This window comes from Aythya marila (assembly GCF_965140915.1).
Source record: "Aythya marila genome assembly, chromosome: 27".
NCBI lineage: Eukaryota > Metazoa > Chordata > Aves > Anseriformes > Anatidae > Aythya > Aythya marila.
The window spans coordinates 773298-895017 of NC_139068.1; the positions used below are offsets into that span (position 1 = coordinate 773298).

Below are 121720 nucleotides of genomic sequence, written 5' to 3' on the forward strand. Positions count from 1 at the left end.
GTTGCAGTGGGCTGTGCAGCGCCATCTTCTTCGGGGCAAGGCCCAACGTACTTCTGCTTTTGCTTTACTTTTACCCCAAAAGCCTGTGGTTCCCCAGAGTGACATTACCTTGCTGTGGCTGTATTGCAGAGAGCCAACCTCAGCCAGCCTCTTTGTGCCCACTAGAGAGTCCCCACCAACTGTGCAAGGACCCAGGCCCCTGACATGGTTCAACTTGTCCCTGTAATGCAGCAAGGCTCGGAGAGCAAGAGCACATCCCACAGCCACAGGAGCAACTTCTTTGCCATCTTGTTCTGTGGAGAACCTGGAAAGTATCGCTCTGTACCCTTGGCAGAGCAATGGTCTTTCTCTGGGGCTTTACATCTTCTCTCTGTCCTTGCAAATGTGCTGGCACATTTATCTAATATTCTAGCTCCTCACCTCACCCTCTGCAACCAGCCAGCATTTTTGGTGAGCAGGGGAGTGTCCAAGTTACACAGTGGGAGCTGTCGTAGTTGGGGAGGAACAAGGGCTGGAGGGGCTGAAGAAGGGGTAGAGCCTAGGGTAGAGCATCTTAAGAGGCCAGCAGAGCCTCTTGGGCTGTCACTCAGGAGGATTTCTCCAGATCAGAATGAGCTGCCTTGAGTGACTGCCAGATAAAGGGGCATATGGTGCAGTCAGGGGAAAGGAAGGGACTCAGTGCAAGTCAGTGTCCATTTCTTTAATGCACAGCTCTCCTGAGCAAAACCACATCCATCAATAAATAAAATTAATAATAATAATTAGAGCAGCCCCAACAAACCCATCTGTCACCAGTTTGGCTTCTGTCTTCTCAGCTGTGCCCTTGTCAGCAAGGGGTGCCACGGCTTGACTAATGCAGAAGACACAGAAGAAGCACTGTCTCCCTCCCCTTCTCAGGGGTATCTGCCAGAGGAGGAGATCCCAGAAGTTGCTCTGAGCAGTCTTCCAAGACTTCCAAGACTCCCACCCTCCTCCATGCCCAGCATCACGAGGCCTCAGCTGCTCCCTGCCCCATCCACTAGCCACCTTGCCCTTTTCCGAGGAACAGGCACACAGCCGAGGTGTTCCTCATGCAGACGCATGTGTGTACATCACGCACCCCATGCCCGTGGGACGCCTGAAGGCAGCCGGCTCTAGCACTGCTTGTGGGGCTCCTCCAGGGCAACGTAAGGCACCACGACAGGCCAGGAATCACTCGGCCAATATCCCAGCTTTGGTTTGAATGTTGGCATCTCGTAGTTGACGTCAAAGTAGATGACCAGCGGGAAGCAGTAGAGGAGGGACACAGCTATCAGCACGTGCCTGGCAAGAAACCCCAAAAGACATGTGTGGGATGGGGTAACTCTGCCTGCTCCTCATGCACCTTGTGATGGTGTATGGCTGGTGCTGTCACTGTGAGGCTACAGCCAGGAGGTATGGCAATGGCCAGCAAAGTTCCCAGACCCATTATGCACATTAGAGATGCAGGGAATGCGGGTCCTGCAGGGCTCGTGCCTATGGAGAAATCCCAGAGGAGTTCTGTGGGCTGGGGCAATTCCCTGCACAGAGAGGATGGTGTGATACATGGGACTTAAACTCCAGACCAAACCACCCATTTCACCTTGCCTAGCTTAGCTCAGTCTGGGTATCCAGCCCATTTATCCCAGTGATCTGTGAGAATGAATCTGAGAATGCACACTGGGCATGGCACTTACAGCAACACTTGGTAAGGCGCTGAAACATCTTGCTCAATCAAATAACTGTCTTTCAGTTTGGATATTAAAGTAAAGAACATTGCACTTGACATTGCTACCTGAGAGCAGATGCAGTGTTTTGAAAGCAAGAAGCTTAGCTAGAGCAGTTTTGGAACAATTTCACTTGCAAAACACCTTTTGGCTGGTGTGGAGGAGGTAAGGGATATTAAGCAGTGATTAAAGCAAATCCTTGGGCTGAGGCCAGGGTGAGGAGCAGCATTGATAGTGACAGAGGAAAGGGGAGAGGGCTGGGCAGAGATACAGCTGCTTCTTAGTCAAGTATCATATCTCTCCTGCCCTTCCTCATCCTCTGTGCCCCTTCAGCTCCTGAAATGCTTGAGCCAGGCTTCCTGCCTCTCCACTGGAGCTCTTACCAGAAGCTGTGGAAGTAGGGGAAGCTGATCGCCTGCCAGAGCCAGCAAAGCCACCTGTCACTTAACCAGCTGGTGATGGCCAGTGCCCACCACACGACCATGGCTGCAGCCATCCGGTGAACCCGTTTGTCATTGCACCTGGAAGACACAGTGAGAGCAGAGGGAGAAGGAAAGGAAAATGAGAGAAAGTGAGTGCTGGAAGGAAAGAGGGCTGGCAAGTTCTTGCTGCAGGTACTAATGCAACAGTGCAGAACTCAGTGGGTTTCTGCTGGAGACTATTCATCAGACCACAAGAACTGGAGAAGTGTGGCTTTGGAGAGAGGGTTTCTGACTTTCTGTGGTTGAGGATGATGCTCAGAGATGCTGATGCACCTTTGCCTTTCTTCATGGATCCTGATGGGTTCCCCCCAACCCCACACTGGTTCCCAAGTCCCAGGCTAAAGGGGAACAAGCTGCAGGTCCCTCCCAGGCTGCCCTCATCCTTTGTAGAGCTGATAGTCCAACATGTGCCTGAAGAACCCACTCACTGTTGTGCACTGAGCTGTGCAGAGTCCCTGCCATGTGGCAGCATGCTAGGAACATGCAGCAGACCTGCAGATGAACCTCTCAACCTCCTCCTTACTTTTTCAGCTCACACCATGTCAGGTACAGCAGGTGGAAGGCGATGCAGTTGAGTGCATAGGCGTTGAAGGCTGGTTTGATGAAGGACATAAAGGTACTGACCACAGTGGTGACACCACTTAACCAGAAGAAATGCTTCCTAAAGGGTAGACAGAGTAGACAGAGTTGAGAGTGAGTTTCAGTGTCCCCAGGGTGTGCAGTACAGCAGGTGAAGGATTGGAGAGGTCCTGGTCATTGCCTGAGAGAGGAAGCCACTCTCCAGCACCTCCAATCTGTTTGCACATGGCCTGGCAGGAAGGCTGGGGTATCTGCTCCCTCTTTCTCCATAAATGATCAGTAAAGTGCTCTGCCAGAGGTCCCCCGGTTAGTCCAGGGAAGAGCTGGGAACGCAGCCCAGGAAGCGACTTGTGCCCTGTTGTGGTGATGCCTGGGACAGGCATGGAGGCAGAGGCATGGAGCTTTGCACAGGGAAGGGTTGCAAAGTGGGGCTTCGGCAGTGGAAACATGCAGATTCGGGCTGACTGAACAACAATGGGGCTCAGAGAGGGCTTTCACATGCAAATCCCTTCCCAAGTCCCTTTCCCTCTCCCTGGCTCCCCCAGCCATGTCTCCACAGTGAACTCCTGGTGACCTCCTCATTGGCATGGGAGGAGCATACTCGGAGCAGGCTTTTGCAAGGCTTCTGGGCTGGCTCAGAAGGCTCCAGCAAGCCTGCCAGGATGGGAGCATCCTCCTAGCAAACCCCTGCTGAGCTCCTCTTTCTGTCAATCTGTGCTTGCCCGGTCTCCCCATCCATCCTGCTGAGCTGCCCTAGCCCAGCCAGCCCTGCTGCAACCATGGAGTATTATCTTGTACCAGCTTGGCCTGTAGGAAACCCCATTTACCGTCAGGGAAAGCTCTCTGTGGATGGCAGGGGATGCTGTGACAGTTAGTCAGTGTGGGTAATTGAATGTTAGTGCTCAGGAACATTCATTTCCTAGCTGGTATAAAGCCCCCAGGTCCTGCATGTCCCCAGATGGTTCTGTGCTCCCCTCCAAAAATTTACACAAACAGGAGCAATCCCCATGTTCCTAACAGAGCCAGCCCCAGGCTTGCCCACTCCAGCCACACCACCTGCAAGGAGCAGCTTGCCCAAATCTCTGTCTTTTGAAACCATTCCTGCAAAGTCTGCACAGCTTCATGAAGACAGCAGCTGTGTCCCAACGAGTCATACCTGCTCTTAATGCACCTGGGGAAGTAAACCTTTGGGTACCAAAAGGAATATGCCACAGCCAGCGTCCAGAGGATGGAGAGCTCATCCAAGAGCTGTCCCACGTAGCTCAGAGTCATGTGGAAGTACATGGAGAAGACACCTGTAAGGAGCAAGGACAGCTTGTGTCAGAAAAACTCTGTGCTAGCAGAAGCCCGCCTGGCCTGGGAAGTGCTTGGGGACGATTCCTGAAGACACGCCATTCCTGAAGGGCAGAGCATGGACCTCAGCATGGATGGAGGCTTGAATGAGTCTGTTCACAGAGCACTGCAGGATTTTACCAGGCTGGAAGCTGTGTGCCCACAGCTAGTGGGAGCCATGAGCTGCCAGGCTTCACATGGAAATGGCTGTCCAGTTTCCCACCCCAGCTTGTTCCTGTGCTTTGGCCACTAAAAACCAGTCTCCAAAGCTGAAGGTATCATGGATAAATGGTCAGGTACTCTGTCCACCTGCCTGATCTCATGATGTTGGCACTCACCTACACAGAGGAGCAGACCAGAGACGAAGTACATTGGCACAGCACGCTGCTGGCAGTACTGCCGGTTCAGGTAGAGCAGGGCAGCCGAAAGGACAAAGAAGCTTACATTGCTGATCTGGAAAACAAGAGACACATTCAGCTTATTGCATGATCTTGGGCAAGTCCCATCCCACCTTGTGCCTCCATATCTCCCCATGAGAAGAGGATACTGATCTCTCGTGGAAAGCATCGCGTAGAAGCAGGTATTGCTCTTGGCACAGGAGTAGGGCAGAGGTGTTTCTCGAGAAGCAAGGCTGGAACTGGAAGGGCAGCTATTGCTGTGACAGGTGGATGCAGAGGGCTGTGCCCTCTGTGCAAGTACCTCTGAGGACAGCAAGCCCAGGGGAAGGTGCTGTGCCCCTTTCCGATGATGGTTCAGCTTTGGCTGCCCAGTGTATTCAAGCCATGGCTCTTCTGTTTGCAGCCATCTCCTGTGTCATGGGTGTGCCAGAAGCTCCCTAGCTGGCTGCTTCCCCCCTTGGCCAGCAGCCACCCCACTGCGAGGGGCTGGTGGGCACGTGGCGCTGGGCCACGCTGCCAGCCGCAGCCAGGGAACCGTCGTGTGCTAGGCGTGGGCGCAGGACCAGCAGATCAGAGGTGGGAGCTGGACCTGGGTGCCACCCTCTTTGCAGGTGCAAAGCCACGTGGCCTGGAGGGGAAGGGACTCCGGACACCAGTAATTACGTGAAGTCATAAACCTCCTTTGAACATACTTTGCAAATGAACGCAGCAGAATTATTCGTCCCTGTTTGCTACCTCTGAAAAACTGCTTCATTGACAGGCTTTGGTCTGTCTGGGGCAGAGGGGATGGTGCTGGGGCTCAGCCTGCTGCTGACAGTGCCAGTGCTTCAGGGAACAGCAAACGCTGATGGGGAAAATGTGGGAGCTGGGGAGGAGCAGGGAGTGCCCAAAGCCTGGACCCATTTGCTGGATCAGGCACTCTCCACCCTGCAGCAATGAGGGAAAGAAGTTTGAAAGTTCCCTTACCTTTGTGGGTTCTTAGCTTGGCACTTTCGCTTGATTGTGCAAACCCAGTAAAGGGGATGTCACGGGGAAGTTCGAGCTCCCCAGAGGAAACCTTTACTGCTCATGGAAGGTTGGGTCTCTAGTACCACGTTTTACCTGCAGACAGCTTTGTGGGGCTTTGGAAGAGCAGGGCAGAGCCATCTGCCGTGGTACCATTTGGCCAGCCACCAGGATGACTTTTATCTCGCCCTGCCAATCCTTTTCCTTTCATCTTCCAGCCAGACGCTGTCCCAGACCCCAGGCCTGGAATCTGACCCCACAGCTGGAGTATCACCCCTCAGAAGCCCTGGCATGCTCCAGGTAAATTGCAAAATTGAAGCTTGGCTTGTGGTGTCCCGTGGGATCTGAGTTTACAGTAAGAGGGCTGCAAATCACAGGGATGTTGTCATACGTATGAAACACACCCTCTCATATTCCAGGGGGAAGCACATTTCACACTTAATGTAAGGCCTCTATTCCCTTTAACACACAGAGATTAATCTTGAATTTCACTGTGGTTTTCACAAAACGAGTTGATGTGCCTATTAATAGCAATTCTCAAGCCAAATGTATTGGTTTTCTACAGGTGCTTAAGAGCCAAATCCAGGCCTGTGTCTTTTCCAGCTATGAGATGCGAAGTGCTGATCCCACTTGCACACTTGAGGTCAAACATTTTGGAAATGATCAAGAAATCAAACCGCATATTAAAGTAAAAACTGTGTTGCAAATACTTTTTTTTTTTTTTTCCCTGTGAAATGGTTAAAGATGTTTTTGGAAAACAAGTGGGGATGGCAAAAAGAAAGCAAATGCTTGCAGAAGAGGCAACAGTGCAAGTGCCAGCATGCACAACAAAGTGAGGAAATGCAGGAATTTGAGATTGCATATAGGGAGGTCTGAATCCCTGCTGCAGTGGGCATTGCAACAGTGCCATTAATTACATGATAGCAACATTATCGCTTCATTAACTCCGTATGAGAAGCGCAAGATCAGATATCAGAAGGGAGTGATAACCAGGGGAACTGTGCCAGCAGAACTGTGGAGGTTGCAGTAATTCCTCATGGAGCAGCCAGGCTCAGAGCTTAGGGGAGAACCGCTAGAAAACCGCAGCTTGGGGGTGACATGGGGTCTTTATCACTCATCGGATCTTAGCCCTGATTTTGCAAATGCTGTGTTTTATCATCCCTTTAAGATGTGGCAAGCTCCATCTCTAATCTGTCTGGAAGGAATTTGCTCCCAGTGCAAGCACCGGGAAGTTTTTCCAGACTCTCTGCTCACCCTTAGCACCCCAGCACAGCTTCTGTTTCCACCTGGCTCACTCTGGTCGGGAGGCAGCAGTTCACTCCACCTGCCCTGGATGGGAGACAAGAGATTGGTGCCGGAGCCAAGGCATGAACTGATATGCAAGAGCTACTCAGCCCTGCAAAACGACTGTGTGAGTGCACAGCCGTGTCCCACTTCCTAATGAGTGTGAGTTATTGTTCCAGGTGCCTGAGCCAAGCCTATGCTGGCATTTGCTTCTTTCACTAGGAGCAAAGCAAGACTGGGATCAGTGACATGGGTCTAATCCTGGTGCATTAACAGGATCATGGGAAAGGCCCCAAAGTCTGTGTGATGCACATTGTGCAGCCTTAAAAGGGAAGGGAGAGACCTGCAGAGAACCTGTCTGCTTTTCCATCCACAGCAGGGTGAGAACGAGCCTCTGATCTGGACTGGGACAGCAGGAGCTGGTTTGCAGAGCTCTACGTGCCCTGTGAGCATGGCAAGGGGGCAATAGCAGCCTGGGTCCAGAGGAGGACCTCAATAACACCCAGAGGCAGGAGCAGCTCTGCTACAAATACGGGCTGGGAACTGGGGGCGTTCGGAGAGAGAAGGCTCTGGGGGGAACTCACAGCTGCCTTCCAGTGCCTGAAGGGGCTGCAGGAGCGATGGGGAGGGACTCTGTGTCAGGGGGGTGTAGGGATAGGACAAGGCGGGGGGGGGTGGGGGGGGGGGGGTGGCCTGAAATGAAAAGAGGGGAGATTTAGATGAGATGGAAGTAAGAAAGTCTTCCCCCTGAGGGCAGTGAGGCCCTCCCTGGTGCAGGATGCCCGGAGGAGCTGTGGGTGCAGTGGATGGGGCTGGGGGCAGCCTGGGCTGCTGGAGGGGTCGTGCCCATAGCAGGGGTGGGATGGGGTGGGCTTCCAGGTCCCTTCCAACCCAAACCATTCCATGCTTCTCTGATCCTGTGGTTTTCTGCAGTGAAAGGATATTTCTAAAAGCCTCATTGGAGCGCACTCATACTCTTAAAGGCCAACAAACCAGCTTTAGCTAACAGAAAAGCCCATGGGGCCAAAGACAGAAGCTAGTATCTCAGAGGCTATCCAGACCTGTATAGCAAGTTCCTAATAGCCAGCCCTGGGTGGCAAAGCTGAGGCTGTCTGCCCTGCCATTGCAGTGTCACGCCAGTGCTTTGGGGCAGGAACAGGGTGCAGCGTGGGGGGCAAGGAGCTGCCCTTCTGCACAGGAGCTGCTGGGCAGGCGAGCACGGGAGGTGTCCACGCCGCCACAGGACCATGCAGAGCCAGGGCATACAGCACAGCTCTGACACACTTGAAAGTGAGTGCTTCTCTGGGCGTATCTGGGTAATTTGCACCTGCAGTCGGGTTTATCTGCATTGATTGATGAAGTGTCCGGGAGCTCTGGATATGCAGCAGTGTCAGAGCTCCTGCTGCTTTGCCAGAAACTGCTGAGGATCTAGAAGTTGTTACCAGCATCCTCATCAGTCATTTCAGGAAAGAAAGGAGGGTAGAATGACAGGTCCCTGACTGATGACCCTCATGGAGCACAATACTTTTCTCCTACAAACAGCCAGAAGACAATAAATTTCTGGGTCACTGATTCACTATAAATAGTTGGCACTGTGTTGCTGAACTGCAGTATGACCATGAGCCACAAAGTATTAATTATTAGGGACTTAATGATATTGTTTACATTCTCTGTTCATACCCCCAGTGCTTATTTCTAATGAAAAGCATCCAATCCAAGCAGGGCTGAGAGAGAGTGCAGCTGGCACAGAGCAATTCTCAGCAGCACATTGCTACTGCTGGCACAAAGCTACCCGACTTGAGCCCCAGGCAGCATTGGGAAGAAGACATTGCAGAGGATGCTCCATTAGGAAGCCCCGTTGGTTTAGTGGTGCAGGAGCCTTGGGTAGGAGCTGGCTGGATTCCCAGCTCATCTAAAACTCTGGCAAGCCGATGCTGAAGTCGATATTGAGATAATTGTCTCCAGGCAGAGCAGGGAGATAAGGCCCATAAAGCCTGCCGCAGGGAGGAAGCAATCTGAACGTGGGTACCAAATGAATGGAGGAGAGAAGGGAGAGAGACCAGGGCAGTTGGGATCGCATCTGAGACAGTGTCCTGAGCCCATGCTGGGTCTGCAGCATGCTGCCAGCTGGCAGGGCCTGCAGAAGATCTCAGCCTGGTCTGATTTCTGTAGTCCCCTCGTTAGGGCACGTTGCAAGGAGCCTGGCTGTGTGAGGGAGCCTGAAGCACAGAGGGGGCTCCCCCAGTGCTGCTGCAAGGCTGAGAGCCAGGCAATGCCAGCCAGTGTACATGGACTGAGGGGTGATGCCCATTTGGTAATTATCCTTCCTGCTTTTGGTTACCAGGTCTGGCCCTGAGCATGGTGTAGCTTTGGGGGATGCTGTCAGATGCTCAGACAGCAGCACTTTTGTGAAGGGTTGCTCTTTTTTTCTCCCTTTGCTTGGAGAGAAGACCACACACCAGCCCTGGTGCAAGGCACATCTCAATCTCTGCTGCTTCCCTAAACAGGAATCACAGTCTTAAGCCAGAAACTGCAGGAGTGGTATCCTTCACTGCACAGGCACTTGGCTGAGCTCCTTGGGATGGTAAAAGTGAACCTGGCAAGAAGGAGATCAGCACAGGGACAAAAGAAGCCCTTTCTCAGCTGGCTAGAAGGATCAGGGAGGAACAAGGGCTAGTTTAATACCAGAAAAAATCCTGCAGGGTTTGCTCTGCCCTCATCGCTCTATGGCTTATCATTGCTCTATTTTGCACCTGTGCAGAGAAGTGTGTTGGACAAGTTTTCCTGTCCTGGAGGGAAGCTGTGTCTGAGTATTGGCACATGGAAATTCATCCCGACAAGCCTGTGGCTCCATGCCGGTATAGTGTGGAGGCACAGAGGATGGCTGCAGCTAGTAGGGACCTCAGTCCAGAACTAGGCACCGGGATAAGGTTCTCAGGAGCAGCTCACAATTTAGAAGCCTTTGTCACAGAGCAACCCAGAGTTAATGTTTTATGGGAATTCAAGGACTTTGAGTCCCAAGAAAATAGTTATGCATCTGGACACGCCGACTGGTGACCAGCAGTATGCTGCAGGGAAGTCAAACACGTGAGTGCTTTTGGTGAGCTCCTGAGATGCTTCTTGGTGTGTTAACGATTCTGAGCCACTTGGACAGGCTGGATGTAAATCATGATCCTTGTGAAAATGAGGTCTCAGCTCCAAAGACACATTTGAAAAATGCTGCCTGTGTACTAAACTTGGAGCTTAGGCAAATATATCTCCCAGCATGAATTCTGATTTCAAAAGTCTCACTTTCAGACTTCCTGCAGAAATCAGCCCCTCTCTAATGTTGCCACCAAGACTCCAAAACTCAGAGGCATTTGGCATTTCCGGCTACATTTGACATGCTGCAGTGATTTCTGCCCCCCCACCCCCCACTCTGCAGCTCTGCACCCATCCAGCAGGGATGAAGTGCCAGTGAACAGGTATCAGCACAACACATTCAGCTGGATGCTGGAGGGGAGCAGGATTTGGTCTGGACCGGCAGATCTTTATTTTTAACTGTCTCAAAGAGCAGGGACTAGACACAATGTGAGCATCCCTCCTCTGAGACCCCAGCAGGGCAATTAGAGCTCAGGAGCTGAGGGATTCAGGTGTAGGAATTATCATTACTATAGGCAATTTATTAAAAGCAGGAAATGCTTTAAAAAAAAAAAAAAAAAAGAGAGAGAGAGAAAAAAAAGAAAAAGATATTTCCACAAGAAACAAGAAGTTCTAGCATTAGACAGTAACTGCTAAAGGTTGTAAACAAGGCCTTTGGAAGGTTGTAAATCCACATGCCTCACACCCCTGCCAGCCCATAATTGTACTAAGGTAGAGGGACACGCTTGTGGACAGCAGTTATCTACTGAGTCCTTTTCAGACAAATGCGGGCGCATCCAGCCACCCTTAAGCCAGGGGGCTGTGTTCGAGGGACTGGTGCTGGATGGAGCTTGGATTACAAAGGGGATCACAGGAGGTGAAACTGGCTCACTCATCAGCTTTTCTCTGCCTGGAGTTCCGGATTCCCAACCTGCCCGACACGGTTCATGCAAGCACTGTCTCTCGTTTTGCCACTCCTGTATATTTAACTGGAATATATGAGCCCTGTGTGGGATTTACCCCAGTTGGCAGGAGAGCTGCAGGACTGGTATAACAGGATCTCACAAATCTGGGCTAAGGAGCAATGCCAGACTGTTCAGTGGGAACTCAGCCCCACGCGTGCCCAAAGGATCCCCAGCCCCAGCCCGCTTGGTGGGCAGCTGCCTGTAGTACACAACGAAAGCCCCGTGATTTACCTGAAGCTCAGAAAATGTTCCCTGCAGAAACACCCTCCAACACAGGTACATTCAGAGGAGCAAGCAGCAGGAGAGGAAAAAAGGCTGTCCTGTCTCATCTCCCAGCTAGATCTCCTGGGTGCCCGTAGCCGTTCCCCTTCACGCCCCCGCCTGCCCCTTGGACACGCCTGCACTCACGGTGTTGTAGTACTCTGCAATGACCGTCGAGTGCTCAAAGTTGCCTTCACACCAGTCGACTTCGGCGCTCTGGTAGGAGAATATGCTCGGCATCGTTGGGCTGCCTTTGCAGAAGGAAGAGGAGCGGGTTAGTCATGCAGCTGGGGAAGGAGCGCACTGCACACCCAAAGGGAAAGGGGAGATGTGCTCTGCCTGCCTGCCCCTTGCACACACGTGTGCTCATGTTGCACAGCATCCTTACCCTGCTACAAAAGACTCATCCTCTTCCCAGCACGTATCACACTGCAGATATTTCCTGCTCTCTCCTCACGATCAGGAGTAACAAATTACCCTAGGAAATGGTCTTGAACTCTGAGCCTGGGAACAGTTGCTGCAGCCCCATCCACGGCATTAACATCCCTCGGCGGGGGTCATCTCTGCCACATCATGCTTCCCCATTTCAGCCCTGCACTTGTCACCCTGCCTTCTCCCTCCACTTCACTTTCTTTATGACTCAGATCTCGCTGCCAAGAGGACTTCCCCACACCTCATGGGCTGTGCGCTACCTTTTGGGAGTGGAGCTCCACAGGGTTTATTGCTCATTGGCTCTGTCCTTGTTAGTTGTTTCTTAGCATCCTCCCCAGGGCTGGAGCTCGTCCTGCGTGGTGCGAGCGCCAGTACCGTCCCTGGGTGTTTCCAGAGTCCTGGGGCACAGAGCAAAGGCCCAGGGATGTCTCGTTGCCAGCAGTGATTTCCCTTTGCGTGTGCCTCCTGTGCAAGCCCCATCCTTGCAGCTTGGTGAAAGGCATCAGAGCTTTGTGCTCTGGGTGGCTCCACACTGCAGGAGCTCCAGGACCTCTGGCAGAGGCAGAAGCTACATTTAAAGGCAGGATTCTAGAAAAAAATCTGACTTTTTTTTTTCAATTTTTCTTCCCCATGCTAAAGACTTCCCCATTCTCAATGTGCGCATCATTTCTCATCCCTCTTTAATTCCTCTGGAAAAGTAAAATTTTCATCAAGTTTCTCATTTGCCACATTTTGTTACAAATTCTTGAGGCTTTAGAGCTGTTGGAGAGGCTGACGGACAGCTAAAGAGATGGGTGCCAAGCTTAGCAGTGTTTGGGAACACTGTCCAAACCCCAGTGGCTGGGTATTTAGTATGCAAGAGCCACAGGAATTCCCTGAAGCAGGTGGAGCCCTGGGCACAGTGCAGGCTCCGCAGAGGGAGCAGGCAGCAGCGTGACACCGACGATGCTGACAGCATCCTGGAGCTCCCAAGGCACAGGTTGGAAAGCAGAGCTTTCTGCTCTTTGGAAACCCTTTCAGCATTGAATCTAGCACAGGGAAGGGAAGTTTATCTTAAAATCACTCATCAGCTAGTGGTGTTCTTACAGAGAAACAGACAAGTCCCTGTTTGCAGCGGTGCCGGCTGAGTAACACCACAGAGCTGAGCAGGGGCAGGAGGTGTGCAGTGGTGTGAGGCAACTGCAGCTTCCTCTGCCTCTCTTCGCAAGAAGAATTTCAAAGGGATAAAGCCAGGAGTAGCACTAACACAAACAAGCTCATCTACAGCCTCCTGCTTCTACCAAATAAACTGACTTGTGGATAAACATCCATTGCTCTTTTCCAATTACCAGTTAGCAATGCCCCCTCAGTGATCCAGGCTGGAGGGTTCCCCAGAGCAGCTGAGCCCCAAGCAGCAAGAAGTAGATGGCAGGCAGATTGGGCTGAGGTCTGACTCTTTGTGATCCGTGTTTCTGTGTGCTCATCTGCACCACAGTGACCCTCTCCTGATCCCTGGTGTTCTGTGTTATGTGCTTACAGCAATGCAAGTGGTTGCACCAGGTAAGAACGGAATCAGACCCAAGAGGGTAAAGCTCATCTCCCAGCTGAGCTGACCTCAGTCAAGAGGTGGTGAGGAGACAGGGTAGACATGAGGCAGAGGCAGCAAAAGGGAAGGGAAAAGCAGTGCCCAGAGCACCCAGCGGCCACTCGCTCACTGCTCACCTCTCACCCCAGCCCAGCTTACCTGTGTTCCCTTGGGACGGAGCACGCGGAGAGGTGAAGTGTCAGGAGCTCCAAGGTTTCCAGCAGAGCTGAAACCACAACCTGCCCAGCCACTCTAGCTCTGCAGGAGCACCCACGGTTTGAGCTCACCAGGAGCAGCCGCCAGGAAATAGCCTTTCTCTGACTCTAGGGACAGCTTTGGGATGTGACGAGAGCCATGAGCACCCTCCAGGCAAAGCTTCCAGTCCCCCAGAGGAAACATATTGGCTGGAGGGTTTATATCTGTGCTCCCAAATGGGCAGGGGCAGAGAGGGAGGGCAGAGAAGCGTGAGCTGGAAGGGTTGGAAGAGCGGGTAGAAATGCAGTCTGAAATCATCAGCGTGCCCCTAGGCAGGTTACCTGCGCACGCGCACACACCCCAACCCTAACCCTGTTTCTCCCAAGGGAGGGACCGAGCTGTACAGCCTTCCTCCAAGATCTGGTTAAAAAACAATAAAACAAATTTCACCCAGAAATAAACACTCAGGAGCTGATGCTGCCTTATTTCCAAGGATTAAATTTGAGCAGCTTTTCAACTTTTCCCCAACTGCTGCTATACAGTATGTTCCCAAAAATAAATCACACTTCCTCTAGCTAGTATATTTTGTTATTTAGTTAAAGAATTGGGTGAATGGGACACCTTTGGGTTACTGCTTTGCAAACCTTTTCCTCTGGAATCGCATTCAGGATATCATGAAAATTGGCAGCGATCCCAAAAAACAAAATCTTTTTCTTCTACATAGGGTTGGGAGAAGAAGAAACATGTTGCTTTCTTAAATATAAAAGCTTATTATTTGGCCAGTTCCTCCTGTTGGAGCAGGGGAGACACCGGGCTCAGCATCACCAGGCAGGGTCCAACCAAGACCCAAGGCATCCCCATCCCTGTCTGTGTGCTTACTGAGGGTCACAGCTGCCTTTGCTGTGACATTTCCAGGCATCCTGGGCTGGATTTGCCCTGAGGCCTGGCTCTTTGTGAAGCTTAGCCATTTATTTTTATACTTCTATAAAAGGAACTCACCTGGGAGATGTCAGGGCTTACAACAGCCTCACAAATCCACATAGATTTTGAAATGAGAGGGTAATTAACCTCTGAAACAGCTTATTTTACAACACGGTTGAGTCGCCATTACATGCGACTAAGTCAAGGCTGTCTGTCTGTCTAGGACAGATGCCACGTCTCAATGCAGGTGCTCAGAGCAGCAAGCTGCTCCCTGCCCTGGATGCCTGCACCACGGTGCTGGAGGAGCTCAGGGGGAAATTTGCTTCTCATTCAATTCCAGCTCCTGAATGAACCATGGGAGTATGAGATGGATGGGTGTGCATGCTGAAGGAAGGCACCCGGTTTCCCAGGGGATCACAGCAAGAAGCAAGTGCTGGCTCATCCCTCACACCATGGGGGGAGGCAGCCAAGGGCCAGTATCCACCAAGGAGAGCATTTGGAAATGAGGCAGGACACCACCAGATACATGATGCCTGGCTCATGCAAATGTCTTTGAAAACAATGAGTTTTCCCATCCCAAAACCTCTGGCATCCTTGGCATGACCAACGCACATGAGCATCACTGATGTGTCCTCTGCTACACAGCGAGTAAGTAACCGGGGAGGATGTCAGGAATCTGCATCTTCCCTGATTCATCAGTAAGCAGCGTTCAGGTCACAGGGAGAGAGACTGATTTCCTGGTGAGTCTTCTGTCTGACTCCACCTAATAGCTACAGCTTCCCGCCTGTGACCAGCAGGGCCTGGGGCTGGGAGGTGAGCTGGAGGGGGGTGGTCCTGCTCAGATGCATCGCTTCTGCCCCCAGATCCACAGGGAAACTTCACAGGGGAGGTTTGCTCCTCACCCTCTCCCCTCAGCTGTTCCCTCCCTGCTACGCAGGACTGATGCCATTGTGCAGGACCCCACATCCCAGCAGCATCCCAGGCTTTGTGGGGCAGGACTTGCTGTGATGTGGGAAGCCCCAGGACATCTGGGAGCTGGCAGTGGAAGTGGCTGGGACTTCTGTGGGATCTGAGCCTGCAACCTCAGTGTCTGGCTGCTCATTGAGCCTGGCCCTCCCCTGCCTTGTCCCATGGCCCCTTGTGTGAAGGTTTCCACCTGGACTACTGGTGGTGGGGAATTTGGCTTTAAAAAGCCCATCTGGAGAACCTGTGGCTCACAGACATATGCCTGCCTTCATTGCCCTGGTCAGTGTGGGGCTGGGACTGCCAGCAGAGGGGCCGGCAGGGTGAGGTGGGAGTGCTGGCGTCCCTTGTCCCAGCTGCTGTTTGCTCAGCACGCGTGAGTCAGAGCCCTGGGGGGGAAGGAGACAAAATAACTTAGCCCAATTCTCACAGCAAGGCAGCATGTGAGTTGGGAAGGGAACCCAGGCACTTTGGCTCCCTGGCACCCTGCTCCATCACTCTGCCTGTGTCCAGGAAGGGCCTGAAGCAGCCCAGACAGGCTCTGTCCTGCTGCCGGCTGCTTTGCTCTGAGTACATGTCTTTAGCTCCAGGGCTGCAATTTCTTGCTGTCGGGTACAAAAAACACAGGGAGGTGACCTGGGAGCCTTGCTAATGCTGAACAATTAGATAATCCCTGTCATCCACAGCTCCACGGGGCAGGAATTGCAGCTTCTGCTTGTTTTGGAAGCTGTTTAGCAAATCATGGTCTGGAAGAAATAACAGCAGCAGGAGACATGCTAAAGCTGGATGAGGTTTGCACAGCCAAATGAAAGCATTTGTCTCCATTGCTGCTGCACAGCCTAGCGGGAGCAATGTACCCACTCTTATTCACATCTGCAGAGCTGTAAATATCTGTGTTTCTTCACCACACAGGGCAGGGGCTCCAGGCAACCAAAAAGCATCAGTAGTGACAGCAAAGATGAATCGCACCCCACGTGAGGTGTGGCTTCCAAGTCTCAAATGTCTGCAACACCTGCTCTTTACAACATCGTGGTCCTGTCCTTGTGCAAGCCAGTCTCTGGAGGAGCAGGGCACAAGCCTTGTCAGGCCCTAGAGGGTTGTTCTCAGGGTCCAAGAGCAATTCCCCACCAATCCATCATCATTGGGCAATCTCCAAGGCACTCTATTATCTTCACTCCAGGCAGGATGCCATACCAGTCAACCCAATAGTCTTTGACAAGCTGACCACCCTGTGCTTGTTTTGAAATCCAGGCAGGTTTAGAACAAATGGTTTAATTGCTAATAGTAACAGCAATAATAGTAATAATTAAAGGAAGTTCTCCCAGTGCTGTCATCTGTCACATGCACCTCTCGGGGCAGCCATGTATGTGCTGCAGAGTTCAGCTTGCGTAACTCAGCGGGAGGTGTGGGGTGTGTGGGTGCTAAGCTGGGGCTTTTCTCTTTCTTCCCTTCTTGTAGATGAAAGTACAGTCTATCTACATCAGGAGAGAGAAAATCCTCTTATTCTCAGCAACACTAACAGCTCCAGCAGGGCTCTCCCCACTCAGCTGCAGGACATGAGAGCAGCAAGGGCTGCTCAAGTCCTGGAAAGTTTCAAATTTAGCAGAATCTGAGCAGGGCAGCGCCTCTCACCAAATCAAGCCCCTGCGTTCTGCAACCTCTCATCCTTTCTTGCTTGGAGGAATCCCGACTCTAAAGAGACCTGAAAATGGAAAGAGATGAAGAGAAAACTCCTTTTTGCTCAGGCTGAGCCTGTAGCTTTACATCACAGCTGGCAGAAGCTTTGCACCCAGGTAGTTGTGTTTATCCAACGCTGCAATACTTTCTCAGAATGGTGCAAAGCTTTGGCAGGAGCAGACAGTGATGATCTGTGCAGGTCCTGTGAGACTGAATAGCAGAGTTGGCAACAGGCCTTGGGAACCAGGGGCTTCCTCATCCAGGGCCATCTCTGAGGGCTCAAGGGGAGACCCCCGGCCCCTTTACTGTCTACTGGGCAGAAAGTGGGAGCTGCTGTCTCTATTTCAGGCAGAAAGAATTCCCAGGGACCCCCTCCCCACGCACTGCACCTGAAGAATGACAAGGTAAAGCCTGGAGAATTTGTGCCTTTGTTAAAAATCCACAAGCCCCTAAGAAGGCAGATCAAAGGCTTGCCTCTGACCCTGTTGGTGGCAGGATCCATCTTCTTAAAGGACTATAAGGAAGAAGGCAGCACTGCTGGAAAAACCTCTTGGAAGAGTTTGTCACCTTAAATAGCAAAGCTTGAGAAGGGCATGGAAGTGCCACCAGTGCCCACAGAGCAGATCTGCTGGGAGTACTGGAGGGGCTATGTCCAGCTCTTGTAATTCCCAGTTTGTTGCCTGGCCTCTGAGACCATGAGGGAGACCATCTCCATCTTCTTGCAACCACTGCCTGGCACAAACTGCCCTCTTCTTTCCTAAAGCAGATGAGTTACTCTCATAGCAGAGAGAATCCTTTGCGGTTCCAACTCAGTCTTGACGGATAACAAGCAATGCCTGTGTCTTCCTGTGAGTTATTTAACAGCCTTTGCCTGTGTTCCCATGTGCAGGCAGTGGTTTGAGTGCAACTGCCTGCACAATAAAACACATTCACATCAGGACCACTCCAGTCTCTTGTAGCCCTTCTTCTTGGTGGCCTTAATACCGAGATGGATGCATAACTGGAGGTGGCTCCAAATCCATGCACGAGGATCTGACACCATCCCATCGTGCAGCCGCACCTGGGGGGCACAAAGGAGAGAGTGGTGTGAAGGAGGGAGCCCACAGGGTCCTGCAGCTCTGGTACTGGTGCATGGCTGCTTCCTAAGCTCAGCTGTACCCCAAGCAGCACCCACATGAGCAGGTTTCTGCACACACCCTCTGCAGGGAGGGTGAGGGTTGCACAATGCCAGGTGACAGCGGAGGAGGCTGCTCTGGGAACCCAGCCCCCAGGCTAGGTCCTTGCCTATCTCCGCAGTGCAGCCCCACTGAGATTTGGCATTGCGATGAGAACAGGGAGATGGAGCCATCCCACCTCTCCCCGTGGCACCTGTGGGACTATTACCCAATGAGCAGAGTTTCCCAAATCCTCTTTGCATGTCTTGAAAACTCATGGCAGCCAACGTGCAGAACACAGCAGCCCCCATCACGCTTGGGGCTTTGCGGAGGTGATGAGGACAAGCTCCAGCACATCTGGAGATGCTCTTGTTGTGGTGTTGCTCCTGAGAATAAAAAGAACATTAGCACAAACTGCAAATCTGGGGCACAGGCAGCTTTGGCTGAGCTGTGCTGTGATAGTGGAGAAGTTCTGATTTTTCCTAACTGTAGAGGCCTGAAATTCAGACAAGCCAAATAGGTGGAGGGGCAGGATGCTTTTAAGCCTGAAAGCAGGACTTTTTGTGGTGTCAGAGACGAGGCATAGTGAGGGCTGTAAAGCCTGACCCAGGGAAGGGGATTTCTGCTGGAAAGACCCCAGGGTTCAAACATCAGTGGCCACACTGCACAGAAATGGCACGAGCTGGCAGAGTCTGAATGCAGTCAAAGCACAGCCCAGGTAGTAGGAAAATGGTGCAGGGGCAGGGATGCAGTGGGTGTTAGTAATATTTCAAAGGGTATTGTTTCAACTGTATTTTTTAGATACAAAGAAATGATCAGAGACATTTGAGAATCCTATATGTGGACTTTGTGTCTGTTTGTTTGCATGTGTCCTAAGTCTTCTGGGCTGAAGTGTCCAACATAGCTCCTGGGGGACAAGGGGTGTTTCACAGGGCAGTCCTTGAGGTGTCCGTGCCAGCAGACCCAGTCACACTTAATCCCAGCATTAGTGGTGCATCTCAGTGCCTGAGGCACCTGAAGTTTATTTCCTGTCTGTGTTGCGTGCTTTCTGTAAGCTCCTTGGGACAGGTTTTCTCTGTGGTCTCCCTGGATGTTGACTCCTCACAGGGGATCTAAAATCCTGTGGTGCACACAGCAGTAATAGCTATAATGATAGTTCCTAGTGCTGTTACTGTTTGGTCAGGCTGAGCTGGGAGACATTACAGAGCTGGCAAAAACAGTAATTATCTGTTACCTTTTTTTTTAAGCCAAGTATTGCAAACAGCCCGGGAGCGCCAGGGCAGCATGGAGGTGATAACTGCACGTGTAGGGTGAGGTGGGTGCTGCAGCTGGTCTGCAGAAAGCCCCATCTCCCCAAATCCCACCCCAGGCACTTCCCTGCTGCCTCTCCCCATTCTCCCTGCAGCTGTAGTGGAACACGTTCCCACCTGTTTCCAGGCGCTGATGGGGTGGTGATGATGCTGAGCATAGCTGCTGGGAGAAGCTGGCCCGAAAGGCACTGGATCCCTGCAGGGTGGTGGAGGACAAACAGCTTCCCCACTATGGGGCTCAGCTTCCCTATCAGAAAGTTTGAACAGTGGTTGGCAAGGTGCCTCCAGATCTGCTTTGAGATAGGAGCTGGGTGATATTATATGGTTACACTGGCATAACGATGCCAGTATCCACAGCTAATTACTGCAAGGCAAAGCTAATTAGTGCAGAGTAGAGAGAATAAACCATCCTGGGCTGAGCAACCCTCAGACTGTGATAAAAAAATAGTGTATGGAGAGAGTCCGAAGGAACCAGCAGGTGACTGCCACCTGCGTGTTTCAAATGATACAGCCTCTGTTGGGAGTTGCGGGGCAGGACAAATAATTTCCACAGAGAATGGTTGGATTTTCTTTTACACTCAGGGATTGGCAGACAAGGCACGAACTGCAAAGCTTTCAAGGCCCGTGCTGTGCAAAAAGCTCAGGGCAGACAGGCTGATGTCCCTGGAGCTCCATTAAGAGAATCACCAATAAAAGAGTAATGCTGCAAATATGAGAGAATTGTGACTTTATCTCACACCAGGGAAATACTATGCATAGGCTGGAGTGCCAGCCCCACGCCTCTATCTCTGCCTGGGGATGAATCCTACCTGCTTTTGGAGGCACAGTGTTCAGGTCACAGCCAGCTCAGGCTGAATCTTACTCTGGATGTGCCCTCTTCTCCCTTCTAGCTTTGGGAGCCCCCAGACAACAACTGTTTCAGGCACTTCAGCCCAGTGCCTGGAGTAAGGCTGGAGGGAGGCATCTAAATGCTTTGGGCTTGGATGTTGTGCTCCAAAAACCTTAGGGCTGCCTGGTGGGCATAGAAACATGGAATGGTTTGGGTTGGAAGGGACCTCAAAGCCCACCCTTTCCCACCCCTGCCATGGGCACGACCTCCCCAGCAGCCCAGGCTGCCCCCAAGGCCTGCCTGGCCTTGGGCACTGCCAGGGATGGGGCACCCATAGCAACTCGGGGCAGACTCGGGCAGGGCCTCACTGCCCTCAGAGGGAAGAATTTCTTCCTTCTATCTGTGATGTATGGAGTAATAATTTTTGTCAAGAAGATGGTTGATATTAATAAAGTAGGGGGAGATGTGGGACCGTGGCCACAGGGGTCAGCAAGCACCATGGTTGGTGATAACATCAGACTCTTAACGATGAGGCCATCAGGACTGTAAAGAGTTTAGAGGGAACAAAGAAGGGTGATTCAGGAGACGCCATGCAGTCTCCAGTTGCTGTTCTCCAGCCATTGAGGCAGGGAAGTTTCTGGGTGTTTTCTGTTGCTGTTATATGCAAAGTTGTTTGACCAATGAAGAGCTGTTTTTGAAAAGGACTGCTGTGGGGAGAAGGGTATAAGAGGGGAGCCTGCCCTCAAGATGAAAAAGGCAACACGATGTAATGAAGTCATGTCATCAATAAAGAAGCAGGAAAAAAGAATGAATAGGGACCGGCTAGCAGAACGGAGACCAGGACGGGAACAGGCACATTGATCTCCTCATGAAGATAGGTTCGGCCAAACTCAGCAAGCCACCCAAAGAAGCTCGTACAGAAAGTCACTGGAAATGGGCGCACCGGAGCTGGAGAGAAGCTCAAGCTGAGAGAAGCGGAGCCGCGCACACAACTGCCCCTCGCTGGTAAGCAGTTGCGCATTATGGGGAATCATACGTCCTGAGGAACAAAGACTGCCGTGGTTAACCTTACAGCATATTCCCTTTATTAACAATCAGTTTATGATCCTGAAATATGGGACCAAACGGAGGTCAAGGTGTGGGATTCTGCTACTAAAAACAAGGTTGTGGTGGGATTCCTCGGCACCTGGCGAGCAGTCTCTGAGGCCTTAAAGAGCCATGTGGGGCCACAGTCAGACACGTGTGGTTTGCCAGACAGTGAGGGATCTGCGGGCTCGTCCACTGATCCTTCTGCTACACCATTGCCCCCCCGCCCCTACTGCCATCGCAGGCCTTTGCTGTTTCGCCCCCTGGTGACCTGGACGAGCCTTTTGACCCAGGCCCTACTGGCCTTGAAGAGGAGACGGATGTTTCCCTTCGATCCGGGAAGAATAGGATACATAAGGCCTGAAGGCCTAGTTGCTTAACAACTTAAAGTGAGACATATTGTTCCCACGACTAGCCCTGGAATTCTCCGGTGTTTGTAATCAAGAAAAGGAATGGAAAATGGAGACTGTTATATGATCTGAGAAAAATTAATGAAGTCATGGAAGATATGGGAGCACTTCAACCAGGATTCCCAACTCCAACTATGCTCCCCCAGTCATGGACATTAATAGTAATAGACTTAAAGGATTGTTTGTTACCTTTTCTGATTGTACATATGTATAGGCATACTCGGGTTTAATATGTACAAGAAAAGGAATGGAAAATTGAGACTGTTCTGTATATTTAGAAAGTTCGATGTTCATCTACGTGGGTAGAGCAGACTCCCCGTGCACCCAGCGCTGTTTACTTGTCTTTCATAAATAGTACTAAATTCAGATTGAGTTGTATCTTCATTTATAACATATCTGATCTAGATCTCCCCTCTTCATTTCAAGCCACCCTCCTGCCCCCCTTGTCCTATCCCTACACCCCCTGACACAGGGTCCCTCCTCTCCCCATCTCTCCTGCAGCCCCTTCAGGCACTGGCAGGCCGCTGTGAGGTCTCCCCAGAGCCTTCTCTTTCCATCCTGTCCTCGTAGCAGAGCTGATCCAGCCCTGGAGCCACTGACCGCAGGACGAGGGTTGCAGAGGGTGGGCTGGAGGCACCAGCTCGGGCTGTATGCCACATCAGGACCGCTTTGCGGCTGCCCCACGGGGATGGCAGGGGCTCTCCCCACACAGAAGTGTTCGCTCTCGCTCCCACCTTCCTGGATTTTTCCAGGGCAGCCCCAGGCCGCTTTGGGGCCGGGGTTTAGCCTGCATAGGACCGCGGCCGGGCGCCCGTACCCGTAGCGCCGGGGGGATGCTTCCCTCTGCCGGCACCGCCGCGTCTCTGCAGCGAGGAGAGGACAGCGCCGGCCGGGGGCAGCACCTCGATCCCTGCAAGAGTCAGGGCCCCAGGTCCCATCCGGGAAACAAGAAGAAAAAAAGGAAATATAGCGAATTTCTTCTAAAGGCTGCCGAGGACTGGGTTAGCTTTATTTGCCTCCTTCTTGGGGCACACGGTCTCAGGTTTTCTACTCTCCCAGACCGTGCCTTATTTGCTTGTAAATTTCCAATAAAATTGCTTGATCACATCCTCTAGTTATGGGGGAAGATCCCTGCATCTTCCTGAGATCCCCAGAGGGTCTGAGGAATGAGATGCACTGGCAAACTGGCTGCATGCTTGTTCACACAGGGACCGTCTCTCCATCCGGGGCTGGCATGAAGGTGCCCATAGGAGAAGTTGTTGCAGCTGATTTGGTGTCCCCACAGCTCTCCTGTAGCTGGATACCAGTCCGTCCCAGCAGGACCAGCTGCTGGGAATCTACAGCAGCCGGCAGATCTGGGGGATCTCATTCCTGTTATGAGGTCACAGAAGCGTGATGTGATGTGGAAATCCTCGTGTATGGAGCAGTAATGGCCCAGTTGTACAGGATTCACTCCGTGGAGGCACTAGGCTAGGAATGAAGTAGCTGAAGCAGTGCAAAGCACAGACATAGTATCATGATGTATAATAGATAATATGTCATTCTGAGCATCTGTGCTCCAGCTTGTATGAAAAGTCCCAGACCTGAATTTCAACCCATGTCAGCATTTAAGGTCCAGCCTTTCAGTTGCTGTCACTTGCACAGTAAATTACCAGCTTCATGTAAATGTGCCCAAACACAGAAAGTTTAGATCAGTTTAAATGCTTCTACCAGACATCAAATACCAGACGCAGCTTTAAAATCAATTCAGTTAAATCAGAGCTGGGTTTTTTATTTTAAGACAAACATAAAACGCAGCTTCTGAGGAACCCAGTGCAGTGAATCCCAAGGGAGGGGAGATAAAGCCACCCTGGGATGGGCGGAGGGGGGGGGACAGGGAGAGGGAAGCATTGTTTTCTACAAAGAACAGGAAACGAGCCTCAAAGAGTACATGAAAGAGACCTTAAAACAAATGCAGATCAGCAAGGGGGGGGGGAGCCTCTCCCCTCATCTCCCAGCTGCTCTGCCCAGGGGCAGCCTGCAGATCTGCTCCTTTTAGCGAGGGGGCTCCGGTTGGGGAGAGACAAGGGTGCTGGGAGCTGTTGTCCCCTCCCGGGGCAGGGCTCTGTGAAGCTCCAGAGAAGCCAGAGGAGACAAGATTCGCCCAGAGAAAGAGGGCCCCATGCTCTGCTTCACCCACGGGGATGCAATTAACGGAGCTTGGACAACACCGTGCTTCACGCCCTGGGAGGGGGCAACTGGGCAACGCTTGGGCTTTGCCACAAGGCTTTTCTTCCTGCTCGCCCAGTGCATGGGCACTTACAGTCCCCTGCAGCGCTCACATGCCTCTGCGCAGCTCTGGTGACAGGGCAGCTCAAGAAGAGGGGACACCGACACGGTGCCCACGGGCTGCTCGCCTTGTGGCAGAGAGCCTGGAGCTTTCTGGCACGCAACAGGGCCAGAGAAATGGAGACACGGTCAGCAAGGGGAGATTGCAGAGAGGCCAAAATGTACCATCTTTCAATGCAGCTCTTCATGAAAATGTCCATCGCTTCTCCAAAATAGCCCTGCTTTGGGCCCCTTCAGAGGTTCAAGCCCTCTGCTGAACATGGCCACTTCCTTCTGCTACTCCTAATAAAACATGGTTCATGTTAGAGCCAACTGGCAGAAACGAACAGGAACGCACCAGAAAGCCATTTCCTCACATAGGAGGAGAGCCGGTGGCCCACTGCCAAAGGGGACAATGAGGGACTCTAGGGCTAGTCCTGCAAGCCCTCGTGTTCCTGTTTACATGGAGCCCGGATAGTCGATCAGAGAGTTTTCCCTGCATATTTTTAAGGTAATGTTTAACAAAGTCACCCACAGCAGTGCCACATCCCAGAGGGATCTGCAGGCAGAGGCTGCGTGTGTGGCAGGCGCAGAGGGCAGTGCTGTGTCCAGGCCAGACATCGCAATCACTGGGACCCCGACTTGTCCCTGAGGCCCTGCTGGTGGTCCCTGGGGGCGGTGGCCAGAGCTGGGAGGTGAAACACCGTGGTGACCCTGTTGGCGACAGAGCGGTCCTGTGGTGACCTTGTGCTGGTTTGAACAGGGCTGGGGCAGAGCCCCACAGGGCCTCATGCACCCTGTGACCAATGCCAGCGGGACCGCCTGAGCTCTCTCGGTCAGACACAACCAGAAACAGCACGGGCGGGTGCCACAGGCCTGGAGGTCAACCCCCTACCCCCAGACACCATGCCTGAAGGACGGGGACAGACCCCGTCCAGCCTTCAAGCCCCGCGGGCCCCTCTCAGCATCCCCGTAACAGGATGGATCCACGAGTGCTGCGTGCGTGTCGCGGCGAGCCGAGATACGGGGACGGGGACGGGGGGGTGAAGGACGAGTCGCCCCCCATCGAACCCCGCTCCCCCCACCCCGTTTGGCCGGGGGCCGCCCCCCCCCGAGCCCCCCTGGCCCCGAGGCGGCCGGGGCCGGGCAGGGGGCGCTGCCGTGCGGCGGGGCCGGGGGCTGCGCGGTGCGGTGCGGAGCGGGAACGCCAGGGGGCGCGGCGCGGGGCCGCCTTTGTTGCCGTTGGCGCCTTCCTCTATATAAGCGGCGGCTGTGCGCGGGCTCGGCTCGGCTCGGTTCGGCTCGGTGCGGGGGTTTTGCGGCTCGGCTCGGCCCGGCACGGTACGGCGGGAGGATGGAGATGAAGAAGCGGCTCACGCTGGAGCTGCGCAACAAGAAGCCGGGCGAGGTACTGCGGCCGCATGGCGGGGAAGGGAGAGGGGAAAGGGACAGGCGCTGGGGCCCGGCCCGGCCCGGCTCGGCCCCGCTCGGCTCGGCCTGGGGACCGCGCACCGCTGGGGGCGGCGGCGGGGGAGAAGCGGCGGCTGCGGGAGGCCGGAGCGGGGCCCGGGCTGCGCTACCCCGAGCCCCGGGGCCGCCGCTGTGCCCGTGCCCGGCGGCTCGCCCGGCATGGCTGCGGGCGGCGCCAGGCTGAGATGGCTCCCGCCGCTCCGGGGCCGCCTAACATGGCCGGAGCGGCCCCGCGCACGCGGCTCGGCCATGTTAGGGGCGGCCCCGGGGCGCCGCCGGCCCCCTCCGCCCTTCCCGCCGCCCGCGGGCGCCATGGAGGGGCCTGGGCGGGCCGCGGGGGCCCGGGGCGAGGCCTCCGGGCTGAAGGGGGGGGGAAGAGGGGGCCGCTGGTGGGTGCTTCCCCGGGCTCTCGGCCGCGCGGGGTGCCCGCAGCAGGCTGGATCGCCTCCGTGTGTGTGTGCGCGCGCCTCCGGGCTCGCACCACGTTCTCCGAGCATGGCCATGCGCTGCTCCTCCGCCAGAGCCTCCTCCAGCTCCGGCCTGCGGTGCTGCCGAGCTCCCGCTGCGGGCTGGGGGACGGGGGAAGGCGCCGTGCCATCTCCTGGGGCTCTTCTGGCTAACGTGAGGGACGTGGGGTGCTTCCAGCCCCCGGGGTGCCGCTTCCAGGACAGCACAACGCTGCAAAGGAGCAGCGCGGGCTGTGCTTTCCCCACCGCTGGTGATTCACGGCTCCTTTGCTCCTGCGCAGAAGCAGCCAGGACTGCGTGGGCTCACTGCACGAGCCCTGCACGGGGTGTCCTGGTAGAGGAGAGAACGTGGCTGTTGACATCAGGGGTGGAAATTCCCGTGCTTGGACCATATGCGTGTGAGTGGAGTTTCTGAAGGTTGCCGGTCAGCTTCTCAGAGGAGAGGAAATTTGGTGCCACGGCAGGGACGTGAGGAATCATAGAGGTGCTGTGCTAAATCCGCCTAACCTTAAAAAAAAAAAAAAAAAAGAGAAAAGGTGATAGCTGAGCTGCATTCAATCACTTTGCTGCTCAGTTTCCTTTGCTGTACTTCTCCAATGCCTCCTTGGCTGAACTTTCTGCTTCCCAGTGCCTGCCTGTGGCTAGTATGTCCTTTGCACAGCAGAGGAATGATGTCCCCTCATCTGGTGGGGCCAGTTAATCTGCCTTGCTGCTGGAGTGATTAGATCGAGCTGTACACAGTGGTCAGCTGAGGCTTGAGGGTTGGGTTTTTGCAGCTTTCCAAAGCATTTGTGTTGTCCTTTCAGCCTCTGCTCCTGGGAGCTGGCTCACTGCCACTGTGCTCAGTGGGTAGTGCTTCAGAAACAAGGCCTGCCCTTATCTGAGGCCAGCCTTGTGGCCCCACTGGCATCCTTATAGCAAGATAGCTGTGGCTGTCACCTTGTTTTTGTGACAGATCGGTACGTCTCTGCAGCATGCTGCCATGGGCAGCTTAAAATCAAGCTGGAGCATAAGTTAAAAAAGGCTGTAAATGGAGGTTGTAGTAGAGGTTAAAGCCTTCACAGATGGTAAAGGAACTTGCAGAACAAGAATGGTTTGAGGAGTAGAAGTGTCCCTTCGAGGCTTCCAGCTGCAGGTTTCCTCTTGTTTGACACCAGGAATTTGAGTGAGTGGCATGCTGGGGAAACGAGCAGGCTCAGAGTGTGCGTGCCCTGCAGCCGAGGCTGGTATGAGCCAGTACTGCCACTGGAATAAGCAGTCCTGGCTGATCAGTCCTGTTCTGCTGTTGCACTGCCAGCTGCAGCATTTGTTCTGCCATTCAGGGCAAGGCGCTAGTCCAAGTTAAAGATAGTCTCTTCACAGCTAGGTTGGTTCTTAACTTAGTAATGTTCACTCTCACCTCTATGGCTGCACCAATGAAGCAGCATCTGTGAAGTGCTGGCTTTGGTCCCCTTTATGTTGGGGGGACTGAGTCTTAGTTTAATCAGAGACTTCTGTCTGAGGAGCAAAATGAGTTCAACTGCAGAACTCCCAGTTGAGCTTGTTTGCTGCTGAGCTTAGAGCCCTGACCAGTACAGCCACTTCTGGAGTGTGTTAACTCATTCTGAGCTTTCAGGGCTGCCCTGGCAACTTCACAGCACAAGAAAGTCTGCTTCTAGTAGGGCAAAGTGAATTTCAAATGACTTCTGGCTGATGTGAGCAGGAGAGTTAAAATTGGAGAGCTGCAGAGGAGGAATTTGGAGAGCATCATGAGCTTTCTGGCCAAGACTAATTTTTGCAATGTGCTGTGAAGAATGTGTGGGGTAAAAGCAAGTTTTGGGAATGGCCCATGAGAACTGGAGCTGGAGCATTCTGTGCTTCAGGGAGAGAGGAGGGTGCCAGGTATGCCTGCCCTTTGGGTGCGTGGAGGGGGGGGAACAGATCACTGCTGTGCTTTATGGTTGTAATGCCACAAGGGATTTTGTGCTGAATTACCAGGAATAGATTACCTCTGTGTGTGTAGTTTGTGCTTGGCAAAATATACGCCATCAGTGCCCCCCTCATGAAGGGCCTGGAGGTTTTGGAGAGTAGAGCTTTTGCTCTGTGCTGAGACTTCTACTAGGAATATATGCTTTCAGTGAAACAAACCCTCTGGGGGCAGGTTTTCCAGTGCCCAAAGCAGATCTAGTGTTGTGGGGGGAGCTGAAGAGGACAGAACCAGGTGATGTTTGGCCTATGGTTAGTTCAGCCTAAAGTGCCACTCTGGAAGCTTTTTGAGGCCTTGTGTGTGAGATGCTTTGCAGTTTTATGGTTCAGCCTGTGAAGGTTTCCTAGTAGAGAAGGCAGACCTTGGCTGGAATCATATGATGTGGTACAGTGGTAGCATGCTGCACAGCTTGTGCTTAGAGGGTAAAATCCTTGCCACAGTTACAGATGCTGACTTTGTGCGCTTACAAGAATTATTTGGCTTTTAAGACCTTGGATGCTCCTTAAGGTGAGTAGGGGGGACCTTCAGATGCGCATGCTGCTGTGAAATGTCAGTCACTCCGCCTAATGTCAGCTTCGTAGACTTTAGGTGAGGTTTGACTTGGGAATGCAGTGACAGCTTCTGAGTGTTTCTGTTGGTAGGTGAAGGAGCTGGTTCTTGATAACTGCCGCTCGGATGATGGGAAGATCGTTGGTCTCTCTTCAGATTTTGAGAACCTGGAGTTCCTCAGCATGATAAACATCAACTTGCTGTCTGTCTCCAACCTACCCAAGCTTAACAAACTCCGGAAGGTGAGTCAAACCTGTGGTCCTATCTCTCAGTAGTCCTTGTTCTGAGACCTTGCTGCCCTGGTGAGAACTTCTTTCCCTGCATCAGCCAGGAAAAGACCATTTGATTCTGCTCTTTCCTTTGAGGCCTGTAAGCTGTGTGAGAGGTTGTTTTCTAATATTTGAGAGTATTTTTGAGCTCATATTTTTAACATTTTTCTCTTGCTTTTGGTATGTGGCTGTTAAACTTCAGTAACATATTTCAGGTTTTAGAAATTGCAGTTAGATAGCAAGATATGTAATCCTGCAGTACACAAGTGGCTGGGAGTGCTATGTTAGCTTGCAGAAAAAGGGTCTCAAAACTGGAACTGCTTCTCTAATGAACAGGGTTCTGTTGTAGTCTGGTTGTCAGGGAATTTTATTCTATGTGTCAGAAGATGAAAAACACTTTGTGACCATATGATGCTTCCTCCTGGCAGCTGGAGCTGAGTGATAACCGGATTTCTGGTGGCCTTGAAGTTCTAGCAGAGAGAACTCCTAACCTGACACACTTGAATCTAAGCGGCAACAAGATCAAAGACATCAATACTCTGGAGCCCTTGGTGAGTGAAAGGCTGTGCTGGGATCTAAGGGATGACGTTTCCTTTGGGGAGCATGTCTGTGCAGCAGAAGTCCAACATCTTGGTAACTGTTCCAACAGCACTTCGTGGTTCTGATGGGAACAGATGAGTGGGTCCAATTTGAGGCTGGGCTAATAGTTAATGGCTCCACTGTCTGGAAAACCAGCAGCCAGTTGCTAAAAGAAGCATGAAATTGGGCTGGATGAGTAAAACTGTGGATGCAGTGCTCAGTGTCCATCTGAGAAAGAAAGGACCGTTAATGGGTCGGATGCAGTTTGAGGTAGGTGGCACCTGGGGTGTCATGGAGATGAGTTGCTTGGACACCAGCGAGGGTTTCCATTGCATCAGTCCAAAGATGCTGTCCTGCTGGGCTGTGACCCTTGCACTCAGGGTGCTGTCACAGCTTGAATTGCAAGGTGTTCCTGTTATAAATGCAGGAAATGCATCCCTGGTGCATCTAAACTGCCCCAAAGGCGGCTCTTGCCTTGTCATCTAGACTCTGTAGTTTTGAAAGGCCTGATCTAGGGTCTTTGCCTCTGTAGCTATTACGTTTTGTCCCTACATCCATTCCAGAAAGAGCTTGCAACTGCTCTCCTGTACTTAGCCTGGTGCACAGTGCGATAGCCTGTTTGGAAGAGCTGCTGTGGCTGTGCTGAAAGCACATCAGGTTTAGGCTGCAGACACTGCTTTGGTCTGCTGCCTGTATTGTGCTCTCTGGTATTTTGCCTGATGTTTTGGGGCAGAATGAGTCTGGTTCAGTGATCCATCCTGCTTTGTGAGAGCTGGGCACTGTGTGCTTGTTGCCTGCTCTGTCCTAGAGGAATTAAGATTCCCATGTGGCTTCAAAGGGAGCTGTCTTCAAGGAGGGGAAGCTGTAGGACAGGAGATGGATTAAAAAGGAGTTGTATTTTATTGTGAATGTTGTCCTACACTTAGTAAAAGCAGCAACTTATCTCCACCAGAAGAGCACAAGGTGAAAAGAACGCATGCAAAGACTGCTTTGCCATAGGTATGGTTAGGAAACCAGCTGTATTCTGATGGCTGCATGATCCTCTAATACTGTTGATTTGTAAATGATCTACTGACTTGATCTTTGCAGAAAAAGTTGCCAAACCTGCATAGTCTGGACCTCTTCAACTGTGAGGTGACAATGCTCATCAACTACCGGGAGAGTGTGTTCACCCTTCTGCCCCAGCTCACCTACCTAGATGGATTTGATGCTGATGACCAGGAAGCCCCTGACTCAGACCCTGAAGCAGATGGGGATGGACTGGAAGATGAATATGAGAATGGGGAAGGTAAGGATTTTCTCTTCATGGTTTTATTTCTGGGGATCAACTCCTTTTTCCCTTCTGTGTGATTGTGTTGCTAAAAAAAAAAAAAAAGCGATTATAACTTGCTGCTTAAGTAGTGGCTGTCTGGACAACCTGTCCCCATTCCTTCCTTCGGCAGGCAGCATGAGAAGTGAGACTTGCTGCAGGCTGACAGGGCTTGTTGCTGGCACTCCCTGTGCAAGCTTGTTTTCTGTGATTTCCGGGCTATTGCTCATGTAGTGCTGGAGTAGGAGGTGTGAGCATACTGTCTGGGAATAGCAAGTATTTTGAAACTTTAATGCTTACTTTCATCTTTTGATAGAAGGTGAGGAAGAGGAAGATGATGATGAGGAAGATGATTTGGATGAAGAAGTCATTGATGAAGAAGATGATGAAGATGATGACCTTGAAGGTGAAGAGGAGGAGGATGGAGTAGATGATGAGGTGAGACTTTTTGTTGTCAGTGTATATCCACAGCAGTGAGTTGGCATGTTCAATAGTGCATTCATCCCTTAATCTTGTGACCCATCTGACCAGGTGTCAGATGCTTCTTCATGGGCAGATCCAAGGGGTCTGTCCTGCCCTTGGCTCTGGCTATTCCCATCTGGCTACCTTTTGACTCCATCCAATGAGTTTGCCTGTTCAGTATTTGTTTACTGCTTGGATCAATACTTCTGTACTTCAAGTGATAAACTGTGACTTCAAGTGATAAAACTGTACACCCCCTTACTCCTAAGGGGTACAAGAGGCTATTGAGGAAACAGGAGCTTCTCCATGCTCAGCTTGTACCTGTCACCCTTAGGTTAGAGTTAGGCAGGAGAAGAGGTGAAGAGGAAAGGGTGGTAACAGAATTACACCTTGCTCATGGGATTGTGGCTTGTGTAACAAGGTGTCTTGTTTTGATTCCAGGAGGAAGATGAGGAGGAAGATGGTGAGGATGAAGAAGATGATGAAGCTGATGATGGTAAGTTGAATTCTAACAAACTGTTGGCAAAGCTGCCTTGACAGTCTTGCACATTCTTTGGATTCTAAGAGCTTCCCAAGCTTCTGCGCTGTGCTCTTGTTGCCTTCAGCTCTTCCTTGATAAGTGCAGTGCTCTGACTTGTGGGCACTGCTAAGCTGCTGCTTATGCCTGAGCTAACTAGAGTATAACATCTATAACCTAAGGGTCATGCGCTGCTGATGGGGAAACAAGTTTCAGTGCCTCTTAATGCTTACTGAGCTAAGTAGGTGTGCCAAATAGTAGAGGTAAATTGCCTAGGGAACCAGTTCTGAATAGTTTATCCTGATAGTTCATGCAGGATTAGGGCTTCTGTCATGGAAGCTCATGTTAGCAGTCTTTGTGAGGAGATGCTCTTGAATGCTTGTGTTCCTTTCTCCTATCAGCTATGGAGAGGGTAGTAAAGCTGAACTTGATTTGAGTCCAGACTCCTTTAGTTCTAACAGGGTGTAAGCACCTAAATTAATGTTGATAGAATATAGTGGCTGGCATGACTTTAAATGACCTTGTATCAGTTTGGTTAGAAATGACCAAATTCTACAGATCCTATACTTCTGAGAGTGTTCAACAAAAAAGCCTTTTGAAGCACTTGATGGAATGTGGGATGCTTAGAGGGCATAAAAATACTTAATGTCTCATATGAGTCTGTGCTTCTTAGTAGCATGGGAAGCTGAGCAGGGTGGATCTCTGTTCTGTAATGGTGAGAGTCTAGTCTGTGCTTGTTCACTGGCAAGCTGTGGCTAATGCAGCTTGTAGCCACAGTTTGAGTGCTGTTCCACAAGACTGAATAGACAGAGCTTCATGCTTCACCTCTTTTTGCAGACCTTCCACGAGGGGAAAAGAGAAAACGAAATCTAGAGGATGAAGGAGAGGAAGATCCAGAAGATGAAGAGGATGATGAGGATGACTGATCCCAGCAAGCCAATCAGTTTTACAGACTATGACTGTGCTTGTCTTAACTTCCCCATTGTGTCTATGTGAGACTGTAAATCCCTGTCTCCCACTCCTCCCCCCTTTGTATGGCTGCAGCGTCCACAATATATTTTTTTAAGATGTAGAATACTGTAGGCATTCAGGGGAATCTTCCATACAAGGCTCTCTTTCTCACAAGTATCTCATGACCAAAGGCTTTCTCCGTTCTGTGGTTTGTGCAGCAGTTTGCAAAAAAAAAAAAAAAAAAATCCTCCTAGGGTATCTTTCATGTCTGAAATCAGCCTTGCCACACAAGAGCTCCAGCTTGCCACCCTGCCTGACAGCAAAGAAGGTGTTTGCTATCTGCATGCCCTCAGACCTGCTTTCTGAAGACGCTTGAGCCATCTTGAGCAGTGGGTGCAAATCTGGTTCATCTGAATGGACTCTAAGCAAATGATCACTGAGGTCTCTCTGATCAGAAAAAAATGGTGATGTGATCTCTGGAGATGCTTGAAGATACTTTAGTGCTGGGGATGTGGGGTGCCTGGGGTCTTGGATGGGGGGGTTGACTGTTGACTGCTTACAAAGACCCTGGTACCTCTGGTGATGCACCTTGCAGTAGCCCTGTACTTGCTTTCCTGTTTTTTTTTTTTTTTTTATAAACTGGAATATTTTTTTCCTGATGGCCACCTAATACCTTCCACTTGCACACCCAAGTAGGGCTGATTTGTGGCTGTGAGCCTCTGCCGTGATGAAGTTTCTCATCGCCATAGCAGCCTTTAGGAAGAGATAGGAAATAGCAGGTTTAGGGATACTGCACTTCTGTCAAACTCCATTTCGCACTGTACAGAACATGTTCAACCAGTATCACTGTGATGCACCTAACTCGGCGTTCCCCGGGAGACCGTGTTAGCCTATATATTCTCAGGGTCCTTCTGCTAGCCAGTAACAGCTCTGGACAGTTGCCTCAGCGCTAGCCTGGTGTATGCGTCGTCCTCCTTTTTCCTTTTCAGCATGAAGAGAAGTGCATTGATCAGAAGTCCAGCTCATTCCCATTCAGGCTATTTGCGCACTGCAGGAGTGCAGACAGCGCTGCGGACCGTGTCTCCCTCTGACCTGGGGTGTGTAGAGCGGGGAGGGGGGGGGGCTGAAATTGGCCAGGGGTAGCTCTCCACTGCAGGGTCTTTGGCCCTTCCTTCCTCTGCCTCGAGGTGTTCAGACAGCACAGCTGATAGCTTCTGGAGAGACCTGGCCCTGTGGCCTCCAGGGATGGGAACGGGTGGGTGTTGGGTGCTGGGACAGCAGTGCTTGGGCGGGGCAGCTGCTGCTTGGAGGAGCACAGTGCTGGGGCTCCGGGGCACTGGCACTGCGTGGAGCTCCTGGTTGTTGCTTGGGCAATCTGTCAGCACCCAGCACTTGGAGGTGAGGTTCACAGCGGTTCCTTCAGGAGTGGTGTGTGTTGCAGCACATCTGAGTCTCTGTTGCTTTGTTCTGTTCTTGCTGTTGTCTCTTGCATTGTACAGTAGCTGTAACCATTTGGAGAAGAACTCCTGTAAAATGCAAACTGAGTAACTTATAAATGTTAAAGGAATTAAAAAAAAAAAAATCAGAGCAGCAGTTACTTCTAATTTTTCCCTGCATTTTTAGCAGATTGTATGGATTTTATATTAGCCTAGTAACTGTCAGGTTTTGATTGGTCAGACTAGTCCCAGAAATAATGATCTCCGGCCCTTTTGTATCTTTTGTTACAAAATTTGGATAAAACTTTTAATAAAGACTTCAGTTTTTAAAAATCCATTGCAATGAATGTTGTCTTAACTGCCCCTGCTCTATGAACACCAGAGCTGCGAGCAGCCTGTGGAAGCTCTGGGGTGGTTTTTCTTGAGCAGCTGGATCCCATCAGCAGTGGTGACTGTCCTGTTCACCCAGGCATGGCTTTTTTTTTTTTTTTTTGCTCTGAGCCCCAGCTGAGTGGATTCTTGGTAAGTGCAGCTTGTCTGTTCTTGCTCTGCAGGGCTGGCTTGGGCAGGGCTGTTTACGGGGTGGTGGTGGTGATATGGGGGCTTTGGGGTGGGGAATCACATTGGGGAGGGATGTGGATCAGCCTGATACAGCGGGGTGCTTGCATGAATGTGGGGGCTCTGTGGGGATGATGCAGCCTTCACTCTGTGCTGCTCCTGGAAATGGCCACAGCAAGGTTCATGGGTAGCTGCAAGAGCTGTTTCTTGGGGAACCAGGTTAGTGTGTGTCTGCTCTTCTGGTCTGTATGGAAAGTCTGCTTAAATGCTGAGAAGTCCTAGTTTTAAGACATTTTTAATATTCAATTCTACTGGATGCTCAGCTCTGCTGAGGACAGGGCTTACAGCTCCAGGGTGGTGCAGGGTGAGGAGGAGGTGGGTGAGCAGCCCCAGCTCTGGGTTTTGGGGGGCTGCCCAAACCCTGCCCTCAAGCAGGAAGCTGCTGGAGGGTTCAGGGAGGCTGATGTGTGAGCTGTGCACAGCTCCCTGGGGGCTGGAGATGCCTTTGCATTGCTGTGATCCTGGCCTGGCTCTGGTGAGCTGCTGCTGTGCTAGATCTGCACAGCCATGGGTTTTGCCTAGGGGTCTTTGCAAGGTTAGGGCACCCAGCACTGTGCTCTGGGGCTAGTGTGAGGAGCTACGTGGAGGAACAGAGCTCCAGCTACAGGGCTGGTTGTGCAGAGACCCCCCCTTATGCTGCTGCTCAGCCTCCTCCAGAGTGGGGGCTGCCCCTTTTTACTACCAGCACAACCCCTGCTGGGGCTGCTCCCCTCTCCTCACATGCCTTTCCCTGCTCAGACAGAGGTGGGTGTGCTGGAGCTCTGTCCTGCAGGCAGAGCTGTACAGGGGAAGGTGGGAGCATGCAGCCTCCCGCCGCCCCCCCAACAGACAGGACCTGTGTAATGGGGCCAATGTGACTGGGAAAGCACAGCTCCAGCTGAGCTGCAGGAACTCCTATGTGCATCCTGCCATGGCTGCTGTGTGTGGTGGGGGGAGCCTGGAGGTCTCCTGCAGGGGGGCAAGCAGGCTGCAGCCATCACTTGCAGCAACTCCAGCCCCTTGGAGCAGAGCTCAGCGGGTGAAGGAGGGACTTGGGCCTCCTAGCAGCCCTCCCTGGGTGGGATGCATAGGAGCTGACCTAGAGGGAATGGTACAGTGCCATGGGGCTGGGCTGGATGCTCCCCCTGCTCCAGGGCTGGTGCTGGGGCACAGCACTGCTATTTTAGGCTCTTCTTCCCTGTTGTACTTCAGGCACTACACCCCTGGTACCAGCAGCCTGGGGTGGGTGCATGCATCCCCTGGGGCTGCATCCAGACAGTGCTGATGCAAGGGGCAGGGCTACCTTATTCCAGACCAAGGAAATCAAAATCCCTGTGCATCTTCCCCCTCCCAGGGTGCTGCAGGGCTCCCAGCCAGGCAGAAGGGTGGGGGCTGCCCCTAGACCTGCTTTGGTGTAAACCTTTAAACCTTCCTGGGATAGTGCTGCCTTAGGAGCCCTGTATGGTTTGGACCTGTTCACAAGGGGATACAAAGACCCCCCTGTTCCTCCATGCAAACCCACCCCTTCTCCTCCCTTCCCCTGTCTTGGGACCCACTGAGGGAGCCCTGCCTTCTTGTTCCCCATCTGCTTGTTTTTTTTTTTTTTTTTTGGGGACTGGCACAACTTTGCCCATTGCCCCCCACCATGTGCCCCCACAGAGGATCCCCCAGCCACTGCTCCTGTATGCTTCCCATTTATTAACTTCCAGACCTCATTTCAGAGAAGTCCACCACCTCTAGAGCATCCACCAGGCTTCGCCTGAGCCCCTGGGGCAATGAAAAACCTTTAGGAGAGGGAGAGACACGCAGGGTCCAGGGGCTTAGCGTTTCCAAAAATAAAAGGGAGAGGGGAGTAGAAAGTCAAGAAAACAAAGGTTGTTCCCCCTCTGCCACCCCACGCTGGAGTGATGCTCCCCGTGCCCCTGTCCCAGTGCGGTGGCATGGGGTCTGCAGTGCCCTTTAACCAGCCAGGGTGGGGGGATCCCCAACAGGGGCAAGGTCCCTCAGAGCTGCGAGTACAGGGAGTTCTCCATCTCCGGCGTCAGCTTCGAGTGGAAGGAGGCGAGGCTCACCCTGAAATCTGGAAGGAGAGGGAAGAGAGCTGTCAGGGCTGGGGCCGAGCTCCTGGGATATGGCAGGAGACGTGCAGCCTCCCTGGGGCATTGCTGTGGGTCAGGGGCACACCGCACCCCTGGGTGCTGCCCACTGTGGCAGTGACATGGGGGCAGGCACTGGGGCCATTGATGCCTTCTTTCCCCCGAATTGGGGGAAAATCAGCTCAGTTCAGCATCCAGAGTGCACAGAGCTGCTCGATCCCATATAATGAGAGCATGTGGGCACTCGGGAGGGACCCCCTGCATCCTCCCTGTTCTCCCCCAAGGCCGTACCCATGTCTGCGTCCAGGCGCCCGGGTGGTGGCAGGTTCTTGCGGTGGTCCTCGATGTGCAGTGTCATCTCCTCCCGCGAGGCGGTGGAGTAGGGGCACTGCATGCAGGTGTAGCGGCCCCGCGTGTGCTCCCACACGATGCGGCTGTTGGAGGCGTGCCCTGCAAGGGTGGGCAAGGAGGGAAGCACAGCGCTCGCTGGGGAGCCCCCGGGGGTGGGAGCCCCGTGCAGAGCGGGATTTGGGAGTGGAAGCCCATGCTCCTGGCCCTGTATACACACAGGGTACCCTTTGTGCTTGGAGGGGACCCCAAGGCTGGGTGTAGAGCTGGCTGTGGGCATTGTGAGGCTGTGCTGCTCGGACCCCCTTTGCCTATCGCCTATGCACCTGCAGAGCAAAAGCAGGTGGTTTCCAGCTTGGCCAACAGCCAGGGAAAATGGGGGTCTTTTGAGTCCAAGCAGCAGCTGCACCCCCAGTTTGTGCTGCCAATACAGCCAGGCTCAGCAGTTCCTTGGGGGGGGGTGCAGCCAGTGACCCCCCCAGTCTCCAAGCCTACCTGGGGAGCAGCTCCTCTGTGGAGGGCTCCCAAAAACAAGGGTGCCCGCCCTCCCCACTGTGCTCCGGGGAACATCACAGCCTCCAAGGGGCCTCTCCCCTCCCCTGTGCCTCCCCCTTCCTTCCCCCCCCCACCCCCTCAGTGACAGAAAGCAGCCCCCAAGCAGCCCCAGTAGTGCCAAACTAACCTGCGGTCACTCCTGAGCCAAAGCATGGGAGGAGTGGGCTGACACTCACACCTGCGGAGGGAATCGAGGGGCAAGACAAGCATTAGGTCTTCCCCTCCCTGGTGGGGGGGAAAGATGGGGGGCAGGCCTGGCCCGGCCCCTGCCTCACACCCCAGCATGCCAGGGAGGAGCAGCAGGGCCGGGTAAATTTGGAGGTTGGTTATTTATTATTATTTTTTTGGTGGTTGCTTTCATTTTTTCCAATCAAGCATCTCTTTAGGTGGGAGAGGAGGGGAGCAGAGGTGGGATGGGGCAGGGGGTGGTTGGGGTGGGGTGAGGGGAGCCCAGAGAGGGACTGGGGCAGCCCTGGGCTGCAGTGGCTCTGGGCTGGGGAGGTGTAGGGGGGGAGGGATCCTCGCTGGCCGTCGGTGGGTCCTCATCCAGGAGCTGCTGGTCAAGGCGGGAGCAGAAGGTTTGCCCTAATGGCTGCCCGCGCTCACCTTGGCTTTTCTTCCAGATGGCGTTGGAGACGGGGGGGCCGTGGCTGGGCACGAAGGGCCGCAAACGGGGCTGCGCCGGGGGTGGAGGTAAACCATAGGGCGACGGGTGCACATAGGACAGGAACGGCACTGAGGAGGGGGGTGGCCCCGAGAACCGAGTCAAGGATGATGGCCCAAAAAGGTTGGGCTCCAGCAGTGGGAAGGGGTGGGGGGCCGGCGAGACGAGCGGCATCGCCTCCAGCGAGCTGGGCAGCTCAGGCAGGCTGGCGGGCAGTGTGGCGGGTGCTGCCGGGGCAGTGTCCGCGCCGGGAATGATGGCTTCTTTCTCTGTGTGCTGGATAATGCTCGGGAGCTTGGGCAGCCCCTCAGCTGCCTTGGCCGGGAACTCCTTCTCCAGGGCGGAGGTAGCGGGCGGGACAGGCTTCTCGGCTTTTTGGGGTGGTGCAGGGCTGCCGGCGCGGTCAGAGCAGACGTGGAGGTGCTTGAAGAGGGAGCGGTGAGTGCGGAAGCGCAGCAAGCAGTTCTCACACCTGCAGGGTTGGCAGGCAGCATCAGTGCCAGGTCAAGTTCCCACCCACAGCCCCAGGAGCAGCATTCCCCCCGCCGCACAGCACATGAACCACTCCTGGGGGCTACCTGAAATGGGGGGTGGGGGGGGGGAGGGAAGTGAGGCAAGGCTGAAAAGGGGATGTACAGGGTGCTCAGGGTTGTCTGGGTACTGCAGCGTGTCCCCAGATGGGATTTGGTGTGGGGCCATCTGCAATACCTGCGAGGGCTCTGCAGGGAGGTGGCAGAGCTGTGCAGGATGGTGATGGGGACAGGGTGGGGACTCACTTGAAGTAGCGGTTTGGCTTGTAGTGCACCTTCATGTGGGCCATGAGGTCCTGCATGCTGGGGAAGGTCTCCATGCAGCCTAGTGTGGGGCACTGGAAGGTTTTACCTGCAAAAAGAGATGAGGCAGAGTCAGCACAGCCCCAGCCGCACTGCACCCCCCTGTGGCAATGGGAGGACCCACCAACATGTCCCTGTCCCTTCCCGTGCTCTCCCCACTGCTGGCTGGGGCAATGCAGCATCTCCCAGGGGCGCAGGCACTTTGAGGGCAACTTGTGCAGTGAGCCCCAGCTTCAAACCTTGCTTTTCCCCCTCCTATCCAAACAAAGAGCACCCTGGAGCAATCACGGGGTGTCCCGGTGCCCACCATCCCCCTTACCCTCAAGGGACTGCGTTGGTCTGTAGTGGACCTTCAGGTGGTCCATCAGCTCCTGCATGCTGGGGAAGGCCAGCTTGCAGCCGTAGCTGGAGCAGGCGTAGTGCTTCCCTGGAAGGAGAAGACAGCATTGGCCTTGGTCATCGCCCCCTCATCACCCGTGGCATCGCCCCCACCGTACTCAGCTCACCTGAGGCCGGTCTGCGCTTCAGCAGCCGCAGGTCCTGCGTGGGGGCTCCTCCACTCCCCACTGCTGGCATGGGGCCGCCAGGCAGAGCCGCTTCACTGCAGCCTGTGGGGGAGAGGCTGTCAGGCAGCAGGCACGAGTGCCCTGTGCAGCCGCCATACACCCATGACCCTTGGCCCCCAGCCCTGAGCCTTGGAGCTGGGTGGGATTCAGGTGTTTTGGGGCCGTAACTGTGTGCTGAAATGCAGCTGTGTGGTTGGATCCAGGTTTCTGTTTGCAAAGGGGCCAGTTCCAGTGTCCTCATTCCTACTCTGCACAAATGGATACCTTACATGGCTTGGTCAGCTTGGGGCTTTGGGGGGGGGGGGGGTGTCTGTCTTCCTGGAGCGTGGTTCCACACAGGAGACACATTCTCAGAGTGCTCCTTGCTGGATGCTGCCTTCCTGGATCCACCCACTGGGAGCCTCTGGAGGGGAGCATGGGGCGATGGCACCCACATGGAGGCCACCAGCAGCCCCTCTAGTGTCACAGCTGGCCACCACCCCTAGGAGTTGCAGCAAATGGGACCCCCACAGCAGCCAGAGCAAAGGCCTTTCGCCTCCTGAGGGACTCACCTGCCCCCTCTCCAGCGTATTTACCCCCCAGCGAGAAGGGGGGCAGAGCCTCATCCTTCTCTGTCTTCATGGCCTGGCTGGTGGCAGGCACAAGGCCAGGGGTTCGCTGCCGATGGTGTCTTCTCTTGGTGATGCTGCACCCAATGCAAGGGACAGAGGTTAGAGCCCACCAGGGAGCGACAACAACAGCCACCACTTCCTTTTCCCCCTCGGTGCCTGTGGTGCTCCTGCCTCAAAGGGGCTTTGTGGGGAGAGAGGCTACCAACACGGCCCCTCCACAGGCGGGCAGCTGTCGAGCACTGAAGCTAGAGCCATCACCATCCCTCCCCACCTGTCACCCTTGGGTAATACCAAGCCCCTGTCTCTGCTCCCACTGCATGACCAGGAACATGGCGGCAGGGCCCAACGCCTGGCTGATGGATGCCTGGGGGCAATTCCTTCATGAACATTACAGCAGGCGGTCCCCCAAAACTAACTGGCTTGGCCTTACAGACCTGTGGCACCAGCCCTGGCCACACAAGAGCCAAACAATAGCTCTCAGCAAAAGGCATCTCATATCTCCATGACCAAGACCAGCACACCCATATCTGTGCTGCCCTGCTCACAGCTGGATATGCCTACTAGCGTCTGCTCTTACAGGCATTTTCTCAGCTTTTCTGGAGAAAATAATCTTTAAACATATTGTTGGGGTGTTGTGGAATTGCAAGCCCTATTGGGAAGCGCATCCAAGAGGGATGGGAGGAAGGTCACAGCCAAGCTGTAACACCTAAAGATGTTGCTGGGCTTGGTGCTGGAGCCCCCAAGGAGAGCGGGATCCGTGCCCCAGAAGCTGGCAGCCCCGGTACACCACAGCTTCCCCAGAATAATTTCATTATTTCTTGAAAAATGCATTTTTTCAAGGAGCTGTATTTGAGGAGCTGTATGGAGGTGCTGAGCAAGAATGCCCTGCCTCAACAGTTTGAATGCTTTCTCCCCCAAAAGATTCTTGCTATCCTTTTTTCCCAGCAAAACAGTCTCTCCTTAATTAATTAATTAAATTAATAAAAAAGCGCAAGTTAATAAAGATTAATAAAAAAAGCAAGTTAACCCCAAACAAAGCCAAAGGCCTGGGGTGGATGGATGAATAACTGAGCAGAGAGGGATCTCCTCGACATCACACCTCTTGCAGCAGAGGTGGCTCCATGACATTGCTGCACACTTGGCCCCAGGCCCTGGATTTCGGGGAGCTGGTGGCACCTGCATCGTTTTGCTGCCATTTCTCACCTCTTATGGGATGGTGTCTGACACAACAGGGCACTTTTCGCTGTTTTGCAGCCCTGAATGCGATGCCCTGAGCCAAGCACTGCTGACCTGCTGCTGCCTCCATCCCTGATGACCCCACATGGCCACCGCAGCTGTGACCCCCCATCCCACCCCCCCCGATCCAGTGCAAACCCTGCCCTGGAAACCCAAATCCTGGAGCCACCGCAAACCCAGTGCCACTTTTCACTGGGTTTTCCTGCTGCAGGGTCAGGCCCCCCAAAGCCTGCTGGAACCCACTCCTCCCGCTCCTGTGGGACCCCAAAAAAATCCCTTGTTGGGGGCTAAGGGGGTGAGCAGGGGGTTTGTCATCTGCTTGTGCCGATTCAGTTAATAATTAATAAAGATCATCTCCCTCAAGTGAACAAGAGGGTTTATGCATATTGGCAAGAACAGAAGAGGTTCACAAATCCACCCGGGGAGATAAACGGGACAAATACTCCCTTCTGAGCATCTCTGCACGACGGCCAGACTTCCTACAGCAGCTCCTCGGCACGGGAGAGGAGACAAAAGGCTGGGAACAAGGGGCTCACGCGGCCACCCCGCTGGGAGATGACAGCTGAGTGAGCGCAGGGACCCCCTGGTTATGGGGGGGGGCCTCGGCTCCCCGCCCCATGGCCAAGAGCTCCCTGGTGAGCACCCCCACAGCTGGCAGCCCCCCCACGGCTAGTGGCTCCTGTCTGCAATATGCCCGTGGCTACTAGCCCCTGTGGCCGGTAGCACCCCCGCACCCCCCCAACAATAGAGCTGTGGCCAGCAGCCCCCGCGGCCAGTAGTCCCACGGGACAACGCAGCCCTAGCATCCCCACGGACTGAGCCCCCTCCCCTCCAAACCTGGTCTCCCCCCTCCTTTGGGGGAGGGCGCACGGCTTCAACCCCCCCCCCCCCTGCTCCCCCCTCCCGGCCCTTCCTCACCTCCGAGCTCCGCGCACAGCCCCGCTGTCGCCCCCCCCGGAGCCCTGGGGTCGTATGTCCCCCCCCCAAAAAAAAAAATTAAAAATTAAAGCGTCACCCCCAGCAGGGCCGCACGTACCGAGGCTGCGGGGGGGCCGGAGCCGCCCGGGGCGCCCATCAGCGGCGGCGCGGCCGCGGGGCCATTTTCTGCGCGGAGCTGTCGCGAGAGCCGGGGGGGACGGGGGGGGGGGAGAAGGGGGAGGGGGGGGAGGAGGAGGAGGAGAAGGAGGAGGAGGAAGAGAGGCGGAAAGGGGAGAGGGGGACGCTTTAGGGGGGCGGGGGGGTGGCGGCCTGGACCCGCCCCGGTGTCGTCGTCGTCCTCCAGATCCCGGTTCCTGAGGTGGGGGGGGGGGGGGGGGGGTCGTGGTTCGCGATGCTGGAGCATCCCCGGGAAGGTGGCATCCTGAACCCCCCCCTTACAGCATCCTGAGCCTCTTGGGGAACGCTGTGACTTTTGAAGACACCCCCCCCCCCCCCGGTCGTCTGAGGTTTCCCTCGGAGCACCCCAGGTTCCTTGGAGCACCCCCCCGAAGGACCCCGAGCGCAACACATCACTCATGGGCCCTAAGAGCTGCCCAGGCCCCTTGGAGCATCCCAGGACCCTCACAGCCCCCCTGAGCTGCCCCCCTCCCCCAAAGCCAGCAGGAGGTGGTGGCAGCATCCCCCTTGCACAGCCCCAGCTCTTGGGGTGCTGCCCCCCCCTTCCCCCCCAGCCCCAAGGCAGGGTGCAGGAAGGAGATTCCTCCAGCAGCAGTTTCCAAAGCCATTTTTATTCAGTCAGATGAAAGCAGAGGCTCTCGCTGCTCCCACCCACCTCGCCCCCAATGCCCTTCCCAAGCTCAGCAGTGCAAGGACTCTAAAACTGCACTTACAGGAAAAAAAAAAAAAAAAAAAAGAAAAATCCCCCCAAGGACCATGTAGGTTGTGAAAACCCATCATGAGGGGGCAAAGCCACGAGGCTGAGACACCCGGAGCTGCCCCGGCTCCTGTTCCTCCCCCCCCCAGCTCCGTGTGTGCCCCCCGGCCTCCCAGCCCCACATTTCCCCTTCCCTCCCCAGGCCCAGAACGTGTCGCCACGTGAGGCTGCGCAGGACTTCATTTCCCAGCAGCCTTTGGCTTGCCGTCACCCCCACCCATAGGGTCCCCTGAGCCCTCCCCATCTGTGTGTGCCCCCCCCCGCCTCCATCTCCTGGGCAGGAGCTCTGCCCACCCGTGGTCAGCGGGAGCTGCAGGGAGGGAGGAAGAGGAGGGAGAGGCAGCGAGGCCGAGGGCTGCAGCAGGATAGCATCACTTCCTCTGGCCATCCTGGGTGGGGGATGACATGGATTGGTGGCGGGGGCGGGGCGGGACACCGACCCCTGCTTATCTCTGCACCCAGAGCATGGTGGTGGTTCCCAGCACCACGGGGCACAGGCAAGGACGGGCCCCGATGTGTTGGTGCCGTTCGTCCCTCTCCCTGCTGCAAACCTCATGCACCCTCAGTGGGAAAAAGCCTCCATTCAAAGCCCCTCTGCCCCCAGGGCAGGGAACATCACCCCAAGGGGGTGTGCTCGGGATCACCTCAGCATGGCCATGGACAGTGGCTTTCAGCCCCAGCACCCCACGGGTGAGACCCCCCTGCTTGTGATGCTGGGGCAACTCCATGTTTGCCACAGCAGGGGACTTGGGCCCGTCTGTGCCGCCCATGGCCCCTTCAGATCAGGATCCAAATACGTGGAGCCACAGCTCAGTTCTCGCAGCAAGTCCTGTGGGAAATCAGGCGCTGCGCTGACACGCAGGTCCTGCTGCGCCCCGATTCCAGGGCTTTGTCTCCCCGCTGCCCTGCAGCTCCTGGCCAGCACTGCCAGGTGCTCTGGAACGATGCTGGGATGTGCAAGAGCCTGAGATGGGGTCTGGGGGGGGAGCTGGTTCGTGTTCAGTATCTTCTGGAGGATTCGATACAGAGGGGATGGGGCTGCTCTGGTGCGCACCCACCCTCGTCCCTGCATGCAGACTCATCCCCCTGTCATGGGGACAGCCAGCGCTGGGGGCTGGGTCTCAGGGGGATCAGTGGGGAAACACAAACTCCGGGCTTGTTTTTTTGAGTCCAACTCAGATTTGCTGTGTTTGCAATGCGTGAATCATCCAGGAGCAAGGTCAAAAGCCCAAAGCCACCACAAGTAACTTCACTGCTATAATCATTGACGATAAAACTATTCATGCCCCAGAGTCACCTCAACAGTTCCACAACCACCATACGAATAAGCAGCAAAGAGCCTGACCCTGCTCCACTGTCTGAAGTAGCTGCAGAAACCAGCGGCTGACACCAGGCCGGATCCAGCGGTGGCAAGGGGCTGAGGACAACAGATTGCTCAATGCTGGGGAGAGGATCCGCAGGGTTCCCCATGGCTGGCACCTACTGGGACCACCCTTGTCCGCTGTGCCCAGCTCAGATCTTCTGCACGTAGTTCCCAGGGAAAAGCCCCTCCTTGCCATGCAGCCGTCCCTTCCACCAACCAGAGATATCTGGGAAAGAGAGAAAAGAGCCCGGGTTGAGATGTGGAGCATCCACAGGGCAAGACGGGGAGCCAGGAGCCCGGCGGTACCTTCCAGCAGGATGTCAATGATGTCCCCCACATTGAAGCTGAGCTCGTCCACGTCCTGCCCGATGTACTGGTACAGCGCACGGCAGCGCGGCGTGGCCACCTTGGGCTGTGGCTTGGGGCGCCCGGCTGGGGGTGGCCGTTGGCCCACGCTTCGCCTCCGCTGCATGCTGGGGACCGGTGACACAGTGTGAGAGCCAGGGAAGGGAGGGGGTGTGGGACATCCCATGTCCCCCTCCCCAGCCTGCTCTGCCCTCCCAGGACTGCCAGGTTACAGGGAGCTGGCCGGAGTAGGAAGAGTGTCTCTGGAGCCTGCAGTAGTGGGAGGGGAGACTGGAGGACTCTGGTGGGCACATGGGTGCTGGACCTTACCCGGCCACCCCCTGGTCGGGCACGTTGAGAAACTCCATGTTCTGCTCAGATGGGGGCCGTGTCTTTGGCCGGCGGTTTGTGCTTTGGGTGGGCAGCACTGTGGCCGGTGGTGCCCGCAGCTGCTTCTGGGGTGTCTTGTAGGTGTCCCGCTGAGCCTGGCTGTTCCCACGTGGGAACTGGGGAGCCCCGTTCTTGAAGGTGCCTGGAACAACCCCAGGGACGGTCAGTTATTGCAGGGGGTCATCGCCTGCCTGCCCCCCAGCAGCACAGAGCCGGCTGGACCAGGCTGGGGCCCATTTGGTGCTGCCCTGCTCACCTTGGGGTGCGGGGGGTGCACTCCGGAAGGGTGCTGGATGCCTGCTGCCACCTCTGCTCTGCGTCACCCCCTTCCTTGTGGGCTCTAGGAGTGGACACAAAACCTCATCAGGTGATGTCCCATGTGAGGGCTGACTATGGTTTGCATCCCACCACTCTTGAGCACCTGGTGCTACCCCATCACCTGAGCAGGTCCCTCCTGGGTGAAACACAGACTCCGCAGGGCACAGTGTCTCATCCTGATGTCCCCAAGCCCCCCCACCATTCACCGTGGCCCTGGAGCTCCTGTCTCCCCTCTCCCCCCTCCCCTCCTACGCTGCTCCCCCCAGGTGCCCCGGCACCGGCACTCACTGGAGTTCCTGGGGAGCCCGTCCCCGATGCTGACCGTAAGGGTTTTGCCTCCAGCTTTGAGGATGGCCACGTCGCCCTGTCCTCTCATGAAGGTGACATTGCGGGTGCCGCCACCGCCCCAGCCCTCCTTCTTCACCCGAAACTGTAGTCTAGGATGAGGAGAGGGGCCGTGAGGCTGCGGGGAAGTGGCCTCTTCCTGCTTTGCCACCTCTCCCAGCTTCCATCCTTACGTGTCTTTGAAGGTGAGTTGCAGCTTGGTATGGGTGAGCTCCTCATAGCGCTTGCTCAGCAGGCTGACCAGCTCTGTCTTGAAGATGGACTCGAGGAAGTTGTCGGCATCATTCTCATGGAGGATGAAGAAATCATCCTGCCGGGTGCTGTGGGCAGCCCCAGGGGGCTGTCAGGGGGGCAGGAGACTCTGCCAGGCCTTGGGGACCCCTGAGCAGACCCAGAGAGCACAGGGACCCCTCATCCCCGTGGTGTGATGCTCCAATGGCAGTGCATTGGGGCTGGGCTGGGGGCACCGAAAAGTGGGAAGGGTCTGGGGGGACACAATGGGTGAAGCCCGACCACACTGAGCTGGTACAATGGGACATACCTCAGTGAGACGCCGCTCACTGCCTGGATCTCCACCTTCTTCTTGAGCACCTCCTTGATTTGCCCCTTCTCAGGGCCTTTCTTCACCTTCTCCCGCCCAATCAGGTAAAAGTACTTGGGGGTGAGGATGAAGTCCCGCTTGATGGGCTGCGAAAGGGCAGGTGCAGGGGCTGAGGGGAGTTAGCTGGGGGGGGGGAAAGAGGGGGGCACAAGCCCCACCCACATCCCACCCAAGGGCAACCACCATGAGCCATGGCTTGGCTTGTCTCACCTTGAACCTCCGGTCATACTTCGTGATGGAGTCGGCAAAGTCAACCCGCTCCCTCTTGGCTAGGAACTGCCGCAGCTCTGGCCGCTCCTCCATGCCCAGGTAATCGCCCACAAAATTCCTGTTGATGCTGTTCCTCCGCCGCTCTTTGCAGTTGTAGAGGATGCTGGAGGCTGCATGGTACCCGAAGTGATGCTGGTCGGGCAGGGCTCTGAGCTGGCACTCAGCCCACAGCCCCACGCAGCAGGAGCTGTGCTGGCCACAAAACCCATTAAGTGTCCCCAAAACCTTGTGTTGTGGTAGGGGGGGAGGGAGGGGCCCAGCTGCTTCCTTTTTTTTTTTTTTTTTCCTCTTGATTTTGCACTGTATGCTTGGGAGTATTGGAAATTCCCCATGGCGGGTGTCAGGTGCTGACCACAGGCCTTTCCCATCCCTCTACAAGCGCTGACCCATCTCCATCATTTTTGCAGGCAGTGAAATGCAGACGGACAGCGAGATGCTCTGGGTTCTGTCTGACAGCCCCACCCAGGGCTGAAAACAGGAGCAAGAAACCCACTCCCTCCTTGAAATGTAGGAAAAGACCTCGAGTATCTTGTCCAGTCCCTCATCACCCTCTTTGTTGCAATTAGGAGTGGGGATGCTGCTCCCCCATTGCTCCGGTGGCTCTGCAGTGAGCAGGGCTGTCCCTGGCCAAGGGCACCCTACAAAATGCAGGGGTGTCCCCGCCGTCGCAGCCTTACCCTCCTCTCTCATCTGCTCGTATTTCCGGATGGCGATGTGCCGGCGCCAGGCCTTCTGGATCACCCGGGCGAAGCCGTCAAATTTCCGCTCCCGCATCTCCTCCAGGAGGAAGAGCTGTGGGGCAGTGGGGTACTGAGCCTGGACAGGCAGGGGCCGATCCTGGTGCAGATGCCCGCAACGTCCCCATGCCCCCAACCTACCGACTCTGGGTTCTTGACGAACACCTTGCTCCGTCCCATCTGGTACTGGTCTGGGTCCATGTTGACGGAGCTCAGCAAGTGCTGCACACCTTGCCGCTCATCCCCACGCCAGCAAGGCCACGTCTCGGGGGTGAGGATGGCATAGCTGCCGGGACAGGGGCCATGAGCGGCGGCCGGGCTGCAGACCCCCTCCTCACAACCCCATGGCCCCTCACCGTTGTAAGAATTTCTGGAAGAGGCGGCGGTAGGCGAAACCAGCCCTGCGTACGCGGATGTTCTCCTTCAGCCCCAGGTACTCGACTTGGTGCTTCACCCTGCGGGATTGGGAGGGATGTGCTCACCGTGGGATGGCAGCATGGTAGCATGGCTCTGCCCATCTCCACCACTTTGCCTGGGGGTGCCCAGGTCAGAGCCCCAGAAGGATGCACATGCAGAGGGATGTGTGTTCCCGCACGCTGCCCCTTCCCATCCCCTGGGTCTGGAGGAAAGGTACCTGGGCTCTGGGGCTCTGTGACCCATTACAGCATCCTCTGTTACCTGCTCTCCTCCCAGTCACGGGGTTTCTTGGTCTCGTTGGGCTTGATGCAGCGGATGTAGTGTGGTGTGCACTTCATTAATGTGTTCACCAAGTCATTGGCCTGTTTCTATTGCAAGGATTGGCCTCTGTAGCGTTAAAGGTGTTGGTGGGAGCCCAGCAGCCCCCAGCTGCTGTTCTGCAGCCTCCAGAACCTACCTTGATTTTGGAGCCTGCAGTGGTTGGGCGGCCCTTTTTGTCAGAATCAAGCTTCTCCGGGAAAAGCATCCGGATGAAACCGCTGAAAGGCAGGGGAGAGCCCCCGGGTGAGAGCTGCCAGGCAGGGGCAGGACCAGCAAAGGTCCACATTTTGAGGATGCTGCCCATGACCCCAGCTCTTTTGGGATGACCCAGGAGACCACAACACCGCCCATACTCACTATTCGCTGCTCTGCATGAGCTCAATCAGGTCAGTGAAGAGCACGTCCCGGTTGCGCTCACAGAAGCCGTTCACATCGTAGGAGACCTGGGGGCAGGAGGGGTGCTCAGCCCCAGGACGCTGGGGCCAGGGCCTCAGGATGCAGGGTGCCGTACCTTGCCCGCATAGTGGTGGATGACAAAGCCTGAGCTCCAGCTGTTGAAGTGCTCATGGGTGCCCACTGCTGCCTGCAGCTTCTGCAGCAGGGTTTGGTCGGCGCCCTCGCCGGTGGCATGCATGGTGGCACAGACGTCGTCCAAAACACTCATGATCCCAGGAGGGTTCTGGGGGATGGAAAGCAAAGCCAGGGGTGACTTAAGGCTGCAGGCAGGAACAATCCTGCATCTGGCTGCGGTAAGGTGCCCCGTGTGGCTCTAAGCTGCTTTGCACTCAAATGCAAGGACATGGAGCTGCAGCTCCCCCAGGGCTGGCTCCTGCCCCCCACCCCAGCAGCACCCAGCCCCACCAAGCCCCCCCAGTGCTTTGGCTCCCAAGGAAGCATCCTGCTGGGGGGACCCCCACTCACCAGCTTGTTCTCTATCAGGTCGCACACCACCTTGTTGTTGAAGTACTGGATCTGGGTCCATTTGATGCCCTCCTGCACGTACTCCTCCTACGGGGTGGGAGAATGACACACAAAAAGAGCTGGTGGGCTCCAGATCTGCACTCATGGGACATGCCTTGGCCAGGGTGCCACATCAGTGGGGTGCAGAGCACGGGGATTAGGGTGCTGGTGCAGCCCTATTGGGTTTCAACTCCCTTGTACCTGTTCTGCCTTCAGGGTCAGCTCTATGAAGATCTGCTGCAGTTTCTCGTTCACAAAGTTAATGCAGAACTGTTCAAAACCATTTTTCTGTAAAATGAGGGAAAAGGAAAGAGAAGATGGGTCTGACTTGGCTTCTACTCAGGTGACCCCTATGGGTGGGACCTTTGGATGCTGCTCCAGGGACCCTTCTTTGGGCCATTGACCAACAACCCCTTGCTCTGACCACCCTCGCTACTGGAGCAGGGAAGGAGAGCCCCCCAGCTGGGCTCCCACTGCAAACCAGCACCCACCTGGAATATTTCAAAGCCGTAGATGTCCAGCACCCCAATGCTGTACTCCTCATACGGCTTCTGCATGGCCCGGTTGATAGACTGCAGGGAGAGACGGCGGGAGCCACCTTCATGGGGCATGCGGCTGCACACAGGAGCAGCCAGCCAGCATCCCCATGAGCCTCCCCTCATACCCCTCCCAACAACCGTACTCCCCAGGGCACCCACCTCCACGAGGAAGTCAAAGACACGAGCGTAGAGCCCCTTGGCCAGGGCATCCCGGGTGTAAGCTGCCTGCTCCACGTTGAGGGTGACGGTGATGGACTCGGAGCGTCCACCCCACTTGCTGTCCATCTTGCGGCTGGTGACCTTGCTGTTGAGGCGGTTGCGGTCGATGCCCAGCAGGTAGGCAGGGAAAGCCAGGGCTGGGCAGAAAGAGGGAGGTTAGGGCTGCCCCCCACACACTGCCCACCCAGCCCCAGCCAAACATGAGTGGGGCCATGGCATAGGGAGCAACACAGTCTGGGGGCATGGGATATTGCCCTCCCTCAGCTCCATCATAGCCCCTGTCCCCTGCCAGGCACTTGCTAAGCTCTGGCTGTGCCATTTGCTCACTGCCTCAGTTTCCTCATGTTTAACACAGGGAAGATGCTGATGTTGCCTCTCTCCTCTGCTGGGGGGTTTGTGCTACAGAGATGTTGCGATTCGTTGCCAGGGGTCCCTGTGAGCATGTAAGCTTCATTTGCTGGAACAAGGGGGGTTTGGCTACTCACAGTCGGCATTTTCCACCTGGGCATAGTTGCCCTCCTCCCGAAAGCTGATATTGCCCAGGTGGAGGATCCCTGCCACGATCTGCAGCACCAGCTGCTGGTCCTCGCCCCGGATGCCGATCACCTGCATGGCGTTCTGGGGGAGCAGGGTGCATTGGGGTCAGCCCCAGTTTGGCCTCAGACAGGTTTCTGGATACCCATACTCCCCCAGACACTCACCATGGTCTCATGGAAGTCGTTGCGATCATCTGTGCCTTCTACCTGGTACGTGTCCGACTGGTTCAAGTAGTAGTAATAATCCGGGCTCATGATGCCAAGGTTCTGCCGCTGCTCCTGGGACGCTCCTTCGATGAGCTGCAAGACACCCAGGGGGCTGCAGTTAGCGGCTCCAGCCCCATGCCCGCCTGGTCCCATGCCCCCGTACCTGGTAGTAGATGTGGAAGTTCCTCTCATGCTCGTTCTGGCTCACCACCCGTGACTTCTCCAGCAGGAAGTTGGAGATCTTCCCCCCGTCGGGCTCGCCACCCCGGCTGAACTGGATCTCGAAGTATTTCCCCTGCCCAGGCACAGTGCCCATCAGCACCCAGCCCCTGGTTGTCCCCTCCAGCCATGTCACAAGCACGGCAGGGATGGATCCTGGCTATGGCACTGCAAGGTACCAACCCTTGGCATGGTCCACGCCTGCCCCAGGGACTTACAAAGCGGCTCGAGTTGTTGTTGCGGACAGTTTTGGCATTGCCGAAGGCTTCCAGCAGTGGGTTGGACTGCAGGATGATGTCCTTCACGTGCTGGTGGCCAGAGGAGGGCACGAGCCTGAGCAGGGCTGCGCACTTGTGCCCACTGCAACTGCCCGCCCCGACTGGGGATGGAGATGTGTCCCCAGCCATGGACTGCTCTGTGCAGGGGCTGGGGGAGCAGAGAGGTTGGGAGGCGAAACTCTAGGTGCTGGGGTGGGGGCAGCCCTACCTGCACCTTGTCGCCACCCCCGGACACTTTGGAGATGTAGCCCATGATGTATTTTGCTGCCACTGTTTTCCCGGCCCCGCTTTCTCCACTGTGTAAATGGCAAAAGGAGGGGAAAGGTGAATCAGGAGCCCCTGGAGTGCTCCTGGTGGGATGCTGGGGAGCCCCTGGTCCCTCAGGGCCTGGGGCAGCTGGAGGGGACAGGGGCTGTAGCTAATGATGTTGGAGAAGGGGCTGCAGGGGCTCTGGGACATGAACGGGACCAGAGCAGGGCTGAGATACAGGAGGAGTTGTTGGATTTCTTGCTGCTGGATTTTGGAGGGGAGAAGGGAGGCTTTGGAGCCTGAAGGGGAAGTCTTTGGCCTTACCCCACATCCTGACCCCTTCCCTTGCAACACTCAGCTGAAAAAGCATGTTGCACAAGGCTTGGTTCTTGCCTGGGACCACAGCCCCAGCACACCCAGATGGTGCACACCCGTGGCCAGCACTGGGCTTCAGCAACCTCTTGCCACTGCCTGGCCACCACATTTGGCCTGGACACCCCAGGGTGCTGGGGAAGGGGTGCCGGGGGCACCCAGCCACTTGCTGCCCTCTACCTGATGATGACGCATTGGTTCTCCCCGTCGATCAGCATGTTTCGGTACATGTTGTCTGTCAGCGCATAGATGTGGGGGGGATTTTCATACTGAGCCTAGAGAGGAGGCAAGGGCAGCAGTGCTGAGCAGGGAGCAGCTGCCAGCCCCCTCTGCAGCCCCCTTTACCCTGCCCATGTGGCACAAGAAGCAGCAGCATGCAGGATGTCTGCTGGAGTCCCCTCTGCCTCAGGAAGGATGTGCAGCAGAGCCAGGCACTTGGGCACTTCACCATGTCTGGGTTGCCCTAATGTGTGTTTATGGGATGAATTTTCCAGGAATGTGGATATGCTTCCAACTCTTGTTGCAGACAACACATTTGGGAACGCTGACCCATGCAATCAGTACCCAAAGGGCACCCTCATGGGACACCCCCCAGACATTTGTATGCAAATGCACCAAATTAAACCTAATTAACCCCTTGCCAGCCCTGCCAGCCTGCACACAGCAGCCTTACCGCCCCCTGGTACAGCTCGATCTCTCGGTCAGTGAAGTACGGCATCTGCTTGAAGGGGTTGACGGAGATGAGCACTGGCCCGATGTAGGTCTGGGCAGCAAGTCAAGGTCCAGGCATCCTCTCCCATGTCCCTCCGTCCTGCCCATCATATCAGAGTATCCCTGCCTCCTTGTAAGGCAGCACCAGGAATAGCACGATGGGTTTCAGCTCACGACCTGGTGCTGCCTCAGCCATGAGTTTCCCCTACATCCGCACGCAGCATCCCCAAATTACACAGGTGTGACTGGGGGGGGGTTTGGAAAAACAGAGGCCTGTGGCTGGAAATGGTGCATTGGGAGGATGGGGATAAGCCCCAGTGCCCTGGGGAGGATGCTGGGTGGGGAGGACATGGATGGTGCGGGGCCAGGGTCCCACTTTCAGCCCACCTGTCAGCAGGGAGGGGAAGGCAGCCGAGGGCAGGAAGAGAGGGGCTTTTCTGGGAAGTGCGGAAACATGGGGCACTGAGTCATGACTGGATGGGGGCCCTGCATGCAGGGCTGCGAAAAAAGGAAGAAAGAGGCTGCATGGGGTATTTTTTCCTCCTCCTTCAAAAAAAGCCAACCCTAAGCCCAACCCCCAAGCACATTTAAAGCCCTGGGTCTGCTGAAAGAGCGAGGCGGATGGCTGCGTCACTGCCAGCCTGGGACAGAGCATCGCCTTGTAAGGACAGAGCCGCATCTTCAGGGAAACCACAACCACTCACGTCCACGACAGCAAGTGGCTTTGCGCCTGAGCTCCCCACCACGTCCCGCTCTGCAGCTCGGGGAACTTCTCTTCTCCCTCTGGGGCTGGGGCACGGCTGCAGCAGGCATGATGCAGCTGGGTGCTGATCTGGCTGCGAAACTGAGCAGGGGCTGGGGGGGCGAGCTGGGCTCAGAGCCTCGGATGGTAGGAACGGCTTCCCCATCTGCACCAAGGAACCCGAGAGCCATCAAACTTCGTGCTTGGTGCTCAGTGGCGTCATCTCTGTGACAAAGCCAGTGACCACAAAAGCATCTGTGCTGGAGGACGGCACGTAAGGGACAGGGAGTTTTCACCCTGTGCTGGCTCAGTGGTGCTCCAGAGTCAGTGCAGAGCACCCAGTGTGCATTGATGGTCTGTGGGCAACAGCAGGAGGGGACAATGCCCTATGCAGCTGCAGGGTTTGGTGAGGAGGGGGCTGAACCTCTGGCTATAAACCAGCAGGATCATGCTGCCAACAAGGAGAAGAGGTCCTTCCCCTGGGTAATGCTGAAGCACATGAGCCATATCAGCTAGGGTGTCATGGCCACCAAACCCATCCCAATATCGTGCAGGGATGGACATGCTGCAGGCTCTTGCAAAGCCTTAGAGTGTGGCCCTGATGCTCCCCGTCCTGCTGCCCTGGGAAGGATACGAAGATGTAATCGTCCATAAAGCGCTTCTTGAGGTTCTCCACGATGGCCTCCTCGGAGATCTTGGAGAGCAGGACCATGTCATCCACCCCACTCTGCTTGACATTGTGGCTCTGCCAGTGGAAGCGCTCCTTGCTGCCCTGCAGGGAGAGGGTCACAGCGACTGTGGTGGGAATCTGAAACAGGCACCCTTGGGCGGCACTAAGGGGTATTTCAGCCACTGCTGCACATGGGCTTGATCCATCCCTCTAGCCAGATCCTGCCTCACCACAGGCCCTGCATTCCCAAGAGGCGAAGAATGGGCTTGCAGCCTGTAGGCAGGTTTGTAACATTTCCCCTGCTCTGTAAACATATGAGTAATGAAGCAATCACAGCACAGGCTCTGCATATCAAAGGGGTAGCAAAAACAACCCTGGAGAAAGGCAATAACCATGCCCCATGGGGCACCCCTGGCTGCACCCCCGTGTCTCCACTGCAGCGGGGCAGAGCTGGGAGTGTCACCCCCCTGCCCTGCCTGGGGAAACCCAAGCACCCATTTTTCTGCCACCCCAAATTCATGCTTGCAACATCCTCAGGGGCAGCGGGACAGAAGGAAGACCATGGGCTGCGATTTCAGCGATTGTGGGGCTAAGCACAGCCCTGGGCTGGGTGGGATTCCACTGCCCAAAAAGAAAACATCCTAGAGGGTCCTTGGCCCTGTTGCTGCACAGTAATCTGCCTGAATGTGCCTACGATACCTGGGAGGGGACACCCATGGCTGGAGCTGCCCCTGGCTCCTCTGTGCACTCGTCCTGTAGCCACCGGCCACACAGTTCCGCTTTCAGCCCAGCGCTCCTGGTGCCGATTTCACTTCTCCCCCCCAGCCTCTTACTCTTTCCATTTCCCTTTTCTTCTCTTCCCCTTTTGCTTCATTTTCCTGCCGATTCTCAAGCTTTCAGGCCTCAGGATGCCTCTGCCTTTGCACCCTCCCATCTGCCCCTGACAGTCACAGGCAGCCGCCCTGTCCCCCAGCAGCATCACAAGGGGTGACTGAGGGATGCTCATGGAGCAGGGAGGGGATCAGCAACATCGGGCTGCTCCCCCTGGCCACCCCCCATCCCTGGTGGGCTGCTGGGCTTTGTAACCCTGCTCACAAAATCCCAGCTACCAAATGCAGCTCATGGCCCTATAAGCAGTGAGGGGGCTTTCAGCTTCCTTGCCCCTTTGCAAGCAGTTGGGACGCATGGGTCTGGGTCAGCTCAGGGGCTCTGGATGGGATCGGGGCTGCTCATGGAGCTTCTCTTCTTCCTCCAGTTCATTGCATATGGTCCTTTTTCTTGCTTTCCCCTCCTCTTCTTCCCCTCTATCTTAATGAGCCTACGGATAGGCCACCCAGGTCACCATGCTGTCACCCAGGGTGCTGCTGGTAACCCCAAGGTTGCCACCCTGACCTGGCCAAAACCTCATGCTTTAAGTGGAGGTGAGCAGGTTGGGAGTAGCCCATGGGGACACTGACACCTTGGCTTCCCCGTCAGCCACTTATATCACCCCAAGCCCCCAGGCACAGGCACCCTGAGCTCATGCTTAGTCTTATAGCCCTGAATTAAGGCCAATGTAGGCATTTCCTGTACTGCAAGCTTCGCGCTTTCGAGCTGACACCTGAAGTTTCTCCTTCACTCAAATGACTGCTCAGAGCAGCTGGAAGCCAGCACATGCCTCCTCCTCTTCCTCAGGCACAGATTAGGGGTTTTCCTGGCTCAGCCCGGCACCTGATGCAGCACAGCTGCAGGGAAAGCACCGTCTCACTTTAAACGAAGGTTTTGTTCCAGATGTCTGCAGGGTCGTGGGTGTTTCTGCTCTGTTTTGGGGAGCACAAAGGCTGCCCAGCATCCCTGGGAGCATCCTGTGACGTGAAGATTTCATGGGGTCATGGCTTGATGTGCTGGGTAAAAGCCTTGCAAGAGGTGAGGGGCAGCAACCCTGTGGGGAGCAGGGACTCCGTGCAGGGCAGAAGCTGAATTTGCTTTCAGAGGCATGGGTCAGGGGTTCCCAGTCCCTTCCTGCGCTGCTGGCCAAGGCAAGGGGTGAGCTGGAGAGCAGTGGCTTAACAGCCACTGCCACCAGATGGGTCCTGCCAGGAAGGGGACAGACGGATGGCCAGGACTAGACACCTCCACGAGCCATTTTGTCCTAGAGCCGAGTGGCAAGAGGCTTTCAGCAGCCCTTGGGCCGGGCATCCAGGCACAGTTTGCAGCCACTTTGTGCAAAGGGCATTGCTCTGCTGACAGCCCTGTACATGATGGGTGCATGTGTCGTGGCCAGGAACCCACCAGGAGCCCCCGCGAGGGCTGCAGGACAGGGATTGTCACCACCACAGTCACCACCCATGACCAGGGCTGCGGATGCAAGCAGTGACCTCGGGAGCAGCCCTGCACCAGCAATCGCAAAACATTGTCTGTTTTTCTTCAAAACTCACATCTGAGCCACCAAAAAAACAAAACCCTTGCAAGTGCCAAAGGCGGAGCAGACGCTGCCCAAGGTGGCAGCTCTGTTCTCAAGATAGGGCGAGCCCAGATGCAGCCAACACCTTTGAAACCACAGGAAGCCTTGAGAAGAGGAGCACAGGGTGTTGTATTTCTGTCAGCAGCCTGGCTGGCCCCTGATATGGGCACAAACAGCATCTAGGGAGGGGGCATTCACCCCTGAGTTCTGGGGATGGAGGTTGACCCCGAAGCAGGGTCCCAGGGGGGATGTGCAGCCATGACCCCTTGTGAAACCATGAAACATCATTGGGTCTCAGCTGTCCATGTCTTGTGGGGACAGTGCTGGAGCAGCCTGTTGAAGGTGACAACTGCAACCAGGGGCTGCTGTAGGGAGGAGGAGGCTCTGCTTCAGCCCAGCTGCTGACCCTGCTCCTGGCTGGTGGGAAGCGATGGCCAGGAAAGGCAGCGCTCAGACATGCGGAGGGAGCAGAACTGTGGGCTGGAGGATGTGGCCATGGCCACACCGTGCAGCCCCTCACTCCATGCCTGAGCATCTTCTTCATTTTGAGAGCCTGCATCTTCCTCTTCTTCCTCCAGATCAACCTCCAGCTCCAGCTGCTACCCTTGCAGCAGCCCCGAGCCACCATCCCCATCTCCCTGCATGCACTGGGGTGTGAGGTTCGACCCCGGGTGCCAGCACTTGCAGGTCCCTCCCAGCTTGAGCTGGTCTCAGGGGGCACAAACACCCCTGGCAGCCCCCACCACACCACTGTGCTCTGCCCGCACCCTGCTGGTGCCATGAGCACTGAAATAAGAAGCGCTGGCAGGAAGCTGGGCCAAGAGGAAGACAGGGGTTCCCGTATGGGGACCATGCTGGCAAAATCAAGAGCACTTTGTGCCCAGCCTGGCTCACCGCCTGCTGCCCTTGATCCTGCTCAGGTCAGTGCTCCCATGTGCAACAACCCTGCGGGATCCTGCACCCAGCACCCTGCGCCCATTCTCAGGCAGCTGCTCCCCAGCACCGTGCCCCACACAGCACCTCGCTCAGCCCCAGCCCTGCTCCTTCACCCTGAGCCTGGGCAGCTCCATCCTCTCTCCATCGGGGACATTGTGGGGGGCTCCTGGCACACCCAGTCCCAGGTGGGTGCAGAAGAGGACAGGGCTAAGATAGCCCCAAGGTGGCAGGAAGACACCCCAAGGTGACATCCAGGGCTCTGGGAGAGGACAGGGCGGGGGGGAGGCCAGCGAGGCCCCTGCTTGCACTCACCATGGTGTCCCTGCGTCCTGCCCCTGGTGATGGGGCGCTCGGGGCTCCTGTCACCGTGGGCACAGGTCCATCCCGAAGGGCTTCGCTTTGCTGTTTCTCCTGCAACTACAACTTGCTATGATATTTTTTTCTCCTCCCACTTCCTCATTTAGTGCCGGTTTGTTGGGGGTTGGGGTGGGGAGGATGAAAGCCTCTTCCCGCTGTCGAGGGGGGAGCCTGGGGTGGCCCTGCCCAGGGTGCCCCCACTGCCAAAGCCAATGGGTGCCAGGGTCACTGTCCTGGGGTTGCAGGTGGTGCTGGTGGGCACAGGATGCAGCTGGGCAGGGATGCTCAGAGCTCTGAACATTTTCCCCCACCCTGGGGGTCACTTTGATGCAGCTGGGGGATGCTCTGCTCTGAGGTGGTTTTACGAGCACGATGGTGTTGGTTGTTGCTTTTTTTCCACATCTTTTGGATTAAGCAGACCATGGTTAAGGAAGTGTTTTGGCTGGAGCTGGTTCAGAGACCATCGAGCTGCAGGAAGATCAGGACTGCCCGACGTCCCAAGGGTACGTGTCTCAAAACCTGGAGGTTTCTGTACATTCCAATTAATATTAAGGTAAAGAGGGCAGAATCAATGAGTGCCTATCCTTTGGGTTTTGAGCACTTACCTGCTGCAGCCCCTGGCCACGCTGCCTCTGCCTCCAACTCTGGCAAAGGCAGTGTCAGATGTGGATGGGAGCTGGAGGCATCACTTGGGGTGTGGGGCAGAAATACAACCTGGGGCACCCTCGGCCTTGCAGCACCCATCCCTGTGGGTGCACCCATGGCCACGAGTGCTGAAGCATCCATCATGCAAATGGGCATCTTCCCCACTAGATGCATCGCCGGAGGGGCGCAATGCAGGGAGTGTTTGCCAGGCTGCAGGTGAAGGTTCCCAACGTGGGAGACAGCTGGAAAGGACAGGGAGAAGCATCACTACCACAGCACTGCTGCTTAATGAGGCTGAAGGCACCAAGAGCTCAGCAGCCAAAATGCTCGACCTCAGTGGCTGGGAGCAAGGTGCCATGACCCATGCACACACGGGAACTCAGAGAAACCTTACTGTTCATGAGATGTTCATGAGGTGAGTGGCAGAGCCAACTGCTTCAGCTGCCAAAGATGAGGGCAGCAGCAGCTCCATTCAGAGGCCCCTTGGGAAGGGACTCATGCAGGATCCACACCTGGGCTGGGCTTTACTTCTGCATTGCTCAGGCTGAGCATTATGCCCTGCATCTGCCCTGCATGTGCTGCTTCATGCCTCAGGAGACAGGAATGGAAACCAGGAAATGCCATCAAGGAAATTGCCCTTGCAGGGAGGGCAAATGCTGGGGTTGGGGCTGAAATCTCTGCTCAGGTGGGCACAGCATCTGGCTGCTCCATGCCTTCCCTGCATCCTTAACCAGAAAGCTCGTGCTTTCAAGCATTTTTTTTTTTTTTAAATATATAAATTCCTCCTTTTCTGGTGGTACATTTGGGGATGAACAGCAAAACTATACTGTGTGCAGCAGCAGCTCCTCTGTCAGGACATCCCCTCCTGTAGGAACTCCCCACATCACCCCATCCCTTGCACCACATATCTCTCAGGCTTCAAGCAAAAGAAACCCCTAAAATCCCAAACCAGCATTAGCAATATGGGGTTTACATGCCCAGGGGTGCACAGCCCACCCACTAGGGGTTTTCAAAGGGGAAGCCAGTTCCTTTGTGTCATGCAGCAGCTCTAGACAAATCCCCCAACCCCTTCTGGTCACTTGGGGTGCAGGGAACCCCACTGCTGCCCAAAATCCTCTTCTAGCATCAGCACAGGCAGCATCATGGCATGGGGCTGTCCAGAGCCAAGGCTCACCAGTTGAGAAACAACACTGGGACCAGAACCTGCACCTGGGATTGTAGCTACTCCTTTATTATAAATCATGCCGTTACGACGCTCCTCCTTAGAGTTAGTATTTTAAACATTTTTCATTATATATATCTATATAAAAAGGTGAAAACACCCCCTCCCAACATGTCAGAATGGAGCATTGCACTGGGAATGAAGACAAATTAATGCCCGCTTGCCAGCCAAAGGGGATTTGCTGAGCACCAGAGAAGCTGCAATCGGCTGATGACTGGGTAAAAATACAGACGGTAGAGTAACACATCAGGGCTGGCAGGGCGGAGAGGCTTGCTCTGGGAAAAGAGGGCTGATCTTGACCCTGCACCCTGAGGATGACCCCCAAGGGGAACAGAACCTGGCCTGGGACAAGGTTTCTCCTCTTTGTGATGCAGAAAGACCCAAAAAAAATAATAGTAACAAAAAGCACATGCTTAGTACATTGCAAATTCAGGTCTCCTCCAGCAGGCTGTGATGGCCCATTGGAGATGTGTGTTGGCCCAGATCTGGCCAGGAGGTGACCTGGAGGAATGTCAAGCCTGCTCTTTTCCCATCACTGGAGGTCTCCTGGGGGCAGTGGCATGGCACTGGGACTGGTACCCTGAGGCCACAGCTGCACGCAGTGAGCCTGCCTTTGGAGGCAGAGCACCCTTGGAGGCAGAGCACCATAGGAGGCAGAGCACCATAGGAGGCCATGGCGTTCCCTGGGGAGGGCCCAGCCAGGACTGGGCACAGACTGGTCCCAGTTCATGGCTTGGCAGTGGGGATGCTGTGGGACAGTTCTCCTCCAGCATCCTCCCTAGCTTTGCTTCCTGTGGCCCAGCACAGCCTCAACACCCCGTAAGTGACTGTCAGGGCCGAGCATGCCTCAGCCCTGACCTCATCTCACGCTTTGAGGTGTCTTCAAAAGGAAAAACAGTCATAATAGTGATAAGGGCTTTTAGGAAAAATACAGGGACGCCCCAATCAAAGTAGGTTGTGAAGGGAGTTTGAGTAAGTCCCTCTCCCAGTTAAACTGGATTTCACCGCTCTACTCACTGAGTGACCTGTTCTCCATCACCTGCTGCAGGTCCCAAGGTGGCAGGATGCAAGTGAAGCAAATATCCCTGCTCCCACCCCACTCCTCATGGCAGCTTGTCTTCATTCATCACCCAGAAGCTGATGGCTACAAACCATGCTCATCACATCACCCATGGCACCTGAAAATTCCTCTCTGTCTCCCTTGGGAAAGGCAGCGGCACCCAGGGATGGCTCGCGCTGCCCTCGGGACGTGAAGCAGTGTAGGATGAGGCAGGAGCAGGGCAAGTGGTACCACCTCAGCGCCTGCAGGACCTGGGTCCACTACTAAATAAATAACAGTATCAGAATTTCAAGTAATGTCCCTGCTGCTGCGCTCTGCCCAGCTTCTCCCTCTCCCACCATGGTGACTGGCTCCTCTCACGCTTGGCCATGGTCTCTGCAGTAGCCGGCAGTGGTTTAACTGGGATCTGCCATTGGGATGCTTGGGGGGCGAAGGGTGCGTGTCTTTGGGGGACAGGTGGGGTGATGCCGGCTCCCACCGGAAGCACGACCAGTGTCTGTGTTGGGCCCAGGGAAGGTTCCCGGGGCGAGAGGAAGAGCCCGGCTCGGCAGCCCTTCGGCGCAGCTCTTGCCTTCCAGTTTTCCCACAGGGTCACCATGTTCCTAGTGCCCCTGGCATGTTTTACAGCACATCTGTCGGAAGTACGTCCGGCTGCAGAACTTGAACTTCAGGACAAGCGGGCAGTAGGCCACCTTGTTCACATCCTTGCACTCTGGATGGGTGACAGAAGGAAGTGGAGTTAGAGCTGTGCCCCTGGTGAGGAGCTCCAGGGCAGGATTTTAGCCAGTCCCCTTCAAGGCCCTCCCCTGTGGCACCCCGATGCCCAGCTCCTGGGGACCATTTGTCATAGAGGAGCAAGATGTGTTGGTACTGAAGAAACAGCTACTGAGAGCCTCGCTACTAAAAGCCTACATTTACAAAGGTGCAGTTACTTCATTTATCATGGTCACAGTGGACTGTTTTGGCCATGGACAACTGGGGACAGCATCAGGTCTGCCCCCAAAAAGCCTTAACCCACAGCTAGAGCCCAGCGCAGGCTGTGCTGGCTGCACTGCCCTGCCCCTTGTGGTCCCAGATGCTGGCAGGGCTTAGTGCCTCCCACCAATCCCGCTGCCTCCCTTACCTTCAGGGTTGTCCGTGGGTCCTGACTCGCACTTGGTCTCGCACTGCTGCATGCCAGGAGGCTGCAGGGTTTCCAGACAGTCGCCAGATGGCTGCCCGGTGTGAGCCAGGCACTGGACGGATCGCCTCTGCTGGCCAAAGCCGCACTGCGCAGAGCACTGCCGGGAAACAACGCAACACCCAGCTGCAGTGGCTGCAATAGTGTGGAGGCAGATGGCACAGCAGGGCTCAGGAGGCGCAAAATGTGCTTGATGCAGTCGTCCCTTCCCACAGCACCCACACAGCTGAGAGCTCCAGCCCTGCTCCCCAGAAGGTTGGTCTGAGACTCCAGGGTCTCCAATCTAGCCCTAAATCACCAGCCCTAGGCAGCCCTCCTGCACCTCCTGCAGTGCAAGGGAGGACTTCCAGCACCACCCTGCTGTGGGCACTGTGCTGGGCAGACCGATGGTGGCCCCACTTCCAGCCATCCTAGCCCATCACTGCAGCCCAAAGGCGCGTGGGCATGAGCCGTGTCCCACAGAGACACAGCCAAGTAGGGATGGCCGAGATTGTGGTGATCAGCAGGTGTCCCTGAGGCTGCACGCATGCTGTCAGTGCCCAGCTGTGCCCAGCCCTGACTTGGCTGCTGCCATGTCCATGTGCCAATGGAGCAATGGCTCTCCATGACCTGGGATCATGGAGCCTTCCCCGGGCTCCCTCCATCCCCACCAGATGTTGTATAGTCCCTATGTTGTGACTGAGGGGGTGGGCACCCGTCCAGCCCCACTGTCCTGGCAGGACACCCCTGCTTGTTGGGCAGCAGAGAGGTTTGAAGTCCTAGATCTAAGGGAGCGTAGGGAAGTCAGGCAGGTTTCCAGAAAAAGTAAAGGTCCAAGTGCTCTGTAGGGACAGCACCTGGCCCCGTTACTTTTTTTTTTTTTTTTTTTTAAACCTGTATTTACCTTTTTTGCTGCAGAGCAGCTGCAGTTCTCAGCCTCCATCAGCGGATGAGGCTGGAGGAGAGAGGCCACTGCTGACCAGCAGGGGCTGATCAGAATTTATGGCACATTCTGCAAACATGAGGTTCAGGGCATCCCTCCAGCAGGCTGAGAGCTAGCAGGGCTGGGAGCTGTAGGGACAGCCCTACGTCATGCTAACACAGTGACAGCCACCCCACCAAGAGCCAACACCTTGTGTGTAAAAGACTTGTGTGCACTGGGATTTGAGGCCGTTGGGCAATGGAGCCTTGTCCCGCAGTAAGCCCAGGGGAAAGAGTGTCCGTACCTCTCCCCACTCTCCAGTCACCCATCGTGGGGGTGGGCAGCGCCGCAGGTTGCACCTCATGCTGGTGGGGGGCTTGGAGCCCTCGGGACACTGGGAGGTGGACAGCGTTGTGCTGTGGTCGCCGCTCTTGCAGAGCACGATGCGGTGGCGGAAACCCGGCCCGCAGCTGGGGGTGCACTGCAGAGAGGAGACGGGCAGTCAAAGACACGCGGCCAAGAGCAGGGACAGGCAGTCCCCAGCTCTCCCTGCCAGGGCTCCTGTCTCACCCATCTCCTGAGCTGTAAGAGGACACCTCCCCATCTTGCACTCTCCGTGTGTGACATTACCAGTGCTCTGTCCTAGTGCCTGACACTGTTCCACAGACCAGCATCCTCAGAGATGAGGGCAGCAGATGAGCACGTACCTCGGACCAGTCCAGGGCAACCCACTCTGGAGGGCATGTCTGGTTATTGCAAGGCTCAAGCATCTTTGGCCGTGGCTGGGTGCAGGAGGCATCATCCAAAGTCTTCTCCTCAGTGGGAGAGATCTTACGCTTGCAGAAGACACTGCGCGTGCGGACACCCTCGTTGCAGCTTCGGCTACATTCGGACCAGTTCCCAATCACCCAGCTGGGGACAGGGAGAAAAGCAAAGCTTGCAAGGGACACGAGGGAGACAAATGCAACACCAGTAAAGCTGCCCCAGACAGTGTCACCCCTATGGACTGTAGCAGGGGACTCTTGACTTGAGACTGGCAGAGGGGGAATTACACCCTCTTCCACACCATATCTTCTCCCCACACTCCCTCCACCTGCTCCAAGCTGTGGTACTCACGCCGGGGGGCATGGCTCGGTGTTGCATGGCCTCTGCCGCTCTGGCATTTTGGTTTCAGAGTTGCAGAAATGGTTGGAGACAGTTAAGCTATCGGAGAGTTTCCTGCATACGACGGACTGGATCTGGCTGCCTGCCGAGAAAAAGAAGCAAGGGGGTGGAGCAAGCCTGAGGCTGGTGCTGAGCTAGGCTGCAGGTATAAAACCCATGGCTCTGCTCCCGCACAAGCACATGACAGCGCTGCCACTTGTCACTGCACCTTGTCAGGCATGAACCTGCTTCTCTATTCACAACCAAGGCCTCCTTGGCCTCTCACGTCTCTGAGAGGGCTGGGTGGCATGAAGGCTCACCAGCCAGGGGAGGGCTCAGCAGGGCCTGCAGAGGATCAAAGGGTTCCTGGGATCTCACCCTCAAAAAAAAAACCCGACCTAACCTTTGTCTTGTGAGGCTTTCCAGGCAGCCCTGGGGGGAACAGCCAGCAGAAGAGATGGAAACATCAGCCTCAGCTGAGGCCTAGAACAAGAGCAGGTCAGGGCCCTTAGTTTTAGACAGGAAACTAATGCCTTTCAGTTCCAATCAGACAGGAAATTAGGCCTTTCAAACTGCCTCTCTCTCTCCTTCTAAATGCTGGCTCAGTCTCTTGCAGCCAGGCTCTCCAAGAGCCATGAGAAATGGTGCTAACCCTTGTAACAGCCCATGGGATCCAGGGAAACATCCCTCCTGCATCCCTCCCCAGCTGACATGCAGTCAAACCTCACCTCCTGCACACAGCACTGAGCATTTGGTCCATGGGGTGTAGTGCCAGGAGTACTGGTTGGAGGCATCCCTGCTGATCGGTGCATTGAACTTGTACCGGATCCCCTGCAGCTCTGTCCGCACGAGTACCTGCAGTGAAATGCATGGCCGAGGGATCAGTGCCACTGAGTGCAGCATGGCTGAGACTGCATGGATGGTGTCCCATGACCCCAGTGCTTTCTGTGAAACGCAGGGCAGCTGAAATCTCTCCCCTCCCCTTTCCATTCCCTTTAGCACTGACATGAGAGCCACCAGTGGTGACAATGGTGCAGCCATGAAGGTGACATGATCAAAGGACAAGCCCCTGTGCGCTTACAGAATGAACTGTTCCAAAGCCTGGCAAATCAAGGGAGGGAGACGTAGGAATTTAGGGCAATTTACCTCTGATCTCCATGCCCCTTTTACTCTGGGCAGTGAGGACAGAGGCTGGTTAGCTCTAATTCCCATGCAGTCACCACAAGGCGTCTCTAGCCCAGGCAAGGCCTGGTGGGAGCATGCAGAAATGTGCTGTTACCAACCATGACAAAGAGGGTGACGTTGGTGGGTCCCAAGGCCTCCAGGGACTCAGGCTCGTCTGGGGACCTCCTGTAGTGGAATGTGGTGCCTGCGATGTCGAAGCGTCGTGGCGGGTCGATGGAGAGCTTCCCGTTGATGTAGTATTCGCCACCCTCCCCTCTCAGCGCTGCCAGGACAGGGGAGGAAGGGTCAGCAGAAAGGCTGAACACGTGCCCATGTCCAGTGTTGGCCACAGGCTTCTCATCTTCTGGGCTTAAAGCCCTGTTATGTGGGAGGGGAAATATCCTTGGCCTCATTTAACAGGGCAGGAATAGGTGGGGCAAAGAAAACAGATGCCTGAGTCAAAATCATGCAGAAAGTCACAAGCAGAGAGGGGACCAATGCACTCATCCCCTTGGTCTCAGCCTCCCTGTCACCACCTTGCGGAAGGATGATGCTTCAGGGAGCTGTGCCACCTGCGGCAGTGGGGACACCTGGCAGCACGACGAGCTGGTGGCCACAAAGCCAGGCTCAAATCCAGCTGTGCAAACTAGATCTTGGCTGCTGGGGCTATTGGAAAAGGCTGGTCCTCAGCTGCCTGGCTGCGGTTGCTGATGGGAGTCACTAGAGGGAGATCGACTCTTGCTCTCACCCGCTCCCACTCCCATTCCCACGCTTGCCCTGCTTGTGCTGCGCCACCAGCAGCGTCCACATCTGGCTGGCACTGCCATGATGCTCTGGGGCAGGGAGGGTGTTTGGGACTGATGAGGATGGAAGATGCACCTTCCCGTCCCACCTGGAGTACAGGGACAGCTCCTGCAATGGGAGACACTGGTGGCAGCAGTAGAAAGAGCCACGAGCTTGAGCTGTGCCTCCAGTACACAGAAATCCAACTCGGACAGCCACGAGGAATCCCCAGTTTATCCAGAGCATCCCCAAACACAGCAGAAAGGGCCAGCCTGGAGGAACACTGCCAGGACAGCCTTGCTGCCACCTCCCACTGGCTCCTGATCCTGGAGAGTTGCCGCAGAGGCACCCGAGCAAGCTCCCTGCCCACCCCTCCGCAATGGCTGCCCATCACACAGACGACAGAAAGGGAAGACGAGGAACGAAAAAAAGCCCGTTAGAAAAACAGTGAGCCAGAGTCTGGCTGGAAAATTGAGCCCAAGGAAAATGTGAGCAGGTCTATTTTTAATCCCCAGCCCAACATGCTGGCGGAGGGGGGAATGCCAAGGAACAACAGGCAGTGCCAGGAACAGCGGGGTGTGAGGTTTGCTCAGGGTTACGCTGCTGAACAGTAAGTGCAGGACAGAGGCAAAGCCATGGTGAGATGGGGCTGTGTGTACCACAGGCGGCCCTGCCAGCATACCCTGTTGCCCTCCTCTGACCCCACACCATGCTGGGACTCCCTAGCCCCATCCCTTGCTGAACAGGAGGTTTTCTGTTCTGGGCCTTTCTCATACCCTGCCAACAGCAGGGCAAAGGGCAGGCCAAGCAGTCTCTGTCTGGGATTTCAACCCCTTCTCACCTAGGTAGTTGATGGAGAGGTTCAGCTCCCGGATGTCAATGTGGACGGAACCCTTGGGAATCTGGATCACCTCCTCGTAACCTGCGATATATCATGAGGTGATGAAAAGAGATGTTGAGCCTCTGAGCCCACCGTCAACCCCATTCTGCACTAGATGGGAGTACGTGCCATCCCGTGACATGTGGGTTAAAACATTAAACAAGGTACTGGCAGTGACAAGGTGTTTGTTTAGCCACCCATCAAAACTAAACAGAATGGGGAGGAGGGCAGGAATTTGACACTTTGTGCCAGTGGTGGCTGGGACATGGCTTGGTCAGCAAAGGGTGATATGCTCCCTGCTTTCAGCCTGGTCCTACCCTTTGGGCTGGTTCCCTGGGATGTCCCTGCCTGTTCCATGTGTCCCTAGAAGCACTGAAGCCAAGATGCCCCTAGTGAGGAGGGGCCCCAGGATGGGTGACACTGGTTGTGCTGGCAGGGCTGCTGCTCCCTACCTCCCTCTGGCAGGGACTGGTTGAAGATGCCCTCGACGGTCTCGCAGGAACTGCCATCTCCCCCGCACACACGGCACTTGTCCTCCTTCACATCAGAGCCCAGGACACGGTCACAGCCCACATGCTGGAAGAAGGAGCAGCGGGCAATTAGTGAACCTGGTGGGGCCCTGTCCTCCCACACCCCAGCTGCAGTGTCCCAGGAGCAGGGAACTCCCTGGGCTCTGTTTCACTCCCCTCCATTGCCCTGGCATGCCCCGGTCTGCAGACACATGCAGAGCAGAGGCATGCCCACGCTACCTCTACCCACACTGGCTCTGCCCTTGCCTCAAGCCCATCCCAAAGCCCGGCTGCACCTTGCACTCCCCATTGACACAGATGTCATTGGAGTCCTGCCGGCACGGCGTCCCATCCACCACAGCTGCGGCTCTCTCCGTGTAGAAGTTGAAGCCCTCAGCCAAGCAGTTGAGGGAACAGGCTTTCACACCCCCTAGGAAAGAGGTGGAGGTTTAAATGATGCCACCGAGGAGAAAGAGAAAGGATGTGGAGAGACAGACCTTGCCCTCGGTCTCCCCATAGGCTCATCCTGCACCTGGCCTGGCTGCTCAGCTCCAGGTGACCAGGAGGACGTCCCCACCATGAGGAGGGGCTCATGGAGATACCAAGACATCTTCATAGTGATCAGCACCAAGGCATGACCCTTGAACCAGATGCTGACACATGGTGAGACGCTGTCCTTTCTGCACATCCTGGGGAACTATGTGACGGGGAATGAAACAATCTGACCTGCTCTTACGTGGTATCAGTCACTCCTGGGCCACCTGGCACCTTACGAAGGCTGTTGTGGCACTCGTGCTCACTTTACAGGCAGGGAAATTGAGGCAGCAGTTCTAAAGCAACTTGTCTAAGATCAGGCCAAAAGCTAGAACTGAACTGTCTCCTTAGTTCCAGTCCAGTTTCTCAACCACTACACAACACAGCCAGAGAAAGCATTTCTTTCTGTCCAGAACTGGTGGGAACTGAGCCATTCACAGCAGAGAAGGTGACAGAAGTATGAGGAGGAAGGGGAAGGATGCTCAAGTTACAGCTGAAATACCTGCTTCATAGCAGCCTTTGCCAAAGCACCAGCTAAAGAACAAAAAAGCTGGGTATCTGGATATTTGCTTACGGTGCTTGGAAACAGGACTGGTTATGGAGGAAGGAAACTGGAAGGAGAGACCTGAGCACAGCAGTTTCCTCTCTGCTGTCATTGGATTTTAGTGAACAGCCCAAGGAGCTCCAACAGCCTGCAGGACCCTGGCAGAGAGCAAGTCCTGGCAGTTTGCTCCTGCAGGCACTGGCTGCAGACACAAGCTGCCTCCCAGAGCTGGGAAGCCCCTAAATTGTAGCAACCGAAATCTTAAAAATCTGCAAGTCGTTATTGCACATCAAAGGGCAGATGGAGGGGAAGGGTGGCCCAGCTGTGCCTGGGAGCACCCGAATGCAGCTAGGGGGAAGGAAGAAGAGTGAAGCTGGGGGAGGGAGGAACAGGAGGAGACATGAGAGGGGAATTCAGCTGCTTGGAGGCATGCTGTCAAGCAGGATGCCTGGGCAAGCCCCTGGAAAAGGTACATCAACCCTTCTTCTGGAGAGCCAAACACTCTGCAGCACCCTGGGCTCTCTCCTGCCTCCGAGGGAGCACCAGAGCCACCAAGAGGGACAGCGCAGCAGGCATGGCCCTGAGAACTCACGGCCATCTGCCATGGCATGCCTGTGCCCCAGGTCTGCCCTGCCAGGCCTCAGGTGTAAAACATCAGTGGCAGGGTTAACAACACGATCCACACACCCGTAGCATCCACAGAGCACAAGCTGGTCCTCAGCACAAGCCTCTGCAGGCGTTCAGCAGTGGATGCGCAGGCTCTGCAGTGCCTGAACTATCTGTGCAGAGGTGGGTGCCCCACGGAAGAAGAGCCTACTTCCAGAAAGTGACTGGGACCTCCTCAGTGTGCCCAGCAAAAGTTACAAATTCACTGGCAACTGAGGAAAAAGCTGCAGACCCAACCATACTGCCCTGAGCAGCACATGATCTGCCACAAGCTCTGTACAAATCCCAGCCTGCTGCCCCCAGGTAGGTGAAACCCCTGGGCACTTCTCAGTGTGCTCCTTGGTTTTTGGATGAGCAGTGTGAGGTCAGTAAGAGCCAGGTCTGCTGCAGGTACTGTCTACCTGCTACGCTGTGCCTCAGAGGATGTTTTGTTCCTCCTGCCTGCCCTGTCCCATAGAAGAATTAAAGTGCGTTACAATTTATAATGAGCAATCTCCTGTTTTCTGCAAGCCCCTGCTCCTCCCTATCCCTCTCCCAGCCCCATGAGCCATTTCTCTCTCCCTTGGCTCTTGCATCTGCCAAGAGCAAAATGAATAACTAAGCGAATAAAACAAAATAAACAAACAATTAAAGCTGCATTCCACAAGGTATCTGCTGACTGCTGGGCTCCGAAAGGCTGAGCTCAGCACTTCTCACTGGGGCTGTCTTTCGCTCCTGGGGTCTGGGCTCCAGGGCCGTTATAAATCACCGCCAGGAAAACATGCCGTACTGGCCCCACACAAAACCCAACCTCAGCGTGCCAGTGACCCAGCAGCTGGCGCCAGGCTTCCAGTGGTGGCTTCATCCCTTCCCAAATTCACCGTGGGACTGGTGCCCTCCTCCCCTCCCAGCTGCAGGGTGTGGGTGCTGTGTGGTTGGGAGGTTTCCCATCTAGCAAGGGACATCGCTGTGGGGCTGGCGTCTGATGGCTCTGATGGGTGGTGTATGGCGCAGGCACCCTCGCACTGCCATGCCTTTTGGCGATGGGGTGGCTGGAGGGTGCAGCACTGAAGGTAGTGGCCAAGCTCAGCGGGGGAAGAGGCCCAGCCAGAGTGGTGAACGTCTCCTGGCACGGGGACACAGGCTCAAAAGCAACCTGCAGAGCACAGTCACTACCAGCTGGAAGGCAGATGAGTGCCCGTGCTGCAAAGTCCTGCCATATCACTCAGACTTGGGCAAATAAATCTGTTGGGAAGGGTGACAGTGTTGATCCTTTAATGCTGCCACAGTCCCAGCTGACCTGAGGGCCCAGCGTGGACAGCCCACACCAAAAGCTGATGCTGCTAATGCTGACAGGGGTCTGAGAGACAGGTGGGGGTCAGGGCACATCTCTATGAAAGCTGGGAGCTGGCACTTGACACCCCCCCCACACCCGACCAGTCTGAGGAGCTGCCACTTCCAGCCCCTTTACTTGTGTGAATGGGGACACATCACTTTCCTGCCTAGTGCTTCAGTTTCCCCCCTTGACACTGCAGGGAAAGACACTGATACCCTTTGACACCAAATAAGTGAAGTTTCAGTGCCAAATAACATATTCCCTCATGACCCTTAGGCAAAGCCAATCTGAAATAGCTGACACAGGGAACTCCCAGATCCCTTCTAGACGTGGACACACTCACAGCCTCCTGAGAAGAGGACAGATTTCATCACCTTATTTTATAGGAGAGGAAGCAGGGAGAGGAAGGGGCTTATTTGAGAGCCAAAGCAGAAATCAGTCACCACCAGATTCAAATACAAAGGCCAACATGCAACTGTCCAGCTGTCCCCTGGGCTCAGGCTGGTACTCAGACCACTGGGGATGAGAGAGGTCCAAGCAAGGGCATATCCAGCCTGCAGGGTTATCTTCCACCTTGGCATCCATTGGGGTCTTTGTGTGACTTACTGCTTTGCAATTTTATTACATTTTTATTGATCCATCCCCTGCAGCCTTAGCACATCTGCTCCGGCTGCAGGAGCCCCACTGGGAGGTATGCTTATTTACACAGCTGTGAAGGATTTCCCCAGTCAAGTTCATTAACTACATGAAGGAGACGCACTGTTCTTTCTCATTATTAAGAGATTTCGGCCACAGAGGCCTCTTCCCGCCCCCTCTCCTTGCTAGACGCTTTGCAGGACACACAAGGACTGACCTCGGAAGAGGGGAGCACTGCTCTCTGCAGGATCCCCCAGTTCAGATCCCCTCCGCTCGTTTGGAAGCTGAAGCTTTACCTGGCTGCCCCTTTCCTCCCCCACTGGATACCAGACACTACCAGGGAAAAGAGCCCTGGACAAAACACAGTGGCACTTTGCATTGCTTTAACAACTCACTTTTCTTGTTTTTGTGTTTGCTCACTCAATAATTAAGAACTAGTCAGACTCCAGGAAAGAAGCTAAACATCTCCAACACTGCTGGAATTGGTTCTGGCAGAACAAAGAAGTTAAAGAGCAAATTGCACAGAGCTGAGTGATAAAGGGCAGGGGCACAGCAGGACAGCCATGGCCCTGCACTGGAAGAGAAGCCTTTCAATCTGCAGTCGTGTGAAGGGAAGGCAATACGCCACAGGGACACAGCCTGCAGGACCTGGACCCACAGAGTGACTAGCTGCCCACCAGACCACTTGGACCACCAGACTTGTCCCTGCAGAGAGCAGGGAAGTCAAAGCCCCGCATGACTCTGGCCCAGCTCTGTGCAGCACCAGACCCTGCAGCACTCACCTCCCCGGTATGTCTTCCAGGTGTAGTACTTCCCTCGGAAAGGGACATTATCAAACTCAGCGCACTGCAGCTCTCGGAAGTCCTGGGAGCCCGGCGGGCAGTCCTGCAGCCACAGAGCCAGAGATTAGCATGTTGGTGAGAGCAGCTGCCTTATCTGCTAGGGCAGGAGCTGCTACAGGGCTCCCAGCAGTGACTACCACCAGCCCTTCAAGGAGATGGACACCAGCTCTGACAACAGGTCAGTGCTGTAGTATGGCAGGAGCAACCTCCTCATAAAGCTAAACACTATTTGAAGACTAATGGCATGAACTGTTGGCTCCCAGCTGGCCTGTCTGCAGATGCAATGCTTGCTCTTGCAAGCAGTCGTTTAAAAGCTAGATGCATTATGGAGGCACCTATTTTCCTTGCTAACAGCCCATGGACATTAAAGCTATCATTTCCCAGGTCCAAAGCTTAATTATGCTTCCTTGCAGCACAGGTATTTCTCCTTCCTCCCCTTGAGGAGGAAGCCCTGCCCCTGGGAAACCTGGTGTTATTAACAGTCTTTCATCAGCGGCTCTCACCCCACTGGGCTTGCACTCAGAGCACAAAGCAACCGCTGTTCTGTAGGTGCTGGAAGCCTCCAATCTCTCCGTGTTTTCCGTGTTATCTTTTGGGGCCCCTTTTTGATGCTGAAGCCCTGCAGGTCCATACCACCCACCTGCCCTCTGAAGGCGGTACTCAGCAGGCATGCACCGTCCTGCTCAGCTTTTCCCACCTTGGCATCGCTGCCAACACAGCACAGCTCGTCCCCACCCAGCCCCACAGCCTTGTTCCTGGGTCCCACAGCAGCACCTAACACCCCACAGCCATGGAAGGAGCTTATTGCTACCTCCCTGCTGTGGCACAGGGCTCCCAAAGGCCTTCTCACCCCCTGCTGCTCCTCTCTGCAATCCTGATGGTACTCACGTCGGTGTTACAGGACCGGTAGCGCTTCCGCTCTCCCAGGCAGTACTTGCCTCCGATCGTGGGCCTGACAAATCAAGGATGAGAGGAGAAAAGCAGCTCAGGAGAGTGAGTCAGTGCTAGTAGAAGTTGGCTGCTCCAACCCTGTGGGAACACCATGGCTTTTCCCTCCCTGCTCTGTTGCAAGGAACAGTCCTGCCTGGAGAAATCCACACGCTCAGCTTCAAGTGTGCAATAGAACTGTCCGAGCAGCTTTGGGTCTGTCACTGCAGACCCACTGCCAAATGTGACAGTAACAAGCTGTCTTTGAAAGCAGCACATGGGTAGAGCTGAAATTTACACACAGGAGCTGAGACTCAGCAAACTCAGTCCTCCCCAGTCTACACTGAAACTGGGCGCAGGGCTTTTGGGTGCCATCTTCCCCATCGACCTGAGCAGTGGTGCCACAGAGCCAGGACAAGGCAGGGCTGCACCAACAAAGCTGCATCAACATACACCTACCGCGGGCTGTCGCAGTGGCGAATGGATGATGATACGCCTCCACCACACGTCCTGCTGCACTCTCCCCAGGATGACCAGGCTCCCCAGGCACCATCCACGCCTTCTGGTCGGGTGCCGAAGGGCACACATTCCCTCTTGTAGCACCACTGGGGAGAGACAGAGCTTCAAAGACCCTGAGCACACGTTCTCCTACTCCTAGATAGCTTCCTGGCCTCCATTGGGCGTGGGAGGCTGTTCAGGGCTCCCATCTGATGATCCCTCAAAATCTGAACTCTGAGCTGCACTGGCCTTGGAGCCAAGTTTGTTGCTGCAGAGGGCACCAGCCTCTCCCTGGGCACCTTCTTGTCTGAGTTACAGTGTCACCACATGTATGCGCTGCATACTTGGGGTTAGCAGGGATGCTCATGCAAACTTGCTTCTGAAATATTTCTCTTGGACCTAGAACAGATCCTGCACCCCCTGGAGTCAACAGTGATGCAAGGAGAAGGACATTGCCAGACCCGCTGCCGTTCTCTGGGCATGATGCCGGACACCATGCCTTGGGGGCCAAGATAATCCCAGGAAGGAAGAAACTGCTGTGTGCTCTTTCCAGGGCCTGATAACCCACCCTGGAGCTACTGGCACAGCCTCTCCGACTCCTTTCAAGCCAGGCTCTCCACGGGTAGTGCAGTCGGCAGAGAAAAATAAACCAGGGCCTCCCAGGACGCCCAGCTGGCGACCCGCTTGTACAGCCGCGCGCTTCCAAAGGTGTAATGCTGTGCAGAGATGCTCAGCAGGTATGGCCCTTCTGGGGTCCCTGCTGATGGCCTGGCTGCAGCCCTAGGCTACAGGTGCAGGGACTGCTGGTTCTGCAAGCAGAGCTTGGTAGTCTGCAGACCCCACAACCTCCAAAAGCATCAGCGATCAGCTCTGCCCCAGCTCTCTCTCCTGCAGTGAGCACAAAGACATGCAAGACCAGATAGGTCTCGGGGCACACCAAGAAAGAGTAAAGAAATCCAAAACAAAGGACATTTGTCAGGGAAGGACCCAGCAAGACCAGGAACCTTCTGTCTGAGTACCACAAACTCATCCTATCTCTCCTTTAATTTTGCATAACTTGATTGTTTTCTGCAACCTATTCCTTCCCTCCGTTCTCCTCAGCTAAAATGGGGGATGCCAAGGCAGAGCTCAGAGCTGCTCCAGCCACAGATGAGGTCTGAGGGCTCAGCGGGCAGGTGGGCACATGGAGCGGCTCCACAGGAGCCACCAGCCAGCAGCTCCTGCTGGCAAAGGTGCAGAGACTTAAAGCAAAAGTGCATTTAGTTACATTAGCCATGCAAATAAAACCACTTCTGAAACGTGAATTAATACAAAAGGATAAACTGAAGCACTGGATGGTAACTGGGGGTTCAAACTGATTCCCTATCTTCAATGGGAATAGATTCTGAGTTCTGGGTGCTCTGAATACTTTCACTTCACTTATCCTAGGACTTCTGAGGAACCCTGGTTAGAAAACGAGTACGTGGGGGTAAAAATAGATATTTGAAAGAGGGGAAAGCTAGTTAAAAATCACTAGGAGAAAAAATTGCCATTGTATACGGTGAATCTCAAGCAGCAGGGATGTTCAGCCCCAGGAGCTGTCTAATCCCCTTCGACTGAATTTCCAGTAGAACTAAGCCAACTGTTCGCAAAGAATAATGCATTTGTCAAAGCCATCTGCTTTCCTGCACACAAACTTCTCCATCTTCTTAAGGATTTTAATTTTTTTCTTGAATTTCTTGGGAATTAGTTTTTCCTCTAGTGGAAAAACATATGTCCATTTTATGGTGAATGTCCCAACCCTGATTCTCCATTGTCCCAATTATTATTTACAGCTTGCACAGGCACTGTGAGTCATTAATACTTTGTTTTAATAGTTTCACACTCACTCTGCGCTGGTGCAAGTGGGAGTTGGAGCTACAGGGAAAGAGAGATGAAAGATTTTCAAGTCAAAACTATTTCAAAATACATGGCCATGAAAAATCCCACCTTCCCCTCTCAACTGAGTGTGAAAAATGAAGGTCTAACGATACCTAGCCTTAGTTTTTCACAGAATCACAGAATTTCTAGGTTGGAAGAGACCTCAAGATCATCGAGTCCAACCTCTGACCTAACGCTAGCAGTCCCCACTAAACCGTATCCCTAAGCTCTACATCTAAACCTCTTTTAAAGACTTCCAGGGATGGTGATTCCACCACTTCCCTGGGCAGCCTGTTCCAATGCCTAACAACCCTTTCGGTAAAGAAGTTCTTCCTAACATCTAACCTAAAACTCCCCTGGCTCAACTTAAGCCCATTCCCCCTCGTCCTGTCACCAGGCACGTGGGAGAACAAACCAAGCCCCACCACGCTACAGCCTCCCTTGAGGTACCTGTAGAGAGCGATAAGGTCGCCCCTGAGCCTCCTCTTCTCTCTGGGCTGAACAAGCCCAGCTCCCTCAGCCGCTCCTCGTAGGACTTGTTCTCAAGGCCCCTCACCAGCTTCGTCGCCCTTCTCTGGACCCGCTCAAGCACCTCGATGTCCTTCTTGTAGCGAGGGGCCCAAAACTGAACACAGTACTCGAGGTGCAGCCTCACCAGAGCCGAGTACAGGGTCACTGTACTCAATGACTTCCCTAGCCCTGCTGGTCACACTGTTCCTGATACAAGCCAGGATGCCGTTGGCCTTCTTGGCCACCTGAGCACACTGCTGGCTCATAATCAGGTGACTATCCACCATCACTCCCAGGTCCTTCTCTGCCTGGCAGCTCTCCAACCATTCCTCTCCCAGCCTGTAGCTCTGCTTGGGGTTATTGCACCCCAGGTGCAGGACCCGGCACTTGGCCTTGTTGAACTTCATGCAGTTGACCTCAGCCCATCGGTCCAGCCTATCCAGATCCTCCTGCAGAGCTTTCCTACCCTCAAGCAGATCGACACACGCACCTAACTTGGTGTCATCTGCAAACTTTGAGGGTACACTCAATGCCCTCGTCCAGATCATCGATGAAGATATTAAAGAGGACCGGCCCCAGCACCGAGCCCTGGGGGACGCCACTAGTGACTGGCCTCCAACTGGACTTGGCTCCATTTACCACGACTCTTTGGGCCCGGCTATCCAGCCAGTTTCTAACCCAACGAAGCGTGCGCCAGTCCAAGCCAAGAGCAGCCAGTTTCTTGAGGAGAATGCTGTGGGAGACGGTGTCAAAAGCCTTGCTGAAGTCAAGGTAGACCACATCCACAGCCTTTCCCTCATCCACCCAGCGCGTCACTTTGTCACAGAAGGAGATCAGGTTCGTCAAGCAGGATCTGCCTTTCATAAACCCATGCTGACTGGGCCTGATTGCCTGCTTGCCCTGCAAGTGCTGCATGATGACTCTCAAGAGGATCTGCTCCATGAGCTTCCCTGGCACTGAGGTCAAACTGACAGGCCTGTAGTTTCCCGGGTCTGCCCTCCGGCCCTTCTTGTAGATGGGCGTCACGTTTGCTAGCCGCCAGTCAACTGGGACCTCCCCCGATCACCAGGACTGCTGATAAATGATGGACAGTGGCTTGGCCAGCTCCTCTGCCAGTTCTCTCAGTACCCTTGGGTGGATCCCATCCGGCCCCATCGACTTGTGCACATCTAAGTGCAGTATAGGTCACCAACCAGTTCTTCATGGATAGTGAGGGCCACATCCTGCTCCCCATCCCCTTCCACCAGCTCAGGGTACTGAGTATCCAGAGAACAACTGGTATTGCCGCTAAAGACTGAGGCAAAGAAGGCATTGAGCACCTCTGCCTTTTCCTCATCTCTTGTAACTAAGTTTCCCCCCGCATCCACTAAAGGATGGAGATTCTCCTTAGTCCTCCTTTTTGTGTTGATGTATTTATAGAAACGTTTTTTGTTATCTTTAACGGCAGTAGCCAGATTGAGCTCCAGATGAGCTTTGGCCTTCCTAATTTTGTCCCTGCACAGCCTCGCTACCTCCTTAAAGTCCTCCCTAGTGGCCTGCCCACTTTTCCAAAGATTATAAACCCTCTTTTTTCTCCTAAGATCAAGCCACAATTCTCTGTTCAGCCAGGCTGGTCTTCTTCCCCGCCAGCTCGTCTTTGGGCACGTGGGGACAGACCGTTCCTGCGCCATTAAGATTTCCCTCTTGAAGAGCGCCCAGCCTTCCTGGACCCCTCTGCCCTTCAGAACCGCCTCCCAAGGGACTCCACCAACTAGTGTCCTGAGCAGCTCAAAGTCAGCCCTCTGAAAGTCCAATACAGCGGTTTTACTGGTCCCCTTCCTGGCCTCGCCAAGAATAGTGAACTCCACCATTTCGTGGTCACTCTGCCCAAGACAGCTCCCGACAATCACATCCTCCACCAGTCCTTCTCTGTTTGTGAAGAGAAGGTCTAGCGGGGCACCACCCCTGGTAGGTTCACTAACCAGCTGCGTCAAGAAGCTGTCTTCCACGCTCTCCAGAAACCTCCTAGACTGCTTTCTCAGGGCTGTGTTGTGCTTCCAGGATATGTCAGGGAAGTTGAAGTCCCCCACGAGTACAAGAGCTGACGATTTTGCAACTTCTGTCAGCTGCCTGTAGAACTCCTCATCTGTCTCCTCATCCTGGTTCGGCGGTCTATACCAGACCCCGACCAGGACACTAGCCTTGTTGTCCCTGCCGATCCTAACCCAAAGGGACTCAACCTTGTCATTCCCATTTCACAACTAGATATAAAACATGTTACTAAACTACCAACCATTCTGAGGAATCTGAGGCAAAATCACTCTTCTCGGGACACCCATGAGGCCCCAGCAGACCTGAAAACAAAACACTTGCCTAAAGCATTTGCCATTGCATGACACTGCATCACTGTACCTCCCAGGTGAGACCGAGCAGCTGACTGGAGAAGGGACTTCATATACTGTATTTCTAGCAATATTTGAGTGTGATTAGGGGTGCTGGCTGTCCCTGGCACACCCAAGCTCTCTGTGCATTGCTGGGGAGGGTGGGGGTTCCTGCAGGCTCTTGAAGCCAGGGGGAGGACAGTCTGGCGGGCGCTCTTGAATCAGCTCCATGCTCATCAATGCAAACAATAATCACAGTTATTGCTGGACGAGAGATTCAACCACTGTCAACTCGCCACGGTGCCCCAGGCATCCTTACCCCCTTTTCAATGGTGTTGGTTTGGCATATGGTCCCCTCTGCAGCAGGAATGCTGTTGGTTATACAGCGGTTGCTTTTACTCAGACACCATAACTCACTGCAGACTTCCTGCAAAGAGAGAGATTTTGGGGGAAGAGAGGGAGAGGGAGGAAGAAAGAGACAAAGACACAGAGCCAAGGTTAGGATTCACCCGTGCTGAGGCTGCAAGGCTGGGACAGCAGCACCCTGGGGCAGCGAGTCCCCTCTCCAGGGCTCAGGGACATTTCCTTTACTGGGTCTTCACTCTGGAGGCTGAGCACAAGGGCCCGTCTGCAGTGCCTGTCCTGAGCATCCCTCTGCCAGGTGGATTCAGATCTGCCTCTGAGGGAAGCTGGGGCTCCTGGGGAATGCGAGCACGGCACAGATGGCTTAATGTCACATCTGCCATCTCCTGCTTCAGGAGCGCACTGCTAGTCAGGGTTAGATCACCTTGTGTTCTTGTACTCTCCAGCCAGCCTAACAGTGCTAAAAGGAAGACCCATCTGGAAGATTCATGGCTGCTTTCAGGATAGTAAGAACAATGCCAGGTACTGCACTAGCCCCTGAGCAGCTCCAGAAGTGGGCATTTCAGCTTGCTGTCTCTGTTAGGTCCTGGGTGCAGCTGGGTCCACGGAGTGAAAAGGGCTGGGGACTCCAGACCTTCTTCACAGAGGTTTCCTGAGATGCAGATCCTGAGCTCTGTACCATCCTGACCTCTTGGAGCACAAGCAGATAAAAAACTTCCCATGGCTGCTCCAGTTCGTCTATTAGTCAATTCAAAACCCACCCAAATATTAGGTCCATGTCTGAGACTCTGAAAATTCATCACAGCTGCTAAACTAGAAAGTCCACGTCCTTTGAACCTGCTTTGCCACTAAATGGGCCAGAGTGGACTTAAAGTCCTGCAGACTGCAAAGGAGCAGCTAAAAAGCAGAGCTGAGTTTCAAGCCTGACCAACACCCTGATCTTATCTTACTGAAATAAGACTTTGGAAAACTTCCTGCTTTACAGAGAGAGCAGCTTGCTGTGACTTTGGTTATATTTGAAGGTATTAAACAGATTTGCATTGTCAATAAATAACATTGAGCCATGAGAGCAGAGCCCAAGCAGTCCCAGTTGTCGCTCATGTGCTCCAGCTCCCTGGGGCCACTGGCCATGCTGATGGTGCATGCCAACCTACTATGTTCTGTGCTGAATGCTTGGGTGCTGGCACAGCGACTGCCTGGCTGCCGGCTGGCTCCACAGCAGCACAACCCCACCACAGCCCTGCTGGTCAGGTAGCAGCTCATTCATTGCAGCTCTCAGGCTGGCTTTAGCCCTCCAGCAAGCAATTCCTTGGCCCCAACAAAGGCTGTGCTCTGAACAGTAACTGAGACCCGCCATAGGATGAACTGATTCAATGACTGGGAATCCTCTGTGCTGGTACCAAGAGGTGTGAAAATACAAGCCCAGGAGTTTTGCTCTTCCCTCTTGTTTGTGGGGCTGCATGCACAGAGCGGCACAGGGTGATATAACTTAGGGAAAACACTGCAAGTCTGCACCACAGAACTCAGTTCCAAAACGCAACCGGGTTTTGGTTTCTACCTCTGTCACCAAAGCCCAGCTACAACTGGTTTTAACCAAGGAAAAGATTGTCTCTCCCAACTTACAAAGACATCCATCCCTTCATATTGTGCTTGTGGAGCCAGTACAACTATTGGGAAGTAAAAGTTCCTGTTTTTCTACTGTCACCACCAGAAAGGACTTCCAGCTTCAACAGTTACATCTGTTCACTTTGTCCTCATTGATTTTGTTAATAATCTGCTCTGTACTGGCATGGGAATGGAGTAGGCCAGGAAAGAAAGGTATGCTGATGTGTTTGCACCATCCCCCTTGAGTTCATTTATATGGGACATGGGATGAGTGGATGTACACATTTGCACAGATTTATATACTCTTGAGCCCTTCTGCTCTTTGGGCTTCTCCCAGACATGCATGACAGGCTGGGCTAGAAGGGTCATCACAAGGACATCTTGTGCTTTTGTGATCCTTGTGTATACACAGGAAGAGCCCACCCAAGTTAAAAATGATCTGGGAAACAAGCATGTAAACGTGGCAACTTTCCATTCCACTGCCTCTGGGTCAGATGAGGAGGGGTACTGACTGCAGTCAGCAGTGGGTGGATACATACACATTCATACCCATCAGACAAGACAGATGCCCACTTATCTCACTGCTGGATCCTCTGCTTTCTCTAGGGGAAAGTGGATGCTCTATGGAGTTCAGTCAGCCCTTTAGTGCACACACATCTCCCTTACCACTACGCTCAGATAGCTGGCAATGTCCTGTTTGTTAAATACAGAAAAATGTCAGGCTGAGAGGCAGGAAGACGCTTTCTCCTGAAACCATCTTTCCTTTCAGTGGTTTCCTGTATTCAGCTATCAGGGGATGGCAGTGTGGTGGTGGGGTGGCTTAGGTGGACAGCTGTCCCTCAGGCATACTGCAGCACATCAACCCGCCTCACCTAGAAGAAAGAAGATTCTCCTCCTAAGTCAGTGCGTGCAGTGTAATGACTTCTAGTAAGGCTTACAAAAAATACGCGTGTACTAAATCCCCAGTGACAGAGGAGTCTGGGGGCAGAGACTGCAGCTTGGCTTTCAGCTGCAGCCCTTGGGGTCCAGCAGCAACCAACGTATTAGGCAGAGGCAAAAGATCTTTTACCATGAGACTAATCTGATGGAAACTGAGCTGTGGCCAACATTTGTGGACATGGCATGACCTCCTCTGTCCTCTCAAAGGGAAGCAAGGTGAAAAGCTCACAGGGAACGTGCAAAAGTGCCCTTCATTACAAGCAGGACAGAAAAGCGATGTGGGCAGCAGAGGAACGGCCCCATGGACCTTTGCAGCCCCAGTCCTCCATCCCCTGGGAACAGATAGTAAAGCAGGAAGGCTCTCTACCCCGTATTTACACTGGCGAGATTTAACTCCGTACTGGAAACGGCACTGCTCATCTGCATCGTAGGCCTGTCCTGGAGCCACTGTTGGGTAGATAAAGTCTTGCTTGGGAGGAGCGTTGTTCAGACATAATCCCATCCCAGAGCTAGAAAAAAGAGACAAGAATCAGAGTGTGGAAAGGCTTTTGGGAAAGTGTAGTGGTGGAGGACCAGCAGCATGCCTGGCTCTGAGCTCTCATACTGTTTTGGGGGATAATTTTACTGGCTTCCAGTAAGAAAAACTCTGGGCATAATCAGTGCTGAGAAAGTGCTCTAAAATCTTTCTGTCTGCATCCTCAGGGCTGGGCTTTGGGAAGCACATTCAGCACACGCGACTCTAGAAGGTTTAATCTGAAGGTTTGCAGGCTATTGCCAGCCACCGGCTGTTCTGCCTGATCCAGGTCTGGCAGATCACATGTGGCAGCAGGCAGGTGGGTGTGAGCCAGGACTCCACGCTGCTTGCAGAGGCTGGGGGACTGTGGAGCCATTGCTCTCCCACCATACAGCTGTGGATCCTTGGCTGAGAGAGGCTGGAGGTGCTGAGCATGGAGAGCCCCTGCTCTCCAAGCCCATCCTGCATGCCAGAGCTTTGTAGGAATGTCCAAATTTTGCAAGAAAAACGCCTTCCCCCCCCCCTTTCCTCACTGTTCTAAGTGTCCCTTAAATCATGGCCCCTATCACCACTCCCCCGGCCCCAAGTCCCAGGGTCTCGCACACACCACAGTCCAGGCACAGAGGAGACTCCCCGGGCCGTGCTGTTGCGCGGGGGCGGTGAGAGTGAACCGCAGAGGAGGCCGCCATGAACTTGCCGTCCGCTGGTGGCCCCGCCGAGACCTCAGGGTTACCCAAGGACAACAGCCTCAGCCACAACGCTTTCCCGACGCTCTCCGTGCAACACGTCTTGCCGTGCATCCAGGGGTCAAAGGCGAGGAGGGCAGGTTTTGCTGCAGCCAAACATGAGCCGCTGGATGTGGAATTTGGTGATAAGCTGCACTGCTCCGGCCAAGCCTTCCAGGACAGAGGGGCATAAAGCAGCCCCTTGGGAAGGTCTGCCATTGTTGCCCCTCTCGTGTTACAACAGCAATGTCTCAGCTTTGGTCTGTGTCAATAAGGGTTTGGTATTCAGACATCCCTGCGTCTGCTCCTGTCACAATGACCCTACACACTGGCTTCTTCCAATTGTAATGAAAGTTCTGTCTAGTCCTTCTGTTACATAGTGCCTGTGTCCTCCCAGAAACCTCAGCAAAACTGACCCTGACTGCTTGTTTTTTGATGGAAACCCTGGGGGCTGCCTGAACTTTTGACAGAGATCAGGGTTGCAGAGGTGTGACCCAGACAAGGTGGCAACATCACAACCTTGGGACTTAGGAGCCTAAATTCCCTCTCCTGAATCCTGAATGTGCTTTGGAAAAAAATAAAAAAAAAACTTAAGTGCCTTGTTCACCTTGAAACTCTCCTTCTCAGTGTCTGGAGAAGCTGCACACACATTGCAGAACCAGTCCTGTCTCCAGATCCTCCTTCCCCACCTTCCCTTTGATTTCTGGCTGAACTTCAGAAATGTCCAAATGCCTCCAGAAGCTACTGATTTATTTGTAAAGTTTCTGGAAGTAGGGAACCTAAATAAAGGTCTCACAGCTGCACTGTAAATAGGGTTAGTATTGTTAGCAGAAAAGTCTAAGGGAAGGAAAGAAAGCACATGCCTCTTGGGACGGGATTAGGTGCTGGGAGACAAGACAGAAGGTGCATGGGCTGTGTGCTTTGGGGGCTTTTCTTTTGCTTTACCCACTCCTCACAAGGGACAGTGAAAGGCTGGAGATGTGTACTGGTTGTGAAGTGGAAGGAAGGGCAAGGTGAGATGGATTCCTTACTCCAGGAAGCTGGTGATATAATCCCTGCTGCACGTAGACCATACAAATGGGTTGGTCTTCATGGTGATGTGAGCAGCCATCAGTTTGGCTGTTTCTTGCCCACGGGAGCCACAGCTGTTGCCGACCCCATCATGATTCATACCAAACCTAGAAAACATCACCAAGGCATTAGAGAGATGATAAGTTACTGCATTTTCAACACATCAGGATCATCCACAAGGAGGATTTTACAACTCCCCATGGCAGGAACAGACCAACAGGAACCTTTCTCCATGATGGCCACCCTCAGGGACTCTTCCGGCACAGTACTCACGTGTGGCCAATCTCGTGGGCAATGGTGAAGGCTGTGGCCAGCCCAATGTCCTCATTGATGCTGCAGCTTCGTTCTCGTTCGCACATCCCACCCACAGGGGCCAGGCCTAGGAAAGCCAGATGGAAAAGTCCCATAGGGCCAGCACAAAGTATCTGTTGCACTGGGGGACTAAATGATGCACTTCATGCTCACTAACACCAAACACAGCATAACAAGTTTCTTCATAATGGTTTCACTGGTCTTTGGGATCAAGCCATGGGTATTACGGACTGTGGGTACATGGTCACTCAGCATTGACAATAGTTCGGAGAACAGGCTCCAAAATGCTAAAGATGGGTCAAAACCCACTGAATTTCATATCCAAACCTCTGTCTGTGTGCAGAGGAAGAGCAGTCCTTGTCACAGAACCAGCACTGTTGGTGGGGGAACAGGGGACAGTTTTGCCAGGAACCTGGGATCAGCCACACCAGCACTTGGGCATCCAAACCCTGTCGGAGAAGCCTGGACAACTGCGTAACCTGGGATACAGCCTGAGCATCTGCATTTAGTTGTGGCTGACACCCACCACAATCAGAAATCCACCTTAACTCCACCTGGAGGGCTGGACAAGGAGGGTTGGGATTGTGGCAGTGGATTCCCCTGACCCCCTGCCCATACCCTGTCCCACTACCACAGGCTGTGCCCCACTGCTCAGGGCTGGGGAAGAGACAGTCTCCATTACAGGAATGGGTTGAGCTGTCACAGCCCCTCCAGCTTCCACCTCTCCCAGGTACCACAGCCGCACCAGGTCAGAGATCCACCAACTTTTCCTTTTTAACTGCAGTGATTCACAGCAATAATCCCTCCCTGGCTGCTTAGTCTAGACCAGGGCAAGACAAATTAGGAGCTACAGCCAGAGAGAGCTGCAGGGTTTGTCTGTGTCTAGCAGCTTAAATAAAGAACTCCCTTTATAGTCATCACAAAGAAGTCTTATTTCTCTCTGCTAAGCCAGGAATACTCCACTAGGCTATGGACCAGCCCTAGATGCGAGTGGTTCTTAATCATCAGGCTGGACCTGACCCAGGGATATAATGGAGAAGCGTTCCAGAGCCCATCCGTTCTCCGGGTTGCTGCTTTTAGTGTTTACAGAAGAGAGAAGGCTACATGTCCTAGCAGGCTGGAAACTGTGTGCCTGTTCCTTACTCTGCTGCTGGCGCTTGTGGTAGCACTGGGCGAGTGCTTCCCCTTCTCCTGCTCATTAGAAAATGTGGGTGGCACAGCCCTCCCTCACCACACTCCTGAAGATATACATGCTGGTGAGAAGTGCTGCCGAAGGGACAGCCCTCATCACTGCATGAGAGTCTGACAGCAAAACGCTACCTACCCAGGGTGCCGCAGGGCTTATTCTTGTAGATGCAAATGTCGTATCTGCAAAGAGAAGGAGAAGACAGCATTAAGAGCATATACAGTTTTGGCAACCCCAAAATCTTTTGCAAACACTTCTCAGTTTTACTATTGCTTTCACATACAAATCAGCAGACATGGCTCACATGATGCTTCTGGAATAGAAAGTACAGACTGTAACAGGTAAGAGATGCCTCTGATCCATATTTTGCAATGCTCACTTTCCCCAGGCTGAGACGCACTGTGTTTTTTTAAGGATCCTGCGTATTCGTCACTTAACTACAGAGCAGCGCTGGATGGGGTCAGAGGTTCGTTTTTGATGAAATGTAGTGAGCCAGCAGGGACAACACCATTCCAGCCTTGAAGCTCTGTGGGTTTGGCTGGATGGTCCAGCACTGCTCACGAGCATCCAGCACACTCCTGTGAGCCAGCCACTTCTCTTCGGGGAGGCATCAGGCTCACAGAACTGCCCCAGATGATGTGGACAGGGCCAGCCTCATGTCTGTAGACTTAGGTCTGTTAAAGTAAATTGCATCAATCAAATATGTAGCTTTGATTTTATTTTTTAAAACAAGAAAAAATTCAATTTGAAAATGTTTCATTTCACAATTCACTTTAGTTTCATTAAAATGCTAAAGTGATTTTTTACATTTTTTTTTCAGTTTAGATCTTTACTGAGAATTTTCCAAACAAATTCAATATGGCTTGATTCAAGATGACTCTTCCCTCTGTCCCTGGCCTCCACTTCTAGCCATTGCATCAAGGAATTGACTGTTTGCACATCATTAGCTGCGTACAAGGAAAAGCTAAATGAGGACAGCAAAGTAAAACCTCTTCCAAACCAAAATGCAGTACCCTTGCAAAAGGACACTGGCAGCATCTTCAGAAGATACCTGTTTGGGCCAGAGGGTGAATATTATTATTTAACTGTGGATATGAGCTGCATGCTCTCCCTGCCTTTGTTTACATACCTTCTCCATGTCCTGCCCTGTCCTCAGACTCAAACATTTGGGTCTTTGTAAAGCCTTGGTTGAAAGAGGCAAAGTTATGCTCAAATCCACATGGAGTCAGCAGGCAGGGGAGCCAGTGGCAGCAGTTGGGTTGCTGGCATTGCTCCTTGACCACGAGGTGCATTTCAACCTGAGCATGAGCTGGGCTTGGGACAGCAAGGCTGCTGATGGTGGTGTGGGCCTGGGGGACTCCTGCAGGAGCAGCAGGACCTTCTGACACCACTCACCCCAGTGGACCCACGGGGCCAAAAGCAGGGAAGAAGCAAGCTGACAGCACATGACATATTAAGTGCAACATGTTCCTGATGATGGCTCGTGTCCCTTTGGTCCCTGGTGCTCTCTGGAAGTGTCCAAACCTTTCACCCCAGCAGGAAACTGAGTGAGTGAAAAACATTTGTTGCTTTCTTTCAGGCGGATACGTGAAAGCCTTCCGAGGCTCTGATTTGACACGTCTCCGCAAGAGAAAAAAGCCTGCAGCTCAGCAAGATGTTATCAGGAGACAGGAATTTATTAGTGATGGGGCCGGATGTGCTGGTGTTGTCCAAGCAGCCAGGCAGCGAGTTGCTGAGGGTTAGCTCAAACATCTGGTGCAAGGCTGAAGAATTCGGAGTCGGCATTCGCGTTCTGCACGTGTGGAGGAAAAGCAGAGGCTGCAGCCCTGGGAGGGTGAGGATGGGGCCAAGAAGGCCCTTCATATGCTCCCCCCTGGTGCTGCAAGGCTCTCAAGGGCTCCCTGGGACGCACACAGCTCCTGCTGACACTGGGAACCAGAATGTGAGCATAGCACCAGCAAAAACAGCTGCTGCTTGGAGGCTCCCCTCTTCAGCACTTCCATTGTATGGTTTTCCTTCATTACTTTGAGAAGAAAAAGATAGTGCAACCAAATATTGCCTCTGGGGTTCTTCCTCAGGCTGCTGCCCCTCTGCCCAAGCAGCATTTATGTGGCCACTGGCTCTGGTGCCCAGGGTGCAGCTGGTGTCCAGGTGCTGAGAGCTGGCTTCCTGGCACCTTCCATCCTCCCAGCCATCCCCTCCATGTGCTTCATCCTTCCAGCTTTCTCTTCATCATCCTCTGCCCTTCCAGCCATCCCTCTGCACCCTCTGCTGTTCCAGACTCAAGCATCTATCTATTCTGACAGGAATTATTTGTCCTGCATGTGCAGTTTCAGATGCCTTCATCCAGCTCAGGAGGTCTAATCCAACAGCCAGCTTAATCTGCTGCCCTAGACTGTTGGCACAGGAGTGGAGAGAGACAAGATTCTCCAGGACAGGACTGCTCTTCTCCCAAGGAAGATGGGATTAACTCACTTCAACAGTGATCTATCAGCTACCAAGGAGAGAGCTCAGCCCTACACACAGGCACCTAAAATGAGGTGAGGCAGATCCAGTACTGGCTGCAGATATTCCATCATTGTTGTGATGCTCAGGTCTCACTTATATCCTCTTCTCCATTCGTCACAGTGGAGGCAGATCAGGCTCTCTGTCTCAGTAGGATGCTTGATGTCCAAAGGCTCTGGGGTGGGTTCCCACGCACACCAAACACTGCTGTAGATTGTGCTCCATGGCATTTGCTGGTGCACAAATACCTGTGGCTGCAAACTAAGCTCCTTGAGAGCACAAGGAAGATGGAGGGAAGACAAAGGAGGAGGCGGATGGTTATCTGAACTGCAGCAATCTGTATCGCTGCAAGGGAACTGGCGCATGGCCGGTCTGAGGAACAGCCACTGCCAGGCCAGCTTGTGGGCAAGCATATGAGAGGGAAACTTTGGATGAACTGCTTGGACAGAAGCCAGCTGTACAGAAGACACCCCCCATGAGTGCTGCCAAGGCTGGGATCAGACTTACCTGGTGATCAGCACTGCAGTGTCATGGTTGGCTATGCCATTCTCGGGGATAGCATTCCCGTTGCCATTCCTGTTCACAATGGATTTCTGCCACTTGCAGAAGCTGTCCAGGGATTTTCCAGCATGGTGGTTAATCTCCAGTGTGGGCTGGAATGGAAGCAATACAACAGCATGTTCCCAGAGAAGCTCTGATATGAAGGCACTGATGACTTCCATGTCAGCACAGCACTGAAATCAGTCCAGATGCCCTCGGCCTTTAACAGAGGCCATGAGGAAGCAAGATTTTAGGGGGGACTAAAGCTCCTTAAACCTCCCTAAAGCTACCTTATCATAAAACCAGCCCTCAGACACCCAGAGGTTCCCAGCCCAAAGCCTAAAACCAGGCCCCAGCTGCCTTTGGGAGGGTATGGTGTACCCAGCAGACTGCACTGGGGGGACCTCCTGGGGGTGCCATCCAGGAAGAACACATAGTCCCGCAAAGGGAGTGCAGCAGCATGATGGAAGCAGCTTGGCAAAGCCCACCTTACCTGATCCTCAGTGAGGAGAATCAGCCGGGTCACCAGGATATTGACAATATTGCCCAGACTCGAGTCCTGGAAAAGTTTGGCAACCTGACCTCCAAGAAACAAGAAAAGACGAGTCTTAAAAATGAGCTCACTAGCTGAGTGGCGGTGCAGTCAGCTGTGAGCAGGCACATGTTGGGCACCCGCCAGAAGCAAACAGCGCTGATCGTCTGCATGAGTTGTAGGTCTAAACACAATCCCTTTTAGGAAGTAGAAACAGAATGAGATACCATGTTACTATTTGAACAGCAAAACTTTCTAAACCACATTCAGACCGTGGTGTTTCCTTCTGGGAAGCCTGCAACAATGAAGGTGGGAACCCGCAGCACCTGCTCCTTGTCCATAGCTCAGGTGAGGAAGCCCTGTGGTTCTGGTATTATGCAGGTATGGGGATGAAGCTTTGCTGATTGCCCATCAGCAGGGAACCAGACAGCACACGGTGGGTGTTTTACAGCAGATGAAACAGTTAGAAACTGTATTGTTTTAAAATCTGGCATCTGCTTTAGAAATGCAAACTGAGGAAGCCATGAAAAGAGATCCTGCAGAGGACAGGACAAAGAACCATCACAGAGGAGCTTTCATAGGTTTGATGGATAACCTCTAAGCCTATCTCACCTCACAGGAGGACTCACAGCATGACATTATTCAGGCTGTTAATGCATCTAGCCTGGTATCCTGTTGCCAGCAATGACCCAAACGTGATGCTGCAGAGGAAGCTCCTCTGCAGTAACCCAGAGACATAGGCAGTGCTGTATGGAAGAACAGGGGGTATTTCTCCTTACCCTTCATGCTGATCAGACCCCAAGCGTGAGAGCTGACTGTCCTTATGGTTTCCCATGTTTCTCAGTTTGGCTGGCCCCATTTGCAACGCTAATTTGAGATGAGAGATGCTGTTCAAAGAAAGGGCTTTGTTCTCCCAGTCCAGATCTGGCTTGTAGCATGGTCAGACAGGCCAGAGTTTACCACTCCTGAGGTGCCTCCCCCTGTACAACAGAGTCCCTGTAAGCTTTGGAGAATCACTGCTCTGGAGCAGTGGCAGCATGTCAGGATTGCTGCCCAGGAAGAAGCCACTGCAATCCTGAAACAGATAGATCTTATTTCCACACTGTTCTCCCTTCATCCTACTTGTCTTGCAGGAAAAGCATGTGGTACCCTTTGCCAAACCAAGACATTTGGGGTTCAGAACAGGATTTATTCCAGATTGCTCTGTGCTGATGGGTATATGAGCCCCTGAGGTCTCTCAAGGTTCATGATGTGGTTATAACACTTACAATATTCATGATGGCCAGGATGTACTGCTCTATGTCCCGCCGGCCGTGGTACCCCACCATCATTTTGTCAGCCACCACCAGGGTCTCCACGTAGCGCTCCGTGCTGACGGATCTCTTCAGGGGCAGCTGGCCTCGCTGGCTGTGGTTGCCTGATGGCTTCAGCGGGGAGGGCTTCAGTGTCCGCAGCCACCAGTGCCTCCCTTTCCAGGGCTTCTCATCTGAGAAAGGAAAGAGATTTTTCTGTTACCTTCCAGCAGTGTTTCAGCAGCATATAGAGGTGAGAGGTGGACACTATTAAGCTCAGTTTCAGTGCTGAGAAGGAAAGGCATTACAAGGCTTATTATAGCTTATAATTATTATTAATAGACACACTAGACCCAGCAAACACACCCAGTCCTGGTCCCAGTTTGATGAGCTCTTCCTACTGCAGACCAGGGCCATGCCCACTGGTATCCTGCTGCCTGTGTGCCACATGGGAAAGTGTGTGCCCATCCTGCTGCTGCAGGCCAGCACCACCACCTCCACCATGTGCTTTGCTGCCTCTGCACTGCAAGGCCCTGTCCTCAACTCGTTCATAGGGAAGAACCTGTGGATTTAGATACTACACAGACATAATCTGACAATAAAGCCATTGCAGATCATTTCCTCTTTCCTTTTCCTGCCAGAATCTGAATTTAGGACTTGGCTTTTCCTCCACAGACACAGCTGCAACCTTCAAAGCAGCAGCAGGCTTGTAGGACTTCACTCCAGGCTTCAAGTGCTATCAAACTGACTGTAGAGATGTTCCCAGCAGGGCCAACAGCTCTGGCCCCATGGCCTGGCTCCTGCTGTAGGGCAGGAGAGCTGTCTGGGAAGGTTACAACAACTGCTGCTGCCCTGTGGGGAGGCTGAATCAGCATCCTCTGCTCTGATGCTGATCAGATACCCAGTGAGACTGGGAAGATGGACACATCACAACTCCAGCCCTTTGGGATGATCAGAAGGAAGAACCCGTGGTGTGCACTGAGCTGGTTGTGACTGGTCCAACCCACGGGGCAAGGGAACAGGTGTCCTTGCTGGGTTCAGTTGTGCTGTGCTTGTCAGAGAACTGTACCTAGCCTGTGGCTCCTATTGCACGGTCTTTCCTTTCCAAGAAGCAACTGGAAACAGGCTGACTTTTGTCTGGAAGCTGGAGAATGTGGCAGAGTCAGGAGAAGGGGAGTCTGTTGGCACAGTGTAACTGGGAGCTGGGACAGGAAGAGCTGGGTCAGGGAAGCTCAGGTTGTCTCCAGACACGCTGGCACATCTGGGGACACTGCTTGCTGCTCTGCTCAGAGCAAGCTGGTCATGCCCTGGTGTTTGCAGAGACTCCATCCCTTCCAGCAGTGACTCCTCATCTGGTCAAGCATCAGCACTGGGACACTGGATGAACAACTCAGGGGACACACAAACCTGCTATGAGCAACTGGGAACAGCTCTGGTTCTGCAGTCTTGTACTCTAACCCTGTAAAAAGCTAGCTGACCCATGTGCAGAGCCAGAGGAAGCCTCTGTAAACCGAGGGAACAGTATCATGTATACACGCAACATTTGGATAGACAGAGAAACTTCGTACATTCACAGGGGCAAGCGATTTCACCCAGGCTCCGGGACACAGACAGATTTCTGGCAAGGACAAGAAGGGCACAGGCGTGTGGGAAAGAAGCTGAGCATGCGTGAACTATGATTTCTCAATACCTTTGAAATTGGCCAAAACCGGGAGGATTTTTGTCAGAACAATAAGAGAGAATTTTTTCTCTATTCCACCCTCTATTTACAAATCTAAAGGCCCTGCTGTGAAGAAGAGGGTATAAGAGCTTTCCAAAGACCAGGCCACCAGAAATGCTTTGCGTGGGTAGAAGTAAATACATAAATAAAACTTTCTTAAATGCAAGAGAAGAATTTTTTTTTTTTTTTTTGCCATAGAGGGTAGTATGGACTTTCACAGTCCCATCTATTGGAACTTTCCCAGCCTGCACTGGGATGGACTGAAGATGTGTTGGTGGGCACAGATACCTAGCACGCCGCAGGCTGCATCCATGTGTGGGTACTGGAGAGACGATCGCTTGTACACAACGTGGGGGCTGCCCTTGCCCTCATTCCCTGTGCTGACGTTGGCTCCCGGGCTCAGCGGTTCAATGAAATATTCTTCCTCATCTGCGACTATCACCCCATGCTGTGAAAGGAAAGAGAAGGAAAAGAATAAAACAAGTAGGGAGAGAAATGGGAGACATACTGCTATTTTCTGAAAATGAAATTTCTGATGATTAGCCACTGTATTTCTGGGGACTGACAAACAGCTTAGAGCATGTGCAGGAATCCTTCCTTTATACACAAACACTGAATCATATGAAGCTATGGACCAGAGCAAATTGAGCCAGCTGCCCATGGATGCCGTGCGGCTTCTCTGCTCATTAGAGTCCTCTGAAAATCACAGTATTTCCTTGCAAAATTAAGTTGTTTCCTATTCCATGACACGCCTTGATCTAACTGAGAGCTGTCTGTGGGATCCTAAGTATCGTATCTTTAAATATCATCATAACTTAGCATTCAGATCTACTTCCTGTGCTTTTCAACCTCACCAAAGAGCCCTTGGAAGCAGCTCAGGAGCTTTACCACCAGCTAAGAAACTGAGGCATAGAGCTGCAGAGGACTGCAAATGTTCAGAGGCTTTTGAGAAACGTATCAAATCCTCACGACCTAAAATCTCATTTTCAGGGTCAGAACCTTTCTCTGCAGCCTAAAATCTGGTTTGTTCTTCTCAACCAGCACTGCCCTTTTTACACCCCAACGAGCCATTTCAACCAGATGATCTTGTTTCTGCTCCCATTTTGTTGATTTAGCTATTCACATATTTTGTTGTCGTTCTCCCTTGTTTTATTCTGTGACCAAAAGAATCTGGGCTGCAAGCCCAGACTTTGCCCTGTGAAAATGCACCTCCTCGTGAGACCATGACGATTGGCAGGAGAGGGAAATAGCAGGATGAGCAGTCCAATTCACCAGCTGCTTGCAACACATCTCCTTTGTGGCTGGTCCTATCCTTTCCTATCCTTGCAGCAAGCTTTGCCTCTGGGTAAAAGGTGTGTTCTAGATACCAAGAACCAAGACGGTTCTATCAGCTGAACTTCACCAGTGAGCAACTGACACACAGAAACTGCCTGACTTTGCTCAGGCAGGCCAAGAAGGATCCCAAAGGTCTGAGACTCACATCACCTGGCTGTCCTCCCGCTTCTTGTGCGCAAGCATAGCTCTGGGTGGAGAGCCCCCCCGATCCTGCCATCCACTCTGCACTTATGCTGCCCATTGGATGTCGCAGCCTTTCTACACAACAGCAACAAGAGCCCTGATCTACCAGGGAGGGGCATGGGGAAGCAGGTCTCTGTAAAACATCTTGAGGTCCTTGTGTGGAAGGAACCATCTATGTAACAGTGTTACTGCTGGGCAAGCTGGGGAGAACCTCTCTGGGGTGGATGCTGCCTCCGTAAGAGGTCTCTCCCCACCTCCCTACCCGCTACAAAAGCTGAATCGGGGCAGTGTGCACGCAGCGAAGTCCCCATCTCCAGAGTGCCGGGGGATTTCCTCCTGCACCAGGCTCTGTTGCTCTTGGCTCCGCTCCACCTTTTCAAACACAAGCGAGGTACTGTGAGGTTAGCCTGGCGAGGGCTCCGGCGGAAAGCCGAGTGTCGGCCTGCGAAGCCAGCTGGCTGCCGGCTTTGCGGGACGGGGAGAAGGAGGTCACCGCCGGCTTGGGGCAGAGTAGCAGGAGGGGAAAGCACGTCCTGCTTGAAAACCATACACTTCTAGAAAAGGGCCTTTCCCAGCTCAAACCTGGAGCCTCTGAGGAGCACACAAGAGGCAGGAGGCTCCACAACCTGCCTGATATCCTGTGGGAACGAAGCTCTGCCGTCACAGAAGTCTGAAAACTCCCCCACCACTGAGCCCAAAACCCAAGCGCTGAGGTCTGGGTGGTGGACGTGACACATACGTATTGAAAGGGGGTGGCAAAAAGCCCTGAGAGAGATCTCTGTGGTTTGTGGGGGAGCTAAGCTGGATATCCTGTCTGTGATTCACCCAGGTCATCTGCAGAGCAAGGATGGTTTATCCTATTAACTTATAACCACACTTAGGAAAGACACAGCTTCATACTGCAGCTCAGCTCTTCCACCTCCTCTTACACACTTTAACAGCTTGACGTCAGCCTCAGCAGTGGGGCCATCTGCCGAGCTCCAAACATCTCATGTTCCCGCTGATTTCAGGAGGGCAATTCAGACGAAAGCAGAGTTTCAGCATAGACACAAAGGGCTGAAAACCCAGCCTTTAAAGCGGCCTTTGATGAGCTCTGACGCAAGAGGTAAGACAGGGACATTTCTCTCCTAAGGCTGTTTATGCCTAGCTGCAATTTTGTTGATGGGAGGACACGAGTCCTTGGGCTCTTGTGCAGCCAGTGGGCTGAAACACAGCTCTGCTTAACTCAGGGCTTCCAGCTCCTGGCCAGGCAAGAGCTTCTCAGGCTGCTCCTGCAGGCTCCAGCTGCTTCATGTTGGGCCCTGCTGGCAGCTCGCAGCTCTGCATGTTTTGGAAAATGGGCCATTTTGCCCTTCACTTCCGACAAGTTAAGCCTGGGTGACTTCTATCCTGCTCAAGCTGAAGTGCAGCCGCGTGGGTTGCTGCCGGCTGTGTGCCAGGCCAGCTGCGCAGCAGACGTGGAGGGTGGGCGATGTCTGACTGCGCGTGGCCAGGTATCGGCAGCCTAAAGCTGGTGTGTCCTAAGGTGCGTTGCATTTGAAAACAAAGCGGTTTGCAGAGATATGCCTTGCAGATGCAGAAATTGTAAAGGGATGTGGGGAGTAGAAGGGAAGGAGGATAGCTTGAGGCTTGTTACCCGTTCTCGTGCCTTTGTGTTTGACACTTCTCTGGAGTCTTCCCCTTCCCTCTCCTCCACGCACAGGTCACCCCATAACCAGCACTAGCCCCAGCCTGCGTCCATGTAACACCACATTACGCAGCTCCCTTTGCATTATCTGGAGTTAGTCTGTGCAGATGTGGGTTGCAGTGTCCAGTCCCCTGCTGACAGGTGTCAGCACATACCTGACCTCACGTCCCCTGAGACCCTCTTCTGTCCCGGCCTGTCCCCTGCTAAGCAGACCTGGTGCCTGCCTGAAGGGGCGCAGGCTGGAGGATGGCAGGAGTGGAGCCAGGAGTGCTCATCTGCTTATAATCAGCCAGAGCTCTGCACAGGTCTGCTCAGGTGGCAGGTACAGACCCCACTGCCAACTCCAGCCTCACCTTGGCCAAATTCCTGAGTCTGTTGTCCTCACTAAGCCTGAAGACCCCCCTCCTTGCTGATTCCTGTAGCTCGCCACAGCAAGAGGACAGAGTTCAGGAAAAGGAGAGGTTGCTGGATGACCTCCTGTATCTCTTTGTGCCTGGCTGCTTTTTCCTCCAGACAACCCCTGGTATCTCTCCAGAGCAAAACAGTCTGTGGACTAAAATATCCCAGTGCAAGTGCTGCCAGGTCATTGCTTGCCCTGGACTTGGTGCCCTCTGAAGCACGAGGTAGGCTAAAGCTGGCTATCCTTTCTGGACCAGCAGTGTCCAGCTCACCCTTCAGCTCTTCTTTTCTGAACATCAATAAATCATCCAGGACTTCAGCAGAGGTCCTAAATCTAAACAAAAGGCTAACTTCGGAACCAAGACTTTATGCAGCTCTGAGTTTTGGCTGTGAGATGGAAACATTAGACTCTCTGATATAATGAGTCAGATTCTCATTTCTGTTAATAACCCACAGCACTGTTTTGGCAATGTAATATAACAATAAATCAATGTGAATTTATTCCTGTTTGGAAGCTCTTCCACACTGCTAAGAGGTGGGGCTGTAGCATAAATATAAATTTGGCCTACGGAGTCTTTTTCTACATGTTACTCCTCCAAGAGAGCCATCATCCTTGGGATTCACTAACGGGGTATGTTTGCTCCATCCCTCCATCTGGCAGGTCTTGAAATGCTCTTTGTGAGCCAGAAATATCAGAAAATCACAGAAAAATAAGGATGGAAGTCCTTAACCTATTCCCAGTGCTGAAAGAGCTAATGAATCATACCTGGAGTATTTTTGAGAGGTATTTGTCTGGCCTGCTCTCAAAGATCTCCAACGATGCTGGGGCCATGCACTCTTCAAGCAACCTAGTCGCAGCTATCCTTAGCACTAATGTCTACCGTTGAGCTTTCCTGCTGATATTTAAGACCATGATGTCTAGTCCTAGCTGTTGGGTACATGCAGAACAGATAATTTCCTCCCTCTCTGCAGCAGCCTTGCTGGTTCTGACGAATGCCATCTTGTCCCCTCCTGATGTTCTCTTTTTCATACTGAAAAACACTGACTAGCTTAGTTTTTCCCCAGAAAACATGTTTTCAGCTCCTGGAATCTGGACAGAAGTGACTAGGAACCCCAGGAATGTATCTGCAGTTACAAGGATCTGAATGCACTTTTGACGTTTTTGGTCATGCAGTGAAATTTCTGCCCTCCTGTGCTTCTTCCTCACTAACACATATGATATGTTTTATATCTTTTGCTGTTGCTGTTGGAAGTGGACCGGAGAGTTCTGTAAGAGCTAGAGTAATGGTCTAGAGCCTGGATTATCCCATTCCAGTTAAAATCAATGGAAAAACTCTCACTGACTTTGGTAGAAACTGGACTACAGTCCCAACATGGATCAGGAACTCCTATAAATGTAATGAGGGGACATGGCCTTAACCCTCAGCTGACTTTTGATGTCACTGTGCAATATTCTAGTTTGACACCAACAGGCCTTTCCCACCACCATGGATCCATCTGCTGGGACCCAAACCAGGTTGCATTTCTACGGCACAGATCAAAGAAGCTGCAATCTGCTCTGCTTTATAGGCAGCTTTCATTGTTAGTAGTGCCCTTGGCTGTGCAAAATTCAGGAACTCACCAGTCCGTTGCAGTTGCTGATGGCGACCTTTGAGTTCAGGTACTGATCCTGCAGGTGGCCCGCATAGTGGCAATCCTCGTGGAAATCATGTTGCCAGTCCACACCATCTCTCTTCCAGTATTCAACAGTGAAGTGCTCAGCCAGCAGGTTGGAGTGCAGTGTCAGGTTGAGAAGGAACTGGGTTCGATGGGCAGAGACTTTGTAGAAAACCTGCTGCTCAGATGGCTCGTAGGGCAAGGAGCCCAGACTGCGCCGAGGGCGTTGCTTCAGCTGGCTCCTCATGTCAAAGGTGAGAAAGTCCCCGTTTTGGTCCACTTGGATGGGGAACGCAATTTCATAGTGATCGAGGCTGGAGAGGAACTCCTCTGGGGAGGAAAAGCAAACACAGGAGGAGTGACATTCTGCAAACAGTCAGAGCAAAACAACCAGCAGCTTCAGCTAAGAGCCAGCTGTGCCTGAGCACCAGCGCGGTGACAGCCAGGGCAGGGCAGGCAGCATCCTGACCCAGGGAATCCTGCAACCCAGCCATCATGCTGCCAGCATTCCCAGCTCACTTCTGTGAGTAAGCGCACAGCTCACGCTGCCAACAAAATGCACATCAGCAGATCACCAGCTCACTGCTCAGCCCCCTGCAACCCTCCAGCACTCATCTGCCCTGTGTGGACCTGGATTAGCCAGGTGGCTTCCTGCCAGCCTGACAGACTGACCGAGCTCACTTGTGACTGCTTGCAACAGACATCTCTGAAAGCAAAGATGGGCAGAAGGACAAGGGGCCTCTAACTACTGCACAATGAGGATATGCTACCTGTATTCCCTGTTCTGTTCAGGCTGCATGATCCTTGGGGTATTCTTGAAGGCCTTCAGCCTACAGAACTTAATATTCCTTTGCAGGTGACAAAGAGAACCAGACTGGTCCAAGGGGCTGTTCAAGACAGACAAATTCTGGCTCCAGACCTGGACTGTCCCTCACTGGCGGCTAGCAAATGTGACGCCCATCTACAAGAAGGGCCGGAGGGCAGACCCGGGAAACTACAGGCCTGTCAGTTTGACCTCAGTGCCAGGGAAGCTCATGGAGCAGATCCTCTTGAGAGTCATCATGCAGCACTTGCAGGGCAAGCAGGCGATCAGGCCCAGTCAGCATGGGTTTATGAAAGGCAGATCCTGCTTGACGAACCTGATCTCCTTCTATGACAAAGTGACGCGCTGGGTGGATGAGGGAAAGGCTGTGGATGTGGTCTACCTTGACTTCAGCAAGGCTTTTGACACCGTCTCCCACAGCATTCTCCTCAAGAAACTGGCTGCTCTTGGCTTGGACTGGCGCACGCTTCGTTGGGTTAGAAACTGGCTGGATAGCCGGGCCCAAAGAGTCGTGGTAAATGGAGCCAAGTCCAGTTGGAGGCCAGTCACTAGTGGCGTCCCCCAGGGCTCGGTGCTGGGGCCGGTCCTCTTTAATATCTTCATCGATGATCTGGACGAGGGCATTGAGTGCACCCTCAAAGTTTGCAGATGACACCAAGTTAGGTGCGTGTGTCGATCTGCTTGAGGGTAGGAAAGCTCTGCAGGAGGATCTGGATAGGCTGGACCGATGGGCTGAGGTCAACTGCATGAAGTTCAACAAGGCCAAGTGCCGGGTCCTGCACCTGGGGTGCAATAACCCCAAGCAGAGCTACAGGCTGGGAGAGGAATGGTTGGAGAGCTGCCAGGCAGAGAAGGACCTGGGAGTGATGGTGGATAGTCACCTGATTATGAGCCAGCAGTGTGCTCAGGTGGCCAAGAAGGCCAACGGCATCCTGGCTTGTATCAGGAACAGTGTGACCAGCAGGGCTAGGGAAGTCATTGAGTACAGTGACCCTGTACTCGGCTCTGGTGAGGCTGCACCTCGAGTACTGTGTTCAGTTTTGGGCCCCTCGCTACAAGAAGGACATCGAGGTGCTTGAGCGGGTCCAGAGAAGGGCGACGAAGCTGGTGAGGGGCCTTGAGAACAAGTCCTACGAGGAGCGGCTGAGGGAGCTGGGCTTGTTCAGCCTGGAGAAGAGAAGGCTCAGGGGTGACCTTATTGCTCTTTACAGATACCTTAAAGGAGGCTGTAGTGAGGTGGGGGTTGGCCTGTTCTCCCACGTGCCTGGTGACAGGACGAGGGGGAATGGGCTAAAGTTGAGCCAGGGGAGTTTTAGGTTAGATGTTAGGAAGAACTTCTTTACCGAAAGGGTTGTTAGGCATTGGAACAGGCTGCCCAGGGAAGTGGTGGAGTCACCATCCCTGGAAGTCTTTAAAAGAGGTTTAGATGTAGAGCTTAGGGATATGGTTTAGTGGGGACTGTTAACGTTAGGTCAGAGGTTGGACTCGATGATCTTGAGGTCTCTTCCAACCTAGAAATTCTGTGATTCTGTGATTCTGTGATTCATCTCTCCATTTCCAGTGGGCAGAGGGACTCCAGCCTGTACAGAGCCATGCTCTGTGGTTTGGAGGGTTATTTCTGACTGGATATGTTCAGTAACAAAGCTAACACTAAGTTAACTTAAAGTCACTTAACGCATACCTGAACACAGAAGGGACAATTTCTCAGGAGATGACAGTCTTGCTAAGAAATTGTGGGATTCTTTAGAGTATCTGCAACTGCCACATGGACCTGTTTACCCTGCATTTTGATAACTTGCATAATATCAACCCTACACTAGCCTCTTGGGTCACGCATTTATTAATGTCTTAGGTATGAGACATCCGTTAAAGAGGCAGCAAGACAATGTCTTTGCAATCAAAGTAACAAAAAGGTAACCAGAATTCCCCAGCTGTGCTAAAAAGGTAGCAAGAGAAGGAGTCAGACATCCCAACTCATCAGCCAGGCATCTGTCTATCGCCCCACCCTGCCTTCCCAGCTCACCAGCCTGGTGCTCTTTATACTATTGGTTTGGCTTAGCACCTCCTCTTGGGGTACTTGAGCTTTTGAGGCTGTCTCATACCACTTAGGAAATGTACTCTGACAAGGTCACTGTCCAAAACGTCTGACTGTGCTCGCAAAGCAACACAATGCTTTTGGCTGTCAAAGAAATTGGCACTCTGCAACCGCTACAGAAATCTCGTGTTTTATAAGCAAAATGTCACAGGGATTGTCAGAGTGGATCTGATCAGTGGTCTAGCCGTCTCTGTGTGCCTCAGTACTGGAGGTTTTAGCAGAAGATGAAAAAAATAATAAAATACAGTGGACAGGACAGCTCCCCCCATCATATTGTTTTCTTCTTAACCCCAATGGCTGGAGGTTTGCTCATGGAGTTGGAGAGGATTTGCCCTCTTCATGCTGGAAGAATGTTGCTGTGCTTCCTGCATCCTATGCATAGCTGTTTCCTAAGCAAACAGGGGAGGCCAGGCTGCTCCAGGGTGGCTGCTTTTTGCCTGGCTCCACAGCACCCATCTTCAAAGCCTTCCCAGCCATCACAAATTTGGACTCCAAATTATACTCTCACCACATGGCAGCACTGGAAAGTTTCCTTTTCCTCTAGTGTGTTTTCCAGTGTGGGAGTTTGACCGAGTGGTTTCCTTGGCCACGACTAATGGGACAGTCCTTCCCACCAGCTGGGTTTAGGGGTTAGCTCCCAACCCTCCAAACCATAAGCACTTCTGGCACCTCTCCCTTGGCTCAACGAGCCAGAAGTAATTATTATTTTTTTTTTAACTTCCTGTGCTCCAGCTTCCCCTGCATCACACCGCCTTGTGTGTGATGCAGCAGGGCAAACAAGTGTGACTACTTGCACTTAAGCAATGACTTCAGGCTTGGAAAAAATTGCTATCAGAAGTGTTTTGTTTTTCTTTTTTCCTTTCTGCAGTCCATGTGGGCTGCAAAATAGTGACTTGGAAGGAGGTTTGTGCACCCAGCATCTAGAAGAGGGCCTGGGACCCTGGGCGGCAGTCTCTGATCCTGACCTGCAAGATACATCCAGAAGGGAAGAGTGTCCAGGGCCTGGCGTCAGGCTGTGTGTGATAACCTGCTCTTGCTGCAGTGCAGGCCGCTGTGCATCCGCAGGGATGTCACCCTGGAAACCGAGGCACAGGAAGAGCAAGCTGAGAGTAGTGCCTTGCATCACACAAATGTTTTATGAATGGATCCTTTAGAGTAGGGATGCCAAAAATAAGGAAGATAAACTTTTAACACAAGGAAGAAGACAGTGTCTTCATCCAGCATTACAATCTGGCTCCTTCCTCTCCTCTAAAAAAGTAAGATTAGACAAGGCTCTAAGAGATTAGTATCTCTTTACTCCCTAAGCTTGTGTACTCATTTCATGTCCATCCAACAGCATCACAGATGTTCCCTAACTCCCTCATTTACTCATCCCTGCCTTGGTCATGCCACTCCCCCATACTACGGATCACACTAGGAGCTCCCAACATCAGTAACGGCACTATTTTGCCCTTCCTTCCACCCAGAAAAGCCATCACGTTCCTCTGCCCCCTCAGCCACTCCATACTGTAATAATAGATCTTGGCTTGAAATGTGTCGTGTTGCATCCACTCTATTAGATGGGTTTTCACTGGTGATAAGCAGCCTGGTGTTTCCAGATAGCTGTCGCACTGCTTCAGAAGAGATACTATAAAAAGCCTTTCTGTAGGAAAAGCTGCCCAGAGCTGGGCACTCAGGGAGCAAGGGAGAGAGCTGGGAAGCTGAAACTTTTTTTTGGGGGGGAAGAAGGGGGATGAAAGGCACCTCGCTGCACCACCTCCTAATGGAAAGGGAGCATATGTCTATAGGGGCAAGAACAGCACATAACGGAAAGGCAGCCAGAAAAGGAAGCAAGAGCCCGGAGATGGTAGGGGATAAGCTGAACAAAAAGAAGAGAAGGAAGGTGAAGGCCAAGGAGGGAGGATCTTGTTCCCTCCTTGTACATTCTCATCACTGCCTCTGTCATTACAGAGCCACTTGAAGGATGAAAAGGAAGCAGATGTTTGCTCGTCTTGTCAAAGAGGAGCCCCAGCTGCAGCCCAGACAATTCACAGAGGATGGCTGGGGAAAACACTATGGGACCCGGTGGCTTCAAGCTGCCCTGGCACTGTGGCATCCTTGACATATCTTCCATGGGTGCATTGATTTGTAAGTGAGTCAGGAGCAGTGACATTAGCCTCATTTAATGTTCTACAAAACAGAGAATGTATAATCACTAAGATTAAACTAAGGCACTAGAAGAAAATTTCCTTTTGATTAAATACCATTCAGCAACAGCAGGTATGTGCTGAATCCTTGCTCAATTGTTTCAGCTGCAATTCTCTGTGCTGTTAAAAACCACAGCCTGAGTTTACACAAGATGTTGTTTAACTTCTGAACCTTGTTACATCTCTGCTGACACAGAGAGACCTTCAATATTGGGCTGCTGTTTCCCACATACATAATTACAGCTTATGACTGTAATACCTTAATCTTTTTCCTGCACAAAATAAATACACTGAGCTGGAGTTTGCACATGGGGGACATGAATCCTGCTCCATTGCTAACTCGATGGATTGCCTGGGCAACTCTTTCTAGCCAAAAATCGGTGGCTTGTTGACAACAAGCTTTTATCCTCTGTGCCTCCAACTACTATGAGAAGATAACATTATTTCACCCTCTTGAAAGGGTGTTGTGAGGATTATGTACTTACTGCCTCAGCAGCACAGAGAGAAGTGCTGAGTATCATTAGCGGCCTGACACCAACGGTTCAGGATGCAGGGAGCCTAAAAAAGCTCTCTGACAGTGAGAGGGGCCCATGGGGAAGTCTGGCCCATGGGGCTGGGCAGTAGCTGGGCTTCACCAGGGTGGCGGTTGGACCCAAAGATCTCTTGGGGTCCTTTCCAACCCCTGCAATTCTGTGATTCAAGCTTTGGCTTGACTGCTGCCTGCCCTCCCCTATGGCACTGCACTCCCAGCGGCATCAGGGGCCGAGCCTTGTCCACTGCCCAGTCTGGGATCTAGGACAGCGCAGACATATTAAGTGTCATTTCAGTGAGCCCATGGGTTCAGACTGAGGTGTATTAACAAACAGTTCAGGGACTTGTGAGTGAAAGAGGATTTCAGCTGTGAGTCAGGATGGAGGCGATCTGGCAGCTAAGTCCTCGCCAAAGCGTCGCTAGTGCAGTGAGCGCGGCAGTGCAGATGGAGGGAGGTGCGAACTGATGGATGCAGGAGGCCCAGAACAGTCACAACAGGCACTGCCAGAGGCTTTGGCTAGAAGGACCAGAAACCGTGTTTGTTTCAGATTAAAGAAAATCTGCCTGTGTAATGTTGCACGTTGCACAGCGCCTGCACAGCGCACAGCTCTGTGTTTGACTGCCTCTCATTTCACCCAGACCAAGTTGCAATATGATAGTGCTGCAGATTTAGCAACAAGATGGTGCTCAGACCCGGACAGTACGTGGCTTTGGGTTGCTTTTGTTCCTCTTTCCAGTTTGGCTTCACAAGACAACCCACAGCCATTGTAACTACAGCCTGATGACACTGTACTATGCAACGGCCTCAGATTACCACTGGCTCTGGCTCTGCTGCAGTTAACCTGGGCACACGCAGGATTTCAGAATTATGGTTGTGCATTGATATTGCTGAGGTATTAACACCTTGTACGGATAAATGTCTAACTTTGCAGCTCTTTCTGCTTTTCCCTCTTACCTCTAGCTCCTGATGGTAGTGTTCATATTGTCTCTTCAGAAATGGTTACAAAAGCTAGTTAGTATTAAACAATTTAATTACACTGTTAGTATTAAGCAATTTAATTACACTTTAATTAAAGCTACCAACATGCAGGAGAACCATATTCTGCTTTCCTTGTGATAACTTGTGTTATCTGTATTAAAAACTTGTGTTAAAATCTGTGTTAAAACACAAGCTATCTGTGTTTAAACACAGGCCCAACAGAAAGATGCAAATGTAAGACAGGTATAAAACATTTATGCCAGAACGGATTTGAATGTTTGCTAACAGTATCACTTACAGAAACACATGTGCACAAACTCAAACTACTCCTCCAGCAGGTACCTGTTCAGGCCCATAGCTGTGTCCAATGTTTCTACCTCCAGCAGAGACATCTGTCCCTGCACATGCAGAGGACCACTTGCAAGTGCACACAGACCTCTTACGCATAGCAAAGTCTCTCCTCATGCAAAGGTGCACTGCTCCAGATGCCTGGAAGGGGAGCCTCCCCCATTGCTACCACAGGCCCTTCTGCCTCCTGAGCCTGTACATGGCTCTCATCTTACACAGACCCTACTGCTTGGTCTCCTGCAAAAAGTCAAGGAGCGTAATGTCTGAGAGCAAAGCACATGCTTTCCTCACAGGCCAAAGGAAAACACCTGCAAGTTCAGCAGTAGGCGTTCTGCTGCGGCACACTGAGCAGAGGTCAGGGTGCCTCCACCCACTCCCCAGCATGTCACCCTAATGCCTCCCCTGGGGCCAGCACTAGGGCTTTCTGCTCCAGCTGATGGAAGCAGATCCAGTCCCCTCCCCACAGCAATCCCTACCTTGCGACTGGAACGTGTAACCCAGAAAGTTGCAGAGGGCTGCGGTGAAGACGACTGTCCACGTGAGAAGCTGCCAAGCGATTGCCATAGTTAGCGACGCTTGTCTCAGTGCAGGGAGTATTGTGCCAGCTGGAAGGGCGCTGTCCCAACATGTCTCTCTCTCGGCCACCGCTTATGTAGAGACAGGAGTCCTCAGTTCCTCCACAGGCATCCTCAGCCACTCTGCGTGCTCCCCAAAGCAGTGAGGCCAATAGTGTCTTTGCAGTGCGCTGTGCTCAGGCCGGTGCAATGGTGTCAACATGGGCTAATTGGAATCAAAGGTTCTTGGTGGCATTGCCCCTGTGGAAGAAAGGGTGACAAATGAACAGGAGAGGAGGGGAGAGGGGAAACAGGATGGAGTAGAAGGATGCATGGGGTAAAACAGTGTGTGGATGAACAAGGAAAGCCAGGACCTAGAGAAGGGAAGAACAAGAATACAAGAGATGGAAAGAAATTAAAAGGGAGAAAAGGATGTGAAGAAAATGCAAATTCAGCTAACTGAGCCAGATTGCGACATCAGAAAGTCACAGTACGTTGTGCACCCCCGCACTCTGCCAGGGGTGAACTCTGTCACAGTGCAGCCCTGTGCTGCTCCGGCAGCCTGAATTGGGATTGGAGCTGGTGTACACCTCACACTGCAGGAGGAAAGGAGGGTTGGAATAAATGGGAACACTTTGTCCTGCTAATGATGCCCATAAGGAAGAACAAACAGTTACCGGATCTGTTACCTGATTTCTTAAAAAGGAAAATATGAAATAAAAGCATTCAGGGTGGTAGCAAGTGGTGATCTAGAAATTCTATTTCAATTTCCCTGGCTTTAAAGTACACTTTAGGGATCACCACTGCACTGAGAAAAGAGCACTTGCCCTCTGACAATACTGGCTAAACCTAAAGAAGAGACTCAAAACAATGAACCCATTCAGTGAACTCACCATTACCCTAAGCTCTATCCACAAATGGATCATGAGATTGTATCCATTGTATCCAATTGTATTTGTTATTTAAAATGATTTGCTAATTGCTTCAGTGAAAGATTTTTGGCTTGCAGATAATTTCCCCTCAGTTTGAGGCAATTATACAAAACTCACATAGTGCTGGAGAGCTGCATAAAGCTGCGTTTTTTTGTTTCTATCCAGTGATTAGATGATGTATGCAATGAACATAGCACATATCTACTGCCTGGAGAATCCCAAGTATCTGAAGAGCAATACTGTGCTTGGGAGAAGCCCCGTATCAAAATGCAGACATTCCCACAGAAGAACTACGGCAGTGTCATGGCTAAGCCCATACCAATGTCTGACTTCAGATCGGTACCGCAGCTACAGCTCACGTGGCTCCACAGCAGCACCTGGGGCTTGAGCACTGCAGGGTGAGGAGGGGACACTCTGGAGCTCACGGAAGATGTGCTTGGGAATGTGTGTGATGCTCGGCCAGAGGACGGTGGTTTTTGCAAAGGTGTCAACAGGGATGGCCTCTGTGTGGTCTTCATTCCACTAAGGAAACACTGGCAATAATGTTATGAACCAGCACCCCACTCTGCTCTTGCACGTTTAGAAAAGCAAAGGCGAGCTACTAGCTAGGCTGCAGGGCATGGGAGACCCATCCCTCCTCACTCCTGCCACGGACCCCTTCACCTCCCGTCCTCAGAGGAGTCTGCAACTTATTTCTAGTTCTGTTTTCCTGTCTTTACTATGCAGTTGGCATTATTTGGGCTGTAGAGGCTTGGAGTAACACACACTGCAGGCCAGAATACACAGGTGAGGCATGGTAAGAAATCAGAGGTGATTCCTGCCCCAATATTAATCAAAAGGAATCTATCCTAATGGTATTTCCCTGCCAGACAAAAAATGTTGTGAGGATTAACTGTGTGTCTTTAAAACACACTTTTGAGCTCCATAATTTAAGCATTAAGATTTTTAACTGTTTATTTACAGTTTATTTAACTGTTTATTATTATTTATTTATTTATTATTTATTTGTTTATTATTATTTTAACTGTTTATTTACAGATTTTTAACTGTTTATTTACAGTTAAAAATGGCCAAAGACTATCAGTGATATCAGGTTGGTCTCCCCAGCCCAGAGCAGGACACTCCCAGCAGCTGCCCCAAAGACTGTGTACACCATCAGCAGCCATAAGAATCAAGTACTTGACTGGAGAACAACCCTGTAAGGCTAAGGCCTCATCTCATGCTGCTCTGCTCAGCAGCGATGGTACACGGAAGCAGAAAGTGGAGGCAGGAGGGCTGGCAGGACTTTCTACCATCTGCCACCACGACACAGGAATGCCAAGAGCAGTACAGCCCCAAGACCACAGTCACCCAGTGCAGGCTGTCCTCCACCGTGCCACCTCCTGGCAGTGCTGCAGAGGGCAAAGCGAGGGCAGCAGCTGTGCATAGCTAAGCACCACAGACTGGCTTGTCCTCATTCCCTACAGGGCTGCAGAAAGTGAACCAAGAAAGGCAGAGTCGAAACTAAAGCCCAGTGTGCTGCGGCACTCTCCTAAGTCAGCATTTTTCAGAATCTATTAAAGCTTGAGATTCCAGCTTTCAATTTCTGTCACAGCTCCAAGGTCTGCGGACAGAAAGCTGCTCAGCTGAAGTATATTTTCTCCTGCGCTTTACACTACTAATTTTTCGTGTTTTTCAGCTGTTGAATCAGCTTCCTCAAGGATGTCATTATTTCCTGTCCTTCCTCCTCTCCACGACCCCGAACGACAGCAGCAGCCTCTCCTCCCCTCTGCCTGCCCTGTGGCAGCCCCAGGCCCTGAGAGCTGGGAGGGAGCTGCCGGCGCCAAGAGCCTGGAGCCCCCTGACCTCGGGGAAGGAGCTCTGGTCTGACCGCCACATGTTAGGAATTACAGCTGCAAAGTTCCCGTAAGCTGCCGCGGGGGAAGGGCCCCAGCTCTGATTCCTGCACATGGCAAGGGGAAGACGGCCCCTCTCCAGCAGCGTTTGACTTGCAAGGCTCCAATGAGCCCGTATCATGCAAGACAGACCAGAAACACAGGGAAGGCCGAGGGCTCCACAGCTTCTTCACCATGCACAAAGTTTTCCATAACCTCAGTTTTCACATTTCGCCTCCCGAAGGGCAGTGGTCGGCAGGCGCAGACACTCTCGGGGACCCCAGGGTCCTGTGGGACGGACCGGCTGCGGCTGAGGGAGGCCCAGGGTATGGGGTGACCTCTCCCGGTCTCGTGCCTCCCTCGCTTGGGCCGGTTGTGATTTGCTCCTTCCCGAGGAATTCGTTGTCCTTGGCAGGCGCCCCGCGAGCGGCTGACGCTCCCCGCTCCCAGCGCCAAGGTGGCTTCGCTGTGTGAACCCGTGGGCTGAGCCGCCTGCACGAGGAGGCTGCTGCCTGCCTCGCTCTGCAGGAGTGGCAGGGACAGCGGGAGCACAGAGCCGGGCTGACGAGGACCACGGAGAGGTGATGCCACGCGAGCTCGCGGCTGGACTCAAGGTTTCCTCTTCCGACACTGAAAACACTCAAGAAAGGGGGAGGAGAGGGGTAAAATTCAAGCTGGAATAAAGAAAAGAGAAAAAAGAAAAACAGATGACAACTGTTACTAATTTCAACATCAGGGCTGCAGACAGAATTCCCTGAAAGCCTGGCTTTTTGGCTGGTGAGGCAGCTTTATGGGAAGGTAATAGGAAGCAGATGGGCCCTGGCCGGGGCCAAGAGGAAGGTTCAAGGTGCCTCCTAGTGCAGAGAAGAGGAATTTAAATGCTTTTAAAGATGCAGGACCCAGCGGGTTCCAGGTTTCTCATCCAACTTTTGCAAATTATGAGCTCAGGTGTCCTTTTCCCTTTTTGAGAGAGAAATAAATACAAACACAGCTCTCTGCTTCCAGCATGTCCCGGTGGGAGGAAATACTTGTGATGTGCCCCCCTCCCTGCCCTGGCCCTTCCACCGACACATCCTCCCCGATGTGCAGCGTCAGCTGCCGCGAACAGTGAGAGCAGAGCTGCGGCGGCACAGCTTCACCCAGCAGAGCAGTTCTGGGCTCTGCTATTAGCGATGCTGTTAACAAATGAATGAAAGTAGTTGGCCTGGTCCTGTGTCCTTGCAGCAGCTGGCTGTAGCAATGACACCAGGGCACAGCCTTCGGAGAGGGACAGCCTGGGGGGTGAGGGCCGGTGCATGATTTATGTGACTTGGCTGTTACTTACATCTTGCATCACCTTGGACAATGTGCTTTAAGCTGAAACCACTCAGATCCCCAGGCACCCACCATCCCTGAAACCTGGTGCTCTTGTGGATGTGGCCTTTCTGCTGTAAAATGGGACTAACAGCACTTCCTAGCTGCACCAGGGTCACGATGCCACGTCCCACAGCACAACCCCTCCCAATGGCCAGCACACCAAGCCAATGTGTAGGACATCCCATGGGGGACAGCTGCCTGGCCGCAGTGCACAGCCCCACACATGTAGAGACCTCTCAGGCTTGCTCACCACTCTCAGAGACCCACTGCTCCATGCTGCAAACCTCGCAATGTCTGTAGCTCACAGAGACTGATCCTAAAACAGCCATGTTTTCTGTAAAAATTTTTCACCTTTTCACCTGCTCTTGTTGCTTCACAGAGGCCCACAAGTTTTGGCTGGAAATCCTTGGCTGAAATCTGCTTCACAAATACTGCTGCAGGGCAGGAGGATAACTCTGTGTGGTCTCCATGGACTGTCCCAGTTCCAGCCCACGTGCTTTGCTCAGGGGACATGACCTCAACTAACAAACTGCCACATCCCTGCCACTGCCTGACCTGCGGAACTGAGCACTGCTGGGGACAAGGCAACAGAGGCACCCAGACCGATAGCTCCATCTCCAGATGTGTACAAGAGCGAGCATGCACAGGTGGCAGATAAAGTGCAAGTGTTGAGGAAATTGTTTAACTGGGGACTGGAATGCCTTAGAAGCCCTGGTGAGCTTTGCCAGGCAGCCATGTCTGGGTCTCCTTTCTGCTGACCCTCTTTTCATAGCTGACCCTGCAGCAATCCCAATTTACCAGAAAGGAACGCATCCCAAGATCTCTCCCTGTGCCAAAATCCTGTGCTGGGATTCTCATCTTTCACTTTATCCCCATGTTGCGTGGTTGGCTGCTCTGCAAGCAGCTGCCAGCCCCTCACCAGGAGGCCAGGACCCCCTCCGTGACCGCAGGGACCTTTATTGGAGGCAACCTGGGTGCAGGGCAGAGTGAAACGGGCGATTTGTGGGGGTGACTCTGGTGTGAGCAGCACCTGCTGGGGCCGTTCCAGAGAGCAGAGCACAAGCAGTCAGTGCCGACACCAACATCTCCTCCTTGTGACCCAAGAAAGCTAGCAAAAAGCCACCCAGGTGACCCAGGTCAGGCTTTTCAGCATAAGAAAACACAAGGGCAGATGGCTCCAGAAAGAGATAGAAAAAACACAAGCCCAGATGCAGTGCCATGCAGTGCCTTCAAGGAAAATTATCTGCCTTCTTGCACATGCAGCCAAGCCTATCAAACACCAACTTTAACGCAGCAGATCTGCATGCCTAATTCAACGGCTTCTTGGTCTAGATTGGAGGAAAGGACAACGTTTGCCAGTCACTACTGCAGAAAGCAATCAGAGCTTAGCCCTCACAGCCAGGCACAGCCAGGTCCGCTCACACTGTACAGCCAAAGGGGACATCTCCTTCCTCTCACCCCACTCCCTCCTTGCTCCTCTTTGCCATCCATGGTCATATGGAGGGGAAGCAAAGGGAGCAGGAAACAAGAAAAGCCACGGGTGACAGAACTACCTCCTTTCCCTATAAACTACTCCTAAATCACCTCTCATCATTGCTATCTCCCCTTCTCATCTCCTCAGGCTCTGCACACCCCAAAACTTTCGAAATAGGCAGGTTCCTCCCTCCTGGCACCAGGATGCAAAATGCAGCTGCGTGTTTGCTCCTGGCCGGGGGCTGCTGGCCCTACTGCACTACCCTGGGGCGGGTGCTTCAGGTGGGCACAGTTATCTCCCCAGCACTCAGCAGGTTCCTGCACATTCCTTAGGACAGAGCAAACACTGTTGCTCCCCCTCTGCCTGCCGCATGTCCTCCAGCAGGAGGTGAGGGGCGAAAGGTTCCCAAGACCTCCCAGCTGTGAGCAGGAGACTGTCCTGATAGTATCTGGAGGGACTGCTCAGTTGAAAACAACCTGACTTGCAGATGGCAGAACTCTTTTTGCAGCCAGCCTGACAGCATGACAGGGCTTCCAGTGGGAAGTCATTTCTCGTCTCTAGAATACAGTTATGGGTTAAAAACAGAAAATTCAGCATTAGCTACATGCCAGCTCAGTGCTAGGACCGTGGGCTGAGGAATGAGAAAAATGGGTTAAAGTCACAGATCTGCAGAAGTGAAATCAAGAGCTTGAACCTTAATCAGCTTTGCTGCTCCAAGACAGGCCTCTCTGGGGGCATGGCAAGCAAAGAATTAGAAACAAACGTGGTTATCATCATTCACCAGAAAGCAGCAGGCTCCAGCCACAGGATGGTGCCATAGCTGCAGCCCACCTTGCCCGGAGGCGCCATGCCATCCCACCCTTGCAGCACCACTTCGCAGCACCCAACCCCAGTGACAATGGGGCCACTTTTGGAGTTTGCTTGAAGGAGAGGCGCTGCTTTCGTCAGCTTTAAAGTAAGACCCAATCCTGTCCAAAGGTGCTTACCATCAACGCGGGGAATCCAGACTGATGCTGCCAGTTGGAACCTGAGTGGTGAGGGACACAAGCCCGGGTCTCCGTGGCCCTGTGAGCACCCCCGTGCCTGGCTCTGGCGAGCAGGGGAACAGCCTCACTGCCTTCCCACCACCGGCTCCTCCTCACGGCCTCGCTGCTGCGCTCTGCATCGGGCCCTGCCGTGCTCTAGCTGGGCACACCCTTGGTCCCTTTGTACAAGCAAGCTTCATAGGGTTTTGGGCTCCCTCCAGTACTGTGTGGGAGTGTTTTTCTTGTTTTTTTTTTTTTGTTTTTTTTTTTCCTTCTTTTTAAACACACAAATTGTTTTACAGTCAAGCCTATTCAGGGTGATCTTAGTGAAGAAAGGAATGACTTACCCTTTGCTCCCTCCAAAATGCAGTGGGATCTTTAATTTCACCAGCAAAGGGATAAAAGAAACCCATCACAAAGCAAGGGCATGGGAATGGAGAGTTGGGAGCACCAGCTTCCCTCTGACACCGACTGCTTTGCTTTCTGGAAATCCTATCTCTCTGTTACATAAGGATCTGGCCCTATCTGGAAAGCTGGGGTCATTGCACTTCTCCAAGTGTGGTAAAATGCTCGGAGGTCCTCAACAGGAAAGCGTAGAGAAGCACCAGCTCGTATCATCATCAGGATGAGCCCCACGGATGAACCCAAACCTAGCTGCTAAACCAGCCAACTTCAGCCAGGGGCAAGGTGGCTACCAAGCAGCACAGCACTCCCAGCCTTCGAATTTTTTTCCTTTAAGGAGACGACTCCACCGGTTCTCATGCAGGTCCGCTTTCAGACGGGACTTATGCAATGGTTTGGAGCTGCTCCATGTGACCCAGACTTGCTGGCCCCCTGCCACTGCTCTCCTTGCTGGCTTCAGCCATGGACAAAACAGCAGCAGTAAAAAGACGACTGAGCAGTCATTAAAAGAAATTGCACTTTGCCTACCATATGGTGCCCTTTCCAATTATACACATATACCATACATATTAAATACACACATGCTGGCCACATGCACACAGACTAGGACCACAAACATCTGTGCACAGCTGTGCAGCCCACGTGGGTGGATGTCACCGCTGTCTGCAGATACATACTACCTGCATGCAGGTTGGTGCTTGGTAGCCACACATTCCCTGCACATGCTGCCTGCACGCTATCAAGCACCGCTGATAAATCTGGGCCTGCCATGAACCTATGCCGTTTTCATATCTGGCATCTCCGTGTCAATGCAACTGTCTTCTGCCTTCGTATAACTACTCTCTGCGCACATTTTGTGCCCATGTTTGTATAGGTAGCAAATGTCCGGAATTACAGGCACGGGATATCTGAAAGTCCACATTGGAGAGCATTTCAGAAGTCAGCCACTCGTGTGCACAGGCACATCAGCAGCATGTAGGGGAGTGCAAGCTTTAGAAAACATTCAAAAAGTGCAAAAAGTCACTTTTCCCAGTGAATCCCGAGCCCCAACACCAGCTGCGGGCTTTTTACAGAATTGCCTAACCTTCCCCTCAAACAAAACGGACCGGTAGGCTGCCTTCTAGTCAGCAGCTCAAAGGGAGAATAGCTCCTGCATTGGTTCTCAACCACCTGAGCTGCACAAGAGCCATCAGTCCCACTGCAGACCCTCCTGCCTGCAGGGTCCAGTGTGGTCAAGAGAGGATCCAAAGTTCCCAAGCCTCAGCACAAGCAGCTATACCTTATGCAGACCTTTTACAGCTGACACACCAAGTGTGACACCTCCTAAATGTCTCCTTCCTCAACCTGGCCTTAGGGTAGGGCTGTATCCCACACATCCTGGTGCTGCACCAGCATTAGAACACTCCAAGATGGGTCTGGATCATCAGGATCATGTGCTATAGCCCCCTGTAGCCCGGCTCCTTGCCCACCACACCACCTACATCCGTGGCACAGCGCAGTCTCACACGCTGAAGCTAGAGAGATAAGAAAGGCCTACCAAGCTTCCCAAGGAGGACACCTGAGGTGGCTCCTGTTACCCAGAAGGGCTGTGAGAAGTGCTGCGGAACCTGCAGTGAATGCAGAGGCAAGCAGCTCCTACCACCAGCACAGCATTCTCATGGCACAGCAGCATCCAACTCCACACCAGCAACAGCACAGCCCTGGACAGGGAAGAACTCACAGCATTGCTTGTCTCTAACCCCCACTGCTGATTTGGTCCTGCCACACTGAAGTGAAGAGTAACTGAGTGACCCACAGAGATCCCTGTTCCCATCTGCTTCTCAGAACAGGGTTAACTGACAAAACTCAGGCTGTCCAATGGGGTCACACACAGGAGCAGCTTAGAGAGATGAAGTGAGCTGCAGAGGAATACCCAGAAATGGAAAAATAAGTTTGGACCAGGCTCTCCTTCTAGGAAATCAGAGAAGCAGCTGCATCATGGCAACACAGGAGAAAGGAGCCTGGTGAGCAGAGCCCCAGCTGGCCAGAGGCACCTTTCTCCATCTGCTCTACCTGCCTTGCTGCCTGCTCAGCTGTGTACAGTCAGCACCATGGGGCCCAGGCTGTCCCCTGAACGGCAAGCACGCAGCCTCAGCCTCCCGGGGCACTAGGAGCACAACACTGCTGGCACACAGCACAACGCACCCCCAAGACCCTGATGGCTGCACCATCCCACTGCCTTACAACCCTTCCTGTATCCCCAAGTCTCCCTGCAGCCTCCCTCTCCTCTCCCTACTGACTTCATTTCACAGCAGGGCAAACCAAGGCAAAAAGCAAAGCGAGTTGACCACAGCTATGCAGGAAGCCCACGCAAGGGCATGGGGGTCCCCCCTTGGTGCAAGGCAGCACGACAGTGACAGTGAGCACCCCCAGGCCCCCATACACATTTCCACAGAGAAACACACTGTGAGCTCTGCACTGGGATGAGGTCTTGCAGACAACACGGGGCTCCCGATTCACTCCAGCCCTCAGCTCTGGAGGATCTGCAGATGGCTTTTAGTCTCTGGCTCCCATGAGCGAGTTCCAAGAGCTCTGCTGTGCAGAGAGTTTATGGGCACTTTTTCCCCTCCCTCCAGGTTATCTCTTCAGGGAAACATATGGCCCAGATGGTTTGGATTTGGTGGGGTATGGCAGGGTGCAGCAGAATGTGCCATCTCACAAAAACATGTGGCTTTTCCTAGTGAGGAAGTTGCAGTCCAAAGGTCACCCGGTACATTTATCCCTGCCTAGATGCAGAGGAGCTGCCCAGCTGCTAACCCCAATAGGGCCTAGCTAGTGATTTTCACTGTGGTTTTAAATGAAGCCCACAGGGTGATGTCTTGGTCCTGTAGAGGTCAGTGGCACAACTCTCACTGCAGGAGGCCAGGATTTCACCCTTAAATTCAACTGGAAGAAAGATTTATATATGTTTGAGTTCAAAAGAATTTGCAGAACTACACAGGAATAGATTAATTTGAACTTTTAAAAAATGGAGCTACAGTGGAAGAAAAGGAAACAATTGCAGTAATGGTGGCTTGGGATGATAAACAGGAGCATAGAGACGCTGAACACAGCATACCCCAAGCATGTCTGTTCCCCATCTGGGCAAATGCAGTACATAGGAGAGCAGCAGCAACAGAGCAGCTGGACGGAGACCCTGCACTTAATGTGTGCCACTGACATTGCTCCACTCAAGTCAGATGGACCTAAAATATTTTGGCACATGTTCTCACTGGAGAATCTCCCAATACTTGAATTGTTTGCAGACTTGATGTAAGGCACTCCCAGTAACTGAGATGGTAAGATTTGCCTGATGATATCCCTTTAAAACTCCCTACAGCCTTGACAAACAAGTCTGTACCGAGGCTGGTGGTATTCTATGCTTCTCACCCTGCAATAGCTGCACATGAGATCTGACCTGCTTACAGATTCCCAGCAAATGTCTGCAACTACTTGCCCTGCAAATATTTTCTATGGGTGCTGGGGTCAAGCAAAGATCTTTTTGACTTGCATATCTCTAGCACATTTGAACTGACATCATCCAAATCACTAGTGAATTGTTTCTGAAAAATTGACAAATTTTATTCAAATTCTGTTTATTTTAAGTTAATTTGTGTTAAATTGAGATCTAGGCAGGACAGGACGTGACAAACACATCCCGCGGTGTTTCTGGCTTAGAATGAACTAATTGCTGGAAACTTGGCAAGAAAAGTGGTTTTTGGAGTTGGGGGCTTCAGATAAGCTTTAGATGAGTGCTTGAACAGAATTATCTCCTGTGTGGGCCTGATGCAACCTGTACTGAAAAGCCCTCTATGGCAGCAGAGCCCACGCTGTCCCCAGTCCAGGGCTGTATGTGATAAGCACACTTATTCCTCCCCACAACAGTCTCTGGGTGGCCTTGAGCCATCAGCGATAAAAGAGCTCTCAAGTTACAAGTTTGCATGTTGGTAATTAAAAGGCCTCTCGCATGATGAGGAGAAACTGTTTATGTTGAGCAGGCAACACCTTCCCTTAGGGTTATACTTCACCCCATCGATAGCTCATTCACTCACAGCTTATTGGAGCACTGCTCTGCCAAATGAAACAGTTCAGCCCCGAAGTCTTATCTGGAAAAAGCATGATTTAGAGGAGATGACAAGGCCTTTCCCACTCCACCATCAAGCAGCTGCTTGGGGAACGCAACAGCAGACGCACCTACAATCACCGGAGGTTTCTCTAATGAAGGAGACGGAAACTGGAGGGTGCTGCCCATGGGTGCTGCTGGTGGGGCCAGCCCAGAACAATGGGACGTCAGGGATGGAGCAACCGAGACAGCCTGCATGAGCCTTATATGGAGAAACTTCGTGACACTGGAACCATCTCCCCAGAACTAGAGGAAGACTCTTTGGCTCAGGCATTTAAAGCTAGTCTGGGCATGGCACTGGTGAGTAGAGGGAATGCTCCTGCAGTGGCTAAGGAACTACCTGGGCAGCCTGAAAAAGCATCTTCCACTGCCTGTGGTGTGAGGGAGACCAAGAATGAACAAAGAAAGGCTTCAAAAATCTTCCTGCTATCACCCATCATGCACTCGATTGTGTGCTGTCACCATGCAAGCTCTGCTAACAACAGTATTAATGAGCAGAATAAGAAACAGATCTCCCTGGCATGTCTGAGTTATCTCCAGCCAATGTGGGTATTGGCATGGACTTAATTAGGAAAACAAAAGCCCCCTGAGGTTCACAGCCAAGCATACACTTGATCAGAAATGTGCCCCTAAATGAGCCTCGGTTTGAAATACTAAATTTTGCCGCCCAGACGCAGCTGGCGCCAAAGCAAGGTACCTGCCCTGGAGCGCAGCACAGACCAGAGTGGCTCCGCGCTTCTCTCCCAGGTGGATTTTTCCCCTCTGGAAGATTTTTGTCAAGGTTATTTTATAAACTCCTTTCTATTTATAGTGCAGCTCCTTCAGCTCTAATGAGATAATCTTCTGGCATTTCACCATCACTAATATTTACTTTGATGTTTAAAATAACATGTTCTGAGAGACTGATCTTATTAAAAACCCCTTCAAAATATAATCAGAGCAAAGAAATATATGACTAGTGCAACAGGGCCAAATGCCTGGTGATGCACATGAAGTTAATGGCTTTGCAACTTTTTCAGGTCAGACAGTTTATAATCCTCTGCCCGCAACGCACAGGAGGGAAAGAGGCAGCTCCTGAAGATGGAGAGAGGCAGCAAAAGAGGGAGAGGGAATGCAATCCACGTCTATTCACAGGAATGAGGACAGCATAGTTCTGCAGCAGTGACTGTAGCTGCTGCTTTCTGTAATTAAGAGTTTCACCCACAGCAGCTCTGCCTAAGAGAAACCTATTTTAAAGCAGCAAACATGCAATCAGATGGCTTAATGCAATAAAAAGTAGAGTGGTGTGGGGAAAGGGGGAGGTGAGAGAGACAGCGCGCGAGAGCAGATGCCTGACTCCTGCCGTCTGCAGACACTTTGAAACACAACCCTGCGTTTTTATGGAAACTCTGAATGTTGGAGAAGGGTGAACATGGTTTTCATTCTCATAAATGTTTTTCCAGCATGCAATACTCTTTGGGCTCATTCCTTCTCCAGGGAGACGGTTCTGATTTCAAAGAACATTCACATTCCCTCTACTCCAGACCACCCCACTTCAACCTCAAAGAGTTTTCTCTGGAAAAAATATTTTAAAGACTGTTTTACCTTTTTCTAGCGTTTTCCCTTCTTTCTTCTTTTTCCCCTTTTAATTCTTTGAGCTTCTTTTGTTTTTCTTTTTTCTTTTTCTTTTTCCCAGCAGCAGCCAAAGGCTTCTCTCTCCTCCTCAGTTCTGCGGGTGTCAGAAAGTTTCCAGGCTGAAGGTTTATGTTGCCTTCCTCAATAACCTTCTTCTGTCAGACCCAGGCAGCGCTGGACCTAGAGACTATGCTAAAAAGTCTCCTTTCAGGAAGTGAGCAGTAATAAGAGAGAGGCTCGGAGGCAGCATGTATAGGGGCTGCTCAAAAAAAAAAAAAAAAAAAAAAAAAGAAACTTTGCTCAGGAATTTTGCCAGGATTATCCAAAAAAATCCCAAACCCACAAGGCTGTAAAAGTCCCGCCCTGACTGCTGACATCAGTGCAGAAGGCAGGTCTTGCCTGCAACAGTATAAAACTAATCAGCTAAACCCTCTGCAAAAGAGGAGGCAGCGATCCTCCCAGGCAGACAGAGCTGCTCACAGAGTCCCAAAGGCAATGCGGGCTGGGGCCTTGACGGCTCCCTGGCCAATAAAACATCCCTATAAAAGCAGTAAAGCACAGGGGTCACGCTGACGGCAGCACATAGCAGACAGAACAGATAAAAACAAGCCAGGATTCCCCCCTAACAACAACAACAAAAAAAACTAACACACAAATGAAATTCCCATCCTTCATTATAACTAGCTTTCAAAATGTTTTTAAAAATGCATGTCTGATGAAATTGCCTTAATAACGACAGCTGTGCTCTATAGCATGATTAGGTATTGGCTTTAAATTTAAAAAAGCCATGAAGAATTTGTTAGTGTTTTAAGAAGTCCATTCCCTCCCAAGTTACATCATTTTCGCCCTGTTGGCTCCTGTGAGGCATAATTTCTCTTGTTCTGCTGCCACCGTGGAGTGTCCCACAGAGGACAATACATTTCTAAAGAACAGAATAAACACTGCAAATAAAATAGTGTGTTTTTTTTTTTTTTTTTTAGGAAAAAAAGCCCTTTCAGGACACATAAAACAATAACCAATAAACAATAAAGGGCAGGCACTCATTTCTTTCTTCTGTCTGAAGTCTTCTTTGAGATCAGAAAGCAGAATGTGCAAAGCCTTGGCAAAGAGAATTACCTGGCCATTCTGCAAATATAAAAACCAACCCTTCCCAATTGCCCTGCTTCTGTCTGGATAGAGAAGGGCCCTGGGAAGGACATGAGAAAAAGACTGCAGCATCAGACAGCAGAGCCCCAACCTGAGCCCCTCTCTGGGTCAGACAAACCCCAAAACCCTTCCCGGGGAGCCTTTTGGCATGAGAGGATTTGCATGAAAGGCAAGAGGGTGGAAAGGAACAGGGGAAGGTATAAGCCAAGTCTACATCTGTACAGAGCCAAAGCCACAGGATCTGGCCCTAAGGGCAGACCTCTGCAGCCACAGCTTGTGGGGAGGGTGCTGGGTGCCACCCAGGCTGACCCAGGGCAGGCCGGTGAGCACACAGCTGTTAGATGAGAATGGAGGACAGGGAAAGCCACAGAGTCAGACCCAAGGCCTGGCCAGCCCTGTGCCTAATCTGATATTGGTCACAGGATGCTTGAGCAAAAGGATTAAGAAAAAAAAGCAAGAAGCCATCATTCCTTTTTTTTTGCAGTATATCCTCCCATACCCTCTGCTATCAGCAAGCACAGGGCTGAACCAGAGGCAGAGGCTATATCCTCGCATTTCACAGACATAATGCATTTTCTTCTACTGGCTGAAGCCCTCTGAGATCCACTTCTGGGACGGAGCAGCAGCATGATCTGAGCAGGAGATGTCCTGGAGGAGGAGGAAGCTGTGCTCCAGCACCTTCCTTCACTCTCAAGGAGCATGTGACCACAAGCCAGAAGTGTGGCTGCAGGAACTGAAATCCGACGTGTACCTGCCCCTGGATACTGCCTTGGATGGTGGCCACACCAAGCTCCTGTCCCTGCAGCCAGGGCACTGCAAAACAAGAGCAAGGGCCACTCCTCCTCACAGCCGCTCACCCTGGAAGGGCCTGGCTCTCTCTGCTTGAAAACGGAGTTCAAAGGAACTGCAATTGTTGGGCTGGATTTTTGGCCACTTCCCTAGTTGGGTGGAAAGATTGGTTTCCTTCCTTCACAGGCCACGCTAGCCATTGTCTGAGCCCCCACAGCACATACAAAAAAGAGCAGCTAAACAAAATATTTGGGGTTTAATTGAATGGTGCCGCTTCTGGCCAAGGAAAAACTAATTGCTCAAAGCATGGCCTGGTGCCATTCTAGGGGCTTTCTGTCTGCTGCGGCTCGTCTCCAAATACACTCAGTGTGTAATTAAGAGGGACTGAGGCTGCAAACACCCATCTTCCCTGCTCTGTGTTACCTATCCCCTCTCCCTCTTCCAGGCAGGTGGTCTCCTCACCTGGGGCTGCAGTCCCTCTGGGACACTGAACACAGCACTAGAGCCTCCTGGCACACAAACAACCAGATCCCATGTGTATGCCTGGAGCAAAAGCCTCCACAGGACTGTACCTGAAAACAGTACAGCCCTACAGATCTTGTCCTCAGACCAGGCCACGTCAAGTCCTCCACTCAAGAATTAATCTTAACTGAGCTCCAGCTTGGGCCTGCCTCTGGAGGGGTGATGGAGTCACCTCAGAGCTGCACACATCTTCCCAAGCCAAGGCCTCAATCACAAGCACGAAAGCCTAGAAAATGGAGAAGGGTAAAGGGACATGATTTAACAACAGAGGGGACATGAGACCCTGCCTGAAACAAGAGTTTCAGGGGCAACCAACAGTGACTACAATTTGCCTCCAGCATCAAGCAGTGACAAGCAGCCGTTCCCTCCTTCTAGGATGAGGAGTTGAGGTTGCATTTCCAGGAGATGCCTGAAATCCTCTCGCCACAGCTCCCCTGCATCCTCCCTCACCCTGAGGGTGGAGAGGAGCCCTGTGCTCAGCAGAGCTGCAGGACCCTGGCCCCAAGGCTCAGCAGCCCAGGGACACTGCACCCTCGTGTGGCTACATGGAGCAGAGGCTGCACATTCTGATCCTGCAAGGTCCAGACTCAACACCATGCAGGTAGAAACCCCCAAGGGGACGCTGCACCCAACCCAGAAGAAACAAAGAGCAATGACTGCAGACAAACACAGCACATTGCTTCTGGGCAATGCTGGCTGATGCCCAAATGCTTCCAGCACACCCAGCTGCAGCACCAGTTTGCACGACACTGAGGCCAGTGCTCATTTTAAGGCTTGTAAGGCTGCCATTAAAGCACATAAGGGATGATGCTGAGGCCTGATGGGGTCATTTTGTATAACCATTTTGTACATAAAACAAAAATAAAAAACTCTTGCTACGTCTAAACTGCAGGGCCTGGGCAGAGTTCCCAGCTCTGGCTCTACATCAGAGCCTGGCCCCATGTCCATGTTGGGACTAGCTACTTGGCCACAGACTAATCCTTTTTATGTTTGTACAGTACCTAACACAACAATCCTCCATTCGGTCTTTTAGCTACTGCTGTAATAAACAAACTGCTCTGTTTATTTGTAGCCCAAATACTGCAGGTTGAGAACCTACAAGTAAAACCAGCTATAAACAAATGTTTCTGATTTTCCACTAGTGTGGAAACATGCAAACTAATTGCTCAACAGTGAAAAACAGTTTAATTAACCCCAGGTGTTAGATAAAATTGGGTTGGTGTCTCCCAAACTTGTCACTTCAGCTTGAATGAGCCACTGCTAGATTTGAAAGCAAAGCTGAAAAAAAAAATACCAAAATGATTACACAATGCCTAAAAACTTTGTGAGTGTTCTGGGCAAAGGACAAGTGTGCTAGTGAGCCTTGCTGTGTACTCAGGAGCAAGACCTCTGCTCACATTGCAAAGGTGTGTGTTGGGACACCATATTTTCACACTTTTAAACTGCCTAGGTGACTCATCTTCCATCTCAGGATCTCACTTTGTGCCTGCAACAACCTTTCATATTGATTTCTGAGTCAACATCATGTACAGCCCCATACCAAAAATATAAACAAAGGGCTCCTTGAGGAGATTTGTCCATGAAATGCCACAGTCAAATAATGCAAAATGCAAGGCATCCTTGAGTGTATGTAATCCTACCACAACATCTTTTTTCCCAGCCTTCAACATCAGCAAGCTCTGCCTGCCACAGTTACAGCCCCAATCCTGACTTCTTCTACAATGCAGTCTTCCACCTGCATCACTGAGACATTTGGGGGATTCTCCATCCATGCATCTGTTGGAGAAGCTCTTTGCATTCAAGCACTCAAGTCACAGCTCTGCAGCACTTCTTCCTGGTCACCTGTGATTTGGCGCAAAACTCCAACCCTTAACCCATTTCTCTCAGCCTAATGAGCTGTCAAGTGGTAATGATCTGTTTATCGTGGCTGGTGATGAAACATTATTTCCTCCTGGAAAGGGAGGCATGCCCTTGAGGAACAGCTGAAAGCCCTTCCAAGAAAAAACTACATTTGGTAGGACTGGTGTTGGATGGTTCCCAGCTGTTAGTCTTGTGGCTGTTTTGGCTCTACAAACAGTTAATTGGGAAGCTGAGCAGAAAAAAAAACAGCCTAAGAGAAGCTTCTTAGGTTCCTGAGGCTAGGTCTTGACCATCACACACCATCACTTCAAAGAAGCCCTGAACAGAGGGCCTCTCATCCTGGGCTGGATGTGAACAACTGAGAGAGGCTAAGCTCTCCTGACCACCTTG

At 53.1% G+C, this 121720-nt stretch overlaps 5 protein-coding genes and 1 long non-coding RNA gene across 9 annotated transcripts; 2 read left to right on the forward strand and 4 right to left on the reverse strand.

The window, feature by feature from the left end:
- Positions 1-967: 967 nt before the first annotated feature.
- On the reverse strand, positions 968-13487 carry ACER1 (alkaline ceramidase 1). 2 transcript variants are annotated; one of them, XM_082779831.1, is made up of 7 exons: positions 13306-13487; positions 11298-11401; positions 4456-4570; positions 3942-4080; positions 2730-2867; positions 2108-2245; positions 968-1302 (listed from the first exon to the last, which is right to left on the reverse strand). In XM_082779831.1, exons 2-7 carry the CDS (start codon positions 11388-11390, stop codon positions 1134-1136), a joined length of 792 nt encoding a protein of 263 aa, XP_082635957.1. In that variant the 5' UTR covers positions 11391-11401; positions 13306-13487; the 3' UTR covers positions 968-1133. The 2 variants fall into 2 exon arrangements, with proteins under 2 accessions (XP_082635957.1, XP_082635956.1); XM_082779830.1 differs by lacking the exons at positions 11298-11401; positions 13306-13487 and adding an exon at positions 11121-11223.
- Positions 13488-25141: 11654 nt separating this feature from the next.
- LOC309888024 (acidic leucine-rich nuclear phosphoprotein 32 family member B) lies at positions 25142-34308 on the forward strand. 2 transcript variants are annotated; one of them, XM_082780192.1, is made up of 7 exons: positions 25142-25406; positions 28543-28692; positions 29148-29270; positions 30388-30586; positions 30927-31045; positions 31511-31565; positions 32424-34308. In XM_082780192.1, the coding sequence occupies exons 1-7, from the start codon at positions 25353-25355 to the stop codon at positions 32510-32512; spliced, it is 789 nt and encodes a 262-aa protein (XP_082636318.1). In that variant the 5' UTR covers positions 25142-25352; the 3' UTR covers positions 32513-34308. The 2 variants fall into 2 exon arrangements, with proteins under 2 accessions (XP_082636318.1, XP_082636317.1); XM_082780191.1 differs by having other exon boundaries at positions 25220-25406; positions 30924-31045.
- A 1959-nt stretch (positions 34309-36267) lies between these two features.
- Positions 36268-42609, reverse strand: ZNF414 (zinc finger protein 414). 2 transcript variants are annotated; one of them, XM_082780238.1, is made up of 9 exons: positions 42516-42609; positions 40184-40317; positions 39573-39674; positions 39386-39493; positions 39010-39115; positions 38176-38705; positions 37697-37747; positions 36958-37116; positions 36268-36650 (listed from the first exon to the last, which is right to left on the reverse strand). In XM_082780238.1, the coding sequence occupies exons 2-9, from the start codon at positions 40251-40253 to the stop codon at positions 36574-36576; spliced, it is 1203 nt and encodes a 400-aa protein (XP_082636364.1). In that variant the 5' UTR covers positions 40254-40317; positions 42516-42609; the 3' UTR covers positions 36268-36573. The 2 variants fall into 2 exon arrangements, with proteins under 2 accessions (XP_082636364.1, XP_082636365.1); XM_082780239.1 differs by lacking the exon at positions 37697-37747.
- Positions 42610-43285: 676 nt separating this feature from the next.
- Positions 43286-57971, reverse strand: MYO1F (myosin IF). Its single transcript, XM_082779755.1, has 28 exons — positions 57853-57971; positions 54126-54263; positions 52712-52801; positions 52219-52313; positions 51626-51713; positions 51358-51447; positions 51084-51215; positions 50879-51013; positions 50663-50795; positions 50118-50314; positions 49911-49991; positions 49621-49707; positions 49381-49467; positions 48971-49138; positions 48817-48902; positions 48596-48677; positions 48400-48506; positions 48078-48176; positions 47863-48007; positions 47662-47776; positions 46925-47094; positions 46655-46800; positions 46287-46433; positions 46057-46205; positions 45707-45790; positions 45391-45592; positions 45022-45188; positions 43286-44941 (listed from the first exon to the last, which is right to left on the reverse strand). The coding sequence occupies exons 1-28, from the start codon at positions 57853-57855 to the stop codon at positions 44865-44867; spliced, it is 3300 nt and encodes a 1099-aa protein (XP_082635881.1). The 5' UTR covers positions 57856-57971; the 3' UTR covers positions 43286-44864.
- On the forward strand, positions 57451-60929 carry LOC309887792. The gene is made up of 4 exons (XR_014319091.1): positions 57451-57524; positions 58316-58400; positions 58711-58957; positions 60813-60929. It is a non-coding gene; the product is annotated as an uncharacterized lncRNA (long non-coding RNA).
- Positions 60930-61400: 471 nt separating this feature from the next.
- On the reverse strand, positions 61401-117470 carry ADAMTS10 (ADAM metallopeptidase with thrombospondin type 1 motif 10). Its single transcript, XM_082779754.1, has 25 exons — positions 116984-117470; positions 104118-104456; positions 96645-97009; positions 91708-91867; positions 89676-89893; positions 88369-88452; positions 87843-87988; positions 84969-85012; positions 83606-83711; positions 83293-83439; positions 81390-81531; positions 78435-78542; positions 73308-73453; positions 72810-72873; positions 71862-71964; positions 67681-67814; positions 67328-67451; positions 66837-66917; positions 65332-65495; positions 64777-64903; positions 64022-64151; positions 63613-63817; positions 63210-63386; positions 61948-62104; positions 61401-61536 (listed from the first exon to the last, which is right to left on the reverse strand). Exons 2-25 carry the CDS (start codon positions 104203-104205, stop codon positions 61427-61429), a joined length of 3330 nt encoding a protein of 1109 aa, XP_082635880.1. The 5' UTR covers positions 104206-104456; positions 116984-117470; the 3' UTR covers positions 61401-61426.
- Positions 117471-121720: the final 4250 nt, after the last annotated feature.

Excerpts from the sequence above, each read along its gene's own strand:
- ACER1 (XM_082779831.1), bottom strand. The coding sequence starts at position 11,390 with ATGCCGAGCATATTCTCCTACCAGAGCGCCGAAGTCGACTGGTGTGAA. Across the intron at positions 4,571-11,297 it reads TTGCAGAGTACTACAACACC|ATCAGCAATGTAAGCTTCTT; the intron begins GTGAGTGCAGGC and ends CTTGTTTTCCAG. Across the intron at positions 4,081-4,455 it reads TGGTCTGCTCCTCTGTGTAG|GTGTCTTCTCCATGTACTTC; the intron begins GTGAGTGCCAAC and ends TGCTCCTTACAG.
- LOC309888024 (XM_082780191.1), top strand. The coding sequence starts at position 25,353 with ATGGAGATGAAGAAGCGGCTCACGCTGGAGCTGCGCAACAAGAAGCCG. Across the intron at positions 28,693-29,147 it reads AGCTTAACAAACTCCGGAAG|CTGGAGCTGAGTGATAACCG; the intron begins GTGAGTCAAACC and ends TCCTCCTGGCAG. Across the intron at positions 31,566-32,423 it reads AGATGATGAAGCTGATGATG|ACCTTCCACGAGGGGAAAAG; the intron begins GTAAGTTGAATT and ends CTCTTTTTGCAG.
- ZNF414 (XM_082780238.1), bottom strand. The coding sequence starts at position 40,253 with ATGAAGACAGAGAAGGATGAGGCTCTGCCCCCCTTCTCGCTGGGGGGT. Across the intron at positions 39,675-40,183 it reads ATACGCTGGAGAGGGGGCAG|GCTGCAGTGAAGCGGCTCTG; the intron begins GTGAGTCCCTCA and ends TCTCCCCCACAG. Across the intron at positions 38,706-39,009 it reads AAGCCAAACCGCTACTTCAA|GTGTGAGAACTGCTTGCTGC; the intron begins GTGAGTCCCCAC and ends CCAACCCTGCAG.
- MYO1F (XM_082779755.1), bottom strand. Across the intron at positions 49,139-49,380 it reads ACCTGATAGAGAACAAGCTG|AACCCTCCTGGGATCATGAG; the intron begins GTGAGTGGGGGT and ends TCCATCCCCCAG. Across the intron at positions 48,903-48,970 it reads TCCACCACTATGCGGGCAAG|GTCTCCTACGATGTGAACGG; the intron begins GTACGGCACCCT and ends TCCTGCCCCCAG.
- ADAMTS10 (XM_082779754.1), bottom strand. The coding sequence starts at position 104,205 with ATGGCAATCGCTTGGCAGCTTCTCACGTGGACAGTCGTCTTCACCGCA. Across the intron at positions 87,989-88,368 it reads TTCTCCTCACTGAGGATCAG|CCCACACTGGAGATTAACCA; the intron begins GTAAGGTGGGCT and ends CTTCCATTCCAG. Across the intron at positions 65,496-66,836 it reads CCTCTCCATCAACTACCTAG|CGCTGAGAGGGGAGGGTGGC; the intron begins GTGAGAAGGGGT and ends CTGTCCTGGCAG.